At 50.9% G+C, this 123,369-nt stretch overlaps 5 protein-coding genes and 1 long non-coding RNA gene across 18 annotated transcripts; 3 read left to right on the top strand and 3 right to left on the bottom strand.

Annotated features, from left to right (window-relative positions):
• Window positions 1–13,117: 13,117 nt before the first annotated feature.
• On the top strand, window positions 13,118–29,066 carry RTN4RL2 (reticulon 4 receptor like 2). The gene is made up of 3 exons (XM_023654077.2): window positions 13,118–13,704; window positions 20,044–20,525; window positions 27,711–29,066. The coding sequence occupies exons 1-3, from the start codon at window positions 13,674–13,676 to the stop codon at window positions 28,458–28,460; spliced, it is 1,263 nt and encodes a 420-aa protein (XP_023509845.1). The 5' UTR covers window positions 13,118–13,673; the 3' UTR covers window positions 28,461–29,066.
• Window positions 29,067–35,631: 6,565 nt separating this feature from the next.
• SLC43A1 (solute carrier family 43 member 1) lies at window positions 35,632–58,855 on the bottom strand. Of its 4 annotated transcripts, none has more exons than XM_005598142.4 (15): window positions 58,628–58,855; window positions 57,158–57,324; window positions 50,279–50,456; window positions 50,112–50,167; window positions 49,904–49,980; window positions 47,012–47,104; window positions 45,232–45,365; window positions 44,132–44,310; window positions 42,857–43,003; window positions 42,725–42,760; window positions 42,353–42,491; window positions 39,903–40,044; window positions 39,575–39,648; window positions 37,737–37,860; window positions 35,632–36,374 (listed from the first exon to the last, which is right to left on the bottom strand). In XM_005598142.4, exons 2-15 carry the CDS (start codon window positions 57,309–57,311, stop codon window positions 36,228–36,230), a joined length of 1,680 nt encoding a protein of 559 aa, XP_005598199.2. In that variant the 5' UTR covers window positions 57,312–57,324; window positions 58,628–58,855; the 3' UTR covers window positions 35,632–36,227. The 4 variants fall into 4 exon arrangements, with proteins under 4 accessions (XP_005598199.2, XP_005598197.2, XP_070084794.1 ...); XM_005598140.4 differs by lacking the exon at window positions 58,628–58,855 and adding an exon at window positions 57,977–58,526; XM_070228693.1 differs by lacking the exons at window positions 49,904–49,980; window positions 58,628–58,855 and adding an exon at window positions 57,977–58,058.
• Window positions 57,144–59,662, top strand: LOC106781461 (uncharacterized). 2 transcript variants are annotated; one of them, XR_001378063.2, is made up of 4 exons: window positions 57,144–57,284; window positions 57,807–57,959; window positions 58,659–58,884; window positions 59,488–59,662. It is a non-coding gene; the product is annotated as an uncharacterized lncRNA (long non-coding RNA). The 2 variants fall into 2 exon arrangements; XR_011423648.1 differs by lacking the exon at window positions 57,144–57,284 and adding an exon at window positions 57,556–57,664 and having other exon boundaries at window positions 59,082–59,662.
• An 8,150-nt stretch (window positions 59,663–67,812) lies between these two features.
• On the bottom strand, window positions 67,813–70,611 carry TIMM10 (translocase of inner mitochondrial membrane 10). Of its 4 annotated transcripts, none has more exons than XM_005598143.4 (3): window positions 70,372–70,611; window positions 69,768–69,879; window positions 67,813–68,246 (listed from the first exon to the last, which is right to left on the bottom strand). In XM_005598143.4, the coding sequence occupies exons 2-3, from the start codon at window positions 69,836–69,838 to the stop codon at window positions 68,045–68,047; spliced, it is 273 nt and encodes a 90-aa protein (XP_005598200.1). In that variant the 5' UTR covers window positions 69,839–69,879; window positions 70,372–70,611; the 3' UTR covers window positions 67,813–68,044. The 4 variants fall into 4 exon arrangements, with proteins under 4 accessions (XP_005598200.1, XP_001498316.1, XP_070084797.1 ...); XM_001498266.5 differs by having other exon boundaries at window positions 70,307–70,440; XM_070228696.1 differs by having other exon boundaries at window positions 69,768–69,935; window positions 70,372–70,435.
• Window positions 70,612–75,856: 5,245 nt separating this feature from the next.
• On the top strand, window positions 75,857–87,905 carry SMTNL1 (smoothelin like 1). The gene is made up of 8 exons (XM_005598148.4): window positions 75,857–75,982; window positions 80,369–81,069; window positions 81,316–81,448; window positions 81,562–81,613; window positions 82,718–82,879; window positions 83,078–83,192; window positions 83,366–83,517; window positions 87,283–87,905. Exons 2-8 carry the CDS (start codon window positions 80,371–80,373, stop codon window positions 87,425–87,427), a joined length of 1,458 nt encoding a protein of 485 aa, XP_005598205.2. The 5' UTR covers window positions 75,857–75,982; window positions 80,369–80,370; the 3' UTR covers window positions 87,428–87,905.
• UBE2L6 (ubiquitin conjugating enzyme E2 L6) lies at window positions 79,804–99,404 on the bottom strand. 6 transcript variants are annotated; one of them, XM_005598145.4, is made up of 4 exons: window positions 98,956–99,317; window positions 95,695–95,790; window positions 91,480–91,666; window positions 79,804–81,328 (listed from the first exon to the last, which is right to left on the bottom strand). In XM_005598145.4, the coding sequence occupies exons 1-4, from the start codon at window positions 98,980–98,982 to the stop codon at window positions 81,114–81,116; spliced, it is 525 nt and encodes a 174-aa protein (XP_005598202.1). In that variant the 5' UTR covers window positions 98,983–99,317; the 3' UTR covers window positions 79,804–81,113. The 6 variants fall into 6 exon arrangements, with proteins under 6 accessions (XP_005598202.1, XP_005598201.1, XP_070084798.1 ...); XM_005598144.4 differs by lacking the exon at window positions 98,956–99,317 and adding an exon at window positions 98,385–98,646; XM_070228697.1 differs by lacking the exon at window positions 98,956–99,317 and adding an exon at window positions 97,319–97,505.
• Window positions 99,405–123,369: the final 23,965 nt, after the last annotated feature.

Here is a 123,369-nt window from a genome sequence, read left to right on the forward strand (position 1 = left end):
AGGCAAAAGGACTCACTTGCGGGTCACTGGTCCCTTGGGACTTGGTAACAACAGTGCTGTCCCCCCACCTCCACCATCATCGTCATTGGAGGAGGCAGGCCCGAGAGCACTGGCACTGAGTGAGGGCCTCTGGCTGGGAGCAGCTCGGGTGCTGAGACCTGGGGCACAAGGAGGGCCAGGTAGCAGTCAAGGAGGAGGTAGAGCCACTCATTTACCCCTGAGGCGGGCTGCCTGGGCCCCAGCACCTCGTGGCTGCCTGTGCATCAGCGCTGAGCTCCCAGGATCCCAGAAGAAGCCGTTGCTCTTCCTTTATTAAAGTGACCTGAAACCCTGGACAGGTTGCACTGCTGTGGGCCTCCCTTCTCCTCATCCCTCTGCAGGAGAAACCACCCAGCCCTCCATGCCCAGCCTGGCTCCTCCAGGAGGACCTCTGCTCTGTCCCTTACTGCCTCACGCCCTAGCAAACTCCTACTTATCCTTCAGAGTGTGGCTCAAATATCACTTCCTGAAGGACACTGTCCCAGTCCCCAGTCTGGCGCAAATGCTTTCACTATGGCCCGTACTTGTTCATCGTAGAAATTATCCCTGCTTATAATTACACATTTGTGTTTGAGATTATTTGATTTCTGAGTTCTCCCCCACCACTGCAGTCTGTAAACACCAGCGCACCATGCGGGCAGCGACCTTTAGTCATTTATTCAACAACCATTTATTGGATAACTACTGGGTGCCCGGGGCTACTGATACATCAGCAAATAAAAAGACAAAAATCCCTGTTCTCATGGAGTTTACGTTCTAGGAAGAGAGAGACAATAAACAATAACCTTAATAAATAAACAACTGAGATAGAATGTCGGAAGGTTATGAGCACGCTGTGCAAAAAAGAAAAAGCAGATCAGGGTGCGGGTGGACGTGAGTGCCAGGTGGGAGCATGAGGTGCAGGATCAAACAAGCAGGTCAGGGAGCCTTCAAGGATCCAGGGCTTGGCAGAGGGCTGCCGGTCACTGCTAAACTTCCAGCCTCAGCCCCATGCTTGGCACCCAGTAGCCATTTAATAAATTATTAAACAGATGAATGGGTGGATGAATGGATGGATGGTCTTTCTTTAGCTATGCTTAACATCCAGCCAAGACACTGTTACCTGGACCTAGGGGGCTGTGATCGTCATTGTGGTTGACCCCCTCCCCCTGAACATCTCTTCTCCTCTCCCCACTGTTCAGCAATAACATGGCTCCAGGTTTGATCCCATCTGCAGGGCTGCCCTGATGAGTCCAAGATAATCATGGTGGTATCACACCCTTGCCAGAGACGGCTTCGGGAACCCAACTTAAGCCAATCGGTGTTCATTATCCTCCAATTCTTTGACTCAGGTGGGTTTTGACCTAAGATATCCCAGAGAGGAAGGAAAGACTTTTCTCCTATGCCTGGGGAGGGCCTGCTTTCTCCTCCTGAAGAAGGACAGTGAGGCATGCTTAAGCCAGTTTGGGTGGGGTTTTCTAGAACTTGCACACCCAAACTACTCTAATGAGGGGCATTCCTTCTGCTCCCACTGTGTGCTGGTTTGACCCCTCACGAGTCAACTTTTTCCTTTTTGCCAAGGTCATAGAGGGGTCTCCCCATTGTCTTGCCCTATTTCTATGCACCGACCAGCACCAGCTCCTTTACCCTCTCAACCACCCTATGAGATATATATTATCCCCATCCTAGAAACAAGGAAATGAAGTCCTAGAGAGGTGACGCAGCTTGGGCTCAGCGAAGCTACTGAGATAGATCTTGACCAAAAACCTGCCTCGGAAGCCACCACCCGCTGCTAGTCAGAGAAGGGAGAGGATGAAATCTTCCACTGAAAAGAGATAGAGAGGTCCCAGGTCCTGCATGTGCTATGAAAGAGGCATTCCCATGCTGACATCCCAACTCCTCCCACCTGGGTCCACTGACGCTGACGCTCCACCTGCAGCCTGGATAGTCCCCATTTCTTAGGTGGGTCTTGCTGTGGGCAGGAAATTCTTCTTTTTTTAATTTTAAATTATTAAAAGGGTGATACATGCATATGATTCTAAAAAGCAAACAGTGCAAAAGGTTACATAGTAAAAAATGTCTCCCATGATCAGGAGCATGCCTAGGGGTGGCTGTTGTGCCATGTAGGTGTGAAGATCTCTATTACTCACATCCCCAACCCCTTCAAACTATCCTGAGTCTCGAGTACAGTCTGCTGGCTGGACAACCACTGCTGAAAGACCAGCCCTTCCCTCTCCTCTCAACAAGAGTCCTTCAGTCCAAAATTCTGGGGGAAAATCTGGGCTCCTCTTACCTCTTCTGTTTATGTCCTTCCAGAGACAGTCTATGCATGTATCACTATATGTGTGTATAATTATATATATTTCATCCCACATGGTTTTGACACAAATAGTAACATACTATTACATTGTTCTGCACCTTGCTAAGTTAACTTAGTGTCTCCGACATGGTTCCATATAAGAACATATAGACCTTCTTGTTCTTTTTAATGGCTGTATATGGATATACCAAAATGTATGTAACCAATCCCGTATTGCTGATATTTAGGTTGTGTCTCCTACATCATATGTGCCTACAAACAAGAAGGCATTGACTATCAATCTACAGATGTTTTTGTGTACATTTCAAGAATACCTGCAGAATAATTTCCTAAAACGTGAACTTTGGGGTCAACGAGGATATGCATTTTAAATTTAATAGCGGTTGTCAAATTGTCTTCCAAAGTGGTCGAACCAATTATTAAGACTGCCACTCATAAAAAACAAGTGCCTCTTTTCTCCATACCCTGCAGAGGCAAGAAATTCACAGGCATACTTTGGAGGGCATGGAGTGGGCAGAGTGGTAAGACCAAGAACTTTTGGGTCAAACAGATCTAGACTTAAATCTGGTCTCTGTTACTTACTCGCTATGTGACTTGAACAAATGCCTTAACCCCTGTAAGCCTCAGTTTCCTAACATATAAAGTAGAAATTAAAAATCATATCCACTTCACAGGGTCGTTCTAAAGAGTCAGTAATAAAGTTTCAGCTATGCAAGATGAATAAGTTCTAGAGATCTGCTGTGCGTCGTTGTTCCTGTAGATAATAATACTGCAGTGTACCCTTAAAAATCTATTAAGAGGATAGATTGCATATTCAGTGTCCTTATCACAATAAAATAAAAAGAATTGTCTAAATTTTTGCCCAGAGATGGAGAAAAATAAAAGAGCCAATTGAGATAATATATATAAAGTTGCTAGTGTTAATGCCCAGCTGTAGTGTAAGCCCTGGCAGTTGGTTTTTTTTTTTTCTTTTTTGTCATGTGCCTAACTTAAGTTTTCTTTGCTGAGGCATCCGTTTCAACGGGTAGCTATCTTGAATAAACACACTGCCAGCCAAATGACTAGATAGAGCCAGGCCACCTCCCCCACTGAGGCTCCTTTGTTTTAGACATCTTGGTTGATTTCGGTAACTGACCGTTCGGCCCTTGTTTTTTCTCTTCCCATGCTTTATATTCCCGCTCTTATGTTTTAAATTCACCAATAAAGAGTAAGCCCACGAAACTCTAGGCCCCCACCCTCAACCCCAATAGAAGCAGAACCCCAGGTCCACACACTATCTCTCTCTCTCCCCACAACCTCCCTGTGTGGCCCCAGATGTGCTACGTAATTTCCAAGTTCCGTAACTAATAAACCTTTATTTTTTCAAAATTTCCTGATGGTTGCTGAAGGGTGTCTTGCAATCATAATAAGACGCACAAAGGCTGGTCCAACCACAATAGCGGTTTTTGGCAGCCTGAGGCTGATACAAAACAATGGCACATAGTAGGAGCTTAATAAATGGGAATTAATTTCTGTAGTGGGCAGTCTTCTGAACCTGAGAGTCCTCTGTCCATTAATGGCTTTGATCTGGATCTGGCTCAGGCAAGACCCGGGGAAGCCCTGAACCTCGGGCAGAGAGGGGGCATGGGGCAGGTCTGAATGCACCCAGCTGGGAGAGGCTGGGAGAGTCCAAAGAGGGGATCTAGCTGAGTCAGTTCAGGCCCCTGAGAACGGCTGTAGCTGAAAGTGCAGGAAGTGTGGAGGAAGTACGACTGGAATGGGAGGTTGGGTCTGTAGCATAATATAGTTCTGTTTTTCCCAAAGAGGGCTATACAAGATGAACTTAGGTGATTTTTTTAATACTATTAATTTTTTTTATTTTTTTGTCCACTGAAAAATATACCCAACACATTTAACAGATGATTGCAAGGGGATTCTTGCTTAGGATAATGCTAGAGTAGACATTCAAATGTTTCAAAACTGAGTTAATGTAAATTTTAAAATTAAGTATCATACTACATGATATGTGAGCCACAGTTATCCCAAAAATCATGACGGTGATACACAAATGACTGAAGTTCTTTAAACATTGACATGCAAAGCCAATGATGGAATTCAACACAAATTCTGGAATCAGACGGCCTGGGTTGAAACCCAGCTCTGCCACTACTTACTGTGGAAAGTGAGGCAGGTGGGCTAACCTCACTGGATCACAGGCTCCTAATCTGTAAAATGGAGATCATATTAGTTTATACTCACAGGGTTGTCATGACAATTCAATGAAATCGAATGCACGACTCGCTCACCTCACTGCCTGGAATGTAGTAAACCTGACAAATGGGATCATTGTCATTATTATAGTGACCATTGGCTAAAGAGTTTTGACCTTATTCTATAAGCAATAAAAGAGGTTTGTTTTTATAGAATCCACTCTGTTGTGAAAATAGTACTTCAACAATAGTAACAAGGAAGATTCTTAACCAAAAAGGAAAACCACTCAACATTCTCCCAACCTTAACTAATTTTCGTTTTTGCATATTCTTCTCTAGACTTTGTCAACATGAATACCTACTGTTCATGATTGCAATCACAATGTTCATGAAAATTTCATATCCTGCTTTTTCTCAAGAAACATGTTATAAACAGTTTCCATGCTTCTGCATATTCTTTCTAATTATCATTTTTGTGGCTGCACAGTATTGCATTGACTAGATTAGCCAAGGTTTTCTTAACTATCTCCCTGCCCATAGAAATGAGGGAGGATAATGCCAGTAACATGCCTGGAGCTTTTTCAATCTATTGAATTATGTTTTCAAGATCAATTCCCAGAAGTGAGATTAATGGGTCAAAAGGTAACAATGTTTTCAAGGCTCTTGTTACATTTTACTAGATTGTTTTCCAGAGCATTGCACACTGCTTCCAGAGTCGTAGGAACACAGACTTCATCCAACCTTGCCAGCACTGGGTGATGGTGTTTGTAAATTCTGCTAATTTGATAAGTATGAAACACTATCCTGATTCTGCTTTCATTTCCATCTGAGCACTAACAGGTTGAACTGTTTTCCAGAGACTTGTTGACTCTGCTTATCCTCTTGGGTGAAGCAGTTCTCCACATTCTTCACCTGTTTATCTGGGGAAGTCTTGAGCCTTTTCTTACCAGTGCGAGCACTTTATTCTTAGTCGGTATTAATCATCCAGCCCAATTTGGCCATTGGAGCCTTCTGAGCAGAAGGGCACATGATCAAAACTACACTTTGGGAAGATTAATTTTGACATTAGTTGAGGAAAATGGGCTGAAACATAGAGAAATCTGTCAGCAGGCTACTGCAATCAACCCTGTAGCGGGGGCCGGAACTGCGCTGTGGCGGTGGGAATGGGCAGCAGGGTCCACGTCCTCCGTACTAGAGCTTGCGGCTCTTTGCTTTGCCTCACACAATGCCTCTCACACACGTAGACACTCTCCCTTGCAAATTCAGTGGCTTCAGTCCACAGAATCTGAGGGGAAAGATATTGTTCTGCCCTGCCCATTCCCTGTATACATGAGAAAAGTGCTACCCGTGAAGGGTCATGCAGTGAGGGGATGCCATAATCTCCTTCCTCATCTGGTGTCGCCAAGGAGGTAGAGGAGGCCTTGGAGAATTAGCCCAAGAGCAAGGGGAATCGTCAGAGTCTTCCACCCCATAATATGAGTTCCCAGACTAATAGAGCCTAAAACAACTCATTGAACAGCTACTCCCAGGCATCGTTTCCCAATACTCCCCCACACCCACTCTCCATCCCAAACTGCCCCCTCCCTCTGCCGGACATCAACATGACAGGCAGCACCTGGTGTCAAGATTGTTTGTCAGACAGGGAATCCAATAGGTCAACAACATTTGCCAAGTGCCTACTCTGGGCTGTGTCAGGTGGATGAAATAAACAGTCAAAGAAAACATGGACTCTGCGCTCAGCGAGTGCACAGTCTAGTGAGAAAGGGAGGCTCTTTCCACCAGGAACAGAACTCCAGCACACACAATGGGACCCAACTTTCCAACCAATGGACCTCCAGGGAGCCAAAATTCTGACTTTTGGTGAAGACTGGCATGGAAAGTCATGAAAGAAGGAAAGACTCAGCAGACTTGGATTCAGAGCCTGATTCTGCAGCTTCCTAGTTTTACCTCCAGTGAAGTGATGTGACCTCTGGGCTGGCCTGCCCCTAACATTTGCAGGGCCCGGGCTGTAATGCAAATGCAGGCACTGGTACCATAGGCTGGGAGGTTTCTCCTCACCACATCAGTCTATGCTGGGCAACCCCTGCTCAAAAAGTACCTGTAGCCTCCCACCACACCAGCATCATTCATTTGTGTTCTTCACAAATGACGTTGGAAATCAAGGTTCAAATTTAGAATAATCTGACTCCTTGGGATTCTACACAGAAATGTAGCTATCTCATCTTCTCCTCCAAAACATAGCTCCATCCCAAACAACAAGGGGCCTTAGCTATATGCATGGGACTAGCCCACCCACATGTCCAAGCTCCAACCATACACCTCCAAACAGCTGCCCCTCAGCCACCCTTTGGCTAGGGGTGCACACACTGGCAGAAAGGTAGATGGGAGGAGATGCTCACAGAGACCCTGGAAGTAGACTTTGGCCATTTTAGCAAGAGATTCCAGGGTCCTAGATACCCAAGGTATGGTCTAGAAGGGGAATCAGGCCCCCAGATGGTGTATCCCCTTGGGCTCAGGGACTTTTTGCCCCACTGAGGAATGCTGACTGGAGGAGGACTGGAGCAAATCCCTCTAAGGCATGGGGCCCAGGGCAAGACCCTTCTTCCCTACATCTATGGGCAGTACCACCTCCCAGTTTGTTTCTCCATCTGTAAAAAAAAAAAGGGATATTAATAGACCCTCCCCCACAGAGCCGCTCTGAATGTTAAATGAGCCAACACACATATGTTCATGACATGAAGTCAGTGGTTAATAAATGGCAGTTATTATAAATAACATAACTGGACAGAGACCCTGGAAACCAAGCAGGGAAGGAGGAAGCACATTCTGATACCCTCAACCTTTAAACTAATCTAGTTTAGGTTTTCTTCCGTATTTTAGAAAGGACTTGGAAAGAAGCCCTGTCCCCATCAGGCCAGGCAGAGTAGAACATGGAGCTCACTGTGGGAAGGGTTCTGGGTGACAAATGCAAGCCCAGCCCCTTCCCCCCTCCCCAGAGTATGCATGCTGTCACTGACAGGCTCAGGGGCAGGCCTGGTGGCCAACAGCAGGACTGAGGAGCCCAGATTGAGGTCTGGGGGAATGCCTAGAAATTCTGATGTCCCGCTGCGGCCCTCATCACACCCCCCAGGGCTGAGGAGGTGGGGGCAGCATGGGATCCAGCTGAGAGGTTCCATTTTCAGTAGCTTCCAATTCTGGAGTCTTTTGGGTGTTCTGAGACCCAATTTCCAACATGGGGTGAGGGAGTTCCCCACCCCAACAGACAATTCTCGGACATCAGCAGGGTGTCCTACAATTCAACTCAATTCTGATACTATCCAGCCTGAGACAGCATCAGATTCCCCAGGTGAAGGGTTCAGTCCTACAAGACTACCCCTTCACTCTCCACTTTAGATGCCAGTCTTAAAGCCAGGTTGTCACCTGTGCTTCTGACTGACCAGCTACAGATGGGAGGTTCCAACAATCCCCTCCTTGGACTTCAGACTCCAGTGGCAAAGCCAGGTTGTTACCTATAATAAATAAATGAAAAGCAATAGGATATATTAGTCTATGAGGAAGCCATTTGGTTTAAAACTAATTCAGCCTGACTTCATGTTTCCAAAAATCCCTGGCACGGCCTGTTGAGTAGGAATTGTACATCTGCCTTAAACATTTACAACATCCCAAAGATAAGAATGATGCCCCTAAAGATACGGATGTAGCTCCACACCCCCCATATCATTTCCTTAAGGATAAGCATCTCTTCCTAGAAATTAAGGATTAATTTCTGACCTGCTGTGCTCACTTTGTGATCACTGACCTGCTGTGCCAGCTAAGCATCTCATGACACTAGTAAAAGAGATCTTCCTGCCACATGTGACACATGCTCTTTGTTCCAATACAGTGTACAACCTCTCTGTACACCCCACTTCTTGGGTGTGCTTCCTTCCTTGGGGAAGGAAGCCCCCCAGGCTATAGTCCTCGGACCTGCCTCACAATAAAGTCACCCCAAATTTTAATTTATAGATTGATCATGGATTATTTGAGTTGACACCTGTACTTCTGACCAACTGGCTATAAATCAAAGGTTTTTACTACCTCCTCCTAAGGTTTGATTAATTTGCTAGTGCAGATCATAGAACTCAGAGAAACATTTTACTTACTAGATCATTGGGTTGCTACAAAAGGATATAACCCCAGGACAGCCAGATGGGAGCCATGAAGAGGGCAAAGTATGTGGGAAAGGGTGGTGCTTCTGTGCCCTCTCCAGGGGAGCCATGCTCTCTGCATCCCCACATGTTCACCAACCTGGAAGCTTTCTGAACACTGTCCTTTTGGGGTTTTACAGAAGCTTCATTACAGAGGCATGCTTGATTAAATCACTGGCCATTGGCAACCAAACTCAATCTCCAGTGCCCCCTACCCTCCCCAGAGGTTGGGAGGTAAGATTGAAAGTTCCAACACTAATCATATGGTTGGTTCTCCTGGCAACCAACCCCCATCCTTAGGTGCTTCCAAAAGTCACCTCATTCACATAACAAAACACACCTTTATCATTTTCCTCAATTAGGAAATTCCAAGGGTTTGGGGAGCTGTGAGCCAAGAACTGTAGCCAAAGACCAAGTATATATGAGAAATAGATTATGGTCATCTGAATGACCAAATATATATTTCTTATAAATCACAGTATCACACAGAGCCATAGAAAAACAAAGATGTCACAAAGTCATGGCTTCGTAAGACTTTGAAGAGCATCCAGACCACGATGCTCCTCTCAACAGCGAGCCTCAAGCCCAGAGAAGAGAGAGGTCTGTCCCGGGTTCCACAGCCATGGAGGCAGAGTCCAGACTAGAACTCAAGACTTATGATTCAGGTTGGGATTGCGTTAGATTGAATTGATGGCTTTCTGTCACTAGACTGCAACATCTATTTTCACAGGTTGTTGTTAGGCTAAAAAGAGAAAATCAATAATAATAAGTGTTTCTTCAGCACAGGGTCAGGTACTCTGTTAGGTTACTTCATGCTTTATCTTATTTAATCCTCAAGCAACCCTTTGAGCTGGGAACTAATATTACCCACCACCCATTTTCTGGATGAGAAAACCTGGGCTTAGAAAGGTTAAACACCTTGCCCAAGGTCATCTAGCTAAGGGAGCAGAGAGCCAAGCCATAAACCTGTCAAAGCCTGTGCTCTTGACCACTGAGGAACACCACCTCATACACTAACTGCCAAACGTCCCACTCAGTGAGCTTGCCACACAGGTGGAGAAAAGAACCAGGGCAGTTCTGTGGACTCACTAGGTGGGGTCCCCCAGAGGGAAGAGGAGCCTCAGGTGTCACTCTGAGAGCAGGGGTGCTCATAGAGAAAGTCGAGACTCCTCTAGTTCGTGCCAATATCCTCCATCTTCTACACGACCTCCTCTCCAAAACCCCTGTTCTCCACCCAACGAATCCTCCCCCTTTCTCAGGGAATATCCATCCTCCAGCCCATTGCCAGAGATCCCTGGCTTCTCTGGGGCTGCAGATCCACCTATAGCCACTAGAGGGCAGGCCAGCTCTGTGGCCAGACCCTGCACCGCACTCCCCACCCCCACACCCACCCCCACCCCCACCCCCCCACCCCCGCCCGCCCCCAAGAGCTTGATCAAGTGTCCAGCCAGGGATGGACCTAGATGCCCTATGGCACAGCCGTCCCCTACACTTTGCCATCAGCTTACTCCCTCAGATCCCAAAACATCTAACTGCAGGATCTCAACTCGTGTTGAGACATGGTGTCTGATTCTACTGAGATAAAGATCTTAAGAATCCCCACCAAAACAGCCATGATAAACAGCTACCACCACAGACACTGATCAGAGCTTCCTTTTACTAAGCACTTTCTCCTACTTTGAGTGGCTGGAGGTTTATTGAAGCCTTATGGGTGAGCTGGGAACTAATATTGCCCCCCACCCATTTTCTGGATGAGAAAACCTAGGCTTAGAAAAGCTAAACATCTTGTACAGTGGTATATTCCCACTGTACAGATGAGGAAACTGAGGCACCAAGAAAGGGAGTAACTTGCTTAGGGTCACCTAGAGAACTCTGGTCTTCAGACTCCAGGGAGAGCTGTTTCCGATTCCCTGCCTGTCTGGAGGGGGGGGGGGGGTCGGGGGGGGGGAGGGGATCAAATGTTCACAGGCAGAGGAACAAGGGGTCAACACGCTCTACAGGGAAGACTAGATGCATTGGGTATTTCCTGCAAACTGACACCAGCCAACCACCCACCGGCCATCTATCCATCCCAAATGGTTCACTGAGCACCTGCGGGGACACAAAGATGGACGGGAGGAGTTTCCTGCCCTCGAGGAGCTGGCAGTCTAGTCGGGGGAAGTGGTGAGTCAGCAGGTAATTATGGGAAACCGACAGCTGTATAATGGGGTACGTACAAGCAGAGGGGTTTGTGACCATCTGGGCTCAAGTTTGGGGTGTCCCTTGGGGCTCCCAGGCCTGAAGGAGAGGCCTGGAGCCAAGGATTATTGGCAGGGCCACCCCCTTCCCTGCAGCACACTCCAGGATGAGGGTTCCCCTCCCAGCTTCGGGTGCCCGCCTGTGTTGGGGGCCTGGGGTCCCCCCCACCCTCTCAGAAGAGAGCGGGCCCCGGGAGCCGATGACAGCACACCTGAGTCAGCCCGCCGCCCACCCGCCCCTCAGCGTCTGTCTCCGCATCTTGTGATATTTCGCTCCCCGGGAGCCAGCCCCACTGAGCTCCGGAGGCAGCTCGGCAAACAAACCCAGCGACAGATTGTGCCGCGGCTCATTCCGGGGAAGGACGCCAAATCCCACCCTGCTACCCCCAACACTCCCTCCCCGCCGCCCCCTCCAGGCCCTCCTCCCAGGCGCAGGCCCTCAGCAGGGTGGGTCTGGGGAAACGCAGGGCCTATTCTTGCCTTCTAGAGATGGGAGGGGGACGGGAGCCCCAGAGACGCCCCTTTCCGCTCCTACCTCACCTGAACACGAGAGGGGCGGGAGAGGAAATTTGGGTGCTGAGAGACGGCCTCGGAGCCCGGGAAGGGCTGAGGATGGAACCAACAGGGGGCGCCCGAGCGTCTGGGTGAAAGTGGGCCGCGAGCTTGCTAGTGAAATGGGGCGGAAAAGGAGACAGAGACAGGGAAAGAGAGACACGTGACACAGAGATGGAGAGACAGGGAGGCAAGGAGCCACAAGGACAGAGGAGAAGCAACAGAGACACGGAGAGACAGTGAGAGAGAGAAGATAGTGACAAAAAGAGAGATGCATAAAGGGAGGGAATGACAGGGAGACAGTAACGAAGGGAAGGAGGGAGGAAGGAAAGAAAGGAGGGAGAGAACAGAGGGACGGAGACCATAAAATACGAATAAGAGTAGGGGGAGAAAATGAGAGCAATCGAATGAGAACGAGGGAAGAATGAGAGGCTACTGGATGGCGGAGAGAATGAATGGGAAATGAGACCAGCATTTATAAAGTGCCGACTGTATGCCAGGCGCTGCGTTGGACTCTGGCACAGATAGGAGAGGAGGAGCCAGAGAGCAAGGCGACTGGGCGAGGGGTTCCTTTTCTTTGCTTCTGGGAGCGTCCGCCCCGGGGCTCCCGCGCTCCGGCGGGCCGGCGGGCTGGGGCCGGCTGCGCGCAGATGGTCCTGCCGTCGGCCTTACGCGCCGCTCCCGCAGCCCCAACCCCGCCCACGCCGCTTGGCCGCCGTCCCGCAAGCGGCGCCCCCCACCCGCAGGGCCCCGCGCCTATCCTGGTCCGGGGCGGCTCCCTAGGGCTGGATGCCCGGCGCCCTGGGCCAGGTCCGGGCCAGAGTGGACAACATCGCCACCTTAGTAAGGAGACGCTTAGATCACCGGTGTGCCGGTATCGCCCCGAACGCGGCCACCAGGGGCGCGAGTGGCCCAGACGAAATCAGAATGCACCCCTCTGTAAAAGGAGGTAGAAGAAGCTGGCGTGAAACCAACGGTCTCCTCCGCACCTTTGAGTCCTCACCTATCCCCCCGCGGGAGATGAGATATCCCCTTCAGGACACATCACACATACACATAAAATTGCACACACTCGCACGCGGACCGGAACTGGCACCCACTCGCAAATGCATTAAGGGGCATACCCACCCCGGGGCACATAGACCCTCGCCACCTATCCCCAAGCTCACTCGCGCCAAACTCTCTCACAGCCTCACGTTTTCCACCAGCGCAGACACGCACGCTCACTGGGCACTCAGCGCACACTCACGTGCCCCCCCCCCCGCCCCCCGCTTCCGCGGGCCCATATAAAAGGTAGCGTGCGAGCACTCTGAGTCACACCTGCACAAGCGTCTTTACGAGCGTGTGCACGCTCCCATGCACGCGATCTTGCACACACAAAGTTGCACATACTATTCTTATAGTCGTACACGATCTGGACTTGGGGTCTGGGAACGGGAGGGAAAGTGGAATCTCGGAGCTCTCCCCGGATAGAGAAACTCTGGAGGCCCGGACAGGGGTGCCGGAGACGCGGTGAAGAGGGAGAGGTGACTCGGGAGCCCTTCTCCTCCGGGAAAGTTGGGAGAAGGGAACTTGACAAGTCCACGGGGTTCCCTTACACAATCGCACCCCCTCAGGAAGGAATTTCCCTAAAAGCGTGGAGCCACGAAGGCGAACGAAAGCAGTCCTCCGGGGCCGCCAAGGATGAGGGGGCCAGGATGGAGGGAGCTAAAAAGCCATTCCCGCCTTCTAGTGGCCAGGAAAGGGTTAAGTCGGCAAGCTAGGAAGTGAGGGAGGAGCCAGCGAGTGCGGGAAGGAGGGGGGGCGGTTGGGAAGAGCATCCTCGCTGTCCCCACTCTCCCTCGGCTAGCAGCCGGGGCGCACGGACCGACGGACTGACGGACTCGCGCGCTGCCTGCGCTGCTGGGGGGCGCCGGCACCTGGCGTCGACGGCCAGCTCCAGCCCACCTCACCCCTTCGCGCCCCGCCCCGTCCCGTCGGGGCCGATGGCTCCTTCCGAGGCCCGCAGCCCAGGGGGCGCAGGGTAGAGCGCCGCGACCGGGCCACACAGCCCGGGGACTCCCGGGCCCTCCCGGAGCCCCGCGGAGTCCCCGCCGTCCGTTTGGCGGGCTCAGGGAGCGAGTGGGATTGCCCTCCCCCCGCCGCTCCCTCCCCCGAACGCCGAGACAAGATGCTGCCCGGGCTCAGGCGCCTGCTGCAAGGTAGGGACCCCAGCCTGCCCGAGGCGGAGGGCATCGGGAGGGGACCCGGGCGCCCGCTGCCCCAGGGCGCGAGGGTGGGGTAGTTTGGGGGGGGGGGTGAGGGTAGCCTGGGGAGGGGGAAAACCTTAGCCGGGGGGCCCCGCCCCCGCCCCCAGGGCTGCCGGCTGGAGGAGCGCACCGGCTCGGAGCCTGCCGGGATGTGCAGGGAGCTCGTGACCGAGGGGGGACGCAGGGGGCAGGCGGACCGGGCCCGGAGAGGGGAGGGAGGCTCAGGTTCTTCTGTCCCGGCTCCACCTGCTCCGGGGACGCTGAAGACTCCGGCCGGCTGGGGAAGCGCCGACTCAGCAACTCCTCGTGCCCAGTGCCTCAGCACTTTCCAGTCACCTGGGAGGACAAGGGACGTGGGTAGGGGGCTGTCTGGGAGGCTAGGGGGCACAGAGGGAAATCCAAATGGCCCTCCCTGGTAGGACAGATGGAGGGCGCTGGAAAGGCGATAGTTCCACGGACTGAGTGACAGCCAAGGGTGTGGGGCAGAGACTGGGGGAAGGGTGGAGAAGGGGTCCGAGAGAAGGGGGGCGAGGAAGGGGCAGTCAACGATGGAGAAAGTAGTTAGGGGAAGGAGGGAGATAGGGAGGAGAAGGAATAAAGGTTAGATGGGAAAAGCATGGAAGGAGTGGGACTCCAGTGAAGATGGAGGAAGAGGGTAGACCAGATTAGGGAGGGGTGGAGAGAAGACTAGGGGCAGGGACCCAGAATCTAGGGGTGGGGGTATTGGGAAAGAGCATGAGGGCTATGACTCTGGGACCTGGAAGGTAAGGGGAGAGGGAAGATCAGAAACCAGAGGAGGAAAGGGATGGTGGATAGAGAGATGGAGTGTCAGGAACAGAAGAAGAGGGTCAAAGATGACTGCTAGGGTTGGGGACTGGGAACCATAGATGGGAGAAGGGCTGGGGGTTGATCAGGATGGGGATGGGGGCTGGAAAGGAAGGAAGGGGAGGAGGAAGAGAAAGGGATGGGAGAGAGGAATCAGGGGGGGCTGCCCAGGGATGAGACAAAGAGGCTTCTGGTAACCACTTCCACGTGGGAAGCCCTCCATTCCCAAAGCGCCTGCCTGTCACATCCCCTCTCAGGGAGTGGCCAGTGGGCCAGACCGGGAGCTCTGAGCTCAGGGCCTTGGGGGCGGCTTGAGGGGAAGAGGGGGAGGATATTCCAGTGGGGTGGCAGCCTCCGAGGGTGGGCACTCTGGCTGGCTCCCTGCTGCCATTTATATCTCTGGGCCTCGTCGTCTGAACCTGCCGCCGCCACCATAGTGCCTGCTTATTTTGGGGTGTTACATTCTGGCAGAGTGAGAAGCTGTTTGCAGCAGCTCTAAACCTCCGTCACCAGCATCAGTTCCTCCCCAGGCCCCTGCGTCAGTGGCATCGCCGCCACCTCCATTCCGCTCCTGGGCTCCCACCTTCTCAGCCCCTGCCCAGTCAGCGTCTGCCCAGCAGACCCCAGCCCTTCCCTAGTCTTTTGGGTGTGGAGCTGTTGCTTCTGGGACCCTGGGACTCTCCTTCAGAGCCACAGCCCTTGGTTCCCTTTCCAGGGAGCACCTTTTCCTAAGGCCACTCTGCACAAGTCACTCTGCCCTGAGCATCCTGGCTCCTGCCCTCTACCCTGGGTCCATCTGCCTCTTCCTCAAATTCCTTCTTTCACAGGGGCCTCTGGACGGCTAGCTCCGGGGCTGAGAACTTTGTTTCTGAGCCTTGGTACTCAGGGCGATAGTGCACAGTCCTTGACAATGGTCCCTCGGTGAATGGATACTTTTGGCCTCAGCCTTCCGGGATCAATACCACGTTCTGGCCTCTCTCCACTCCCTCCCCTGGTCAGTTCTGGCCACATCTTCTGGACACTGGTCATCTCTTCTTGACTCCCAAACAGGCTGCCCCCTAGAGCAGCCACAACCTGGAGCCGAGGAGAGAAACGTTGCAGAGAGCCTAGGTCCCTTCCTTGCCCTAGCCCTGCATCCTGGCTGCTCCAGCCCTGTGCACCTGGGCGCAATTTCTGTCTTCCCTGTACTTTGAGGGCAGCGTCTCTCATACTCAGGGGCAGTTTCCGTGGATGATGTGGGGTCTCCCAAAGAAAGGTTGGAGAGAGTCCCTTCAGATATGCGCTTGTCCAATCTGGGTTCCAACTTGTACTAGCTGCGTGACCGGAGGCAACTCATTTCATGTTTCTGAGCCTCCCGCCCCTCATCTGCACCTGGGGGCCATCCTATTGATCTCACGAGGATTATGTTGTGTTGTAGTCTATGCATAAAGACATGTTCAAGTACAGTGCCTGGCACACAGTAGGTGCTTAATAACAGATGGTTTCCACCTGTCCCTGCTCTACACTCCTCTGCATCTCTAGCCATCACCTGCTGACTTTAGAAAAAAGGAAGAGGAAGGAGAGAGGATGGGGTGAGCAGCGAGGGTGGAGGAGGCTGTTAGAATGGGCTTTCCTCGCCCCATATTGCAGTGGGGACATGAAATAAAGGCTTCGAGAAAGATATTGAAGGCAGACCGTCAGAGATTCGGACCAGGAGGCCTGAACTGCTCATTAAGAAACTGACCCTTCCCCTCTCCAGCTCTCCATGGTGTTACCTGTGAAATAAGGGGTTTGCTCTTGATGGCTGCTGAGGTACGCCCCTTCCAGCTCTGACATTCTGTGCACCTTGCCCTGGTCTTTGCCAGCGATTCACAAAATAGGGGCTGGGAGTGGAAGGGTGGTCCTCCGGAAGAGAGGGAGGATATGGGTCTGGAGGGAGGAGTGATAGTGAAGAGCTGTGAGAAGCAGGGGGTGGGGAGGGGACTGTGGTGAGAAGGAAAAGGGCACACGCTGGGCAGGAACCAGAGGCGGAGGAGGGAGAGAAAGGCACAGCTCACCAGCCCCCGCTGCCTCTGCCCAGGAGCGCTCCAGCCAGGCCTGGGGCAGAGAAACCCAGAGACCCCACCTGCCCCTCCTCCTCGCCTCCAGTGAGAGCCGCAGCCTGAATTATGGATGAGGCTCCTTGGGTTACAGCTGCCTTGCACGGCGGCGGCGAGGACCAGAAATGGCAACAGAGTCACTGTTACGCAGCAGCTGTCACAGAGGGGCCCCCTGCTCAGGGACCCTCCTCAAAGAGCTTGCAGAGAGCACCATCTCCAGCTTAGGGAGGTGGGCCATGATGGGGGGAGACATAGTGGCAAGTGGGAGGTCGTGTGGGGAAAGAAGAGAGGAGCCTCCCCCCCCCGAATGTGGGCAGGTAGGGGGCCAGGGAGTGGTGGGTAAGAGGATGAGTGAGGGGGCCCTTGCCAGTCCCTGCTGCACTCAGCCTGCAGGCTGGAGGAGACCCTGTCACCAGGGGACTGGCCCCTGACTCTGGAGTATTCTGGGAATCCACATTCTTCCCTCTGTCTCTCCCCGGTACCAGTCAGCCCCCTAGGCTGGGGGAAGAGCTCTGTAATCCTTTGGAGTTCACACTCGTGAGCTTGTGGATAGCGGGTGTGATTAATGGGTCAGAGAAGGATTTGGCTTTCTCTGGTGTCAAGTCCTTGGGGAAGCAAGCTCAGAGGGTGACTGCCAGGAAGGGAAGTGCCCTGGCCAGGCATCAGAAGCCTCCTTTCTGGTCCTTGCCCTGTCAACCACTTTGCTGTGTGACCTTGGGCAAGTCGCCTGCCCTCTCTGAACTCCATTTGTCACTTCAGTAGAACAAGAGTTTGAATCAGGTGAACCTGGAGGACCTTTTCATCTCTGAATCTCCTGTTCGAAGCCCCAACTTTAGCCCTCCTGAAACCCACCCAGGGTTCCCTAATGTGCTCCACCCCCCACCCGTGCCAGCTTGGGATGAGGGGTGAGAGAGACAGGCTCCTCCACCCCACGTGGCTCTGAAAAACTCAGGAGGAGAAAGTAATCGTGAAACGCCGCACGGAGGAGGGGTGAGAAGGGCCGAGAAACGCGGAGGTGGTGTGAACGAATGGAACAGCAGCCGCTGTGTCACTGAGTATTACATCACACCCAGCCTACACACGCACGGGGCCCGGCACTCACACACACGCGGAGGCCGGCCGGCACACGTTCACACGCACCGGCGCCGCGGCTACGGGGAGGGCCGGCGCTCACCATGGGGCCTGGTCGGCGCTGGAGCGGGCCCGAAATCCGGGGGCCAGCGGGAGCACCTCACACATCGGGCGTGGGGTCCCCCACCCTGCACTTGTGTTCTCCCATGGGGGCAGGCACACCGGAGCATCCGTGATACCCGTGCCACACCCAGGGTCTGTCGGGCTGTGCGCACACCCCTTGCTCAGCAGCACCTCATGTAGTGAGCACCACCGCGCTCACACCGTTCCCCCAAATCACACACACATATTTACACGCACGCATTCACACACATGCAGTCACACACAGCAACCTCTGAGCAGAAGACATCATTTAAAGTCACCCACCCCTCAGTCTCCCCTGCCCCCTCCGCCCACCTGGTCTCTGAACCCCAGAATCTCAGGTCCTTGGGTCCAAGGACAGGGTCTTCCCCCGGTCTTTCAGGACTGGCACATTGCTTGAAGCAGGTGTTCAGCTGATGTGTGCCCAGGAATGACTGGCTGGCTTTGGTGGGTGCAGGCTCCCCAGCCCCACGGCAGACCTGCCGGAAGAAAATCCCAGGAGTCATCTGGAAGTCATGATAAAGGGTAGAGGTCAAGCTAGTTCCAGCCCAGACCATGATCAGCTGCAGTGAGGGCAAGAAAGCGGGGGACAGCAAAGGGTGCAGGGCCCTGCACCCCTGCTATGGCACAGGGACACGGGGGCCTAGACACAGCTCTTTAGCCCCCAGGCCCTTGGGCCTCCCTGAGCCTGCTTCTCCATCCGCATCCTAAGAAAGCTGGACCACTTCCAACCTTCAAAAGTTACTTTGAAAAAAAATTTTTAAGTGACTGTGAATGAAAAGAGCCTGGGGTGTAAAATGCAGATTCCAGGGCTTCCCTCCAGGAATTCAGATTCTGCACAGGCAGGGCCGGGGAAGCTGCATTCTCTCGGGACCGTGGGCTGATTCTGGGGCTGGGGGCCCCAGTTAGAGACCCACTGCCCCCTGGTCCCTAAGGGCCTTCCAGCATGAAGAGGCTCAGGTTCTCTCAGGGTGAAGGCTGCAGGAAGGTGAGGGAGGAGGGCTGAGGTCACCGGGGGGCTCGGCAAGGCCAGACCCTGGGGTGGCCAGAGGGCCATTTTGCACGAGCCTTAGATTCACAAAGGGTCTCAGATTAGTTCCAGCTGTTCTCAAATGGCGGCGATTTTGCTCCCCAGGGGACATGTGGCAGTGTCTGGAGACATTTGGGTTATCATAACAGGGAGAGGGTGGGTGTTACTAGCATCTAGTGGGTAGAGGACAGGGATGCTGCTAAACACCCTATATAGGACTCCTTGTCGGACTGCCCCCCACGACAAAGAACTATCCAGCCCAACTCTCAAAACCGAGGTTGAGGGGCCGGCCCCATGGCCAAGTGGTTAAGTTAGCGCGCCCCGCTTTGGAGGCCCAGGGTTTTGCCAGTTCAGACCCTGGGCACGGACATGGCACTGCTCATCAGGCCATGCTGAGGCGGCCTCCCACATGCCACAACTAGAAGCACTCACAACTAGAATCTACAACTAGGTACTGGGGGGCTTTAGGGAGAATAATAATAATAAAAAAAAAAAAAACTGGCAACAGTTGTTAGCTCAGGTGCCAATCTTTAAAAAAAGAAAGTCAAGGGGCCAGCCCCGTGGCCGAGTGGTTAAGTTCACACTCTCTGCTTCAGCAGCCCAGGGTTTCGCCGGTTCAGATCCTGGGCACGAACATGGCACCGCTCATCAAGCCATGCTGAGGTGGCATCCTACATGCCACAACTAGAAGGACCCACAACTAAAAATATATACAACTATGTACCGGGGGGCTTTGGGGAGAAAAAAGGGAAAAAAAATCTTTAAAAAAAAGTCAACAACAACGAAAAAAAGCAGAGTTGTCTATAAAAAAAAAAAAACCCAAGGTTGAGAAGTCCTGACAGTTAACACAGGGAAACCGACCATAGTGAAAACAGGAATGAAAGACGACGGTCACTCATGAAACAACTTTCAACACTGTCACAGCACTTTCTACAATGTCCTCTTGGCATTTCTTCGCTTTTTAATATACCAGGAGCCTCAAAAAGTGGAAGTGGCCAGGGCCTCCTGCATCTCTGAGGTTGCACCCAGAAGCACCTGACCTAGGAGTGCCAGGCTCCAGGCCATTTGGGTGGATGGGTAGGCCCCCCGCTGGCTCTCCCACCCTGGCAGCCCATCCAGAGCACCTTGCTCTCCCTCTCCCGGCAGGTCCCGCCTCGGCCTGCCTCCTGCTGATGCTCCTGGCCCTGCCCCCAGCGGCCCCCAGCTGCCCCATGCTCTGTACCTGCTACTCGTCCCCGCCCACCGTGAGCTGCCAGGCCAACAACTTCTCCTCAGTGCCGCTGTCCCTGCCGCCCAGCACGCAGCGACTCTTCCTGCAGAACAACCTCATCCGCACGCTGCGGCCGGGCACCTTCGGGCCCAACCTGCTCACCCTGTGGCTCTTCTCCAACAACCTCTCCACCATCTACCCGGGCACTTTCCGCCACCTGCAGGCCCTGGAGGAGCTGGACCTGGGCGACAACCGGCACCTGCGCTCTCTGGAGCCTGACACCTTCCAGGGTCTGGAGCGCCTGCAGTCGCTGCATCTCTACCGCTGCCAGCTCAGCAGCCTGCCCGGCAACATCTTCCGCGGCCTGGTCAGCCTGCAGTACCTCTACCTCCAGGAGAACAGCCTGCTCCACCTACAGGTGAGCCTGCCCCGCCCCAGCGCACCTGTGCACGGGCACACACGCACACACATGCACACACATGCACGTGGTCCTCTTCTGCGTTCCTCTCTCCCCCAGCCTCTCACCTCCTCTGTCCCTGTGGGTGTCCCCAGGCCACCCTTGCTGCCTCAGCATCTCTCTCTATTTCTCTATGTCTTTTCTAAGTTTCTGTCCTTCTTACTTTCTCCAGGGGCTTTTCTTTCTTTTGTCTTCCTCTGTCTGTCTACACCTGTCTGGGTCCCTTGCTGCCTCTCTCTCACTAACTCCCCATCCCCCCATCTGTCTCCCTCTGCCTCTGCCTGTCTGTCTGTCTGTCCCTTTCTGTCCCTCTCTGTCTCTCGCACTAACTTGCCTCCCCCATGTGTCTTCTGCCTCTTCTGTCTGTCTCCCTTCACACGCCCACTCCACACACACACCCCCATGTCTGTCTGGGTGTGAGTATGTGTCTCTTTCGGTACTCTCTCCTTCGCCCCTTGTTTGCCTTCGGGGGACTCTGCTCTCTCCAGGCACCCCAGCCCGGAGGCCTCTGTGGCTGCTTCTCTCACCCACCCCACGCCCTCCCACATCACGGGAGGTGGAGCTAGACCCAGCACAGAGCCACTGCAACTGGCGTCCCATAGAAGGTGCCACCTCTCTCCAACTCGCTGGATAATAGGACCAGGGGAAAACCTACTCTTTGTAGATTCCCATCCCCCCCAACCTGCCATCTCAGTGCAAGGGCAAAAGAGAAAAAAGGGAAAAGACCTATTAAGCAGCTGGAAAATGGATGCTCTGAAAACGGAAGGAATACCAGTAATTGCTATTTATTGTTATTATTATTGATCTAAATATTGTTTATTGTTGTTGTTATGCTGACTGTTTGACAGTCAAATCCTCCCATTCTATTTCTCCAGGAAGCAATAACACACCCGCCAAACCACTCTGGGAGAAAATCGTCCCGGCCACACAGCCTCTGGCTGGAAGGGGACAAAGATATCCAAATTCTCCCCTCTCCCCACATAAACCTGGCAGGCACTTCCTCCTCCCCGCCCCAGGCTGGTCACCAACATGCTGTTTGAAAATCAGGTCAGGGCTGATCTTGCTAATGATAGTAACAATAGTAATACTAATTTAGCAAACATTTATTGAGCTCTCACTATAAGTTAGGTGCTGAGAATACAGCATTGAACAAAACAGACCAAGCTCCCTGGCTTCACAGAGAGAGCATTCTAGTGGGAGAGAGAGGCAAGTAAAATACATAATATGTTGGAAAACTATGTCACATGTTATTATTATTAGTGCATAAACAATGATAATAATAGCACCCAGGGCCAGCCTGGTGGCACAGCCATTAAGTTTGCATGTTCCGCTTTGGCGGCCTGGGGTTGGCCAGTTCGGACCCCGGGTGCAGACCTATGCACCACTTGTCAAGCCATGCTGTGGCAGGTGTCCCACATATAAAGCAGAGGAAGATGGACACAGATGTTAGCTCAGGGCCAGTCTTCCTCAGCAAAAAGAGGAAGATTGGCGGCAGATGTTAGCTCAGGGCTAATCTTCCTCAAAAAAAAAAAATAATAATAATAATAGCACCCACCACCAGTTAGAGGGCACACTATGTGTCGGCCACTATGCTAAGGACTTTACAGGTATCATCTCTGCCACTTACAAGTGTCTCACATTTTTTTAACCTTCCTAAGCCTCAGTTTTTCCATCTGCAAAATGGGGGTAGCAACAGCACCCATCTCCAAGGGATTTTTAAGCGTTAAGTGCATGAATAATTTGTAAAGCATTTAGACTAGTGCTTGGCATACGGTGAGCACTATATAAATGCTTGTTAAAAATCCTATTTTAAAAAAAGAAGCAAGCCTCATTTAGCACTGGTCTTGGGGAAAGAGCCCATCTTGGACCCCATCCTGGAGATTTGGGTCAACTTCAAGGATTATCCTGAGGCCATGGGTGGGTCCCACAATACCCCCTCCCTTTTCTTTCCTTTCTATTTGCCTGACACCTCCCCGTTTACAAAGTGCGCTCAGCCCCCTCATTGCATTCTACAGCCCTGTGGGGAGATTGTCTGCATCTCCACACAAATAAGGAAGCTGAAGCCCAAGGTCCCAGACTTTGTAGATAGAAGGCCTCTAAACATAAATGTGACTGGGGCCGACGTGTTCCCATAATCACACTGAACCTCGCAACAGCCGGGCAGTAGGGACAACAGGGACAATGAATGAAGTTTCTGAGGCCACATAACTGGGAATTGCTGGTGGTACCTGAGCCTGCCTGGTCTGATGACGTTTCAGGCCATTTTCATCACTCAGAACTCTCCACTAGGCTCTGTCTTGGAGCAGGAGGGTCGTATTCAGACTGTGTGGGCTCATCTTTGAAAGCACACGCTGTGGAGTCCACCAGACCCAAGTTCAAATCCTACCTCCTATATGACTGGACAATCTCTCCTTCTCCATTTCCTCATCTATAAGACAGCGATCATAATGGTACTTAATATTAATACTTATCTAAGACGTTTAGTGAAGATTAAAATTTAGTGCACTCGGGGGCCGGCCCATGGCCGAGTGGTTAAGTTCACGTGCTCGGCTTCAGCGGCCCAGGGTTTCGACGGTTCGGATCCTGGGCACCGACCTAGCACCGCTCATCAGGCCACGCTGAGGCAGCATCCCACATAGCACAACCAGAAGGACCTACACCTAGAATATACAACTATGTACTGGGGGGCTTTGGAGAGAAAGAAAAAAAGAAGACTGGCAACAGCTGTTAGCTCAGGTGCCAATATTTAAAAAAAATTCAGCATACTGGATATATAGGTGCCATTATTACTATTATTGTTAGTATTGAGACCCTGGCCTCCTCACCAGTGTGTATTAGTTGTTCAGAATGAGGAATCTGGGGCCTGAGTTCAAATCCCTGCTCTGCTATTTTCTGACTTATTTAGCTTTAGGCAAGTGCCTTCCCTCTCAGAATCTCAGTGTCCTCAACCTTAAAATGGGAATAATAAAAATAATACCTTCCACAAAGAATGACTGTAAAGAGTAAAAGAGTTAGCCTATATAAAGCACATGTCATCATGACCTCATCCTCCATCGACTCCCAGGGCATGAATGGCAGCCAGGGTCTGGGATCAGGAAAGGCCTGGGCAAAGGAGACCTTGAGTGGACGCTGGGGTCTTCCGAGATGGGAAGTGTTTGTTCTGCACATCCCTGGCATGAATGGTATGGGGCATCATGGGAAGGACGCATCTCCACACCTGGTCCTTTATAGAGGAGAAACAGAGGCAGCCTCTGCCTGTGAACTGCCTGGAGAGACTAGGCTGGGAGGTGCCCCAGGCAGGTGAGGACATGCAGGCTGGGCTGCAATCCGCAGAATGCGAGTGTGACCCAAGATGGAGCCGGGCCTCCCCCGAGCGGAGAGCTCCGGAGGAGGGCAGAGGACCACAGCTGTTCAGGGTGAGGAAGGTGGAAAGGAAGTGGGGTGGGGTGGAGGTTCTTATAAACTGTCTGCTGTGTGCCAGGCACTTGCCAGCGGGGTGCATTCATCAACACACGTTTATTGAGCATCACTCCATGCCAGGCAGTGTTCTGGGTGCCATGGATTCCAGAGTGAACAAAAACAGAGTCCCTGCTCTCCTGGAGCGTATCTGGAGTGGAACCAGATGATAGAGACACCCGTTCTCTCTTTTAATCATTACGGCAGCCTGCATGTTGTGTAAGAGCAGTCTGTGTACTCAGGCAGGTCCAAGTTTGAATCCCAGCCCCACCTCTGATTTGCTCTGTGGCTTTGGCAAGTTACTTAACCCCTCTGAGCCTCAATGGACCCATCCATAAAAGGGAGGAAATGACCTGTTCCTTGGGGGGGATTCGTTGTGAGGATTAAAGGAGATGCTACTTGAAAGGGCCTCGGCATGATGGCTGGTTCAGAGTAAGCAACATTTCCCCCATCTAATAGCCAAGGACGCTGAGGCTCAGTGAAGTCCAGGCACCAGTCCAAGGTCACTCAATTAGTAAAGGGCACAGTCTAGAACTGGCCAAAGTGTCTGACTCCAGGGTGTAGCTGTTCAGAGCCCTGTCTCCAAGTTCACGCCTGCAATCCACTACACAGAGCTCTTGGCCACTAGGCAAGTCACTCGCCTACTCTGAGCCTCCCTCTCCTAGTCTCTGAAAGGGGATGAATAATATTACCTTCCTCCTAGCATTGTGCTGATTAGGTTACTACATGGGGTCTGTATAGCACGAACTTGGTGCATGGTGAGAGCTCAGTAAGTCAGCTGCTTGACGTTGCTGACGTGGATGTTGACGATGATACCCAGCATAGATTGAGTGGGGGTGCCTGGCACAGAGTAGACGCTCAATACAGCTTTGTTGAATGAATGAGGTACATTCCAGGACTCACTTACTCATAAATATCAGATGAGGATGGGATCTTGAGGATCAACTATCTCAAGTCCCGTGTTTCACAGACGATCAAAGTGAGGCTCAGAGAGGTGCCTAGAGCTACCCAAGGTCACACAGCCCAGCAGCTGATGTGATTAGTGCCAGATACTGGAGCTGGGAGTTGGAGGAAGGCAAGGTTAAGAATAGGATGCTGTCCAGGGGAAGTGGCGGGGCAGGGATGCTGCATTGAGATTCCAAATGGATGCAGAGAGCTGTGAACCGGCGGCGGGGGGGGAGGTGAGGGAAATGTGGTTTTCGAAATGGAAGAGGATGACTTTAGCAGATGCTCCCAGCCCAGAGGGAGGGGGCCATAGGGAGAGTGGTGGGGGAGGGCGAGGGCTGTGAAAGTCAAGCGCTTATTAATGCACAGAGAATGGTTTTAAGGGCGGCGAGAGGAAGGACCGGATTTGAAAACTGCAGCTGAGGAAGTGGCAGTGGGATTTGGCAACAGCTTGGATGGGGGAGGGGGAATAGACCCCCCCAGGCTGAGGCCCAGAGAGGGAGGGACACGGCTTCTACACAGGGAAAAAAGCAAGGGGAGGAGGTTAGAATCGAATAACTTTTTCACCCATAAAGTGGGGCTGTGGGTCAAAGGTGCCTAAATTCCCTAGGCACCTGAACCTGGGGTCGTCCCTTCCTGATGTTCTGAAGTCCCCAAGGTGTCCATTACCTCTGCTCCTTCTACCCCCCCCACCCCGCATATTGATCCTCTGACCAGGTATCTCTGGGTATGTCCTAGTCTTGCTGACACTCCATAAAAAAAAGAAACCCTAATTAGGTGTTTGAGTGGAAGGGACTCAGAGCCCACTTCGGGGACCAGGAAAGAAGGACAAGGGCACCAGACCAAGTTGGGCCAGGCTGAGGTCACGGTGATGCAGGGAGCCCACAGGAGACCTGAGCTGGGCATGGACCGGGAGGCAGGGGGCAGAGAACGCTGGTGTCACAGGCAGTGGAGAAGGTTGAAGGGACGGATCTCAATGTGGCCAAGAGGAGGGTTCTTGGCAGGCTCAGTTCCTGTAGCAGAGAGCGCGGAAGCCAGATGGGAGGGGGCGAGAACACGCAGGAGCTCAGGAAGGTGGAGGCTGTGGGTGTGGGCTGGGAGTCAATGCCCTCCCCCCAACTGGGAGCCTCCAGTCAGGCTCTGGGGTGGGGTGGGGGGGCTCACCTCCCCAGGCAGGGAAGGGTGGGAGCACCACAGCCAGGAAACAGGACCCCAGGGTGAGCTGGCTTGGGCAGATACGATGCTCGACTCCCCAAGAAGCAGACCTCCTGGGCCTGCTGACCACGGTGACGTCCTGCACAAGAGGGAAGGGCCTCAGTCCTGGGGTTCTGGTCCCCTCTCTGGCAAGCCCTTCATCTCTCTGGGTCTCAGGGCTCTCCTCGGTAAAAAGTGGGCTGGGCCCGTGGCCCCTGAAGCACTGACTCCCAGGTCCGGCTGATCATCACCAATACCTTGGGGAGCTGGTTAAAATGCAGCCTCCAGCCCCCTCCCCACATCCCCACCCACGTTAATTCTGAACCACAGTTCAAGGGCCTTGCAGCACTAACACGGCCTGATCTGGGGACTCCCCAGCCCCAGGCAGAGGGGACAGCCCCTCTAAGGAGGGCACTAATGCAGGGCACCAGGCAGCAGGCTTCCCTCCCCTCCCCTTCTGCCTCTGGGGAGTGGAGCTGACACTTGGTCTCCTTAATGGCCCAGCCTAGTAGCAGAACTTTTGGGCTCCTCTGCAAGAGAAAAAGGGATGGGACCTAATTCTAACTGAAACCCTAGTGTCATAATAACCACCATTTATGGATGGTGGTCTACGTGCCCACCGGGTACTGTATCCTTACAGCATGATCTCATCTAGCCCTCCCTCCGCCTGGTGCTGAGGGCGTTGTTCTCCAAGTTATACTGAGGAAACTGAGGCTCGATGAGGCTAAATAGCTTGTGCAAAGGAACGCAGATGGGAAGCCGCCAAGCTGGACTGGATCCCCGGGCTCTGACTCCTGATCCTGTGGGCTTCGTCCCTGGACCGAATCCTGGTGCACCAGGCGCTTGCCCATCTGATCTTTATGTGGGCTTGTCTGCTTTAATCCTCAGAACAAACCCACGAGGAGGTACACTCATCCCCATTTTATAGATGACGAAAGAGGCTCAGAGAGATTACTGGCTTGGCCAACTTAACAATAATGGCTAACTCGCAGAATGCCAACCACATGGAAACCTCGTTCTAAGCACCTTAATACATGTCGTTGCATTTAATCTGCACATTTTACAGATGAAGACAGTGAGTCACAGAGATACTGTGCCTTGCCCAAAGTAGCAGTCAGTTAATGATAGATTCGGGATTTGAAGTCAGGAAATCTAGCTCCCCAGTCTGCAGCTTAACCAAACCCGAGGTTCTCATTCTGCAAGCCTGGTCCTCCCACCAGCAGCAGCACCGTCTCCCGGGAACTTGTAAAGACATGCAGATTCTCGGGCCCCACCCCAGACCTGCTGAATCAGGAGCTCTGGGGGCAGCGCTCAAGGGTCTACAGGGGATTGTAAAGTTTAAGAAGCCCTGCCCTCAACCATAGTGCTTTTCCCACATCAAACTCTAAGTAGGTTAGAGGAGGCAGGATTCGAACCCAGGACCCTATGAATCCAAAGGTCAAATCCTTTCTGTTCTACAGTGCTCCCCTTCCTTCCTCTTCTCCAGGCCCGCGGGAGAAATCTCCACCCGTCTCAAGACCACTCTCTTCTTCTCCCCCCTCCCCTCCCCAGGATGACCTGTTCGCGGACCTGGCCAACCTGAGCCACCTCTTCCTCCACGGGAACCGCCTGCGGCTGCTCACGGAGCACGTGTTCCGCGGCCTGGGCAGCCTGGACCGGCTGCTGTTGCACGGGAACCGGCTGCAGGGCGTGCACCGCGCGGCCTTCCGCGGCCTCAGCCGCCTCACCATCCTCTACCTGTTCAACAACAGCCTGGCCTCGCTGCCCGGCGAGGCGCTCGCCGACCTGCCGGCGCTCGAGTTCCTGCGGCTCAACGCCAACCCCTGGGCGTGCGACTGCCGCGCGCGGCCGCTCTGGGCCTGGTTCCAGCGCGCGCGCGTGTCCAGCTCCGACGTGACCTGTGCCACCCCCCCGGAGCGCCAGGGCCGAGACCTGCGCGCGCTCCGCGAGGCCGACTTCCAGGCGTGCCCTCCGGCGGCGCCCACGCGCCCGGGCAGTCGCGCCCGCGGCAACAGCTCCTCCAACCACCTGTACGGGGTGGCCGAGGCCGGGGCGCCCCCCGCCGACCCCTCCACTCTCTACCGAGACCTGCCCGCCGAAGACCCGCGGGGGCGCCAGGGCGGGGACGCGCCCACGGAGGACGACTACTGGGGAGGCTACGGGGGCGAGGACCAGCGTGGCGAGCAGACGTGCCCTGGCGCTGCGTGCCAGGCGCCCCCGGACTCCCGCGGCCCTGCGCTCTCCGCCAGGCTCCGCACGCCTCTGCTTTGCCTCTTGCTCCTGGCGCCCCACCACCTCTGACTGCGGTGCTGAGACTGTAGAGGCCACTGTGCCCCCCGCAGCCCCCATCCCCAGCTGGGGATCTGGCCCCAACCCCGCCCCTGGCCTAGCTGCCTTCCTGTCCCTTCTCTCTCTTCCCCAGGGACCAGGTCGCCACTGCCTGCTTCCTGGGCTGCTGGCTTACAGCAGCCCAAGGAAGGCGTGTCCGGTGGCTATGCCCTGTTGTCTTCAATTCTAGCCATTAACTTGTTCCCATCCCAAGGCTGGGGTGGGGCACCCCAGGCAGCCGCTGACCCCTTCTCCCAGTGCCCACAGTGGACCAGAGAGGGACTTTTGTCTGCAGAGCATCTTCCACCAGCAGAGCCTTTGGAAGCTCCCGAGATGGGAGCCCCGCCCAGGAGCCCTTTGGAGGGATGCCTCAGTGGGGCCAGGCTAACCCCAGGCCCCTGCTTATCCTAGCCCCCCTCAACCTCCCGACACTGGAGGAATACTTTTCTCCTAAGTCTACCCTGGACACTTTTTAGGGTGCCTGGAGAGAACTTCCCTCTCCACCATGGCCCCTGTGTGGTGAAGATCAACAGAAGTTGTTTGGGAAAAAAAAATTTATTAAAAAATTCTATTATTTTACCTTCTGTAAGATTTGTTGGCTCAGCACCTCCGAAGTGGGTAAGGGGCTTAGGGCCAAAAGAATTTTAAGGCCAGGAGGGTTACAGGAGGGGAGCCATTCTGTGCCATCCAAGCACTTCTTGCTGGTTGGAGCGAGTGTGCTGCTCCCCCATGACAAGAAGCTGAAGGCTGAGGAAGAGGAATGAGACCCTGGAGTCCCAGGCAGGCTGGGTGAAATCTGACAGCCAGGGATGTGTGCTGATGGCACCTCACCTCCGCATTTGTCCAGGAGAAGCAGCTACAGCCCACCCTGAGTTGTCTGGCGCCTCAGGAGCTCAGCCTGGGGAAGACCTCCAGCCTGGCTAACAGCTCCCTCCCAGGAAAGAAGAGCAGTTCCCACCTTCCCCTGCAAGGAGGAGTAACATAGACATCCATGGTTACAGCCAGCCCAAGCATGGCTTTGGGCAGATCTGAAAAAGGGCACCTCTTTCTCAAGGGCACCCAGCCCCACGCCAGAGCCAACTCCTTAGCAAGCAGAGCCTAAGGCTGGGTTTCAGCTCACACTTACCCCCTCGGCTGAGTGCCCTTGTGCAGTGTACAGCCTGCACAGCTGTACACAGCAACCCTGTCGACAAACGGTCTCTTTTCCTACTTGTGAGGTAGAAAGCATCAGGGATGGACCAGGTCAGAGGAGCAGTTCTCCAAGCAGGTTAGAGGAGAGACCAGTGGAGTAGCGTGATCACAGGGACAAGAATCCCAAGTTGGGGCACATTTCCGGCTTAGGTGTGATCGGAAGCTTCATCTTTCCAGTGTGTGGAGAGGCTGGGGAAAGAAAATAGCTGGGCTAGAAGGACTTGGGATGGGGGTTAGGGGTGAAGCTCATCAGACAGAAGCAACTTGGGAGAACTTCAGATGGTTTAAATCTAGGATTAAGAAACTAACTTGGGATGTGGGAATGAACAGACAGAGGGGACCCAGATGGCAGGGCTCAAGGAGGATGGAAGCTGAGATTCTGTGACTCTAGCCAGGCAAGTCAGAAGGATGGCAAGAAGAGGAACCGAAACGGGAAGGTGTCCGCATCTAAGGCTCAAGGCAAGTGGACTTTGGTTAAGGGGGGCCGGAGCAGATAGTGAGAGCAGCTAGGTCCTTAGGAACCTGGGGAGCTCAGAGTCTGGGGTCTCCCAGGAGCCTGTGTCAGGCTAGTTTTGAGGAGGCTGGTGAGTGGGACTAGGGGACCAGCCAGGCAAGAGCGCTGATGGAGGAAAGACTGCCGGGGCCTGGGCAGGGGGAGGGAGGATGCTGGTAAATCGCAAGCAGGCTGTCCAGGTCACAGAATTATCGTTGTGAAATATTCATGGGCCTTCGGTCCAGATGCTATTTCAGAACAGCGAAAGCAAGAGGAGTGTGTGAGCCTCAGGAAGAAGCCTGCAGCAAAGCTGCTTCCCACCACCCCCGCCCCCACCAGCCCAGACAGACCCACGGACGCCCATCACGTGCACACCCACGCTCACACACACTCACACAAAGCGGAGCTACAGAGCACATGTAGGCACGCCAACACCCACAGGGCCCGCAAACAGGCAGATGCACCCCAAATACTGCTATGCAGGCATGGCTGCTCAAACAGGACCCTGCGCAGAGACCACCCCCAGAGATCTCACACGCACGGACCCCCAGTAGCTCCCAACAACTCAGATTTACAGCCTTGAACCACACACCCTCAAACAGGAGGGAGTTCCAAGGCCACCCAGTTTCATCCCCACCAGTACTCTGATGGGGAAACTGAGGCCCAGAGAGGGGAAGGGACTTGTCCAAAACTCCCCATCTCTGAAAGAAACAAAACTCATTCACCTCCCGCATTTTGTGAGTGTGCTCACATTCTGCATTCTCTTGTCTGCCAGACATCCAGCCTACTTATAGTTAACTCCTCCCTTTCTCTAACCTCCTATATCTACTCACTCAACCAGTCCCCCTCCGGGGCCCCAACCCGTCTCTTCCTTTCCGTTCCCCCACCATCTCCCTGCTCCATCTCCTCGTTACCTCGTGCCTAGAATATCAAGGAAAATAGCAGTAACCTCCTCTCTGGTTTTCCTACATTCAATCTCTCTCTCCCACTCAGCCTGCCCATGGTGGCCAGATTCACCTGACCAGAATTTGCAGGATGTCATCATGTCATGCAGGAACCTACAATGGCTCCCTATTGCCTACAGGTTAAAGATAAAGCATCTTAGCAAAGCATCAAAGATCCTTCAGAGTCAGGTACCAATGGCCTTTCTGACTTTTTCTCTCATGGCCTCATCCTACATCTCCACTCCAGGTAGAATGATTGTCTCATGCTGGCCATCAGTTGTCATGCACTCGAAACCCGCAAACCTCCTTTGAACTCTCCTGAAGTTCCTCAATCTCCCCCGAGAGAGTCCCTTCCTCTCCTCAGATGACAGAGTCCTTCCCCAAGGCCCAAAGGACATCTCTCTGACATTATCCATGAGGGTTCTTTCACTGTCCTTCAAAGCTGCGGCTAGAGGCTCAGGCTCAGGCTCAGGCTTCCTCTAAGCAGATGGCTGCCCCCAACTGGCCACCTTGGGAATCACACCCAGGCTCTGTCCACCTAAACTGAGAGTGAACATCAATGTGCCTGGGGAGAGGACTAGAAGGACATGCCAGATGACAAGGTTTATAAGCCCTTAAGCCTCTAAGGTTCTTACACTCGGGGTGCGGGGAGGGCTCTCAGCCCTGCTCTCTGAGCTGCTGGCTCCTGACTTTAGCTCCCTAATCTGTGAGAGGACTCCTTTCCTATGAAACAGAAAGACTTGGGGCTCCCAGGACACTGCCAAAGGGAAATTTGCCCACCGGGCTCTGAGAGGCCACAAGGCCAGGGACAGTCCAGGTGGCAGGCCCAAGGTCCAGCTGGGGTCAGGTTTCTACATGAATTTTTAATGCTTCCAGCCAGACCTGTCAGATGTTCCGAAACCTGAGCATCTCCTTTCATCTATGTACATGATGCCCTTCCCCATCCGCATTGCTCCTGGAGGTGGGGCAGAGGAGGCAGGCCTGGGTCAGCACCCAGCAGCCTGTGGAGAAATGATTTGGGGGAAGTAGAAGGGTGAATGACCTAGTTATTCTCCCACTTACTGTATGACCTTGGGCAAGTTACTTAACCTCTCTGAACCTCAGTTTTGCATTTTGCTTTCATTTATAACCTTGGGGTAATAGCACCTGTCTAAATGCCTTGTTGTGGGGAGTGTGGAAAGGTGACCTACATGTTTGCTGTAATTATTATTTTTTCTCAAGTCCCACCTCCCTCCTTCTGTTTTCTTCCAACCCCAGAGGTGCCTCTGTCTCTTTGGTTTGGGGGGGGGTGGTCTTTGGGTGGCTCTGCCATTCCCCCACTAAAATTGAAACTGCCCACTCCAAGATCCTCTGGCCTTGCTAGAAACTTTGGATGAGGAGGGGGAAGGGAATCCAGAAGGTGAGGCAAGGCTGGTGGAGTAAGAGAGGAAGATGGAGCAGCTGAGGGAGAGCAAGGGAAGGAGGCAGCAGAGAAGGGGAAGACTCCACTCACAGGGAGAAGAGCTAAGTGCAGCCTCACTCTCCTTTCTCCTTCTCCTGCCATCCTGCCTTCCCTCCTTCCTGGCAGCCCCTCCACCCCCTGAAGCAGAGACAAGCATCCCAGAGCAGAGGGGAGGTCAGGAGCTTGGAGGAACGGTTGGGAGGGAAGGGCGGTTGAAGGAAGCCTGCCCAGTCTTTCCAGCCCACCAATTCCCTGCACAAGATTTCTAAAAAGGAAGGTCTTTTACATCTGATTTAGGTGGGAAGCTGCTAAATGCAGATTCCCAAGCCCCTCGGACCTGCTGACTCAGATGTCTAAGGGAGCCCTGGAATCTGCATTTTAACAAGTGAGGGTGGGTTATGAAGTCCTCTGAAGGCTGAGAAACATCTCAAAGGGGGAATGGTCCCTGGGGGGCAGACAGACAGGAGAAAACACGGGGAGAAAAATTATCCCCCTCCCCCACCACCCTTGGTGGAAGTTACAGACAAAACTCCTGCGTGGAGAGGGTGATGCGAGGGATGGGGAATAAAGGATGGAGGAGGCAGAGGGAGAGGACATCCAGACGGATGGGGGGGGGGGGGTGGAGGGACACAGCGAAGGTGACTTCCAAGGTAAGCAGTCACAAGCGGAGACAGACACTTGCAGGGTGCCCCCACCCTCCTCGTGGCGACCTGAGACACTTAGCTTCTGGTCCCGGGATGTGGAGACCCTGAAAGAGTCCCACACCCCGATTCTGGGGCGGAGGGTCAGGGAGGAAACCTCTCATCCCCAGGGACCAGCGGCCCTCCCTGGTGGTTCAACGCACCGACATACAGGTACACACCTCTCACTGGCCCGGCCAGAGCCCTCCACCCCTCCGCTGGGAACTCTGGGAACTCGGCTCTGGCCCAGCACCCCTCTGACCTTCCTCCCTCTGCCCCCAACCTCCAGGTCCCAGCTCATCTGCATAAAGTTCCAATTAACACGTTTTCCCTCAGCTATTTACGATCCCTGAACTCGCTCCCAGCTTGGGAGCCCGCTTCCCGCCGCCCCCTCGCCCCTCGGAGTGCGTCCCCGTTAACCCTTGCGACCCGGCCGCTCCTTGCTGCCCCGACCCCGCCCGCCCGGCCCCCGCGGGGGCACCCGGGGGTGAGGGGCGCGCCCTGGAGTGGAGGACGCGCAGCGGGGGCTGCCGCGGGCCAGAGGCCAGGGCTTCCCGGGGGAAAAAGGCAGGCGCTGGCCCGCCCCTCTTTCTGGGAAGAGATGGGGAGGAGGGCTTCTCCTGGGAGACTCGGGGCGTCGAAATTCCTCGTTCCTCATCCTCCGGCCCCCGCACCCCTCCTCCTCCCCGCCACGTACCCTCTCCCCTCCCCAGCCATCTGTTCCACTCGGCAGCGCCGCGACAAACACGGCTCTAGCTCGCTTCCGCCCCTGCCCAGCCCCCTCCCCCGCCTCCCCGCACCCCCGCCCCGCCCCGGGAGTTGGGGGGGGGGGGAGTGAGAAGACACCCCTCCCCCAGGAGGCCAAGACTTCTGCCAGCATCTCCCACCCAGTCCCAAGCCCCCGCTGGGCAGGGACAAGCGTCGAGGCCCCCTCCTTCCGTCTCGAGGGTCGGTGGGGCTGGAGATAACGCTTAAGAGGGTGGGGGTCGGGGAAGGCGTGGGGAGATCTCAAAGGAGGGCAGAGCAAGCCAGGGTAGGGGTCTGGAGGCCAAGAGCCGGAAAGGGCCAACTAGTGCGTAGGAGGTGGGGGTTTGGGGGTTCCCTGTCTGGCTCTCGAGCCCCCTTCCACCCGGTCCCAGCCACAGCCACGCAGCGCCGCCTGCTGGGCACACCGAGTGCCCGGCACACACGCCCGGCTTCCTCCGCCCGCCCTCTCCCCTCATCTGGAGGGATCCCACTTCCGCTCGCGATCAACGTCCACCAGAATGTTCCGAAAGTCAAGGTCCGGGACAGAGGGCACAGTGAGGCCCGGGCAGGTCTTCAGGGAACCCGCCCAACCGGTTGGTGGGTGCTGTCCAATTCTGATTTCATATTTCGCAAAAGGGCACTGTGTCGGAAGCCAAGAGTCTGGGCTCAAAGCAGCGAGGGATCAGCTATGTCACTCTGCGCTAACATTTGGGGCTTCTTCAACGTTTCGGCGCGTGGGGGGGGGGGGGGGCGGTGGATAAGGCCTTTGAGGTCACTCTCAGCCCCTGAGAGGACAGCTGAAAGCTGGACTGAGAAGCTTGGACCTGCCCTTCTGCCGGATTGCCTTGGGAGGCCTATAGTTAGGACTCGGGAGTCAGATTAACCAGGTTCCAAGCTCAGCTCCCCCTCTACCAGCTGTGTGCCCTTGGTCTGGTGTCTTAACCTGTCTGGGTTTTCTTCAATCTACAAAACAGCAGGAAGATACCGACCCCTCGGACCATAGTTAGGATGAAATGAGATACCTATGTAGCACAGGCAGATCCTCAAGAAATGTCAGTTGCCTCCTTGCCCCATCCCTCCATAAGCCTCGAAAGCTTGTCCCAGGGACACCAACAGGTGTAGGATTGGGATAAATACGGTGTATCCTCCTGGAAGGTCCCTTGTCCTCAAAGATGGTGTCTTCCCTTGATGTAGGTAATTTTAAAGCCTCTCTTTAATGCTAAAAGTAAATATAAATATAGCATAAAGTGAAGCTCAAAATTTGCATGAAGTTTTAAGATAAAACAGGCAACTATAAAAAAGTGTTACTTTCGACAAATCCCCACGGATGCTTTGGTAGGAAAGTTTGAGAGTCAGCCCTTAGCATTCTTTCTAAAGCATCCTACCCTGATCCCCTGTATGGATAAAAGGCCAGTCTCCCAAGTGTACCCCAAACCCTGGGAAGTGGGGGGCAGGAGCTGAGGGCAGACTCTGGGCTCCCTCCAGACACGAAGGGCAGGGCATGGTTGAGAACAGGAAGGTGAGCCAGAAAGCCAAAGGACAGGCTGGCACTTCAGGCGTCCTACTTAATGCCCAGCCAAGCCTGGGTGAGGACAAGGGATGGGGGTGTGGGAAGACACCCCCCTCGAGACACAGGCACACACCAGCCTGTCTCTCACTTCCCTTTTTATTTCCTCTAAGACCGACAAGAAGCAGCACCAGGGAGGGAACCCGCCCTCCAGACCCCTGAAGGGGCTTAGTCAGCACTCCATCCAGGACACAGCCAGCACGTCAGGCCCCTTTCCTCTGAGGGGAAGACTGTTTCATACACACACACACACACACACATACATGCATGCACGCATGCACACATGCATGCACACCCTGGGCATTGCACAGCTGAGACCTTAGGAGTAGCTGCTTTGCTGACCCCACAAGCCCCCAGGAGGCACCAGGAGGCAGACCCTAGGGTGAAGGCCCAGACAAAGGACAGCCCTGCACCCTGCATCCAGTCCAAGGAGGAGGAAGACCCAATGCTTCTAGCACAAGGACTGTCTTCAGTCAATGGAGCATTGCTTTGGGGATTTTTTTAGGATTTTTTTTCGTTTTAGCAAGTCCCTACAAAAATAGAACTTCTCTCGGTATTTATAAATCCACGGCCGCTGGCTCTGTGCGTATGTTACAGGTAGAAAAGCCATGTGAGGCATTCCCTTTGGTTGCTCAGGTCTTGACTTCCTGTCATCCAGGTCCCTTGGCCTCAGAGGTCTATGCAGTCACCTCGGGGCTGCTGAGCATCTTCAGCGGGTTCTCCCAGTGGGTGGCGTACTCCCTCTGGAGCCGGGCACGGTAGTAGAAGAGGTAGGAAGGTAGCAGGAACCCCAGGAGTGAGATTAGCAGGAGGCTCAGATTCACCTTTTGGGCAAGGAGAGAGAGAGAGTCAAGTAGGTACCCACTCTCCCTCATCAGCCGCGGGGACTCTCCTTAGCCTCCCAGAGGGAGGAGAAGGCAGCCCTTTTGGCTCCAGGTCCTGGGCCGGAATGATGAATATAGCTAGCACTTATTCAGTTCAATCACTGTTCCACCGGGATCTCATTTAATCTTCAGCAGCCATGTAACACTGGTGCCCACATGATCTGGCACCCCGGGGAGATACGAGGAAGGCGACCCCACTGAGGGAGTCTGGGCTGGTCAGGCTGCTCCTGAAATGGGACCTTCTGGGCTGGGAACTTTGACCTTTGAGGACGCTGACAATGGGCTCCCATTCAGGGTGGTGGGAAGATGCTCTCAGGCAATTAAAGGAGCTGGGGCTGAAGCCAAGAGGACAGAAGGCTTGGGAGGCCCAGCACAGCGGCCCTCGCGTGGGCTCAGACTCGGCCCCCATCCCGCTCTGCCTTACGCGCTGTACAACTCTGGGCAAGTCATCTCCACTCTAAGTGCCTGCTTCTTGGGGCTGTCATGGCAAAGATTAAGTGAACGTACATAGAGTGCTTAGTACCTAGTGAGCGCTCAGTAAATGGTAACTGTCATTTCATCATTGTTCTTGCAGGAGGAGGGTTTCCGGGAGTGGGTGGCCCCAGGGAGAGACAATCAGCTTTATGGAGGCAGATGTCAGTTCAATGGAAGCAAAATACCAACAGTACCAACAGCTGTAGGTATTGCTTGTGCAGGAGTGGCGCCCAACCACTGAGGATGTTTGAGCTAAGAGGGCTTGCAGGAACCCCATTTCAGGGCTGCTGGAAAGAGGATCCCTGCCTTGGGTGGAACTGGGTTGGCTCAGGACTGGGCCCTTTCACAAATCACTTGGGAGCTTATTAAAAACAGGCTCCTGGGCCCAGGCCAAGAGACGCTGATTCAGCAGGCTGAATAATCTGTATTTTTGTTTTTCCTCCCCAATGCCCCAGTATGTAGTTGTATATTCTAGTTTTAAGTCCTTTTAGTTCTTCTATGTGAGCCGCCACCACAACATGGCTACTGACAGATAAGTGGTGTGGTTCCATGCCCAGAGACTCAGGCCCAGGCCACTGAAGTGGAGCGCACCGAACTTTAACCACTAGCCCATCAGGGCTGGTGCGAGAGTCTGTATGTTTCACACTCCATGAGGGGTTCTGAGGGCAGCTCGCTTGGGAAGCCCCCTATTAGAGCCTGCTGGGGCGCCTTCTGGCTGAGATGAGAGGGAGGGAGGGATTCTATCATATACAAGCCCCCCACCCCCAACTCCTCGACTGCACCCATGAAAGGGGCTCCTGCTCCCCCCAGGCCACCCCCGGTTCTCACCCAGAAGGGCTCTCCTTTCAGCGGTCCCACCGTGATCATGAAGAGGGGCTGCTGCAGCAGAGCGAACACGGCACTGATGAGGGACTGCAGGCCCGTGAGCGTCCCGAAGTGGTTGGATGGGAAGCTGTCAAGGAAGGGGGGCCAAGCATGAGGGGCGTGTCGTCTCCTGCTTGGCACCACTTCCGCCCTCCACCCCAGACCCCGCTCTGTGTTAGCCAAGCACAGCAGAGCTTAAGAGTTCAGGCTCTTCGCAGGTGCTCTTCGGTCCCTGGCCTCCAGGGTATATGCTGTGACTTTTCAGGGCCACCGAACTGGCTTCTAACACCCATTGTCTGTGGGATAACAGCAAGTAACTCAACCTCTCTGAGCCTGACTTCCTCCACTGTAAACAGGGATTGCACTAACCTCACTGGGCTGCTTGTTTATTCTTTTAACAACCATCTATAGAGCTCTTACCATGTGTCAGGTACCATTGTAGGTGCGTGGAGATTCAGCAATGAACCAGACAAAGATACCTGCCCCTCAAGGAGGTGGCATTCTGGTGGGCGGAGTGGTAGTCACACAATAAGCCAGGTAAATGCAAAATGTGTGATGAGTGCTCAGGAGAGAAGTGCAGCAGAGAAAGGGGGTAGGGGTGTCAGGGGGTTGCAACGTAGATAGGATGGCCAGGGGAGGCCTCACTGAGGACAGCTGGGTAGAGACCCGGAGAGGGTGAGACAGCATGAGCCTTGTGGATATCTGGAGTAAGAATATTCTAGAAAGAGGGAACAGCAAGTGCAAAGGCCCTGAGTAGAGTTTGGGGTTTCTGAGGCATGAAGCAGCCCTAGTAGAAGTGGGGAGGAGTGAGCAGGGAAGGGGAAGGAAGACGGCAGAGAAGTTCCAGGGGCCAGATCTTTTAAGCCATAATAAAGCCTTTGGCTTTTTCTCTGAGTGAGACAAGGTGGGCAGCCATGCAGTGACAAGAAGGGACTTATGTCCTATTGTGTTTCCAGCTCCTGTGTTAAAAATGGCCTGAGGGAGGGCAAGGGCGGACGGGGAGGCTGCTGCAATAATCCAGGATGGGACGGCAGTGGTGGAGAGGATGAAAAGGGGTGGGATTTGGGGCATGTGGAACGTGCAGCCAGCACGATGGCTGATAGATTGGGTGTGGAGTGTGAGGAAGAGAAGAGCCAAGGGCGACTCCAAAGTTCTGGTTTGAGCGACGAAGGAAACGGAGCTGCCCTCAGCTGAGATGGCTCCAGGGAGGTTTAAATAAGGGGGCGCTGGTCAAGTGTCCCCCACTGTGCCTGCCCTGGAGTCAGCGCTCAGTGACAGTCATGATTTTGTCACCGCTGTTCTAATGTCCTATATTACTCCGTCACACACACAAGGAAGAGTCGCTCAGCAGCGCCTGGTAGCGGAAACCAGAAGAGAAGGGGAAAGGGAACCGGGGGCTGTTCAACATGAAGCAGGAAAGTTATAAGACAAACAGGACTGCCTTCTGGAAATTTCTATAGGGCTGACATGAGGAGACCACTTTGGGGGCCATTCCAGAGAGCGGACATAGGACCAAAGTGCCATCAAACCAAGTATTTCAGCTTCCTCAGAGGGAAGACTTTCTGACAGAGGAGTCGTCCTGCAGTGGGGTAGGCTGCCCCTGAGGAAATGAGCTCCCCGTCGTTGGAGGAGCTCAGAGAGGGCAGTGGACCAGACAGCCTCCAAGACCCCCAGCAACTCTGAGATGTCAGCATTCCAGGGATGCTGGGGAGGTGGGCATTAAGGAGTGATCCGCTCTGCTCTGGGATTCTCTGGTTATGGGGAGAAGGCTGAAGAAGGCAGTTCAGCCCAGGCTGACTCACACTGCAGCATAGAGGCTTCCACAGGCCGAGTGGTAGAAACCTCGAACCATGGTGTGCAGGACAAAGGTCACAAACTGAAACCAAAAAGAAAGAGGAGAGAGGTTAAGAGCAGGTGTGGAGGTGGGAGGAAGGATGGGTAAGGTAAAGAGGGAAGCAGAGCCTCCTTGAGCCCCCTCACCAACCCAACCTACTGGACATGCTTCCCGGAGAACCCAGAAGAGAGTCAGACCCGGGGATGAGAAGCTTCCTGGAAGGCGGGTGCTGGATGAACCAGCCTTTTGGAGGAGCTCCTGGAGGCAGGGAGAGTGGGGAGGATGGAAGTGGGTACCTGGAGGTGTAAACTGTTGATGAGGCAGGTGATGCCAAAACCCACAAGCAGAAAGTTGGTCACGGTGAAGGCGTTGATGGCATTGGTGAGCTTCTGGATCTTGCGGTAGCGCGGTCTGACGGACTTGGTGGCAACACCATCCCTGAGGAGAACAGGCCATCACCGGCTGCTGCCTCCACCTCCCCGGCAGCTCCCTGGTTCTCAGCCTGGCCCCTCCCCCTTCTGCTGTGCCTCTGCCGTCAGGGCAGCAAAAAAGGGGAAAAAAATATTTCTCCAACCCCGTGTTTCTCCAAAGGTGGCTCCCCCACCAATCATATCAGCATTATCTGGGGTGTTTCTTAAAAATGCATATTCTGGGCCTTTCCTCCGACCTCAGAATCTCAGGAGGGGGCCCAGGAATCTGCATTTTGACAAAGATCCCAAGTATTTCACATGCACACTGAAGTCTGTGAATCAATGATGGGAAGGAAGGTGGAGCATGGGGAGCTCTCACACCGTCTCTCATCAGAAGCCCCAGGAAAGTGTTTCTGCCCACCAGCCTGGAGCAACATAAATGCCATTCTGGGGACAGCAGCTTGGCCCCTAACCACTCAGCAAGCCCCTCTCTCCAGCATGATGAAAGGCTTTGCAGCTGGCTCAGGGAAGAGGTCAGTAGGCTAGGAGGAGGGCAGGCTGCCCATTGGTCCTAGACAGAAGGGCCCTTGGCTAATGGACCTTGGCCATCAGGAGCAGAGGGCAGTGGAGGAAGGCTGGGCGCCAGGGCCAGGGCACCACTGGTGGGGAGGGAGGCCACTGGATTGTTCCTGAAGTGCCTTCTCTCCTAGTCTCCCTCTCCCATCCTCTCGGGGCAAACGGGGACGATGTGGATTAACACAAAAAAAGCACAAGCAGTCAGAAGACCTCGGTTCAAGACCCAACAGTGGTCTCCAGCCAACAAGATGGCCCCCAACGACCTCCGCCTCCTGGTATTCACACTCTTGTGTGGTCCCCTTCCACGCTGTACCACAGTCACAGTCACTCTGTATGGCCAACAGAACACAACAGAAGTGATAGTATGTCACTTCTGAGACGATGTTATGAAAGACCCTGCAGCTTCTGTCTTGCTCTCCCTCCCTTCAATCTCTTGCTTGGGGGAGCCAGCTGCCATGTCGTGAGCAGCCCTATGGAGACGCCCAGGTGGGGAGGAACCCAACCTCCTGCCAACAATCACACGATTGAGCTGAGGAGAGGCTCTCGGGCCCCAGTCAATACTTCAGGTGACTGCAGCGCCCTGGCCAACAGCTGGACTACAGCCTTGAGAGACTCTGCTATGGTCTGAATGCTTGTCCCGCCCAAATTCCTATGCTGAAATCCTGATGCCCAAGGTGATGGTATTAGGATGCGGGGCCTTTGGGAGGTGATTAGCTCCTGAGGGCAGAGCCCTCATCATGGGATTAGTGCCCTTCTAAAAGAGGCCCCACAGAGCTTCCTGGTTCTTCCTGCCAGGTGAGGACACAGCGAGAAGTCTGTGACCCAGAAGTGGCCCTCGCTCAACCATGCTGGCACTCTGATCTCGGACTTCCAGCCTCCAGAACTGTGAGAAATTTCTGTTGTTTATGCACCTCCCAGTCTGTGTATTTTGCTATAGCAGCCCGAACAGCCTCAGTCAGACTCTGAGCCAGAACTACCCAGCCAAGTTACTCCCAGATTCCTGACTCTCAGAAACTAAATGAGATAATCAATGTTTGCTGTTTAAAGATGCCAAGTTTTGGGGTAATTTGTTACACAGCAATAGACATCAAATACACCAACTCTCTCTCTTCCTAGCCTTAGGTAGACTTTAGAGTGTCCCCCTTATATCACAGGTTCTGGAGCCTGCTACTCAAAGCTGTGTGATCTTCAGTGTTACTTAACCTTTCTATGTCTCAGCTTCCTCATCTGTGAAATGAGGATAATGTACCTACCTCAGAGAGCTGTTGCAAAACTAAATAAGACAATGCAAGGTGCCTAGTGCACAGTCAGCACTCAGTGTCAGCTATCAAGCATGCCATGTCCTCTCTTTGTTTTCCTTTTTGAGGAAGATTAGCCCTGAGCTAACTGCTGCCAATCATCCTCTTTTTGCTGAGAAAGAACGGCCCTGAGCTAACATCCCTGCCCATCTTCCTCTACTTTATATGTGGGATGCCTGCCACAGCATGGCTTTTGCCAAGCAGTGCCATGTCCGCAGCCAGGATCCGAACCAGCAAACCCCAGGCCACCGAGAAGCGGAACATGCAAACTTAACCACTGCGCCACCAGGCCGGCCCTGCCATGTCCTCTCTTAGCCTCAGTTTCCTCATCTGTAAAATAGGAAGGTACCCTTGCTCTCCCAGGGCTCTTGGGAGTGTGAAATGACATGCTGGATGTGAAAGCACAGAGAAAATGAAAAGCATCATCTGACTATTTGCTGTCACCATCCCTGTGCAGATCACCTGGCGTCTCCGAGGGCAGTGCCCTCAGTGGGGCTGTCCATGCAGTCCTTGATCCGCCAGTCCATGATGTAGCCGATAAAGGGGCAGGTAAGAAGGCACAACAGCTGCATGGCCCCAAAGATGGAGGAGTAGAACCCAACTGGGCAGGATGGGAAGAAAAGTGGGGTCAGGAGCTGGCATGATGGATGCCAGCAGCCCAGGGGGCACTGCCACCCACTTCTGGCAGAGAGGGAGTACAAACTAGTCTTCCTCTGACTCCAGATTCTTAGGTTCCCCCAAAAGCCCAGGGTGACAAGGGTGGATCCAGGCTCCCTGTGGAGTGGGCAGTGGGAGGGTGGGTATGGGCCAGGGCCCCAGCTTTCATCCCCTTACCTGTCTCTGCCGCCCTTTGTCTCAGGTTGTCCGTCTCTGTTGGTAGGTGGGGGAGAAGCCAGGGTGAGAGGAGCTCAGCCAGGGTGGCCCTCCTGTGCCCCCCAACCCCCAGTGTGCTCAGCAGCACCTCACCATGCTCCTGGCCACCAGTCACGAGGTACTCCAGCATCTTGTTCATGGCGGCCATGTAGAAGATGACCCGCAGCTGGGTCACGCCCATGGTGAGGAGGCTCCACAGGAAAACGGGGGAGCAGAGACTCTTGCGGAAGGGGACAGAATCTGGGGAGATAGCAGGGTCACCCCTGAGGCCCAGTTCTTCCATTCTGTCTGATTGTCCTGGGGATGCAGTTCTAGTAGGGGGCTCTGAAACTATGTGACTTTGGAGATGGACTGGTTCCTTCAAAAACAAGGGTTCAGACTCACTGGCCTCCAAGTTCTGGCCCAGCCCTAGAGCTGTCTCAACAGCACATTCTCACGTGACCTCTGGGTGCCTACCCTATGCTTGGTGTGGCAGTAATAACTCTAGCTACTATTTATTAAGCCTTACCATGCGTTGCGCACTTAACGTGTATTATCCCATCTAACCAAAGCGTACAACAACCCTGTCTTTACCACATTTTACACATGGGAAACTGGGCTCAGAGAGTTCAATGACTTGCCCGAGCTCACACAGCTCGAAGTGGCAGGTCGGCCAGACTCAGCTCATGCCCATAACTCAGCTGTGGGAGGACCAGCAGCGGGACTAACACCTTCATAAGGGCACAGCATTTCTGCAGTTTACAAAGAGCCTACACGTCCATGGTTTCATTCAACCCTCGCAACTGACTTCCCTGTGAAGTGGGTGTTATTGATGCTAGTTTAAGAGATGAGGAAAAGGAGAGCAGGGTTAAGTGATCTACAAAGTCACATGGCTTGTGGGGAGCGGGGCCGAAACCCCCATCTCTTGCCTCCAAGGTCCATGTTTCTTCCACTGATCTCAGAGCTGACGCCTGGGGAAGGGGCCCAGGCAGAAAGAGGGTGCGGTTCCTCTGGTGGCCGGCAGGGGGAGCCGGCCAGCCAAGCGTGGAAGAGCCCAGCCTGGAGGCGGCTCACCTGGCTGAACCTGATGCAAGAGGCTCTGAAGTTGCAGGGAGCCCTGATGAAACCAGCTCCCCACAGGCCTGGAGACCCTGCCCCATTCTGGAAGCTCCTCCCTCTCTCATCTCAGGAATCCGGCAGAGTACCCTGAATCTGAACTTCCCGGAGTTCTCTGAGCTCTGATTTTCCTCCATTCTGTAAATGGGGAGCCTGGCCCACCTACATCATGGGATGTTCTGAGAGGTGAAGAGGGGAGAGAATGAGTGCTTAGGCATGAGTGCTCACTAAGCGTGAGGACCCACCCTCCCCACCCCTTGACCAGACACTCACTCTCAGGAGGGTTTTCTGAGATGCCACGAACGTCCTGGGATGAGATGAATCCATCAGGTGCCTCCTCCAGGCTGGGGGCCTTCTGGCTCAGCCGCTGGCCCACAAGGGTCACATGGGTGTAGAAGCGGTCACCTGTCACCTTGTGATCCAGGGCCAGCCCACTGAGCTTGATCTTCTTCCTGCCAGCAGCCAAGCCGGAGCATGTGGGACCCAGCCACACAGAGAACACCCTCAACAGCCTGCCTCTAGGGGACAGTCCCAGTCTGCCCCAGGGGTGCTGAGCACCCACTTTACCCAGCACTGACATGACCACTGACAAGCTCCTAGCACAGGGCCTGTGCCTGGGTCACCAGAGCCTGGCCCAGGGCCCTGCTTAGCACAGAAGCCAGTAAGTGAAGGCTGGATGAGTCGTTTTTTCCACTTGGGCTGTTGCCACGGAGGCAGCATTAAAAACTCAGACTCTGGAATCAGAGAGCCTGGTTCCAACCTTTGATTCAGTCCCCTTTCAATGGTATGACCTTAGGAAAGTCACTTTGTTCCCTGTGCCTTTGTTATTAATGGAATTAATAACAGAATCCCCAGCACAGGGCTGTTTGAGAATGGTCTGAGGGCATGCCTGACATACAGTAGACACTCGATAAACATGAGCTATTTGACTGGTGCCCTATGTGCTTGGTGGTGGAACATCACCCCGTCCCCTGCTGAACTGACTGGGGGTTGGGAAAGTTGGCATTCAGGCTGCCCTACAAATGGTAGGGTATTTCAGTCCTTTGTAGCCCCCTTCTGGGTCCACGTAGCACGTGGTGCTGTTACTGGGGTCCCTGCTCCTCTGATCCCATCCTCCAAACCCAGAAAGCACAATAATAATAAAGTCACCATGTTCTGACTGCCTCTTATGTGCCAGGTCTATGTAAAACACCTGTGGGGGGTAGGATCGGGCCCATTGTACAGATGTGAGAGCAGAGCTCAGAAAGCTCAGGAAATCCAGGTCTCTCTGACTCCAAAGCTGATTCTGTCCATCATGCCACCACACCCCCAGCCTCCTGTTCTGCAGCAGGGGGAGTCCCCCTCCCACTCCAGCCCCCACCACAGGCACTCACGTGTAGTTGACTTCCTCAGGAGCGGGGAAGGATTCTCTGGGCCAGTTGAGGGCACAGTTCAGAAAGATGAGGCAGGCCAGGCCCGACCAGGTGAACATGATAATCAAGAAGGACACCCCCGCGTCGTAGATCAGCTGTGTGAGGAGGGGAAGGCCCACGGAAGAGGCTGCCTGACCCCAGACCCGGCTGTTCCCACCCGAGGTAGACCCCAGGCCTCAGAGGCCTTAGAGAAGGTCTCTTCCACTCTATCCCCTGTGCCCAGGTTACAGATGAGGAAACCGAGGGCAGAAGTTTAGAGTCAGACCTAGAGGCCCCACCATCCTGTTCCTTTTTCACCCCAGCCCCCTAAATAGGTGGAAGTGGTTCCCACAAGGCGCTAAGTCACTGGCCACAAGCTCAAAATGTCTTTGAAATCTCAATTCGTATCTTAAAAAGGCACACAAATTTTTGCCTGTGACTCCATACACATGCTTGTTTTCACACAAAAATGTCATTTCATTTTATGTACGAAAGAAGAGAACAAACGCTCCAGGTTTACCAGACCTAACCGTGTTTATCCTGCTCCTTCCTGGCACATTCTCCAGGGGAAAGGCAAACCGGCTTATCTCGCCTTTCACAGGTGTTCACAGGTGCAACAAGTGAGCGGGGAGGGGGTGTGCTAGTGCTCTGCCCAAGGCCTCCTAACCCAGGACAAGTAGGTTCTGAATTGACTGGGACTCCGTGCCAGTGTGTCAGCCCCTCTACTGGGGCAGCCAGGTACCAAGAGATGGTGTCACTCCTCTTGTCCTCCCTGCCACCCTCTGCCTCCCCTCAGGCTCCTGCTCAGAGCTCCAGCGCTGCCCGGGGAAACTTCCGCTCCTCCTTGGCCTTGGGGCGCTTTCTTCCATGGAGGCAGGACAGACCTTCGAAGGGCCACACCCCTAAATGAGTGGGGGTAAGATCTGGGTCCGCAAACCCCACCGCACGAGAGAGGGGAGAACCGCCACCCTCTGTGGCTGCTGCTACTTGAACGATAGATGGCCACCCCCACCAAGCCACACTCTCCAACTCCTTTGGGGATGCTGAGCAAGTGCCTTCTAAACAAACCAATTAACAGTAAGGCGGAATCTGAGGGGCACATTACGGCCTAGTTGAAAGAGCGCTTTGCTATCGTTTGATAGCAGAGAAAGAAATGACGGCCCAAGCTTGCCCAGAGCTAGAACTCAGCCTTCTGGCTCCAGGTCCACCAGGCTGACCTGTCTGGGATCTGGCCTGGCATGGACTAGCTTTGTGACCTCAGACCCAAGTCAACCAGCCTCTCCAGCACAGGGGAAAGACATATGGCCGGACAGGTTGGGTGAGGCCAGAGAATTAAGAGCCTTGAATGCACGTGAAGAGGTTGGACTTGATTCTGTAGGCGAAGCAGAGCAGGTGTGTGAGCCAGTCCTCCATCTAAGGTCATTCTGGAAGTCATGTGAATGACAGATTAGAGAGGGAAGAGCTCGGAAGCAGGGAGACGAGCTGAGAAAGCTTGCACTGGCCCAGGAGAGAGGATGAAGGCCTGGACTGGGACAACAGTAAAGCAAAGGAGGAGAGAAGAGAAATCAGACCCCCGGTCAACCGCAGCCACCTGACTTCCTATCACGCCTCAGTGATTTCCCTGAGCAGATGGGAACTGACCTCAAGGCAGGAACTGGGTCATGGACATACTAGCCACTACTCACCCAGCCCCACCTAGTTCTTGTGTCGAGGCGAAAAGAAAACCCAAGTGACCTCTCTGGTGCCCCAAGCAGCTCCGTACCTTGATTCCTGGGTACGTGATGGCAGAGGAGGCATAGGAGCCAATCATGAGGGCCATGAAGGTGGAGCGCAGGTTCCCAAACATGTTGGGCAGCTGAAGGAAGAGAGCAACACCCATGAGCAGGAGCAGACTGTGACCCAGCCCAGGGCTCCCCTTTCCCAGCCTCACTGAGAAAGCCTGGAAGCATCTAGCCCCACAGTGAAATCCAGGCACACTGGCCCCATGAGACGCAACAGAAAAGTTCTCAGGCAAAATCAATGTCAGAAACTCTGCTCTAACCCCCTCCTACAGACTCTCTTGATGCCCTTAGCATCTAGAAGGCTCCCAGAAGAGCCCTCAAAGAGAAATTTTGTCAATGTTGTTGAACCCCAGGATTTTCCAAGTTAGTATTCTCTGGAGCCCCTTTATCCTGTGAAGCCTAGTAATAACCCATGGAAAGGGTGTTTAAGAAACACTGATGGAGGGCAACTCATTTGACAGATGAGAAAATTGAGGCCCTGAGAGGGAAAGAAATGTACTCAAGTTGACCGAGCATGTTAATGACTTTCTCCCCTGTTCTGGCCATCCTCGCTCTATCACAGACCCCAAGGCTGTGACTATGGCTGGCTCTTTAACAGAATCATGCCCCTTCACCCTCCCAGTGGCCCCAAAGGGGCCCACAGTTTCTGCTGAGCCAGGACAAATCAAGGGAAGGGCTAGGGAGGTGAGGGTGGAACTAAGGGAGGGGGCAGGGGCAGGCCAGGTGTCCAGAGGAGGTGGCTCTGACGTGCAGAGCAGGCCCAGAACTCCCACCAGTGGAGAATTAATTGATCGTACGTTCTGCTCACCGGCCGAAGCCAGGCCCGAGGAGGAGGGGAAAGCAAAGTCATGCCACCCTTTGTGTACCCGCGCCAGCCCCACGATACGCCCCAGGTCAACAGATGCCACAGCTGAGAAGGGCCTTCACGCCATACAACGTTTAAAGCTTCTCCACAGAGGCCAAGAAGAGGACCTCAAATCGTTCTGGAGAGGAAGGTGGACAAACAGAGAACTGAGTCCTCCAACAGCCTCCAAGTGGCTATGAAAAGGGGGTGGAGCCAGCTGACCCCCACTTGGTCAGAGGTTTCCCTGGCACCCTGCGTCTGCAAGGCATACTGCCCAGGACGCCCGGGAAAGTGCCAGGGCCCAGAGAGCAGCTGGGCTCTTTGGTTGCCCCCCCACCCACCCAGGGTCCAAGGGTGCTGTCTCCGCCCAGCACAGCGCGAGGCCGGCCTGGCTAACCCTGGCTAACCCTGGCTAACCCCGAGCGATGGGCTGAGCAGCACCGGCCATCATGGCAGGGGTGGGTCAGCGAGAGCGCGGAGGCCCAGGGGCGGGGTCGGGCCCGGGGCAGGGCAGGGGCCGGGCTCTGCCATTGGCTGGAGATTACTGGGCGGGGCCGGGGGAGGGGCGGCGGGCGGCTGCAGGCCCCCATGGCTGGCCAGGGCAGGGGAGGAGGTGAGGCCGGGAGCTGTGCGGAGCAGGGCAGCGGGGAGAAGGGATTTAGGGCCCTGAGCCAAGTTGCACAGCGTGAAAAAGGGGCTACCGGGGGAGGGAGATGGGGACGAAGGGAACCGCTTCCTTAGAGAGTTGTGAAACGTCCCCCGGCTGGAATTAAACGCGGCTGCTGGGTGAGATGAAATTCAGCCAAAAACATCCAGTTTGGCGGTCAGGCTGCGCTCAGCTCATCCAAGATAAACGGCCCCGCGGCTAGTCCAGCCAGGAACCTCTCCCCCACCACACACTCCTAAGCCTTTAACCCTTATACTCACTCACTCACATACATCAACATACATACTTAGAGTAACACACGCAAAACTGACACACATACGTAAGAGGTCAAGCTGTGTGCAAAAGCCGTTCTTGTAAACCTGAAATCAGAAATCCCAAGAGTCCCTTGCACCCCTATGTTCATCGCAGCATTATTTACAATAGCCAAGACGTGGAACCAACCTACATGCCCAGAAACTGATGATTGGATAAAGAAGATATGGTACATATACACAATGGAATACTACTCAGCCATAAAAAAGACAAAATTGGCCCATTCGCAGCAACGTGGATGGACCTCGAGGGTATTATGTTAAGCGAAATAAGCCAGTCAGAGAAAGATGAACTCTATATGACTCCACTCATAGGTGGAAGTTAACATATTGACAAGGAGATCTGATCAGTGGTTACCAGGGAAAAGGGGGGGGGGGGGTGGGGGGAGGGCACAAAGGGGGAAGAGGTGTACCCACAACATGACTAACAATAATGTACAACTGAAATCTCACGAGGTTGTAATCTATCATAACATTAATTAAAAAAAAAAAAAAAGCCGTTCTTGTAGGTCAGGCACAGTCAAGTTGGGCAGTTTTTTCTGGTTCAATCTGACACACACACAGTACATTTACCTGCTCGCCATCTTCCATGACCAACATCACACACACTGTCTCAAGCTGCTCCCTCCGTCACTACCGATTCCATTACCCAGTTTTATTTTCTTTCCAGCGCTTATGACTACAGACATAATTTATCAGTTTACTTGTTTGGCAGGTTGCTCGCTCCCCCAACCCCCAAATGGAAGCTCCAGGAAGGTGAGGAAGTTGTAAACTCTGTCTGTGCTGAAGTCCGTGTGCCTAGAACAGAGCTCAGTAGACTTTATGGGCCCGGGACACACACACATACACCCTGACATCCATCCTCTGACCCGCAGTCTCATCCACCTGTACACAGCCTCACGGCCACCCTTGGCGGCAGCCTGCGCGGTTTCACACACACGTGCATTTGATCTGCATCCACTGGATCCTCTTGCCCCCTGACCCTCACTCACTCCTACCCCTACCCCACTCCTGGGTGCCCTGCTGCCAAACCGGGGCCTGTCGTACTCACCGTGAGCGATGAGAACGTGAGGCAGATGCCACCAAAGCCATTCAGGGACAGCGCCAGGAATATCAATGGAGACAGAACTGGGAAGGGGTGAGGGGTGGGTGAGAGCATTTGATAAGCAGTAGGAGGCAAAGGCAGGAGCGGGGGTAAACATCTACCTTCATCCCACCCATCTTTTGCTTGTGTGGCCATGAGAGGCCAGACATCTCACCTTCGGTGTCCCGAGAGGCCAGAGCCATGAGAGTGCAGGATGCAGCGAAGCTGGCACTGTGGAGATAGGGGAGGGCGACAGGTTGACCTGTGAACACCCGGAGCCTCCCCCCACCCCTTGCCGTGCCAGTCCCTGACCTCCAGCTCCACATGGTTCGGCAACCTCACCTGCCAACCAGCCGCATGGGCCGGGGGCCAAAGCGGTCCATGAGGATCCCCAGTGGCAGGGTGGTGGCGCTGAGCAAGAAGGAGCCGATGGTGAAGCCCAGGTTGAGCATCTCTTCCTGGCGGTCACAGCTTGGCCACTGGTGCTGCTCATCCTGGGTGGCATTGGTGGTGTTCTTAGCTGAGGAGGGGGAAGGAAGGCTCAGCACATGACAGCAGGAGCAGCTGGGCATGGGATGGAGCGGCCTGGGATCAAGAATCCTGTGCTCAAATCCCATATCTCTGATTTACTGGCAACCAGGTGACTCTGGGGGTGGCCTAGAGTCAGGTCTGGCAGGGAGGGGCTCCATAAATGACAGCAATTCATATCTGACCCAGCGAGAGTCATACGCCCAATCTGAGGCCTCAGCTGGCTCAAACGTGATAACGGACATCAAAGTATTTAACAAGTTGTAATGGTCACTCAATGTCCAACCTTAGGGGATTGCAGACTCGAAACAGGAAGCACCCTTGAATCTGGGGACAAAGTCAGCGAGTGATGCTCAATTGACCTAGTAAGAATTCATTTAAAACTCAGAGGAAGCTTTTCCCATAAATGACATTCAATAATATTTATTGAGCACTTAACTATATTCTAGGCATTGTTCTCGACAGTCACTGTATTAACTCCTGACAGCCCCATGAGTCAGCCAATAAGGTATCCCATTCTCCAGATGATGAAAGAGAGGCACAGAATCAGGACCATGGCACCACCCTCCAGTACCCTTTAGAAGTTCACCTGGAAGACTCATCCTCGAGGTAAACTGCCAACTTGGAGTCGTGACAAGTTAATGAAAAGGCTTGTGGTGGAGGGAGGAGGGTGATTCCACTTCATCAGTGCTCAGAGAGTCATGAGGTGGCTGCTCCCCTCCTATTTATTGCTTAGGCAACACTGCCTAGGGCTAACTCAGGGTGCGCCTGGAAGGCAGAGAGCGCAGGGTGTGAATTCCCACCACCATCCTTACTAGGTGCGCAACCTTGGACGAGTAACCTCCTCTTCTTGAGCCTCAAGCCCTTTGCCTGTAAAAGGGAGCAGAGAATGCCTAACACACAGGCTCCTTAGGGGAGTCAACTGGAGAAGGTGAACGAAGAGCTTTGCACGGGGCCAGGTCTGAGACGGTGCTTCTGAAATAGCGGATGAACGGGCACATGATGGCCTTCCTGGAGGGTCACAATGTGGTGAGCCTGTTCTCTATGCACTGAGGATCCCACAGCGAATAAGAAAGGAAGCTCTCAGCTCTCATGGGGCTTATATCAGATAATAAACAAGAAAACACGTGTATGGTGACAGATAAAAATTAGACTATTGGTGGTGAGCATGATGCGGTCTACACAGAAACGGATATATAATAATGTACACCTGAAATCACACGATGTTCTAAAGCATTATGACCTCAATAAAATAATTGCAAAAAAAAAACCTGAAAAGAAAACCCATGGATGCTGATTTAAGCGTGACAGGTGCTGTCAAGAGAGCAAAACAAGGGGCTGGCCCAGTGGCGCAGCGGTTAAGTGCGCACGTTCCGCTTCAGCGGCCCAGGGTTCACCGGTTCGGATCCCGGGTGCGGACATGGCACCACTTTGCAAGCCATGCTGTGGTAGGCATCCCACGTATAAAGTAGAGGAAGATGGGCACGATGTTAGCTCAGGGCCAGTCTTCCTCAGCAAATAAAAGAGGAGGATTGGTGGCAGATGTTAGCTCAGGGCTAATCTTCCTCAAAAAAAAAAAAAAAAAAAAAAGAGAGAGCAAAACAGGAGGACAGGCTAGTGCCTGAATGCTGGGACAGGAGGAAGCATCTACCCTCAGTGGTGACAATGACCCCTGACTTCAGATAGTTGAAGGGCATGCAGGGAGCAGAAGGGTGAAGTGATCTGTGTCTTAACATAAGGAAGAACATAAGGAAGAGTTCTCAGATCATGAGTGCTGGCCAAACGGCGGTGGGGGGGGTGTTGGGTGGGGGCGGAGTGCCTTGAGCAATGGAGAGTTTCCCATAGGTAAGCGCCAGCTGCCAGGAACCCTGGGGAGGGTGCTCAGGCACCAGGAAGAAGCAGTCAGGGGTTTAGACAACACAGTCTCTGGGGTTCAGGCTAGCCCCATAATTTAGAGATCTTTATGATCACTGTTCATTTCTCCACCAAGTTTGTCTGCACCCATTTATTCAATCTATGTGCACTTATTGGCCATCTACGTATGACACACACTGTGTTGGGACAGTGGGTAAAGCAGGAAGAAATGCAAATTCTAGGCTAGAGGTGGCAAACAGGCAATGCCCCACATATATGTTTTGCTTGGCTTGCAAATTTTAATCAGGTGCCAGTTGAAAATAGGGAGTGACCACATAAAAATCTGGCTTCTCTTTAAGAAGTCAGAAGATCTGGCCACTGATGGAGGTGAGTGGAGGCCCCCCTTTTTGCCTGAGCTTGCCCTCTCTGGTTCACCCACGTCAGCCTCTCTTTTAGCTCCCAGAGGTCTGCCATCTTACATCGGCCCTGCTTTGTCCAATTACTACCAACTGCCTGGCCCCTGTTGGCATTTGAGTTTGCAGCCCCTGAATTAGACACGGTCCCTGCTCCTCTTTCACAATCAAATGACCCTTCCATTCTCAAACAATCCCACTTGCTCTCAATTAATTAACACCTACTTTGTGCCAGCCTTCTTCATATAGTATCTCATTTAAGCCTCACAATAACCCTGAAAAGTGAGTCTAATGATGCCCATTTTGTGGACAACAAGGCTCTGAGAAGCAAAGCAACTCCCAGTCACAGATACGGCTTTGCACAGGTAGGCTCAGATTCAAACTCAAGACAATCTCCAAAGCCAACACTTTTCCATTGCACCACAGGGCCTCTCTGTCCTGAACAAGGCAGCTTGGTAAGTTTCCTGAGCCTGTGCCAGTGCTGGCAGGAAATGTGTTCTTCCACTGGCAGAGAATTCTGGCCCAGTGACTTGCTAATAACTCAAGGCCAATGAATGCATTCGTGTGAATGGTTTATCCATCACCCTCTTGTGAGTTTGACTAATATGAGTTAGTTCCTGAGGCCTGATCACTCTGAGTGGTTGAATAAAGGCAGTCTTCAGACCTAAGAGGGAAGCCAGCCCAAGATACAAAGACCTCCAAGACCTCTATCCGTGCCGATTACAACAGAAGAGGTCTTTGAAATCCAACCGCCCCACTTTTATAGACAAGTAAAGTGAGGCATGGGGTGGAACAGGGAAAATGCATTCAGTAAGTTAATGATAGAATTGAGTTTAGAAGCCAGGAAGAACAGGGTTTCCCAAAATGTGGTATACAGAGCAGGTGGGGCACTCAAGATGGGTTTAGGAGGTACACAGAATGGTTTTTGATGTTTCATAGTTATTAGTTATTTGAATGTGTATCAGAAACATATATACATACACACATATACATATATATGTATCAGAAACATATGTATGTATGTATGTTAGAGACATGTATGTATATATATATACATCTATGTATTAGAAACATATATTATGTATGATCTGTGTGCATGTGTGTATAAATAACATCAAACCCAAGATTCTAAGGATATTACACTTTAAAATGAGGCTAGGGGCCGGCCCAGTGGCACAGGGGTTAAGTTCGCACGTTCTACTTTGGTGGCCTGGGGTTCACTGGTTCAGATCTCAGGTGTGGACCTATGCACCACTCCTGTCAAGCCATGCTGTGGCAGGCATCCCACGTATAAAGTAGAGGGAGATGGGCACAGATGTTAGCTCAGGGCCAATCTTCCTCAAAAAAAATTTTTTTTTAATTTAAAAATTAAAAAAAGAATATTCTAAAATGAGGCTAATTTTTTTAAAAGTGGGTTGATTTAAAAGGAAGTATTAAGTCAACAATACCACCTATGACACACAGAAACGGTAAAATCATGAAGGCAAACTACAAATGACTAGGTCTGGGAAGCGCTGGCAAACAGGATTGTGGTTAGGCATCCTCTCTGAACTCAGCACATGCAAATCCTGGCCCCGCCAGCTGTGCTGCTGAAACTCTGAGGCTCTGTTACCCCACCTGTGAAATGGGAGAGTGGGTGCAACCACCTGAGAGGCTGGCTCTGGGATTGCCGTGCACACACTCACCAAATGATCGCATTTTCTTTGTCTCCCAGGTCAGCGAGCCCTTCCTCACTCCCTGAGGCTTGCCTTTCCTGCAGCCGACATAGTGACAGCCACCAAAATACACTTCTTGTCTCTGGCTGCACGCCCCCAGGAGAACTCTAAGCTGAAGGTGAGGGAGAGCTACTCTATTCCCATGAGCCTACGAAAAGGGTTCTGGGGTCAGATCTGGGGTTGAATCCTCATGCTGCTCCTTATTTATTAGCTGTGTAACCTCAGGAAGGCTATTTAGCCTCTCTGAGCTTCAGCTTTCTCCTCTATAGAATGGGGTTATTATAACACATCACAGATTTGTTATGAAGACTAAGGATCAAACTAGCAAATAGTAAGTGCTTAGTGAACTTTAACCACTGCTTTATTATTTGGGCACTTATGCTGGATACACAGTAGCGTGTGGTGAACTGAATTGCCCCTAGCCAAATTCTTGAGTATCAGATCCCTTTTCAGCTGTCTGTGACATCTCTACAGGTGGGTCACCACCCACCCCAAGGCATACCTCAAGACAGAGCAGAAAGCACTGAGAAGACAGCAGGTATGGCCAGGGAACCCCAAAGCCAACACGAGTGAACACGTCAATGATGAGCTCCACATTTGTTAAATGATATCATTTGGTCCTCGCATCATTGCTCTGTGGCACGGAGGGTGAGGGTTGTCCACACCATTTCACAGACTTGGAAGTGGAGATCCAGAGAAGATAGATGATTTGCCTAAGATCACACAGCAAATGATGGCAAAGCTGGATCTAGGACATAACAACCACCCCCACTTATAGTCTGAATTTTGTATCCTTGCCCTCATTTCATTTTCACAACAGCCTCCTGAGGTAAGGATCGTTGGTCCTGGTTTACATGCAAGATAACTGAAATATTAAGCAAGTCCAGTAAGTGGCTCAAGTCAGCCAAGCAGCACATCACAGAATTGGAAGCCATGCTGCCTGTCTCTTTCCACACACCATGGGGACACAGACTCCTGGTCTGATTCTGTGTTCTCAGGACCCTGCAGAGGGAGGCTGAGACCGCAAGGAACGAGGCTTAAGAAGCAGAAAGTGGGAGCTTTCGATAGGGCATAATGACGGAGGCAGACACCCCCAATCAGCCTGATGTCGCAAGGATTTAGGCTGGAGACCCTTGAATGAAAGAGAGGTGGGGGAAGAGAGACACATTATGCCTGCTTTCCACGTGTGGACGCGTAAGTCCTGAGAAAAGGAGGCGGGTTCACACCGGTCACCTCTAATCATCCCAAACAACAGGCTCAGACACACACTCGCTTCAGGGCAACTCAAAACACCAGGTGGATACCTCAGACCACACACAAAAATGAACTCTAAATGGATCAAAGATGTAAACGTAAGAGCTAAAACTATACAACTCTTAGAAGAAAACAGAGGTGTAGTTCTTCATGACCTAAAATTAGGCAATGGCTTCCTAAACATGACACGAAAACACAAATAGCAAAAGAAAAAATAGACAAGTTGGACTTCATCAATATTAAAAACTTTCGTGCTCCAAAGGACACCGTGAAGCATGTGAAAAGATGACCCACACTGGGAGAAAAATTTTGCAAATCATATAACTGATAAGGGACTCACCTAGAATAGAAAGAACTCTTACAGCTCAATAATAAAAAGACAAACAACCCAATTTAAAAATGGGCAAAGGATCTGAAGAGCCCTTTCTCCCAGGAAGATATACCAATGGCCAATAAGTACATGAAAAGATGCTCACCATCATTAGCCATCAGGGAAATGCAAATCCAAACCTCAGAAAGGTAACACTTTTATATCCACTAGAATGGCTATAATAAAAAAGACGAGCAATAGCAAGTGTGGGTGAGGATGTGGAGAAACTGGAAGCCTCACCCGCCACTGGCGGGAGTGTAAAACGGTGCAGCCCTTTTGGAAAACAATCCAGCAGTTCCTCAAAACGAGGAACGAGGGCTTACCCTCACAGCCCAGCAAATCCCCTCCTAGATAAGCACCTAAGACGAAGGAAAACACATCCACACGGAGACTTGTACATGAACGTTCACAAGAGCACTGTTCATAACAGCCAAAAAGCGGAAACAACCCAAATGTCTGTCAACTGATGAATGGATAAATAAAATGTGGTAAATCCAGACAATAAAGTACTATTCAGTAATGTTAGAATTCCCCCTCCCACATTTGGGGCAATTCACACAAAGCCAGGGTGACCGAAATGGAAGACAAGAGACCCTCCACAATGCCTGGCCTAGGGGGAATGAGGTTATTAACTGTGTGCAAAGGGATGATTTGAAGACCTGGGGGCTCAAAGGTCCTGAAAAAGGAGGCGCGCAGCCCCTTTATATTTAAATCCCCGTTGTGGGCTCTCCTTCGCCCTATGCAGCTTACAACAGCCCTACTGAGAAATCCCTCTCCTCCTACCAGGAGCCTCCATCTTGCTCTAGACCTGAGGCTGCCAAAGGCTTAGGATCCTGCCAGTCAGTCGCAGGCTCTGGATGCCCAGCAGGACACCTGGTATTCAGTAAACACTGGATTAAATAAACAAGGTGGAGAGGGCAGAATGCCCTCATTCTTTAGACGAAGTTTGAAAACATCAAGAAGCAGGCGTGTCCAACTGCTTAAGCAGCCCTGCTTTCTGTCTACTAGGCCACCTGTCTTTTTCCAGCTTCCACCTTCCCCTTCTGCGGCCCCTCCCCCAGCCTGACTTGGCCCTTCTCCAGCATACCTGAGCACATGCTGGAATAGAAGCCCTCGTTCTTGAGCATGATCAGCAGGGAGCCCCAGCCCAGGAGCACGGCAGAGAAGAAGACGTTCTCCAGCACCGCCGTGCAGGCCATCCACCAGCGCCTGCGGTACGCCTGCTGCAGCGTAGGGGCCATGCTGGCCACGAGCCTGCACAGGAACAGAGCGCTCAGCGTAGGAATCCCCAGCAACCCTTGGGAAGGGTCCTGCATCATGGTGGCTCCTGAGACCCCTCGAGCCAGCCTGCAAGGGGGCTTTCACGAAGGTCCCATAGCTCCCCGGGCTTCCCAGCCGGTGCCGCCAATCTGGCCCTGGGCGCACTGGCAGTGCCAGGTGTGCACCTGGCGCTGGGCTTCCGCCCCGGGCCACTATCAGAGATAAGGAAGGTCCTGTCTGCGCGCAACAGATTTCTGGAGCGCTGCCGGCTCTGCCACCCAGTCCGGGACGCGCTGAGCCCTGCTCCTGGGGGCCAAACCCCAAGTCCCCAAAGGTCAGCAAGGGGCAGGGCGCGCTCTGAAGCCACCGCTGGGCAGTATCCGGCTTCCCGCGCCAGGAAGGTCCCCCAGAAGCAAGCAGGAGGAGGAAGGGGAAATCTGAGGCTAGCCTAAGACCCCCTCCCCTCCTTCCTGTAGCCCCTATGAGACCACTCGTCTCCTCTGAGGCTGATGGACAGCAAGCCCTCCCCATTTCTGCACCAGGCGACCCAGGTCTCTACAGTCTCTCGGTCCAACAGCTGCCACGTGGAAGGAGACCTAGGGCGGGCCCTCCAGCGTCCACGGCGCCCCGTAAGCCCCTCACTCACTCGGTAGGGCGCGGGGCACCACGCTGCGCGCCTCCGAGCCCGCCCGCCTCGTCCTGCCCGGGGAGGGGGATCGGGCTCTGGCAGGAAGTCCGGCGGTCACTGACTTTATAAGGGCAGTGTCGGCGGATGGGCTGGCGGGCGGGTGTGTTTACCAGAGGGAGGGAAGGAGCCGGAGCGCCCCGCCGCCGCGGCCGCCACCGCGGGAGGAGATACAACGCGCGCGGCGGGGGCGGGGAGCACAAGGGGAGTGAGACCCAGGGAAGCTGAGAGAAGAGGGGCAGGGAAGGGCAAGAGGGAGGGGAGGGGAGGACAGCACAAGTCCTGCCGGGGAGGGGAGGACCTCAGTACCCTCATCTGTGAAATGGAGCTTTAGATTCAGACGCTCCCGCAGGTCCGTTCGAACTCTGGCAAGAGTGTTGCTCTAGACAGAGGAAGTGCAGCAAGAGGGGGGCCCAGCGGAAGAGGGGAGTCGGGGGGACCAGAGTAAAGGGGAGGGAGGGACGCGCTTGAAGAGATGGGACAATGCGCCGCGGGACCCACGGGCTCAGGTAACGGGTTTTTCTTGCGGAGCCTGGGAGCGTCGGTGGGAGCCGGCCCGCGTGGCTCCGCGGAAGCGCCGCCGGGGAACCCCTTCCCCCACCCACAGCTCACCTCTTATCGGGAGCACACGCGCCTCCTGCAGGAGCGCAGAACCTTCGTGGCGGGTCCACACTCTCGGCGTCCGGTGTCCTGGGGGCCCAGCAACGAACGGCACCGGCGTTCTGGACTCCTCCGCACGCTGGCTTCCTGCGGCCTCGGAGGTTCAGCCCGACAGCCTGCTGTGCTCGCCTTCTCTGCCCCCTCGGAAGAAGTTCAGGAGCTGGGAACCCGCCGGGCGCCACCAATCTGCGAAGCAGGGCATGGAAGAAGTGAGTCTGCCGAGTTAATAGTGGTATTTACACCCGTCCGGTGCTGCGCCCCGAGGTAGGGGTGGGGGTTCCCTTCCCTTCCCCTCCCCCTAGGTCGAGTTTCACGCGCACGTGACTCGCCTTCTGGTCCCCAGATACTCTGCCCCAGCACCTAAAATTTCCACTCTCGCCTCCCACCCTCTCCCTCGGCCCCCCAGACGAATCAGGCAGCGCCCTCTGTATCTTTGGCCAAAACAAAGACCGACTCGGCTGGAGCGCGCAGACCGCGATGCAGGGCAGGCTTGGGTGGGGTCTTGAACTGTGTAGTTGGGAGTAGTGTTTTCCGAGAGGCAGAATGACACGAGTTTCTTTGGAGTTAGTCAGATGGAGGCCTGAGTCTCGGCTTTGAAACTGACTGGCCTGGGTTACCTTGGGCAAGCTACTTAACCTCTCGGAGCCTCGGTTTCCTCCTCTGTAAATTCGGATGACAATAGCACCGACCTACCTGCAGGGAAGTGGAGGTTCTGACTGGGGGTTGTGATGCAGGTACAACGCTCAGCACAGTGCTTGGCATGTAGTAAGCATAATAAATGTTAATTGTGGTGGTGGCTGTCATTATTTCAGAAGACGTGGTGAAAGGATGCTTCCGGACACTTATTGATTCCCAGTAAATGTCTCAACCTCCCTGAGCCTCAGTTTCCTCATCTGTAAAATGGAGGGGAGGTGTCACTCCTTGGACTGTGGTGTTGATTAATGAGATGATGATGACAAAGGCAAATAAATACAGATGTAAATTTAATACAGTGTGCCGAGAGCGTTACTGGTGATACTGGAAAGCTCTGTGGGAATGTGAGCAACTGCCCAGGAGATTCCAAGAAGACCTCAGAGAAGAGAGGCTCTCTGAACAGCTGAGCCACCAAGCCAAGAGAGGAAGTCACATTTGCTGAGTGGCCACTATGTGCTGGGCACTTTCCAAACAAAAATGATCATGAAATCCTCAGAACATCATGGTCTCATACAAAGCTCACAGCTTTTCACAGAGGGAGAAGGTTGGTGGCTGGCAGCTGGAACATGGTGGGTAAAGGCAGGATGCAAAATCAGATCTGTCTGGCTTTTAAGTGTGGCCCTTTTCATTCCTCCGGGCAGGGGGAACAGCAAGAACAAAGGCTTAGCAGAGGGAAAGGCACGAGGAGTTCTCTCTGGCAGGAGCACCGTGTCAGGCTCTGATGGTTTCCCTTCTTAAGATTGATTGCTGGCTTTCAGAACTTCCAGATCCAGGTCAAACTCCTTAGCTTAGCACAGAGTCCCTAGAATAAGGGTTCTAACCCAAGACAGTCATGGATCCCCTTGAGAATACAATAAAATGTCGTGAGTCCACTCCCTGTGAAAATGCACGTGTGAACATGAGCACACACATTTACATTCAAATTTCGGGGTTTTGGTGTACCCCCTCCACGGGCTCTAGGGGTCCACGGACCCCCATGGCTGTAATACTTACCCTTCATCCTCAACCCCTATTTCCATGTCTTCCCCTCCTGAACCGTCAGCTCAGTGAGAGCAAGGGCCTGGTCTGCTGTGTTCACTGCTGTGTTCCCAGCACCTAGAACAGCACCTGGCACCTCAAAGGCGCTCAGTGAGCACCTGTGGAATGAAGTGTGAAGCCAGCCAGTTTCACACCCCCTTGCCTTTTCTCCTGCTATTCCTTCTGTAGGAACCACAGATTCTCTTCATTGCCCATGTACTCATCCTTCACAACTCAACTCAGGTTTCAGCTCTTTCTAGAAGCTATCTGATCTCTTAGGCTGGATTGGGGGTCTTGCCCATGTGCTCCACCAAAGTACTATTATACCTTTATGAAGCCCTCACACTGATCTAGAATCATCAGTTTGGTTTGCCTGCCCCCCCCCCCATGAGATATAAATGTCTTGGGGGCAGGAACCACATTTGTAGGTGATTCGTAGGCCTGCTCCCTAGCACAGGACCTGGCATGTAACAAGCCCATGGTTAACATTTGTTGAATAAATGAAAGGAAGTGGTGGGAAATGGAGCTGAAAAGGTAGCCTGGGGTCAGTTTGGAATGACCTCTGCGAGGCCAAGGACTTCCAGTGTGATAGATGATGGGAACTTCTGGATTCTGTTTTCTTTCAGTTTGTGTGTGTGTGTGTGTGTGTGTGTGTGTGTGTATAAGATTCGCCCTGAGCTCACATCTGTGCCAATCTTCCTCCACTTTGTGCGTGGGACGCCTCCACAGCATGGCGGATGAGTGGAGTAGGCTGCACTTGGGATCTGAACCTGCTCCACCAAAGCAGATTGCACAGAACTTTAACCGCTCGGCCATGGGACTGGCCCCTTTAGTTTGTTTTTAAGAAAAGAGATAGAGGGGCTGGCCTGGTTGGGTGGTGCTCTGCTCTGCTTCGGCGGCCCAGGTTCTGGGTTCAGATCCCAGGAGCAGACCTACATACCACTTGTCAAGCCATGCTGAGGCGGTGTCCCACATACAAAATAGAGGAAGATTGGCACCGATGTTAGCTCAGGGCCAATCTTCCCCACCAAAAAAAAAAAAAAGAAAAAAGAAAAAAGACAGGAGGGGGGAGAGATATGGTTGTGTTTGTGTGTTTAATGAATGGAGGAGGACATATCGGAAAGAAGGGAGACTTTAGAGCAGGTAGGCGACCAGTGTAATAGTTCAGATTAAAAAAAAAAACCTGGAAGAGAAAAGGGAAGAGATTTAAGACACACTTCCGTATCAGAATCAATGGGATTTATCAATCTGTGTCCCTGCCCCCAAAAGTAATCCTTTCCTTCGCTCTGTTCCTCTGACACCACTCACGGCTTGAGTAGAAGAGCGTTATCACATTGGATTTCCTGTGGGCTCCTGGCTGGAGTCTGCTCCACAGCTGAGAACAGGAGTACTCGCTGAGGAGTCACCTGGGCCAGTCTGATCCTGGGTCTGCAGCCGACTAGTTGTGTGGTTTTTGTCCAAGGCACTTATGCTCCTGAGCCTCGCTCTTCTAGTCTGTTAAATGCTGGAAACAATAGTATCCAGTTCACTATGTAAGAAATTATTATAAACCAATGTACCTCCATAAAAAAGAAAGAAAGAAAAGAAAAGAAAAAAGAAATTATGTATTCAGACTAACAAATAGTTATTACAAACCTTTGTATGAGAAATGTGAATAAAATATTACAGCCACTTCGGAAAACAGTTTGGCAGTTCTGAAAATAGGTAAATAGAGTTACCAAATGACCCAGCAATTCCACTCCTAGGCATATACCCAAGAGAATTGAAAACAGATGTCAACACACAAACTTAGCCACAAATGCTCACAGTAGCATTATTTATGATAGCCCAAAAATGCAAACAACCCAATTGTCCATCAACTGATGAACAAAATTAGTGTATGCTAACATACAATATAATATTATTTACTCATAAAAAAATGAAATACTGATATATGCTACAGCATGGATGAACCTTGAAAACATTAAGTGAAAGAAACTAGACACAAAAGGTCAAATATTGTATGATTGCATTTATATGAAATGCCCAGAATAGGCAGGTCCATTGAGACAGAAGCATATTAGTGGCTGCCAGGAACTGGATGGGAGAAACGGGGGGTGGTTGGTAAAGGGTATGGGGCTTTTTCTCGGGGTGATGAAAATGTTGGGCAATAGGTAGTGGTGATGGTTGTACAACTTTGTGAATATAGTAAAATCCACTGAATGGTACACTTTAAAAGACTGAATTTATGATATGTGAATTATATCTCAATTTAAAAAGAACACTTTTGCACGTGTCAGGCACTAGGAATTCGATGCTGAATAAGCTACAGACTCTACCCTCAACAAACACAAAGGCCAGTGGGAGAGAGGCATCGATGAGTCAAATAATCACATATGAAGGGTAAAGGATGGAGGACAGAGGTAGGATGCTATCAGAACATGTAGTTGGGGAGGGGGTTGATCTAGACTGGAGGTCAGGAAGGGGTCCGTAAGGGTGCTGCTTGTGCCACGATCTGAAGATAGCTTTCCACGTTCGAATCAGTAGGATGTATCAGCCCCCAAGAGAAGAACACAGCGCATGCAGAGGTTCTACAGCAGGAGGACATTTCGGGAGCTGAACAGGGTGGATGAAGCACGTAGAATGAGGGGGACTGTGGTGTGAGGGTGCAGCTGGAAAGATACACTTGCATCGGATCTTCTAAGATAATCATAAGTGCTCAATAATAACCAAAAATGACCTTCCTCCTCTCTAACTTGCTCCTCCTCCATTGTTGCCCACGTCCCTAAAAGCACCACCCTCCACTCAGTTGCTTCAGCCAGAAAACTGGAGTTATCCCAGGCTCTGCTCCCAGCCTCACCTTCCACATCCAACCTACCAGCAAGCCTGTGGTTCCTCCCTTTAAAGACCTCTCATCTCCATCCACTGCTGTCCCCGAAGCCTGGGTCATCAGCAGCTTCCACCTGGTCTCCTGCAACCCTTTCAACCTCATCTTTCCGATTCCACCTGTGCACATGACCCCACCATGTCAGAATGATCTACGGGAAACACAGATGGGGTCGCTCCCCTTGAAAGCTTCCCAGGACTGTTGGGGAAATGTACAAATTCCCAATAGTGTCCCTGAGTCTGTCTGTGCCCCACCTGCTGCCCCAGCCCCCCTTCTGACCTCCCTCCTCTCTAAGCTGTCGCCATGGTGACCTCTACTTGCTCATTCATAACCTATGGTCTCTCTCACCCCAAGTTCATCCTAGGTCTGGAATATTCCCCTGCCCCGGCCAAGCTAATCCTTCAGAATGTGACTTAGGGGTCACTTCCTTGGGGAAGGCTCCTTGCCTGACTCCAGCAATAAATCCCTTTGCTATGTGGCATACATATCATCCGCATTTCCCTTTCATAAAACCCATCACGATGTGTCCGTTTCCTCTGCTGAACTGTATGGGCCAGAGAGCAGGGACCTGTGCCCACACCATCCTCCCACCATCCTCCCACCACTTAACACAGAACCCACCACCCACCATGCCCCCCGCCTAGCAAATTCCTACCCATCCTTCAAATCTCACTCACCTATCTCCTTCAGAGGGACAGCCTTCTCTGAGCACCCAGACTTGGGGACACATTCCTTTTTACAGCACCATGCCTCCCTGGTCATGTCTTGTAGCACTTAGCCCAACTGCAAAAGCGACTTATTTTAGTATGTCTCCCCCATTAGATTTTCTCTTGTTTCTGCTCGCCACAAGACTCCCCTCGGGTCAGACTACAACAATTCTTATGAAAATCCCTAAAATTGCGTGCAAAATTCTAAGCGCACATACATTTGCTGAAGAACCCGTCTGTGGCTCTTGTTGGAGTTTCAGAGGGATCTAAGACCTGAAAGAGGTTAAGAACCTCTCCCCAGGAGCTGAAGGAGCTCTTTCCTTCAAAACAGCACTGTCAGCCCAGACTTCTACTCTGTAAAACCATCCCCACCGAAATGTAAGCTCCAAAAGGACAAGAATCTTTATGTGTTTTGTTCACTGATGTATCCCAAATATCTGGAATGGTACCTGGTCCATTCTAGGTGAAGTTGTAGAAAGGACAACATGGTCTCAGACAATTCCAACAGTTGTGAGAATTGCACATGTATTGGCTATGTGTTGCTACATAACAAATTACCCCCAGATGTAATGGCTTAAAGCAAGATTTATTATCTCGGTTTCTCTAGGTCAGGAGTCAGGGTGCAACTCAGATGGGTCCTCTGCTTCAGGGTCTCCTCCTGCACAGTGTCGGCCAGGGCTGTGGTCATCTGAAAGGTCAACTTGAGAGGGATCTGCTTCCAAGCTCACTCATGTGGTTGTTGGCAGATTCAGTTCTTCAGCAGCTGGAGGCTACCCTCAGTTCCTTACCACACAGGCCTCTTCCCCAGCAGCTTGCAAGATGGAAGCTTGCTTCACCAGAGTAAGCAAGCAAGAGGAGAGAGAGAACTAACAAGGTGGCCATTATAATCTTTTGTACCTTAACCTCAGAGGTTATGCCATCACCTTTGCTCTGTTTGTTAGAAACAAGCTTCTATGTCTAGTGCACACGCAAGTGGATTACAGTCATGCATTGCTTGATGACTGGAATGCGTTTGGGGAAATGTGTCATTAGGCAATTTCATCACTGTGCAAACATTGTAGGGTGTACTTACACAAACCTAGATGGTGTAGCCTTCTACATCTCTAGGCTATACGATACTAATCTTATGGGACCACCGACATACACGTGGCCCATTGTTGACTGAAACAGCATTATGCAGCAAATGCCTATATTTGAGGGATGAAGAGCAGCAGGCAGGATCATTGGGGGCCATCTTAGAGGCTGCCTAGGCCAGGATATTTACATGTTTTCTCATACAGCATCCGCTCATCTGAACACGCAGCAGAAGGCACAGACCACAGGCCACAGGTCAAGTGGAGGATGACGAGGGGAGAAATTAGCAGTGGGAGGTTTGGTGGACAGCCGAGCCCCTGCCCATCCTTCGGCTGACTGCTGCCAAGCACAAATGAAGGCTGACTTGTCAGATCTTCTAAACTGTTAAAAGAAGCTAAGTCCAGATTTTTATGAGACATTTCCTGATTTTTAAAACTGTGATAACCTAGCAAAAACGCATGAGGATTAGGAGTTTTTGACTCCTCTCTATGGCAGAAAGGGCTTAGTCCATTCTAACGCCCTTTGTAGATCTGTTCCATCTCTCCTATACCCACCCTCCCACCACCTGCACCTATTCACTGAGGGCTGGGACCTGCTAATTCACTTTGGACACTTTCTATCGCTCTATGTGTGTAGCAGGCCAACAATAAATATAGTTGAATGAAATTGCTGACAAATATCTCATTACAGAGCATTCTCCCCCATTGCTAGAGGAGAGGTTCAGAGTGGGCTGTAGTGTCTGAATAAGTTGGAATTCTGGCTCTGCCATTAGCTTGCTGTGTGACCTTCAGCAAGTTACTAACTTCTCAGAGTCTCAGCTTCTTCATCTATAAAATGAGAATAATCATACCTGCCTCAGAGCTGTTAAAAGGATTAACTGAAATAATGTACTTACTAGCACACTGTAGCAACTTCATAGCTATTCTTATAGGCTCCCTGGAACATCTCCCCTTCATCCATTACCTACCATCACATCCCACTATCCACCCGGCCGGCAGCTAGAGGGAGCCTCTAAAATGCAGCTCTGTCATTTTCACCGCCAGGGTTTACATCTTTCAACAGTTTGCTGATGCCCTTAGTAGAAAATAATCCAAACTTCTTAACACAGCTCATCAGGCTCTTTTGCCCAGTCCTTAAAGCCTCCTCTCTCACCACGACCTCCTTCACCCTCAGCACTCCAGACACGCTGAAGCTTTGTTTCCTGAATGTTCCACACTTTCTGCCACTTCAGAGCCTTTGCCAAGTGCTATTCCCTCCACTCCTACCACTCCTTCTAGATGTCCCAGCTACGTGCTATCAGAGAATTTCCTGATGTCCCTTGCTAAACCTGAGGGCAGGTACAGTATCTATTTTCCTCACCACACCCCTGTTCCCAGCACAACGCCCAGACAGAACAGGCAGAGAATACACATTTGCTGAATTGGCCACAGCAGTGCTGATTCCGTGAGCAGACAGCGCCACCTGTTGACCCAAATGTGCACTTCAGTCCCTAGAAAGAAGCCTTAGCTTTCCGCCCACCAACCAAGGTAGGCAGACAATGGTTATGAAATTTTCTGAGGGCTTATCCGATGTCTCCTTACACCAAATTTAGCAATAAAATAATAATTAAAAAAAGCTAACATTATTGAGTACTTAACATGGGAGAGCTAGGCACTCTCCTGAGGGCTTTAGTTATCAACACATTTAATTTTCACAACCACTCAATGAGGTAGGTACCTTTATTGCCATTTTATAGATGGGGTAACTGACGCACAGGGCAGTCAAAACCTCACCCAAGATCACACAGCTAGTACATTTCACCCCAGGCGGTCTGGCTTGAACCTGCACTTTTAAGCCCCAAATTCACTCCCTCTATTGTTTCCTTTTCTCCATCCCAATGACCTGGTGAGGTTCCCTCCCAGATACCTCCTTCTACCGTGAAGGCCCCTGTGAAGGTACTGCCCTCACAGGGGCATGGGTGTCAACCAAAATTGCACCTGCAGTGTGATCCACACCTTCTGAAAGCTGCATGACTCTCCAAGGGCAATCCTCAGGACAGGAATGAGAAGCAGCCTTCCCCAGCAGAACAGCAACCGCAGCAGTCAGCCTCAGCCTGTTACCGCTCCATTCGTGTGCCCTCCAGCAGGCAACCACCTCTCTGAGCCTCCACTGCCTACTAGGACCTTTAGCCCAGATAGATGGATGAGATTAGATGTTGTACAAAGACAAGGCATGCGCACAGTGCCTGGTTCAGGGGAACCCTGAATGGCAGTGGTCATCACTCAGGCCCCGCCCTGGATCACTTACCAGGCAGGGTCACTCACATCGGCAAGAAAGCTGGGTCCCCTCACACGTTTCAATCCTGCCATTTAGAACCAAAAGGCTGGCTACCTCCTTCTTACATCCCATCCACTTTCCACCCTCTCTTCTAAATCATTCCTTTCTATCATTTGTGAAAATGCCTGCCCATCTCCACTAAATTTTAAGTAGTTATTTAAACATATATATAATGAATATTTACTGAGCACTTCCTACGACCCAGTCACTTTTCTAAATGTTTCACACATATTAACTCACCTAATCTTCACGGGAACACAATGATTATCCCCATTTTGCAGATGATGAAGCTAAACTACAGTGCGGTGACACATTTAGAGTCACACAGCAAGTGGCAGACCTGGGGTGCTAACCAAAGCCATCACACTAGTCTATAAACACTACATCAGACTCCCTCTGCTGGTCGAGGCTGTGTCTGCTGCCTTTACTTCCAAGGGCCAGGCATGTTGCTTTGCACACAGGTGTCAACAGACTTGCTTTAATATATATATACATACACACATACACAGTCACATTCCTGTGTGAGAAATACCCCTTCTTTGACCAGGAGAGAGCTCTACCATACTCTAGGCTCCTGGAGGTTCTCCAGAGAGAGCCTAGGCCCGGCAGTCTTCACAGATGACACCCAATGGGGGCATTTTTATTAGACAAGTGGGAAGGGGCAGGGTGCACCTTGGGGCGTATACTGTCTGGGCCTCACGCGGGCCCAGAGCTCTGCTGCACCCTCTTCATCAGCTCTTCATCCTGCATAGACAACTCTGTCAACTTTTTGCCCATCCGCTCATGGATGTCCAGGTACTTGGAGACACAGCGGTCCAGGCACACAGACTCGCCCTTGGACAGTTCTGCTTCCTTGTAGTGGGGAGGCACGCACTTCCGGTGGCAGGCACTGGTCATTCTGTGGGGGAGGGAGGGCAAGGTCAGGTTGGCAGCATCCTGTGGCATACCAGGACCTCTCAACCATTCCCACCCTGCTATACGGATTCCACCTCCCAAGAAGGCAGTGTGAATCCTGAGCTTGTGCCTCAACCACCTTGAAAGTTCTTTGAGAGGGGGAACCTCGTTGGAGCCCACGTTTCTGACTAATTAAATCGAAACCATTAGTTGAGTACTAGCTATGTCCCAGGCATTACGCTAAGTGCTGACATGGATTCTGTTATGCAATCTTTATAATAACCTTATGAGGTCGGCACAATCATTACTCCCATTTCACAGACAAGGAACTTAGGGCACAAAGCCTCAGGATCCCACACAGCTGGGATCTGAAGCCAGGTAGCTGACTCCACAGCCTACATTTAAAAATTATTCTAATAGGGGGCCAGCCCGGTGGCACAGCGGTTAAGCTCGCACATTCCGCTTCAGAGGGCCAGGGTTTGCTCGTTCGGATCCTGGGTGCAGACTTTCACACTGCTTGTCAAGCCATGCTGTGGCAGGCATCCCACATGTAAAGTAGAGGAAGATGGGCACAGATGTTAGCTTAGGGCCAGTCTTCCTTAGCAACAAGAGGAGGATTGGTGGCCGATGTTAGCTCAGGGCTAACCTTCCGCAAAAAAAAAAAAAAAAAAAAAAGTGGTAAAGGTACAAATTATTCAAATATATATCCTCCAAGATAAACCAACTAATCAAGAGAGGCTACCAGAGAGCTTAAGCCGATAAAAATAGCAAACATTTGTTGACTCCTCACTATATGTCAGGCTTGATGTTAAGAACTTATATATTTTTACACTTAATATTTATGACGTCTCTATGAGACAGGTGCTATTATCTCCATTTTATAGATGGGGAAACCACTGGTCAAACAGCCCAAGTAATTTGCCAAAGGCCATACTGGTGGTGACTGGTGGACCTACAGTTTGTTCGCAAATTTGCTAAATGGTCATGGGCACTAGTTTGGAGTCAGACTGAAGTGCTGGTCCTGACATTGTTACTGCTCAGCTGTGGACTCTGAGAAAGTTTATTTAACCTCTAGAAGCCTCAATGTCCTCACCTTAAAATGGGACAAGTAAAACTAACCCAGTGGATTATTTTGAAGATGAAAAAGAAGATACTGCATGTAAAATGCTCAACAATTGCCTGAGAGTCAGAGTTTAAGAAATGTGAACTACTAAGAGGGCTGTGTGCTCTTTGTCAAAAGGCAAATGCTCAAGTGTCCTTGAACCTAACCTGAACCTGGACTGGAGCTTCTCCTCCCACTCAGCTCCTTCATTGCCAATTCCATCCCAATCTAAATGCTCAACTCGGTCTAGTGACCCCATACTGCGGCTGCATTAGCCCTCAACCATGGGGAGCCAGGGAGGGTAGGCACGGACCTCAGACTCCCCTAGATTGAGAAAAGCATTTTTCAGAAGTCATCCACCTCTGCCCTGGGAATGGGTGACCCAGGATCATTCTCTAAGACTAGCACAGAGTAGGTTCTTACCTGTTGTACATATCAGCCATCATCTCTACCTCCAGCTCCGCCGCCAGCTGCTGAGCCCTAAGCGGATCCATCTGCGCCCCGCACCGTGAAGAGATCTTCTAGCCTCCTAGTCCTGGAAGCAGACATCTTCAGCAGCCACCCCTCCCATTCACTTTCCCATCCCAGGGGCTAGAGGATGCGGAGGAATCACAGGACATCAGACCGGCAGGGGCCAATGACCTCAGTGAGTTCAACCACCCCATTTGGCAGATGTGGAGACTGAGGCCCCGAAGGGGAACACTGCCTAGCCCAAGGTCACACAGCACGTCAATGGCAAGGCTTAAAATTGAGCTCCCGAGCCCTGATGCCCAGTCCCTTGAGGTCACCTCTATCCAGGAGCAGATGGAGAGACCAGAACGGACACACTAAACCGTTGGCCTGAACCTCCGGGGAGCTGGGAACTCGATCACCGGCGGAGCTAAGGCGCCCGGGCCCCGACTCCGGGGCTGAACCCCTAAAAAGGCGGCGCCATCATCAAGGTCACCTTGATGGTCACTCACCACGGCCTGGGGACGGTCACAATATTCCCGGTGTCCCCAACTTCAGGCAAACACTAGAAACTCACCAAGGCCCTCAAGAGGCTAAAGCGGAAGCACGTGGGTCACTTCCGAGAGGGAAGTCCCGCCTCTGCTTTGATCCAGACCCGCTTCCGGAATCAAGTGCCAACGATCCGGCGCTGGGAAATCCGCTACCATAGAGACGGAGCGGCCGGCCCTGACCGAGGGCGAGGGCGACTTGGAAATGCTAGAGGGGACGCCAAAACACCATAGAGGCTTGGGCGGGGTGCAGAGTGCCTGCATGTCGAGTCGGCTGGGCGGAGAGGTTTGAGTTTATTGGTCCTGAAGGAAGGGGCAGGGTGACGGAGTTCCCCGAACCTCGCCCTCGCTCCCGGAGAGTGACGCCTGAGCACAAATTAGGCGTGGAGAAGGAGCAACGCCCCCAAGCAGCAGTTATGTTTGTGCTGCACGTTAAGGTCACTGGGACGCTTTAAAAAATCCCGGTGCTCAGGCGTCACCTCGTACCAGTTAAATCAGAATCGCTGGGAGTAGGACCCAGGTGATTCCTATGAGCAGCCAGGTTTGAGGACCAATGCTCCAAGGGATTTGAGTGAATTCCGCTGGGTGTAGTCACTAAGCTTTCTCTGGGGTTGCAAAGATAAGCCAGGCACGGTTCCCACTCGCAGAAAAACGAGACCTGTATGCGCTATGTTTTATTCAACTTCTGTTAGACCGCCCTGGGCCATAAAGAGATGAATAGGAGCAATTTTCGCCCTCATTAGAGGTAACCTAGTACCTTTGGGTGAGGAAGAAGGAGGGTACTTGTGAACTCTTCATCTTTCAAGACAATGTATTCCTCCATCTGCACTCCCGCCACAACAGAAAAACCTGCTTCAACCCTTGATTTTTCAAGAGATTTCCCAATAAACGAAATATAGAAGATGCAGATTAATGATGCAAAGGGACACTGCCCTTTGGAAAAGGTGGACTGGACACTTTATATGGTTGATCACCATATGCTTCCCTAATTGTCCAAGAAAGTCCGATTTTCAACCCTGGGCCTTTTCTGCTCTGAGGACTCATCTTTGTCAAACTTTGTGCCCTGACACTAAAATTGAGGTATAACATTCATACAGTAAAGTGAGTAAAATACATGAATCTTAAGCTTAATTTTCTAAGATTTATTCATTCTGAAAACCACCACTTAGCTCAATATGCAAAATGCTTCTAGCACCCTAAAATGTTATCTTAGGTTCCTTCCCAGTCAATACCCCCTCTCTTGCAGTTAACAGCTATTCTGACTTCTAGCACCATCAATTAGTGTTGCCTGCCCTTGAACTTCATGTACTTGGAATTATACATGATCTTCTGTTTTCTGCCTGACTTCTTTAGTTCAATGCATTCATATCGTTATACATATCTGTTATTCATTCTTTCTTATTGCTGTCCTTCTCCATTCTCTTGTTGATGGACTTTTGGGTTGTTTCCAGTTTGAGGCTATTATGATAATACTGCTATGAATATTGTCATACATACGTTTTAGTGCATATATGTTGCCCTGGTTTTTGCTTTTGAGAATGTAGTCAACGTATTATGGAATATTAAGAAATGGCATGGAGGGGCTGACCTGGTGGTGTAGTGGTTCAGTTCACATGCTCTGTTTCGGCGCCCAGGGTTCAGATCCAGGGTGGGGACCTACATCAAGCCATGCTGTGGTGGCATCCCACAAACAAAATAGAGGAAGATTGGCACAGACGTTAGCTCAGGGCCAATCTTCCTCATCAAAAAGAAAGAAAGAAAGAGAGAAAGAAAGAAAAATTGCATGGAAAAAGGAGATTGGTTCTTACGAAAGGAATCTGCTTTCTAGGGGGGATTTTTATTAGGTGTTATGAAAGGTTACATACTGTATTTCCATATAAATGACATTCTCAAGTGACAAAATTACAGAGATGAAGAAGAGATTAATGGTTGCCCGGGGTTGGAGTTGGTGGGGAGGGAGATGTGCCTATGAAGGGGTAGCCCAAGGGAGATCTGTGTGGTGGTGGAATGGTTATGTGTCCTGATTGTGGAGGTGTTCACACGAATCTACACGTGATAAGATGTCATAGAACTATACACACCATTGTACCAATGTCAGTTTCCTGGCTTTGATATTGCATATAGTTATGTAAGATTTAACCTTCAGCGGATAAATCTTAAGTAAGATTTAACCTTCAATACCCTCTCTGTACTATTTATACAACTTCCTGTAAACCTATAATTATTTCAAAATAAAAAGCTAAAAAAATCATTACAAAAAAGATAATGTACTTAAAGCAGCTAGTCCATGGCAGATGCTCAATAAAAATCATTGTTCATATTCTTTTTTAGAATTTTATTAGGGCAAATTTAAAACAGAAAAGTGGAGAGCACGGTATATGCAACTTCCACATAGCCATCATCAGGATTTAACAATTGTTAACATTTAGCCATATTTTCCTCATCTGTTTGTATCTCTAACAGATAAAGTCTTTTTTCCACAATGCCATTTTCATACCCTCAGAATTATAGTGATTTCTTCATGTAATCCAATGCACATATTCAATTTCCCCCAATTTCTCAAAACTGTCTCTTTTTTTAACGTGGCAAGAACACGTCACATGAGATCTACCCTCTTAACAAATGTTTAAGTGCACGATACAGTATTGTTAACTAAATGCACAATGTTGTACAGCAGATCTCAAGAACTTATTTGTCTTAAATAACTGAAACTTTACACGCATTGAACAGCAACTCCACATTTCCTCTCCCCCCAGCACCTGGGAAATCATTGTTCTTCTTGATGGTGATGTTATTGTTATTATCTACTATGAGACTGTGTCTTTTCCTTCCTATATTTATACATTTGGGGATTTGAGAAGCTTATCACTAGGAATCTCCAATTGTGCCTGCTAAATTTCTTCTTGTAGAAGACAATTTCTATAGCCCTAGCTTTCCAAGATCTCTTTGGAATCCAGATACATCATCCAAAACCGCTGACCTCTGTGAGCACCATGCTGAAGCTCTGGTCCCTCACTCTATGCTGTCTTCTCTCCATTCCCAGCCTCCCAGCCTCCCTGAGGGGAATCATACTTGCTACTCATCACGGGTTAGTATTGTCCTCTTGGATGGGACCTTAGCCCCAGAGGAAGGGAGAGAGGGTTGTCACCTAGGATCTTATATGGACCGTGACCACTCATGAGAGACAGCCTGGGTGGACTTTCCTGAGATGAACAGGAGACGAGACAATAAGAACGTCAATGCCTGGAATGGGATAGTCATTCTATTAGCTAGAAAAGAAAGCTGGCACAGTCTTAATCACTGTTGTCCACTATTACCATTCGCACCCCTTCTCACCTCCACTGCTGACGCCATGGTCCAAGCCTCCACCATCTTGCAGCTGGGTTACTGCAGTAATGTCCTCACTGGTTCCCCCGCCTCAGCTCATGCTCCCCCTTCAGTCTCTTTTCAAAACAGCAGCCAGAGAGATCTTGTCAGAAACTAAAGTTAGATCATGCCATTTCACAACTGAAAACACTCCAATGGCTTCCGATCACGGACCAAAAGCCAAAGTCCTTACAGTGGCCTACAAGTCCCCGCATGATTTGGCTCCCCACTGCCTTTTATCTCCTACTCCATTCTCCAGCTCCATTACTCTGCCCCAGCCTTGCTGGCCTTTCTGGTCATCAAACACACCAAGCACACTCCTACTTTTCCCCTTGCTGTTCCCTCTGCCTGGAATGCTCTTTCTCCGGGTAGCTGCATGCCTCACTCTCCCACTTCCTTTGGGTCTTTACTCCAGTATCACTTTCTTAGTGATGGCTTCCTTGACCCCTCTTTCTAACAGTGTGTCCCCCACCCACCCAAATAAAATGCCTCTTCATCCTCTTCTCTGCTTCATTTTTCTCCGTAGAACCTACTGCCTCTAATATAAGACATTCTTTTGATTAATTTGCTTACTGTCTATCTCCCCACACCAAAATGTAAGCTCTATGATCTAGTTTTGCCTATTTTTTATCTCCACAGCTGTATCCCCAGCAAGTGTTCAAAGACCATTTAATCAGTGAATACATGAATTGTCTAAGAGAAGGTTTAATGAGTGATACAATGATCTACTATTTTGCTGTTTTCAATACCTAAGGACAGCAGGACAAGAAGAGAAAAGAGCTTTAATTTTAAAAAAGGACAGCAGGCCAGAGAGAAAAGCTCACCAATCTTGGGCAGATAAGTTCTAAATGGGTGAAGGAGACATCTTGACACTAGAGGCAGCTGATAACCATCAATATTAGACTATTCAACTATTGGTACCCACACCTGACTTTCAGATCATCCCACGCATAGGCCCCAAGTTCCTATTCCATATTTCTATTAGCTAATTAATTTATTTATTCAACATATATTTATTGAGCACCTCGTGTGAACCAGAAAATTGGCTAGGCCCTGGGCACATAGATAGCCATGAGCATGGTGGGTAAAATTCCTGCCTTCATGGGGCTTAGAGTCTCCTGAGAGAGTCGGATAATAAGGAAATGCATACGGTAATTTTGTATTCCAATAAATATTATGAAGAAAATAAAACAGGATGAAATGATGGAGAGGGACTGAAGGTCACGGAGACCTCTCCGAGGAAATGAAATCTGAGCTGAGAGCAGGAGGATGAGTAAGAACCAGTCTCACAATGAGCAGAAGCAAAAAGGTTACAGTCCTGAGTGTGAAAAGAAATCAATTGATTTCAGGAACAGGAAGGAGGCCAGTGTGGCTGAAGGGGTGGGGACTAGGGGAGAGGGTTGGGGGACTCACGAGCTTTGTCAGTGGTAGGGTTATCCCCTGCACACATTCTCCAAAAGTAGGGCCTTTCTGAGATCACATGACACATAGAGAAGGTAAAGATTTGTTTTGTTTTTTCTGAGCAAAATCTCAATTTAGTACAAAAATTTGTTCAAAGCCTACTGTGTGCCAGTCACTTTGGCTCAAAATAGAGCTCAGTTTTGTATTTTCTAGACTCCGAGCCCAGCAATCCATCAGGTTGGGCCATCATCCTTCTCTTCGCCCCTCCCCACCCCAAATCTCTCTCCATTGTGATCCCCGAGACACATCCCCCAAGTCAGCAGCTGTTCCATTCAGCCCCTCCTTAGCCCACCCTTCAGCAGCTGCTTTTGTCTGAGAAAGTGCAAAAGGGACTATTTAAAGGACCATAGCGGGGTTAGGGGGTGAAAGGAGCAGAGGAAGACTGGCCTGGTCTCTGGATAGGTAGGGGAGGCCAGAGGGCTGGTGGACCATGCTCCACATGGGCCTGCAGATGGTTTCCAGGGTTACTAAGGCCAGGCGAGTACACTGGGAAGAAAGATGACCATAGGACGATGGTGCCAGGGTCAGGGCGGGAGGGACTCACTATGATTGAAAGGTGCCACCTGTCAGACCTTCCTGGGAAATCTGAGCCTCCCAGGCCAGGGGAAAGTGTTGTACCAACAGAGTAGTAAACAATGGTCTTCAGTGGCTCAAGGCTCTTGAAGGGGGGACAGCGGGGAGGAAGGTGGGGTGGGGGGCGGGGGAAGGAAGAGCCAGGGGCTAGAGGCTACCGGCTTAAAGGCAGCCTGGGAGTGAGGCCGCTCAGCTAGAGGAAGGAAAGCGCTCCCAAGCCCCCAGGCAGAAGCCCCACAGGTAGGAAAAGCCCTGGGCCCCTTTCTAACTGCCCCCCTCCCTCTGCCAACCTGTCTCCCACCTCCCACCTCCCACCTCCCACCTTCCAAGGGCCAGAGATTCCAAGTAGAGCCTCGTGGTTGGAGAAATCCAGGTTCCTTTCTTTTTTACAAATACTTATTGAGTAGTGACAACGGGCCAGGCACTTTCTTTTCTTTCTATTTTTTTTTCTTTGAGGTAGATTAGCCCTGAGCTAACATCCACCACCAATCCTCCTCTTTTTTTGCTGAGGAAGATCGGCCCTGAGCTAACATCTGTGCCCATCTTCCTATATTTTATATGTGGGATACCTGCCACAGCATGGCTTGATAAGCGGTACGTAGGTCTGCGCCCAGGATCTGAACCAGTGAACCCCTGGCCGCCGAAGCAGAGCATGTGAACTTAACCACTGAGCCACCAGGCTGGCCCCCAGGCTCCTTTCTAATTCTCTCCACCACTGTGCCCTCTCTTTAGATGTCAGAGGTCACGGACTCAGCCCTGGGGTGTTGGGCAACTTGAGATCACCTGCAGAGTAGCCTGCAGGTGGCAGTCCATGAGGAGGACCTGACAGGGGTAGAGAGGGCCTTGCAGGTCTCACCAATCCAGGTGAGTTGGGAGGGAGACTCTCTAAGCACTTCAATGTGGCCTCTCCAAGGGAGGGTCCCTGGCTGGGGAGGGGGATAGTGGAAGCCTCAGGACCACCGGAAGACAGATTGGGTGGCAGTGGGTCGTGGAGGTATCAGCAGAACCCTCGAGTGTCGTCTCTGCTGTTTGGGGCTTGGAACTTAGGCTCCTGGGTTCTCTTCCTTTGGCTCTACCAAAAGAAACAGGCAGAGGGAAAAGGGAGCTGTCTGTAGTGCTGCTTGGACACACAGCAGGGATGGTATGAAGGTCTCCTGGGGATGAAGGAGGAAGGAAAGCGGAGAGGAGGAAGGAAGGGCCTCCTGTGCACTTAGAAGAGAGCTGAGGAGCCAGCCTGGTGGCGCAGTGGTTAAGTGCACATGTGCCGCTTCAGTGGCCCAGGTTCGCCGGTTCAGATCCCGGGTGCAGACATGGCACCGCTTGGGAAGCCATGCTGTGGTAGGCATCCTACATAAAAAGTAGATGAAGATGGGCATGGATGTTAGCTCAGGGCCAGTCTTCTTCAGCAAAAAGAGGAGGATTGACAGCAGATGTTAGCTCAGGGCTAATCTTCCAAAAAAAAAAAAACAAGAAGCGAGCTGAACTCCTCAGCCATATCTGACTGCCCCCCTACCAGCCTGGTGCCCCTCACTCTGGGCTGGAGCCTTTGAAGGGACACTGGCTGAGGAGCTGGTGGGAGCAGCATCTTTGGCAGAAGCTCTGGATGGGTTGTCGGGAGACCTGGGTTCTAGGTGTAGTTTGGACATTTAATTGTCCTATGACTTTAGTCAAGGGACTTCAACTCCCCGAGCCTTAAACCCCTAATCTCTAAAATCGGGCCAATAATACCTATTCCGAAGAACCAGTGAGATGAAGCAGGGCACTGCAGCGTAGGCTGTAAATTGCTATAGAATTGTTAATGCTGGGGTGGGTGATGTTATCTGGTTTCTCAGCATTCTGAGTGTCTTCACTCCTTGTCTATTTATGACAAGCCTGGAGGGTGGAAAGCAGAGGTGATGAACACACAGGATGGCCAAACACGCAGGATGTGCGTGTGTGTGTGCATGTGTACGCCTGCCCTTCTCCACCACCCTAGGTGTGTAACCTGTCGATGAAGGGAAAGACGGTTGCAACTCAGCTATGTCTTAGCCGATTACTACACTTTGAGGTATAAAAAGGGCTTGTTATCATCTTACTGGTGTTCCGCTCTCTTTGACTTGTCTTACCAACTAAATGCCCTCATGGCTGGGTCAGGACCTTAATCTGGCACAGGGCTGGGCACAGGCCAACCCACACCATAAGAGCAGATGTGTACCAAGCACTCCCTCCAGGCCGGGCACGCCTCACAATCCTTTCTACGCATTGGCTTCTTTAACCCTCCACCATCCCAATTTCTATTTCCAGAATCAAAATGCAGGAGGGCAGGTAGCTTGCTCAAGGTCACACAGTTAGGAAAGAGTGGGAGCCGGGATCCCATCGTGGGAAGACTCCAGAATGAGCGATTCTCACCACTTCTCCATATCGTTTTCCAAACTAGAACACACGCAGGGAGACGTTGTGTGGATCATTTAGATGAGCATTTGCTGTATCTTCTTCTGCCAAACATGGCATTGCTGAGGAGGGTGGTACATGCTCCTCAGGAAAAACAAAGCAAAAAGAAAAGAAAGCAGGGGCCAGCCCAGTGGCGTGGTGGCTAAGTTCTCGCACTCCGCTTCCATGGCCAGGGGTTCAAGGGTTGGGATCCTGGGTACAGACCCAGCACCACTCGTCAAGCCATGCTGTGGTGGCATCCCACATAAAACAGGGGAAGGCTGGCACAGATGTTAGCTCAGTGACAATCTTCCTCAAGCAAAAAGAGGAAGATATTAGCTCAGGGCCAATCTTCCTCACAAAAAAAAAAGAAAGGAAGGAAGAAAAGAAAGCAAAGGGAGTAAAGGGAAAAAAGATCCATGGTCAGATAGGTTTGGGGGAAAGTGAGTTAAATAAAGCTAAACAATGTTAAGGTTTCCTTACTGTGGGGTATATGGAATCTATTTAAGTGCTAATGAAGTTGTATTGATCTGGAACTTGTATATCTGTATATATATGTGTGAAGTTGTATATGTCTGTTTCTGGAACAGCCTTAGCCAGAGAATACACATCCCCCAGCCCCTGTTAATGTTTAAGGAGTCCCTAGTTTTCCACAGAACAGAGTTTAGGAAACCTGATCTAGACCAATCCTGTCACTGTCAGTGGACACTGAGGCCCAAGGAGGAAGGAACTTGCTGATGTCTCAGAGTGAGTGATTAGGAGATGGGGGTCAAGGCCAGCTCCACGGCCTCCTGGCTCCCTGCTGATCCCATTCCATCTCCCAGGCTTATTTGTTCCCCTCTCACTTTAATACATGCTGGAGCAGCTGAACCATCAAGGGGCTCTGGTGTGAGGGGTTGGTGGGGGAGGAGTAGAAGGGGGGAATTGGAGGACAATGTGAGCATCTTTGCAAATCCCAGCCTGCTTCCTTGGAAATGGGGGGCACCTAATCCAGGGACCCCAGGACTCTGGTCTGGGGGGCAGTAAGACCTGAGTGCATGGTGGGAACAGAGCCCTGCCCCTCACCTGCTTGTCTTCCTGCCTCTGTCCCAATTACTCAGGTGCCCTGGGTACTGTCACCCAGAAGGATGGCACTGCAGAGGGCAGGAGGTATTTTTAGACAGTGACTGGAGTGTCTACTTCTTTTACTGCCTGAGTCATGCCCTGAACCCTATTTGGGGATTGTTTTCTTAGTAAACAGACCCCCAAGAAGGGCAGGGGGATGAAGGAGTTGGCCCTGTTCTCCCGCACACCTGTTTTTGTAGATCCTACAGTATATACAGTACTTGACTAGGAAACTCCAAATTAAGGCGTCATAATCGCCCTCTCCCGCCACACTGCCCGGGAGTTGGAAGGTCAGATTTCCCCACAGAGGTTAGAGAGAGTAAATACATTCTCATTCTTCACCAAAGGACTCTCTTCCATGCCCAGGCCCACCTTTCCTGAGAACCACCGAGTGGCAGAGCAGGCAGAGACCCAGAGACCAACTGGCCCAGGGTTTCCCAAATTTCAGGCCTTTTTACACCACCTCCGTAATTTAGCTGCATCTCTGCCATCCGGAGTCTGCTTTCCTGAATGTCTTCCTTTGAATTCACTTACTTTAAAATCCAATAAACAGTTTTAAACGAAACTTTATACCACAACTGGAAATGGAAACTCCATATCACTGGCCAAAAATAGAAAGTAACTGTAAAAGTAAATACAATGGAAACTAAAGTGTTATTAAATTCTATCTGGATACTCCTGCCTGCCCTGGGCTCTGAGCCAGAGGCTAGCTCCCGCCGCGAAAAGGGGAGACGAGCAACTGCTCCACGGGCGTTCCAGGATGTGAGGCTCAAACTGTAACTGCCTCCTTGGCTTTGATCCAAAAGAGGCAAAATCATTGAAAAGTCATTATGTGATCGAAGGTTCTTTAAAGCCCAAGCCACAGTCTGCAGAGAGGCGGTGAACTCCATCCAACCTCAGGTCACGGTGGCCCAACACCTCACCTTTGGGGAAGCAGTGCTCTATCCCCTCATTTTACCACAGGGAACGTGGGTGCTCATGTCACATATCCAAGTGGGGGGACCCAGGAGCGAACGGCAGTCCTCCAGATTCCCGGGCCAGCGCTTGGAGGGTGGGGACTTGACTCCACACAAGGATGGGGCATGACCACGCCTGCTTCTTTTCTCTTTCCAGAGATGGAGCAGAAGGAAGGGAAGCCCTCTGAGGACGGGACCACCGTCTCCCCGACTGCAGAGGCCCCAGGGACGCTGGGCGGTGAAGCCTCTGCAGAGGAGGTGGCCAAAGGCACAGCAGAGAAGACTGTCAAAGAGGGGACCCCAGATGAGGCAGGAAAACAGGAAAGAGCACCAGCCGAGAACGAGGACAGCATTTCAGCTGAATTCGAGGGGGAAGCAAATGGGTTGAGTGAGGTCAAGGTGGAATCCAAAGGGGAGATCGAACCTCAGAAGGAAGATGGTGGGAAGGAAGAGGCCACAGCGGCTCCTCAGGAGATGGCCCATAGGAAAGAAGAGACCAAATCTGAACCCAAGCAGGCTGAGGGAAAAGAGAAGACCATGCTGGCCTCTGAGAAGCAGAAGGCTGATGAGAAAGAGGCCAAGCCTGAATCTGGGGAGAAAGCTGACGTGAATGAGGAGGCCAAGGCTGAGCTGAAGCAGGCCGCTGGGGAGCAGGAGCCCAAGGCTGGAGCTAGGGAGGCTGAGGAGCAGGAGGAGGCCGCGGCAGCCTCTCAGGAGAGCGACAAAACACAGGAGCCCAAGGCTGAAGCCCAGGAGAAAGCCCATGTCCCAGAGGCCCAGGCAGACTCTCAGAAGAAGGCTGCTGTGGAAGATGAGGCCAAGGCTGAACCTCAGGAGGCTGATGTGAAGGACGAGGTGGTGAGTGAGGCAGAGGAGAGGAGGGAGGAGGCCCCCACAACATTCTAGAGTCCCCTGCACCCCAGGAAGCAAGCCTCCCCTGCTTTATTCCCTTGGGAAAGTCTAGTCTTTTTCCCACTGATATCAAAAGCCAGGGATGGGGGATGCAGCACTGTGGCCTCAGGTTTCCAGATCTTTCCGAAGTCCTCACAAAGTCTGGGGCATGTCCTTGTGTGGCTGAGCTCACGCAGATCATGTTCATTCCAGGAGTCAGGCAGTCCTAATGAGGAGCAGGATGAGGGGGAGGAGAGAGAGTCAGAGGAAGGGGCAGGAGTGATGCCCAGCTCCCCTGAGGAGTGGCCCGAGAGCCCCACGGAGGAGGGCCACGGCACCAGCCCAGGTGAGTGAGAGCCCAGGAGCCCACGGGATGCTGCAGGGGCTACCCTGACGGGGTGGGCAGGAAGTGCATGATGGGTAGCTCCAGTTTCCCTCCCTCCCACTCCTTTCCTCCAGATGGGTTGGGTCCAGATACCGCGGCTTCCGGAGAGACCAGTCCTTCAGCCAGGTAATGTCAAACTCTGGGCCCCAGCTCTGACTCTTCCTACCACCCGCTCCCTTTAAAGGCTGCCATCACCTGGGTCAGGGCCTCCCCAGCTCCCAATCTCAAGTTATTCCTGTGTTCCTTGCATTCAGCCTCCCATCCCAGGGCAGAGCCCAGGAAACCAGAGGAGCCAGAGCATGGGAGAAAAGGGAGCATGGGACATATCTGGCCCACCTCCCCCTCCACTGCTGCAGCCTGCTCTTCAGCATCCCTGACAGCTCCTCCTAGGGTCTCCTCATCTTACCGCTCAGCATGTTTCCATGGCATCAGCATCATCCATTCATAAAAGCATGAGCAGAAAGCCTGAGTCTGGACAGACTCTGCCACTTACCAGCTGTGTGACCTTGGCTGTGTCACTTCACGTCTCATCTGTGAAGTGGGCACAGTAATTGTACCTACCTCATAGGATTATTATGAGGCTTAAATGACGTAATGTGTGTAAGGCACTTAGCACAGTGGTTGGTGCCTGGAGGATACTGGATAAAGTGAGAGCCTTATTCTTGCCATTGCACTTTAGTCGACAGAAGAATCTTCCTTTATTTTGACCTCAAATTCACCTTCGTGTCACTTTCTTAAGGAAAGATAACCAGGGAATACTCACTGAGCACCCAGGCCGTCATGTGGCAGGCATGGAGGGGAGCTCTCTATTCCCCTTCTTACTCAGGCCTTAGAACCACCTTGTCAGGCAGGTATCCTGGCCCCCATTTCACAGATGAGGAAGCTGAGGCTCAGAGAAGTGACATGACAGTCCCAAGATCACACAGCAAATAAGAGGCAAAGCCAGGATTCAAACTCAGGTCAGACCTCAGACTTAATCCTCGTTCTGGCCACACATCTCACCAGCCCACATGCTCCTCAAAGTTCACCTGAGCCTCATTATTCCTTCCCAACCCCCTCCCAGTGCTGGGCACAGAGGAAATGTGTGCTGAGAGGAGGGGCCCCAACTTTGTAAGCCTCATTCAGACTGTAGGGACCGCCCCCGCTCAGCCAGCCCTCTGCCCTCCCTGCCGGTACCCTGCAGTGGCTGGCCCCAGGCCCTCTCATACATCTTTGAACCTTTCCATGCAGTGAGTCTTCACCCAGCGATGTGCCCCAGAGTCCCAAGGAGCCCCCTCCCTCACAGGAGGAGAAGAAGAAGGAGAAGGTACCTGAGCGCAGGGTGTCAGCCCCTGCCCGGCCCCGGGGGCCCCGTGCACAGAACCGCAAAGCCATCGTGGACAAGTTTGGCGGGTAAGATGCAGGCGAGGAGCTGGCTGGGCTGGGCTTTCCCTGGGAACCTTGGTTGGTCTGCGGGAGGACGGTGGGGCAGTGGGAACAGCCCAGGCCGAGGTGGGAGGACTGACATCTGGGGCTGGGAGTCCTCCCTGATGGGGCCCTTCATGGCTTCCCACCTCTCTGGCTTGGCCATCTCCACCTCTCCCCTTACAGGGCAGCCTCGGGCACCACAGCCCTGTTCCGAAACACCAAGGCAGCTGGGGCAGCCATTGGCGGTGTCAAGAACATGCTCTTGGAGTGGTGCCGGGCCATGACCAAAAAATACGAGGTGGGCATGGAACAGGGTCACACGGTGGGGCAGGGGACCCTTCCCCAGGGCAGCAGTGCTAGGGAGGGTCTGAGTGGCACAAAGCCCAGAAAGGAGGAGGCTCAGAGGGGCACAGTCCAGGCCCTCTGGCCTGAGGCTCACCAAGGCCTGCTCTGGGCCCCTCTCGCCCGCAGCACGTGGACATCCAGAACTTCTCTTCAAGCTGGAGCAGCGGCATGGCCTTCTGCGCCCTCATCCACAAGTTCTTCCCCGATGCCTTTGACTACACGGCGCTGGACCCCACGCAGCGCCGGCACAACTTCACCCTGGCGTTCTCCACGGCAGAGTAAGCCACAGCCACGGATGGCAGAGTCGGGTGGGAGCTCGGGGGCCGCCTAAGGCAAGTGCTACATTAGGGCGAGGTCATAGGATGCTCAGATAGAGGCTGTGGCCACACATTCATGTATCCACTAGACATTTTTTGACCACCAAGAACTGTTTCAGGACATGGCAGTGGGTGAAGCCAGCAAAATCCCCGCTTGCCCGTGGCTTACATTCTAAAGGGAGAGACAGATCATAAACACACACATGCACTTGAAATATACTGCAAAGGGGAGTAGGCGCCGTAAAGGAAATGCAGGCGGGGTAAGGGACAGAGGAGAGGCAGGCCTGCTGGCTCAGACACGGTGGTTGAAGGGATTTGGGGTCAGATTCTGACTCTGCCATTTGTTCGCTGTGTGATCTTGAACAGGCTCCTTTACCTCTCTGAGCCTCCATATCCTTATCTTTACTTTTTTAAGATTTTATTTTTCCTTCTTCTCCCCAAAGCCCCTCCAGTACATAGTTGTATATTTTAGCTGTGGGTCCTCCTAGTTGTGGCATGTGGGATGCCGCCTCATCATGGCTTGACGAGCAGTGCTAGGACCACGCCCAGGATTCGAACCGGCGAAACGCTGGGCTGCCGAAGCGGAGCATGTGAACTTAACCACTTGGCCACCGGGTTGGCCCCTCCAAATCCTGATCTTTAAAATGGGCATGACATTTCCTCTTTTGCAGGGCTAGTGTGAGAATTAAGTACATAATTAAGTCCCTCTAACAGTGCCTAACCCACAGCAAACACTTCAAAAAGATCTTAGCTGCTGTCCCTCTATTATAAGGAAGGATATCACAGTTGTGATGATAATTATTATTCACTTGGGAACCTGGAGGGAGGTTTATTGCTGAGGCTCACATAGCTGGGTGCCAGGGGTACTGCTGGGATGGAGAAAGGGGCGGTACTAGAAAGTCAGGAGGGGTGTGAGGAACAGTGTAGCCCAAGAAGAACCTTAGAGGCAAAGACGTGGCTGTTGGGGGAGGGGGAGGCACTCCCACCACCAAGGCACCAAAACCAGCCTCAGCCAGAGGCCTCCCCCTCTACCCACCTGTGAGGCCTGGACACCCCCTGATGGCCTTAGGGCTCCCAAGGAGCTCATACCTGGAGCCCCGTTCTCTCCAGCCCCAGGGAGAGGCTTCTGAGCCACCTGGTAGAGACAGGACTATGCAGAGGGCGTGGCTAATGAGGGCCACCCTGAGGCCCCAGAGTGGACAGCTGAGGGCATTTCCAAAGCCCTGGGACAGGGAACAAGTCAGCGGGGGTGTTAGCAGCACCTTGCTCTGGAGGCTGAGCCCTCTCGTCTGGCCCAGGCCTGGCCATGAACCTGCAGAGAAGCCCAGGGCAGCAATCTCCCCGTCTCTGGGCCTGCGTGTCTCCATGGGGAAAATGAGAGGATTACAGTGATCCGTGCTTTACAATGGGTTTTTTTCCCAGCAGATTCCTCAAACAAAATATTAAGTGAATGCCCAACATATAAAACAGATTAAAGGGGGAGCTTTTAGGTTGGGGGGGTTCCTGGAGCACCCCAGCTCAGCGCTCAATCCTCCTTTCCAAGATGGTCCCTGAAGCATCTCTGTAGGGCCTTGGGCACCAAGGATGCCATTTGCAAACCACTAGACTTGATGTTCCGCAAGATCCCTCCACTTTCATATTATCTTGCCAAGGGATGGGGTGAGCACCCTGGAGTGCGGGGCTTAGCGGGCTGGGAGCGGCATGTCCTGCTCTGGGCTCAGAAACACCTTAAAGATGATGATAAGCCATAGGAATCAAGCGAGACTAGGTACCAGGCATTCTACTAAGTGCTTTCCTTGTCTCATCTCATCAGATGCTCACAATAATACCGGAGCGTGGACACAAGTAGAGAGGTAGCACGGTGTCCTAGGTCGCACAGGTGGGCTGCGGCAGAACCGGAATCTGAAAGTGAGACCCCCCGGTCAGGGCTGAGAGCTCCAAGTGAACATCAGAAGGGCACACAGCTCGGCCTTGACCAAATGTCCCTGGCCTGTGAGTCACAGGTCATTGTCCTTGCCTTGGTTCCAACCAGGCAGAGCCACAGGAAAGCAGAATAATCGGGTTATGGGGATGACTGACAGGAGGCGTCAGGCAGTGAGAAGTATGTGGTGGGGATGCATGGGGATGGAGGGTGGAAAATAGAGTTGAGGTGCTGAGTTTGAGTCCTGCCTCCTCCTTCTTAGCTCTGTGACCCTCAGCAGCTGACTTAACCTCTCTCAGGGTTTGACGTGAAGATTAAGAGTGCAAAGTAAGGGGGCCCTGCCACAGCCATCACATCCCACTGCCCCTGCTGTTCCAGAACTGTCCTCTGATTCCCATGGAATGCTTGGATAAGAGAGGGGAACAGCCAGTGCTTGAGCTCGATCAGTTGTGCTGCTGGAGGAGCCTGGCCATGCTCCCCAGGCTCAATGGGAGTGAAGCGCTTGCCTCTCCTGTGCAGGAGGCCAGTACTGGGCCTACACCCAGGGAGCCGAGATCACTGCACTGGATTCTTCGAAACCTTCCAGTCTGTGCTCCTCCCCCAGCTCCCAGGCCAGTATGGCTTGGGTTTCAGCCCAGCTGTCTCAGCCCCAAGAGAGGATTTCCGCTGGGACCCTGGTTTCTCCTTCTGCCAGCACCCACGCGGTCTGGCTGGCTGGGACGGCTGAGACCCGGCTTCAGGGCAAAGATGCCAGAGGCATCAGCAGGCCTGGGGTTGAGTCCCAGCTGTGTCACTCACTTTGACCTTGGGCAAATCAGCCAAATGTTCTGAGTTTGCAGTTGCTCTTCTGCTGGTTGAAGATGGAGGAGAGTACATGAGACCATTCAAGGGGTAGTCTTGTGATAAAGTACCTGGCACAGGGCAGCAAGGCCCCAAAAGTGCTTAGCTCAGATGATCGGTCTCAGCAAAGCCAGAAGTAGCACATGGCCCCAAAGAGCAGCTGGGAAGTTAGAAAAAGAGGACTGGCTGCTAAGTTCCATGCAGTTCCTCAAACATAGCAAGCACTCCTGTCTCAGGGCCTTTGCACATGCTGTTTCCTCTGCCTGGAATCTTCTTCCTCCAGATGTGCACATGATTTACTCTCTTTAAGAGACCTTCCCCTAGCCCCCTACTAAAAATAGCCCCTGTCTAACACAGGAACATACCATCTCCCTTCCCTGCCTTATTTTTCTCCATAGCACCTCTCACCATCTGATGTACTATTTATTTTGTGATTTGATTACTGTCTGTCTTCTGCCACAAGAATGTCAGTGACACGAAAGTGGGGATGTTTTGGTCTTGTTCAGAGCTGACTTCCCTAAAAGAATGCCTGGCACATAGTAGGCCCTCAAATACACAGAGATTGAATGAAGATGGCGCTATTGCAGCCGCAAGCCAACACTAAATAGGATTGGGGTTTTGGCCTTCCAATTCTTCCTGAGGAGCCTGGCCTTCCAGAGGACAGATAGACTAGCAGGTGAAAGGGGTGGGTTAACGTGGAACTAGACACTAGAGGGTCCCGCTCCCATATGAGGACACACAGTCCAATGAAAACATGAGCTTTGGAATCAAAGCTGAGTCTGACTCTTGACTGTCAGGCCTCAGTTATCTCGTCTGTACAACGGGATGGTTGCTCAGATGACCTCCCAGCTCCAACATACACAATCCTGTGGGTTTCATCCTCGCCGGGCTGCCCTACCCCTTCCTCTAGCGCCCACCTGCTTCACCTTCGACTCTCTCTTCCTCACCCCACCCCTGCCCCTCAGGAAACTAGCCGACTGCGCCCAGCTGCTGGAGGTGGATGACATGGTGCGGCTGGCGGTGCCTGACTCCAAATGTGTCTACACCTACATCCAGGAGCTGTACCGCAGCCTTGTGCAAAAGGGACTGGTGAAGACCAAGAAGAAATGAGGAGTGACTGACCCTGCGGGCAGAGCTGGGCAGGGCGCCCAGCTGACCAGCTGGGACTCAGGCAAGGGCAGGTGGCACCAGTCTTAACTGCATTAAAAGTACTTTTGTAAAATCCAGTCTGGCCCCTTAGCGCTCCCTCCCTACCCTGCCCAGGAACATCTCTCACTCCAGGACAACAAACCGCAGCTGCCAAAGTTCCTCACCTGACATGATCTCAGCAACCGTGAAAGGCATTTGGGAAAGGACAAAGGCCTGGGTCTTACCACTAACCAGCTGGGTGACCTTGGGCCAGTGAGTTAACCTCTCTGAGCCTCAATTGACCATCTGAATGGGGATAAGGGGAGTTCAAACCTCGTGCAGGTGTTGTGAGGGTTACATGAGATAATGAAATGGACACCAAGCCTTGCCTGGTGCCTGTCACCTAAGTGGTCAATAATGGGTGGCCAAAAATAAAAAATAAACCTTATATTTCAAGCCACTGATGGCAGTTTTCCCAATTCTCGTCCCTCTTTCCACACTTCTCCCATATTAGGGAATTCCAGGGCCAGGCCTGGAGTAGAAGATTCTCTAGAAATCTCACCCAAACTAGGCTAGTAGTTTGAGTTGACTCAAAGATACTCCACATTCTGTCTCTGAAAAGCCAGTGGTGTTCCAGTAGCTTAGAACCATTGCACCCAGAAAGTTCTTCCTTCAGGTTAAGTTAATCCCTCCAACTCTGGCTGAAGTTTTGGCTCACTAGCGATGAACCCCTGAGCTGATCATCATTTCCTGCTAATAAGCCTGTCCAGCTTCATCAGCCATTTGGAGTGTTTGTGCTGCTGAGAACAGCTCACGAAAATCACAAGAACAAAAGCCAGCCAGCTTGGCACTGCGGCAGGTGTGGGCTCTGCCCTGATGGGCACAGCGGACCTGGCAATCCACTGAGGCACTCTGTACTTCAGTTGCCTCATCTATAAAATGGGAATGTTACCCCTGTGGACGTGTTGACGGCCCCTCTGGCTGAGGATGGCCTAGCCCCTCCTGGCCAGCTTTCCTCACAACGTTTGGGGTTACACGATGCCGGGTGAGCCATCAGTTCACAGGAAGGAGGGTCACACCTTTTGCTAGATGGCAGCTAAATCCCCAGCTCACCTCCTCCTGATGAAACCACTGCAAGCCCTCCGCAAACACTCAGCCAGACTCCTCAATTCATCTGTGACTTTAATGGCTAGACAAGCACATGGTTTCTGTGGCTCCCCCTGGACTGGAAGCCAGAAGGGACACTTCTCCCAGCCCGAAGCCTGGCCCTCAGGAACTAGCCACCTAATGGGATGGCAAGTGGTTAGAAACCATGTGGTAAGATTTCTGGGATGGAGACTGTATTCTTCACTTTGTGGAAGAGAAAAGGTTTAGCGCCTAAATCTATGCACGTCCATCCATAGTCCAGCTGATTTCGATTAGTCGATCAACAAAGCACTCACTTGTAAATATGATGCGCTCCATATGCGCTGCCTCCCACCCCCACCTCAACTTCCCTCTGCCCCCTGACACCTGGGCCCTGGGGGGGACTCTGGTTGGCTGCTGGGTCCGCTTCCCGCAAGCTGGCCTGGAAGGTGACCTGTGTCTCTCAGAGGGAGCAACGAGTGAGCCCAGGATTCTCACACTGGAGAGCACCGGAGAGCTCGCCTGTAGCTCTGCAAACCTAAACTGCCCCGGCTCTGGGGCAGAGAAAGGGAGTGGGGGAAGCACACCTGTGGCCAGGTGAACCCCGGAGAAGGTCCACACCCCACACACACGTATCCGCGGCCCCTCCCCGACCTCCCACACAAACGAATGACTAACAACCCAAGAAGGGAAAAGTGGAAAAGATGAGAAGGGAATGGGCCACCAAGGGGCTCTGACCCCTAGTCCATGAGGAGTGTCTGTCCATCACACAGAGAGGAGCCGGCACGGGGAGGGGTCAGAAGCAGAGTTAGGAGGGTCGGGCCTCTCCAAACTGCAGGGTGAACTCTTCGGCCTCCCTGTGGAACAGCTCCGGGTCCTGCATCAGCAGGTCAGCGAGTCTCACCCGAAGGGGCTGCCCCAGGTCTGGTGTGTTCACCAGCACGTTGAGGGCCTCCAGGACTGGGGAGAGAGACCACATCAGAATATCAGGATGGAGAGAAAAAGTCCTGGGAAGGAGGTGATGCTGCCCGCTCCCAGATCCCCCTGAAATGCCACACTCTCTCCCTGGGGGACCCCCAAGGAGGTTCCATCTCTTGGGATGACTCTACAGCCAAATCAAACACCCCTCGCTTTCTCTGCTGATGATGCCCAAAGGCCTGACTGGTTGTATCAGTGCTTTTCAGACTGCGTCCCACAGCTCCAGAGAAGCTTCCCATCCTGGGGGTGGGGGAGATACACGGGGTTTCTAGGTCCCACCCCCTCTCCAGCAAGAACCACTGTTTTTCTCTGTTTGATATTAGGATTCCAAATAAACTTGTATTTGGGAAAAAGGGTTCTGAGGCTGAAGATTGGAAAACACTACTGCCTCATGGTGCTTATCTTTCACAGGTGCCCTTGGGAACCCGGCGAAGGCAGTGGCCCATGTCCCCAGCAAGGGCACATCCGCGTATGCATGGCATGCAGTTCTGAGTTAAGAGCACTTCACAGAATCCCTGAAGCTCATCCAAGGACCACTCCTCCTCTCCAGCCCAGGATCTTTACTTTCAGGGTTAAGAACTCCTGAGCTGGTCCAGGGGCACACTGATTACACCCATAGGCTCTACAGCTCATTGTCCAATATGGTAGCCACTAGCCACATGTGGTCATCTAAATTTAAATTAATTAGGATTCACTACAGGGGCCAGCCCGGTGGCGTAATGGTTAAGTTTGCGCCCTCCACTTTGGCAACCTGGGGTTCGCTGGTTTGGATTCTGGGCACGGACCTACGCACTGCTTATCAAGCCATGCTGTGGCAGGCATCCCACATATAAAAAGTAGAGGAAGATGGGCACAGATGTTAGCTCAGGGCAAATCTTCCTCAGCAAAAAGAGGAGGATGGGTAGCAGATGTTAACTCAGGGCTGATCTCCATCAAAAAACGAAGAAAAGGAAGACACTGAATAAAAATAAAAATAATAAACTACAATTAAGAATTCAGTTCTTGGGGCCGGCCCCGTGGCCCAGTGGTTAAGTTCGCACACTCTGCTTCCATGGCCCGGGGTTTCGCCAGTTCAGATCCTGGGCGAGGACATAGCGCCGCTTGTCGGGCCATGCTGAGGCAGCGTCCCACGTGTCACAGCTAGAGGGACCCACATCCAAAAATACACAATTATGTACGGGGGGTGGGGTAGGGGCTTTGGGAGAAAAAGGAAAAAAAAAAGAATTCAGTTCTTCAGTCACATTGGCTACATTTCAAGTGTGTAATGGCCACACGTGGCTACTGACTATGGAATAGGGCAGTGCAGCTATTGAACATTTCCACCACTGCAGAAAGCTCTGCTGGACAGCCCTGCTCTAGGGTCAGCCAAGCCTGGCTTGGAATCCCAGCTCTGCCACTTGCCAGCTGCACCACCTCAGGCAAGTGCTTCACGTCCCATATGCCTTGGCATCCTCATCTGTTAAATGGGGCTAATGATAGCACCATCTCAGGAGGATATTGGGGGGATTAAATGAAGCTGATGTGTGATGCTCTTAGCACAGTGCTGAAAGTGCTTAATTAACTGATGTGTATGATCACTATTAGCCCCTCAACTGTCATGTAGAGCACGGAGCCCTGGAGAGGAACAGACTTCACCAGGGTCCACACACAGAGCACTGGGCCTCCTTATCCCAAGCCCTTCCCTCTACAGCCCAGCTACTTATCTCTCCCATGATTCATAGCAACGTTGCTCTGTCATACCTGCCCAGGTATCACAACAGAGCCAGAAGCAGATGAGCCAGCCCAGGATCTCAGGATATATCCCTTCTATCTGATGGCAGCCTCAGCTGAGAGCCACAATTTTTATCTCCTCTCTTGGGGCTTTTCTAACTCAAAATCAGTCCTGTAACCCCAAGTATTGGTCCCTCCCTTTAAGCAAGACCCAGCCCCACCTTGGCAGGTCTTGGTGCAAGGCTTCCAGTTCTCATTGCTGATGATGGGCAGGCACACCTGTCCGTCACTGTCCACGTTGGGGTGGTAGATCTTGGTTGTGAATTTCACCGTGGGGGGCCTGAACGGATACTCCTCGGGGAAGTTGATGCGCAGCTTAAAGGCCTTGAGGTTGTATGGCGGTTTCTCCTGTGCAAGAGAAGGGGTCAAGCTCTGTTCCGAGGTGTGGCAGCTCTGAAAAGATCGTTTTCCTCCCAGGGCCTTGGTCTAGTTTCCCCTCCTCCCCGCCCCCACTCCAGGATCCCAGGCATCCTCTGCTCCACTCCTAGGAAGAATCATGAACGGGGACACAGACGGTACCTGCAATCATTTGGCAACTGAGTCATGGACTAGTGGAAGAGTGGAGTCCAAAAGAACACTGGCCTGGGAGTCACAAAAGGTGGATCCTGGCTTTGCTATGTAACTACGAGCCAGCCGCCTCCCATCTCTAGGGCTCAGTTTCCTCACTTGAAAAATGCGTAAAGTTTGACTGGATGAGCTCTAAGGACCATCTCAGCTTTAAAGTCTTTCCGGGAATTATAGAAAAGGAAGACAGACATCCTCTCTTTGGAAGCCGTTAGCAAGTACAGCAGAACATCATTGCTCGTGGGGGAGGAAATGGAGAAAATGAGGCAATCATAAGAAGTCAGGGGCTTGGGAAGGTAAAATGGTGCAGCTACTGTGGAAAACAGTACGACAGTTCCTCAAAAGTAATTAAACAGAGGGGCTGGCCTGGTGGCATAGTGGTTGAGTTCGTGTGCTCTGCTTTGGTGGCCAAGGGTTCACAGGTTCGGATTCTGGGCGCAGACCTAGCACCACTCGTCAAGCTACACTGTGGCGGCATCCCACATATAAAATAGAGGAAGACTGGCACAAGTATTGGCTCAGGGCCAATCTTCCTCACACACACACACACACAGACAAATTAAACAGAGAATGACCACATGATCCAGCAATTCCACTTCTGGGTCTATTCTCAAAAGCACTGAAAGCAGGGACTCAAACAGGTATTTGTACGCCCATGTTCAAAGCTGCATGATTCACAATAGCAGAAGGTTGAAATGACCCAAATGTCCATCAGGGGATGAATGGATAAACAAAATGTGGTATATCCAAACAGTGGGATATTATTCAACCTTAAAAAGGAAGGAAATTCTCATACATGCCACAACATGGATGAACTTGGAAGACATTCTGCTAAGTGAAATCAGCTACACAAAAAAGAACAAATATTGTATGATTCCACCTCTGTGAGGTACCTAGAATACTGTCAAATTCATAGACATAAAATAGAAAATTAGCGGGGGGGGGCTGGCCCGGTGGTGCAGCAGTTAAGTTCCCACGTTCCGCTTTGGCAGCCGGGGTTTGCTGGTTCGGATCCCGGGTGCAGACATGGTACTGCTTGGCACGCCATGCTGTGGTAGGCGTCCCACATATAAAGTAGAGGAAGATGGGCAGAGATGTTAGCTCAGGGCCAGTCTTTCCCAGAAAAAAGAGGAGGATTGGCAGCAGTTAGCTCAGGGCTAATCTTCCTCAAAAAGAAAAAAAAAAGAAAATTAGTCCCCAGGTGCAGATGGGAGGAGGAATGCAGTTAGTGTTTAACGGGGACAGAGTTTCAGGATGGGGAAAGGAAGAAATTCTGGAGACGGATGGTGGCGGTGATTGCACAACAACGTGAATGTACTTAGCACCACTGAACTGTAAACATCAAAAAGGTTAGGACGGTAAATACTGTCGTGTGTGTTTTACCGTAAATAATAAAAAAAACAACTTGGGGCTGGAGCCACTGAAGGCTGCCAGGAGCCAGCGGAAGACCCTCTGGACTTTCGGCAACCTCAAGACTTGCCTGGGCACCTACTCCGTGCCGCACGGAGCTAAGGGCTTGACACACATTAGCCCACGCAGCAGAGTGTAGGGGTCACATGGACTTTGGAGCCACCCTGCCTGAGTGTGAATCGTGGCTCTGCCACTCACTAGCTGTGTAACCTCAGACGAGTAACTTAACCTTTCTGTGCTGCCATATGGGAATAATAATAGACTTCTTCATACGGTTTCTGTGAGCATTAAATGAGCTGCTTTCTGTTAAGGGCTTAGAATAGGGCCTGGCACGTGGCAAGCGCTACATATGCGTCAGCTATTATGGTGAGAATTACGAAAACTCACAACTGTGAGCATCTCCATTTTCAGTCGAGGAAACTCAAGTTCAGTGTATGTAAGGAACCTGGCCAGGGCCACAGTGGCAGTTCTGGGTGGGACCCCAGCGCTGTCGACTCTACAGCTCTCCACATGAGCACTATTCTACACCCGAGAAGGGAGGAGACCCAGAGCGGCGGTGACCCCAGCACAGAGCACATGGGCCTTCAGGCTGGTTCCAAAGCTCCAAGCCCTTCCAGAACCTTTGTTATGGAGAAGACAGGACAAAGACAGCCAGAATGACATACGTATTTAAGTACAGAGTCAAGGCTTTAAGAGAGCTCCCCTTCCTTAGCAGAAGGCAAACGGAAACCATAGCAGTTGTGGGTGTGTCTGAGATAAGAAGTGGGGCAGCTAGTGGTCAGATAAGAAAATGTCTCAGCCTTTATGTTCTCAGCAATAAGAGGAAGCTGGGACCTGGGAAGCAGAGACAAGGCCAAGGGTGAGGCCTCAGAGAAGGATGGGGAGTGTGTGTGTGTCCTGTCTGCAGGGGCTGCCGGCTGGGCTTCCAGGGTCTTAACGGAGGAAGGAGGTGGCAGTGCCTGGAGCCGAGAGCTGGGGAACCCGCACCAGCTCTGCCTCGAGCTTGCTGTGCGGCTGTGAGCGCCTCTAGGACTCCGTCTCCTCATCTGTAAGATGAAGAAGTGGGACCAGACAGAGGGCTTCATACTGCACCGCAGGCTCAGCGGAGAAAATCCTACTTCCTTCTAAGTTCTGGGTTAAATAAAGCATTTTTACTTTTCTCCCAGGCCCACCACTTTATTCCGTGTGATCTTGGACAAGTCACTTAACCTCCTAGGCCTCCATTTCCTCAACTGTAAAAGGACGATAACCTCCCTCATGGGGTGGTTGAGAGAGTTCCATATGACCTCATAGGGGCCGGCCCAGCAGTGTAGTGGTTAAGTTCAGCACATTCCACTTCAGCGGCCCAGGGTTCACCGGTTCGGATCCTGGGCACAAACCTATGCACCTCTCATCGAGCCATGCTGTGGTGGTGTCCCACACAGAAGAGCTAGAATGACCTACAACTAGGATATACAACTACGTACTGGGGCTTTGGAGAGAAAAAAAAAAAAAGAGGAAGATTGGCAGCAGATGTTAGCTCATGGCCAAACTTCCTCACCAAAAAGCATACCTTAAAAAAAAGAAAATATCTTCAGTCACTAACAATTAGATGAAAAAAATAAAGATTTTGCACTCTGATAGGTCCTTTGGACGACTGCCTTCAAAGGGAGATTTTTATCAAGATGATATCTAACAGCAGAGAAAAATCAGAATAGCAGAGATGAGTTATCTGTGTTGGCATATGGAGCAATAATTTTCTGAAACATGATCTTTAAAAGAAAACAAGATATATTTTAGGTCTGAGGGAGCAAGTCCTACCAACTGTGGGAAACAGGAAGTTGATCCCTACCCCTTGACAAAGGTCCAAGAGATCTTTCTCCTTCCTTTTTTTTTGATGCTGTTCGTCTGCTGAAGCTTCTGTGGGGGGCTTGGTTGAGGAAGGGGCTGCTGACTAAGTCCCAAAGTCTTTTAGCCCCTTCATCAGCCTGCCTCGACCTCAGAAGAAATCGATCCAGAGAGAGACTCCCTCTACCAATGATAAACTCCAGTAAAAAAAAGATTCTCAGGGCCAGCCTGGTGGCGCAGCTGTTAAGTGCGGACGTTCTGGTTTGGCGGCCCGGAGTTCGCCAGTTCGGATACCAGGTGTGGACACGGCACTGCTTGGCAATTCATGCTGTGGTAGGCATCCCACATATAAAGTAGAGGAAGGTGGACACAGATGTTAGCTCAGAGCCAGCCTTCCTCAGCAAAAAGAGGAAGATTGGCAGCAGATGTTAGCTCAGGGCTAATCTTCCTCAAAAAAAAAAAAAAAAAGATTCTAATACAGGGAAAATTCTTGCCCAGTCCTAACTAACCCTCCCTGCCCAGGCCCCTGGCCTAAGTCACCCTAATCCAAGGCCATGATCCCCATGGACACTCACAGGCAGGAGGAGGGCATGCCACACCAGGACGTCGGCATCATCGCTGAACAGGTCCCGCAGGTACCTGGGAAGCTGCTTCTGAAGATCCTCCAGCTCCTGCAGGGGGCACAGCGAGCAGACAGTGGGCCCAGCCTCCCCTATTCAGCCCCCTCCCCTATCCCAGAAGCAAGCTGTCCCAAGTCTCAAACAGGGCACCCTAGGGACAGAAGCCCCCAAAGTCCGAGCCCCGATTTACTAAGTGTTTAGGATATGTTGGCACGGTGCTGAGCGCTTTAAGTGAATTATCTGATCTTAGCCTCATCACAGCTCTGCAGGAACTAGGTGGAGGGAAGACAAAGGTCTCTGCTTCCAGATTTTACAACTTGGGAGTAAAGACTCTTGGGAGCCTTTCTCCTGAAACCGAGGTACTTAAGCTCCATCCTCTCATCCTTCTAGGAGTCAGGAGGTCCTAACTCCCTCCCTTCCTTCCATAGCATCCACTGAGTGTCCAGCATGACGACATGCCCTTACAGTGCTCAAAGCAGAGTGGGCAGCAAAGTCATCACCCTGTCCCTGTCGGTCTCCTCCAGACTGGGGCTGGGGAAAGGAAATGACTCAGGCGGACCACAGCAGGGGAGAAGTCCACACACCGAGCAGGGAAACAAGCGGACAAGGTGGCCCAGTCATCTGGACATCATTGAATTCGCCCTACAACCCTTTCCTGAACATCCACTATGGACACGCAACTAAGACAGGGCCCAGCCCCCGAGAACTTCATTGGAGTCATGGAAGAAACATCAACATGATTATGTGGACGATGCGTGGCTACATAACAGGAAAGGAGGGGGCAGGGGAGCAGGAAGGCTTCGCAGAGGGTGACACTGTGAGCTGGGCCATGCCGCATAAATAGGAGCCCATGCTGCAGAGGAGCGGAGAGGTACCAAGGCAGAGGCCCAGTGAGAGCAAATGTGCACAGTGTGTCCCACGCAAGGTTAACAGTTATTACAAGAAAAGGGTTCCATGGTCAAGTACGTTGGGCAACACTAGGCTAAACAGATTTCTTTACTCCAGGACCTCCCAAAGCTTTACTATGCTGTTGTGTATCATGAATCTCCAGGATGTGAGCCCACAGCATGCAAATTCTTCTTCTTCTCAAATATATTTGACCAAGGAACTCCTCTCTGCCTTTTGGGGTCCATCCTGTGGGACAACAGACCTCTTTTTTGGGGAAAAAACAACAGATAAACAGACATTCCAGGGCAGGGCATATTCCTCTGGAACACACACAGGTGTAAACCAGTGGTTCTCACCCAGGGGTTATTTTACCCCCTGCCCCATCTGGCAACGTCTAGAACCATCTTTGGTTGTCACAAGTTGGGGGAGTGCTATTAGCCTCTAGGGGGTAGAGGCCAGGGATGCTGACAAACATCCCACAAAAACTTATCTGGCCCAAAACGTCAATAGTGACGAGGTTGAGAAATCCTAGTGTAAACAAAGGCAGAGAGAGAGCTCTCCAAACGCAGTCCACAGCTGGGGAGGGGCCTTTAACACTGTGCCCCATCTGACCTTTCTCTGCCCCCCCAACATAGAAACACACCCCATCCCGTTTCCTACCTCCCAGGCAATACTCCATCTCTGTTCTTACCAACGAACTGCTTCTCGCACCTTCTGCCCAGTGTCTCTCACCTCTCATTTACCTTTTACCCCAAACTAGAAGCATCTGCTACTATAAGTCATAGTTCTAGCGTCATCCGTGACTCTTTGGCAAGAACAAAGGCCCAGGTTGAACAGAGAGGCTCCAGAATGGACATTTCCCGACTTCACTATAACTAGGATCACCTGGACTTCATCTGTTACAGATGAGTTCTGCCAAAACTTTCCGCAAGCCTGAGGATGTTGAAACCCGAGCTAGGACACACAGCTCTTTCAGAGAGGCCGGTTAGGAAATCCCCTGACTCAGAGGAACAGAAAATGAAAGCACAGAGGCCACTGAAGGAACCTGCGGGTTGGAGCCCCACCCACCTGGGCTCAAATCCCAGCCCCGTCACTACCGACTGGGTGACGCTGGACAACCAAGTTATTCTCTCTGAGCCTCAACTTCTTCATCTGTAAAATGGGGGTATATGACTTATCTCACAGGGTTGCTGGGAGAATTATATGAAATAACTAATGTAAACGCTTAATGGTGCCAGTGGAGTAACTACTGGCTCCTGGCTCCTTCCCACTGGGCTGGAAACACTCTCTGCCCCCTTTTGCTGCCAACCTCCAGATTTCAGTTCTTCTGGGTTGAGCCTGCTCTGGGGGCCCCAATCTGAGATGATCTTCTTCTCAGAGGCTGAGGCTAGCAGGCCCTCCTTCATCCCCCTCAAGCTTGCCCCTCACTCTGCACCTTGGAGGGGCACTTCTGAGAGACTCAAAGCCTGGAGGGTGTCAGACCCACTTCACTAGGATTGCTCGTCCTTCCCCCTCTATCTCCATCTCCTGGCTGCACCCCAGTCCTCCAAACTCCCTGGGTTTTCCCACCTCCTGGGGGAAATCGCCCCCCTCCCCATCCTTCCAGATCTCATTTCAAATTGTGTCCCTGATTGGAATGAATGCCCAACCACGGCAGGATTCTTGTTCCTCTCTGCCTCCCTACCTCCTAGAATGGCAGCCAGCACACAGTAGGCATTCAACAACATTTGCAGAAAGAATGAATGCATGCCACCTACTGCAGGACACCTCCAGGTCCACCTTGGCATCTTTTCCTCCCGAGAATACCCAAAGAACCTTGCTCTTGACTCCTGCTCAGCATCCCATACTTCTCGGGCCTCCGATGTAGGTACCAAATTATGGGGCGGGCAGTGGGCTGTTCCAAGGCAAGAACCTTGTCTTGGTTATCTTTGTTCATAACCCACCCCCAGCACAGCCCCTGGCTCCAGGAAGACGCCAAGGAACCCTTCCAGCATCTGAGACGCAGGCAATTGTTACCACAAGTTTCTGGCAGGAGAAATGAAACTGAAACCACTTTGGGGGGAGCTGGCTCATCCCCATCCCCGCACAGCTCAGGGTGCCAGCGACACCCCCGCCTGATGTGCCCCCACCTCCCAAAACTCCAGCTCTGGCCTCTCTCGCAGACCCATGCCGCCTCTGGGAAGGGGGCATGGATGACAGGGTTTCAGCCAGCCCTGGTACCCAGACGAAAGCGCTCGGAGAGCGGAAAGCCGGGGGAGGGACGGAGGGAGGAGGGAATGGGAGGGTGAGGAGAGCCAAGAGAAAGGGGTCCTCCTACAATGCAGTTACCTTCGCCACCCGCTTGCTCGCCGTCATCTCGGGACGGAGCGTGGGGCTCCGCGGACTCCAGCCACACAGTGCACTGGCCGCGGACTTGGGGCGCCCCGCCCCAGGGACCCCGCCTCCGGGAGCCCCGCCCACTCCCCGCGCCACCAGCGCGGGTCCGGGGTCCGTGCAGACGTGCTCCCCACCCGCCCGGCTGGGACTAGGGGCGGCTGAGGGGAGAATGAGCCTGGGCCCCGGCGCGGTGGGCTCGTATCCCCGGAACTCGCGCTCTTTGTCGGGAGCCGGGGTGGCCCGTGAGCGCGCGGCTGTGCCGGATCCCTGCGGCCCGCTGGGGGGCGCCGTGCGCCAGGCAGCGAGCGCTCGGGGGGCCGGAGTCCGCGCATCCGGGTTCCCGTTCCAGCTCCGCCGCCGGAGGCCGCGCCGGGGGCTCCTCAATCTCCATGAGCCACCTCCGCGCCGCCCCAAATATACACTCGCCCTAAATAAATACAGGAAGCTTGCAGTGCAAGCGCAGCTCCGCGACAGGTCGCTCAGCGGCCTCCACCATCAGACCGCCCTAAGCCCCCTCCTCGAATTCCTGGAGCCCCCCAGACAAGTCACTTCCCCTCTCTGGGCCCAGTGCCCCACGTCTAAAAATGGATGGGGACCGGCGTAAACTAGCCCCCCTCCGAAGACCCCTCCCTTGGCCTCTTGGGATCCTTTGTGCTGTCAAGCGTTTGGTGGTGGTGGGACTAAAGGATCTTTCTCCCAGATGGCTGCTTGGTGCAGGGCACCGCAAGGGGGGCGCTGTTGGACCGAGTCTCTCTTGCTTTGGGGGTTTGGTCGACCATTCGGTTCTTCATTAGCTTTAGCCTTTAATAAGTGCCTACTAAACGCCCATTTAGGAAACATTGTGCCAGGGGAGCCCCAAGACAAGCCCCAAGGCTTCAGGAGCCTCCCTTATTTTACCACCGGTCCATTACAAACTGCAGGCCTACTGTGTGCCCCCCCCCCCCATAACCAGGAATCTCCACCCCTCCGTGCAAGGGCAGAGACCCCTTCCCCCAGCCCAAAGCTGAGGCCACCGCGGAATAGCAGCTCCTGAACACGGAGCAGCATCTGAGGAAGAATCTGAGTACTAATGCGGCTCCTCGGCAGGACCGAAGCCATCTTCCTCACCCCACACCCCTCAGCCCAAATAAGGAAAGAAATCAGCGTATTTTGAGTTCTGAACTCACTCCTCCATGTAGTTTTTGTCTGAGTGTCTTGGAACCGAATTACTTCTCTGCTCAGATGTGGGATGTATTTGCAGAATGATTCATTCTAATCCAATCTCATCAACTTTACCTGGGCATCTTTTACAGGCCAGAAATGAACAGGACACTGTCCACAGTCCCTTCACATAGGTAGAGATGAGGGAACCGAGGCATCTGATTCATCTCAGTTAGCTAGCATCTACTACTGACTGCCAGGCACTGAATTTAGGGAACACTACCATGAGAAAGTGGTGGCTTGGGGCCAGCCCGGTGGCACAGTAGTTAAGTGCATACGTTCTGCTCTGGCGTGCACATGTTCCGCTCTGGCGGCCCAGGGTTCGTGGGTTCGGTTCCCGGGTGCAGACAGGGCACTGCTTGGCAAGTTATGCTGTGGTAGGCATCTCATATATAAAGTAGAGGAAGATGGGCACGGATGTGAACTCAGGGCCAGTCTTCCTTAGAAAAAAGAAGAGGATTGGTAGCAGTTAGCTCAGGGCTAATCTTCCTCAAAAAAAAAAAAAGTGGTGTCCTAGCCCTTCATGAGTGGTGTGCCGGCCCTTGAGGAGCTCTTGGACTAGTGGGACAAGGGGAAAGAATGCAGCCCCTGCATTTTTAATGCAAAGTGGTAAGGATATGGGGAATCATCTGGTGCTGTGGGAGCCTAAGAAGGGTCACTTGGTCCCACATCAGAGGGGCAGAATTTTCCTGGAAGAGATAAAAATCCAAGTGAGTTGCCAAGCAAGATAAGTTAGCTAGAGTAAGAACGTGGTGGGAGGGTGTTCCAAGAAGGAGCAACATGAGTAAAGATGAGGTGGCAGTGTATACAGAAACCGAAAGTGGTTCCGGAACGTGGAACAATGTCTGTCCACTGCTCTGTGCTTCTCCTTCCTTTCTCTTACAGAAACCCTGCATCCTCGAAGTGAATTCAGAGTCATAGATTTAGTCCAGCCTCACCATCCTTTGTTGGATCCTAAACCCCTACACAGCTGGGAGGGGCACGTGACTCCATGTCCTTACACAATGCAGACCTTTGGGTGTCAGAAGGAGCCCCAGGGAAACCTGGATTCTGGTTCCACATCTGCCCCCCAAGGCAGCACGGCCTTGAGCGGACCATGGAAACTTCCACCTGCTTCCCAGGACCACTGAGGCTAAGCTCACAGAAGTGGAGGAACTTTGAAAACTGTAAGTCCAAGATATAAATAATCAGGATTGAGTCCTAGCTCCACTCTTATTGGCTGAATAACCTTGGGCAAATTACTTAACCTATCTGTGCCTCCATTTCCTCATCTGTAAAATGGGGTTAATGATAGTGAATGTGAGGAGTGATGAGTTGATATTTGGACAATATGTGATAGTTATAATAATAATAATAATAAATATTAAAATGATGTCGAGTGCCTGCCCAGGAGCGAATTTGCTGGGTTGGAGGAGGAGATGCCTGAGCTTGCTCCCCTTAGAGCAGTGGCAAAACTATCTTCCCTGACAGAACCCTTTTTACTTCTCTCTGATCTAGTCTTGGCGTTTATTCATCTATTCCAAAAATTTACTGAGCGCTTGGTTATGCAAGGCCCTGTGTTGAGTGCTCCGCGGGACACGGGGAGGGGTGAGGACAACTCTGTGTCTTTACCATTGAGCAGAAGAGACATTCATCTGTATGGATAAAAACAGGTTGGAGGAGAAAGGCCTCTAAGTCACTTATATGTGGAACCTAAAAAAAAAGAAACACCCAGAAAACAAAAAAAACAAACTCATGGATATAGAGAACACATTGGTGGGTGCCCAGAAATGGGGGATGAGGAGTAGGCGAAATGGGTGAAGGGGTCAAAAGGTACAAACTTTCAGTTATAAAATAAATAAGTCCTGGGGATGTAATGTACCACGTGGTGACTATAGTTAATAATACTGTATTAGATATTTGAGAGTTGCTAAGAGAGTAGATCTTTTTTTTTTAGATTGGTACCTGAGCTAACAACTGTTGCCAGTTTTTTTTTTCTGCTTTTTCTCCCAAAGTCCCCCAGTACATAGTTGTATATTTTAGTTGTGGGTCCTTCTAGTTGTGGCATGTGGGACGCCGCCTCAACGTGACCTGATGAGCAGTGCCATGTCTGCACCCAGGATCCAGACCAATGAAACCCCAGGCTGCCAAAGCAGAGCACGCAAACTTAACCACTCAGCCACAGGACTGACCCCTGAGAGTAGATCTTAAAAGTTCTCGTTACAGGAAAAAAAATTGTAACTATGTATAGTGATAGTTATTATCTAGACTTATGGTGGTGAGCATTTTGCAATATACACAAATATTGAATCCTTGTGTTGTACACCTGAAACTAATGTAATGTTATATGTCAATTATATCTCAATAAAAAAATTTTTCTTTAATTGGCACCTGAGCTAATATCTGTTGCCAACCCTTTTTGGTTTTTCCTTCCCTTCTTCTCCCCAAAGCTTCCCCAGTACATAGTTGCATGTTCTAATTGTAGGTCCTTCTGGTTGTGCTATGTGAGACGCCCCCTCAGCATGGCTTGATGAGCAGTGCCATGTCCACACCCAGGATCCAAACCAGGCGAAACTCTGGGCCACCAAAGCAGAGCAAGTGAACTTAACCACTCGGCCACGGGGCTGGCCCCAAAAAACATTTTTTTAAAGTTAAAAGAAGAGATACAAAAAAAAAAGACCTCTAGGCTTGACTTACAGTCTATTTTATTTATTTATTTATTTTGGTGAGGAAGATTGGCCCTGAGCTAACATCTGTGCCAATCTTCCTCCACTTTGTATGTGGGATGCCACCACAGCATGGCTGGACCAGCGGTGTGTAGGTCTGCACCAAAGATCCAAACTGGTGAACCCCAGGCCACTAAAGCGGAGTGCACGAACCCAGCCACTATGCCACGGGGCTGGCCCCTCCAGTCTGTTTATTGAGAGAATAAAATGAGATTGTGTACATGAGGGGCACATTGTAGGTAATAAAGCACTTGACCCGTTTATGGTGGAGAGTTCTGGGCAAGAGGCTCAAGGTGTTCAGAATGCTCAAGAACCTTTGGAGGAGGGGCCAGCCCCATGGCCTAATGGTTGAGTTTGCGTGCTCTGCTTCAGTGGCTCAGGGTTTTGCCGGTTCAAATCCTGGGCGCGGACATGGCACTGCTTGTCAAGCCATGCTCAGGCGGCATCCCACATGCCACAACTAGAAGGACCCACAACTAAAAATGCACAACTATGTACCGGGGGGCTTTGGGGAGAAAAAGGAAAAACAAAATCTTTAAAAACAACAAAAAAAGAACCTTTGGAGCATCTTTGAGGGGAGGGTTGTGTTAGGAAGGAGCTGTTGTTTTCCTCCAAGCCCTCTCCCTGGGCTTATTCCTGTCTGGGGCAGGGAGGGTTGCTCTCAGAATTACTCTAGCCCTCCCTGTTGCCCTGGAGCCCAGAGAAGTTCTCAGGCACCAAAGGCAGAAGAGAATTTCCTGCTTCTTCGGACTGAGGAAGGGACTCCCTCTTCCTGTCCACCTTACACATCTCCTTTTCCTGGGTAAGTCTCCCACACACACACACACAGACACACACACACACGCACGCGCGCCACATACAAACCTCTCCTCACCGATTGCACCCCAATGGAGGTGAGCCCTCCCCTTGTGGGTGAGGTGGAGGGCACGGAGCAGAGGTCACCAGGAGAGGAGCGGGACGGATTCCTGCCGCAAGAGCAAGGAGGTGGCCTGGTGAGTGGAGGAACCTGCGTCCTCAGCCTGGCTCAGCCACTCGCTTACTTGCCCCTTGGGGGACTTTGGATGACGGATAACAGTGATGACAAGGACAACAATAATTACTAACGTGCAGTGAACTGTGACAGGCTGTGTTAGCCCGATTGGGGCTGCCATAAAAAACCCCACAGGCTGAGTGGTTTAAACAACAGAAATTTATTTCCTCATGCTTCTGCAGACTAGAAGCCCAAGATCAAGATTCCAGCCTATTTGGTGTCTGGTGAGTGCTCTCTTCCTGGTGTGCAGATGGCCACCTTCTCGCTGTGTCCTCATATGGCTTTTCCTTGGTGTGTGTGCAAGAGAAAGAGTCAGCATTAGCTCTCTGATGTCTCTTCTTATAAGGACACTAATCCTATTGCATCAGGGCCCCGCCCTTCTGATCTCAGTTAATGTTTTTTTTTTAAGGAAGATCCACCCTGAGCTAACATCTGCCACCCATCCTCCTCTTTTTGCTGAGGAAGACTGGCCCTGAGCTAACATCCGTGCCCATCTTCCTCTACTTTATATGTGGGACACCTGCCACAGCATGGCTTGCCAAGCAGTGCCATGTCCACACCCAGGATCCAAACCAGCGAACCCCAGGCCGCTGAAGTGGAACGTGCGACCTTAACCGCTGTGCCACTGGCCAGCCCCTGATCTCAGTTAATCTTAGTTACTTCCTTAGAGATTCCATCTCCAAACCATCCACACTAGGGAGTTAGGGCTTCAACCTAGGAATCTAGGGGAGGGACATGACTGTTTCGCACTTGTGCTAAGTGTTTGACATGCAGTATCATAATTGATCTGTTTCATGGTTCTTGCTTAATTTTCACTCTAACTTGATAAAATAAGTTCTTTTATTGTCTCCATTTTATAGGTAAGGAAACTGAGGCTAGGTCACTGGCCCAAGGTCGCACATCTGTCCAGTCTCTAAGCTGGAGCTTGAACCCAGACTGCTGACTTCCTGCTTCTTAACCACCATGTCTACCTGGGCCTCAGTTCTACATGTTAAAGATGACGATGAGGGGCTGGCCCCATGGCCGAGTGGTTAAGTTCGCGCACTCCACTTCAGTGGCCCAGGGTTTCACTGGTTCAGATACTGGGCATGGACATGGCACCACTCATCAGGCCAGGCTGATGCGGTGTCCCACATGCCACAACCAGAAGGACCCACAACTAAAAATACACAACTATGTACTGGGAGGGTTTGGGAAGAAAAAACAGGAAAAAAGAAAAAAGATTGACAACAGTTGTTACTTCAGGTGCCAATCTTTAAAAAAAAAGGGCCGGCCCCGTGGTGATCGGTTAAGTTCGCACGTTCCACTTTGATGGCCCGGGGTTCGCCGGTTCGGGTCCCAGGTGCAGACATGGCACCACTTGGCAAGCCACGCTGTGGTAGGCGTCCCACATATAAAGCAGAGGAAGATGGGCACAGATGTTAGCTCAGGGCCAGTCTTCCTCAGCAAAAAGAGGAGGATGGGTGGCAGATGTTAGCTCAGGGCTAATCTTCCTCAAAAAAAAAAAGATGATGATGAGAATTTCTGTCCTGTGTGCTTCATGAGGTTATATCCAGAGGACTTTGACTCTGCAGAGGGATGTGCACATCTAAATTGTTATTCTTAACAGGGCACAGCCTCTAGAATGTGGCTGTCCCAGGACATTCAAATTAGCCCCAGGTCCTCTTAATCCCAGAGCTGGAAGGGAGCTTTGGGATTGTCTAGTGCTGTCTAACCACCCCAATCTCTGTCACATCCCGCCATGTGGAGGAGAAAACAGGGGCCAAGACAGAGGAAATGGCTTGCCCAGGTCACAGATCAGAACTCAGATATCTCTATCTGGTCTGGTGAGTGCTTCGCAGCCTTCATCCGGTTGCCTCAGCCCCAGCCTCATCTATAAATTTTTCTGAATTGGGCCTTTTGGTGGGAGCAAAGGGGTCACACTTCACTGTTGTTTTGCCCTCAGGGACAGCTGGTATTTAGGAAAAGTCCCCTGGTGCACAACCAGGATATGGTGAGTTCCATGGTCATAGCTGCATGACTCTTGGTCAATCAACAGCCTCTCTACCTTGGTTTTCTCATCCATTTTCTTAGGATTATCACATAGAAGTGGCAAACTGTTGGCTCAGAAACAAGATCAATCTTGCAGGTGTGCTTTATATGGCTTTACATGTTTTTGAATATGATGCAACATTTTTAAATTGAAAGATATATTAGCACCAAAGTAGGAAACTTATTTGTAACTTATTCCAAGCAAAGGGTTAATTTCCCTAATATATAAAGAGCACCTACAAATGAATAAAAATATCAACAACTCTAGTAGAAAACGAATAAAAGATGTGAAAAGATATTTAGTGAAAAGCAGTAGAAATTGTTCTCAAACATGTGAAAAGACCAGCAACTACACTCATAATAGGAGAAATACATATGAAAACAGTACCAACGTACCATTTTTCATCTATCAAATTGACAAAAAATTAAAAAGCTGGAGAATACACATCTTTAAGAGAGTCTGAAAAAATAGGCATTCTCAGATATTGCTGGTTGAAATGTAAATTTGTACAATCTTTATCTTGTAACTATCAAAATCATAAATATGCATTTCTTTGTTCCGTGGGTTCTGCTTCTAGGATTTTAGCTTGTAGATATATTTATCAATGTGTGAAATAATATAAATACAGGCTTATTTATTACAGCAAAACTTTGGAAACCATCTCTATGTTTATCAAGAGGGATTTGGTTAAATAAATTATGTTACATCATACAAAGGAATATTTTGCTGCTGTACTCAAGAATGAGGAGGCTGTTTATGTATTGATAGAGAAGGCTCTTAAAGATTAACTTTAAGAGAGAAAAGCAAAATTCAGGACAGTGTGAAAAGTATGCTGTAATCTGTGCAAGTAAGGGAAAAATAGTATTTGCCTCTGTCTGCCTGTGATGTCGCTGGAAGGATATAAGAGATGGTGATGGTCTCTGGGGAGGGTAACTAGGTGACTGGGTATGAGAGAGGAGGAAAATTTTTCACTGTAAACCCCATTTCCTTTTAAGTCTTTGAAAGTGTGAATGAACTACCTCTTCAAAAACGAATAACATTTAAATTTTAAAATATTCTCTCTTTAAAACAGAAAGGTTTTACATTAAAATTTTTATTCCTGGCTTCTCTTGGAAAATAAAGCTCTTGGTGATCCTAGGTGGCCATTCCTTCATGGCCCTGGCTCGGTGGAGCCGAGCAGGGGCTGCCCCTCTAGATCAGGAATGCGCTCTCCTGTGTATTGAAGTCCTCACCACTCCCTGTTTCTCCTGGCCTGACCAGTTTCACCTGCTTTTTTTAGCTGCTTGGCCCTGTCCAGAAGGCCTGCTCTGGAGTCTCTTTGCTCTTGCTAACTTTCTCTCTCTCAGACTCTCCTTTCCTTTCCTTCCCAGGGTCAGCATTTTTCATGCCCCATGATGGCTTCGGCCTTTGCAGATGTAAACGTGTAGGTCTGGGAGGTGTGACAGTGTGTGGTCTCTGCTCAGGACAGTCCCAGGGCCTTCACAGGGGAGAACTATCATCTTCCACCCCTGGAGGAGGCAGGACCTTCCTTTTTGACATCTCTGTCATTGATGGGGGGTCTCAGGGACCATCTGAAAGAGAGTTGGGAAAAAAATACTTTTCAGGCCCTACGGAGAGTCTGGCACCTTACCGGTGCGGTTAATGACTACAGTGTACACGTTTATGTCTACATGTTAAAAGATTCACCTGGAAGGATACTTAAGAACCCGATAGAGTAGTTATCAGTTTGGGAGGAAAAAAATTTTGTCTCCATACAGAATACCCTTTTCAGACTGTCTGCCTTTCCTCGTCTTTGAGTATGTTACAACTCTGTAAATTGTAGTAACTGAGAACGTGCAAATTATTCTTATAGACATGTAAATTCTTTCTGTTCAGTAGAGGGGTTTCACTGACTTCCTTTCCTCCACCCCGTGGAAAAACCAGTTTTGCCTCTATTTACATATTCATTTCAATACTCTTGATCTGTAAATGTGTCTGTTTTCAGATTCTCTTTGATTCTAACATCTGCCTGGTTTTATCATTGATTAGTGAGTGGAATGAAATCTTTCATGTGTCCATTTTACATCTGTATGAGAGTCATGATTTTCCCTTCTTCTGGAATTATCTTTAAACAGTTATAGACTAACTGAGAAAGATGCTGGTTGATGATGGTTTATTAGTTTGGCAACAGAAAGTGGATGCCTTGGGATGGGGTGGGGAGCATGCTTACTTTCCACTGTTTGTATTTTTAAAATTTCCTACGATGTGAATAACTATCCATTCAAAACTATAAACAAATACGATGTGTTTTTTAAAGAAAATTAATTGAAAAGAGGGAAGCAAAAATAGGAAATAATACCTAATGATTAAGAACATGGGATTCAGGTGGGGCCGGCCCAGTGGCGCAGCGGTTAAGTTCGCACGTTCCACTTCTCTGTGGCCTGGAGTTCGAGGGTTGGATCCCGGGTGCTGACATGGCACCCTTGGCACGCCATGCTGTGGTAGGCGCCCCACATAAAAAATAGAGGAAGATGGGCACGGATGTTAGCTCAGGGCCAGGCTTCCTCAGCAAAAAGAGGAGGACTGGCAGTAGTTAGCTCAGGGCTAATCCTCCTCAAAAAAAAAGAAAAAGAAAAGAATATGGGATTCAGGGTCCGTCAGACCTGGATTTATTTATTTATGTATTTATTTATTTTTGAGGAAGATTACCCCTAAGCTAACATCTGCTGCCAATCCTCCTCTTTTTGCTGAGAAAGGCTGGCCCTGAGCTAACATCCATGTTCATCTTCCTCTACTTTATATGTGGGACGCCTACCAGAGCATGGCATGCCAAGTGGTGCCATGTCCACACCCGGGATCCGAATCAACGAACCCCAGACCACTGAATTGGACCGTGTGAACTTAACCACTGCACCACCAGGCCAGCCCCCCGACGTGGAGTTAAAATTGTGACATTTTCTAAATGAGTTTGAGCAAATTACTTAACCTCTCTGAGCTTTAGTTTATCTATAACACGGAAATAATAAGACCTTATTCCCAATGTCCTAGTGAAGATTAAGCGAGATTTGAATATGAAAATTTTTAGCTCAGGGCCTGACATACAGGAAGCCCTCGTAATGATGTGGGGTCAGTGAGCCGAGGAGTCGAAAGAAAGATTTCTTACACTCTTAAGATCTGGCAGTAGTGCTCTTTTATTTAGCGAATAGTATGCAATAGCATGGGGACACGACCCATGGGCAGGCAGAGCTGCTGCTGGCATGTTGCTGCTGCCGCTTCTGCTGCCGCTTCTGCTGTAAAGTTGGGTGGAGAGTAAGGCTAAATTTAAGGCATAGGTATGTGAGTTATCTCTTTAAAAGACAAAGAATATGTAAAATAGTTAAAATGGTATCAGTGCCCATAGGGTCCGGCCATTTGGCAGTCCCACAACTTTTAGATAAGAATCAAACTGGATTGAGTTAATGGCAGGAGTCACTGCTTGAATATTATCCTCAGCTAAAGAAAAAGGAGGATTTGAGGGGGGGAGGGGGTCAATTACATGAGGTTGCCAGACAGCAAACAACTTAAGTTCTTGCCTCTGGCATTGATTAAGAGTTTCTAGAGATAAGGCCATCCCCCTTCTTCCTGGCACAGAGAGGGAGGCATCTTCACAGATAGAGGTTTCCCTTAGAAATGTAAATGCTTCCCAGCAAAGGGACAAGCAAATTCCACTCCTCGGAGCCTGCTTCTCATCTGTAGTTTTAAAATTAACCAGCCTAAAAATCCTCATCAGTAAGGAACCTGGATCCCAATAACACAAGAGCCATCATCATCATCAAATCCAACGTCTCCCAAGTACAAGATGAACCCAGTGAATGGGTGTCAAGCATTTTAGGTGGTACTAACTGATGTGGATCAAGGCTGCCCCAGGGAGAGAGCCCAAGGCGTCCTGGCCTACATGCCAATCTCTATGATCCAATACATATCTAAAGTTATACGACCACACAATAACCAGACCCCATCTGCACCGATACCATTTAATGACTTTTTACATCATCTTTCCTTTGTCTAGTAAAAATAAGTCACGTACCCATGCCTTATAAATTTAGCCCTAACCCTCAACACCTTGCAGCTCTTTACTGCCCGTGGGTCCTGTTCCCATGCTATTCTCTGAATAAGGGAGCACTACTGCCAGAACTTGAGAGTCCAAGAAATCTTTCTTTCGACTCCTTGACTCACCGAGCCCACATCACTAAATAGCAATAAATCACAGATGGAGAAAACTTTTCCTTTTTCCATTTCTTCTGATCCTTCTTGATTTCTCAAGGACAAAGTATCAGCTGCTGCAGGCTCGGCGAGCCAAGGAGTCACAAGAAAGATTTCTTGGACTCTCAAGTTCTGGTAGTAGTGCTCTTTTATTCAGAGAATAGCATGGGGACAGGACTCATGGGCAGTGAAGGCCTGCAATGTGTTGAAGGTTAGGGCTAAATTTATAAGGCATGGGTACGTGACATTTTTACTGGACAAAGGAAAGATAATGTAAAAAGTCATTAAAGTGGTACAGTGCAGGTGGGGTCTGGTTATCATGTGGTCATATAACTTTATGAATCAGCTCATATAGATCAGCATGTAAGCCAGGATGCCTTGGGCTTCTCTCCCTGGGGCAGACTTGATCCACATCAGACATCATCATCATCAAATCCAGTGTCTCTGGAGTACAGGATGAACCCACTGAATGGGTATCAAGCATTTTAGGTGGTACCAAATAGCAATAAATCAAAGATTGAGAAAACTTTTCCTTTTTCAGTTTCTTTTGATCCTTCTTGATTTCTCAAGGACAAAGTATCAGATCGGTGCTAGTCCACCTTTAACACCTAATGCATGGTGGTAAATAAATGACAAGAAATAGGATATATTAGAGTATATGAGGAAGGCATTTGGGTTAAAACTAATTCGGCCTGACCTTGTTTTTCCTAAAGAGCCTGACATGGCCTGTTGAGCATGCATTGAACATCTGCTTTGAATATTTACTATGTCCCAAAGACAAGAATGATGCCCCCAAAGGTAGGGATGTAACTTCCCCCTATATCCGTGTTTCCTTTAGGATAAGCATCTCTCCCTAAACTAAGGATTAATTACTGACCTGCTGTGCTCACTTGGTGACCACTTATGTTGTGACTTCTGACCTGCAGACCACCGATCTGCTGTGCCAGCTAAGCATCTCCTGAAAATTGTAAAAGGGACATTTCTAACATATGTGATGTATGTTCATTGTTCCAAGACTGTATATAACCTATTTGTGCACCCCACTTCTTTGGTGCCCTTCCTTCCTTGGGGAAGGAAGGCCCCAGGCTAGTCCTCAGATCTGGCTCATGATAAACTCACTCCAATTTTGATTTGTAAATTGGTTGTGGATTATTTGCTTCAACAGTGGTAATCTCCTTTTGAATGAGGAGGCACAGAAGGAAGGAGGTAGATGGGGCTGGCCTGGTGGTGCAGCAGTTAAGTTCCCACGTTCTGCGTTGGCAGCCCAGGGTTCGCCAGCCTGCATCCCGGGTGCGGACCTATGCATCACTTGTCAAGCCATGCTGTGGCAGGCATCCCACATATAAAGTAGAGGAAGATGTTAGCTCAGGGCCAGTTTTCCTCAGCAAAAAGAGGAGGATTGGAGGCAGACGTTAGTTCAGGGCGAATCTTCCTCAAAAAAAAGAAGGAAAGAGGTACAGATTTCAGCAGGCAGAATCAGCCAGAATTTAGTAACATTGTACCATTTTCATTGTGTTTCTTTTATAGTTACGTTCATTCATCACAGGGCTGCATTCTAACTTTCACCGGTCCTAAACACTTTTGCCTTAGTGAGCCCCTTCCTCCGTTAAAAAATAATAATAATAAACTACATTTTACAACAGCATTGGTATAAATAAGAATATAATTCAGGTTGGATTCATTATTGTATTTATTTTTTCTTCTGATTTTGAAGGAAATTAAAATTAAAGCCTTTTTGGAGGTCCCTAAAAGTATCCTGGGCTTAAGGCCCTGGGCCTAGTTGGCCCTGATTCATTCTATTTTGCAGTGAGTGCTATCGATTTTCCATTTACAGAGGAGATGTCAAGCTCCTTTTCTATACCAGTGTATTCAAGTAAACAACATGAGTCCGTTAAGCAATATTGTATCGGTCAGCTTGGGCTGCCATAACAGAAGAGCATAGACTGGGTGCTTACACAATAGAAATGTACTTTCTCACAGTTCTGGAGGCTGAAAGTCAGAGATCAGGGTGCTGGCCTAGTAGGGTTCTGGAGAGGTCTCTCTTCCTGGCTTGCTGATGGCGTCTTCTCTTCGTGTCTTCACACGGAGGGAGTGGACGTGTATGTGTCTCTCTCCTCCTCTTCTTGTGAAGCCACAGTCCTATTGGATTAGGGCCCCACTCTTATGACCTCGTTTAACCTTCATTACCTCCTGAAGACGAGCTCAAGATACAGTCACGTCAGGGGTTGAGGCTTCAACATAGGAATTTTAGGTGGACACAATTCAGTTCATAGCAAATATGAAAGTACATAGTGATGCGGGGTTGGTGAGCCCAGGAGTCGAAAGAAAGATTGCTTGGACTCTCAAGGTCTGGCAGTAGTGCTCTTTTATTTAGAGAATAGTGTGGAATAGCATGGGGAAAGGACCCATGGGCAGTAAAGAGCCGCTCCTGCAAACATGGGTTGAGGGTAGGGCTAAGTTTAAGGCATAGGTATGTGAGTTATCTCTTTACAAGACAAAGGAAAGAATATGTTAAAAAAGTTGTTAAAATGGTATCAGTGCCGGTGGGGTCTGGTTGTTGGGTGGTCTTATAACTTTTAGATAAGAATCAGACCGGATTAAGTAAATGGCAGAAGCCACCACCTTAAATATTATCTTCAGCTAAAGACAAAGGAGGATGTTGGTGGTGGTGGTGGGGGAGGGGGGGGTCAGCTACATGAGGTTACCAGACAAGCACAATAAACAAGACTTAAGTCCTTGCCTTCCCCATTAAGAGTTTCCAGAGATAAGCCCATCCCCCCTTCCTCCTGGTGCAGAGAGGGAGACACCCCCACAGATGGAGGTTTCCTTCACAAATGCAAATCTCTCTCATCAAAGGGCAAGCAAATTCCACTCCTCAGAGCCTCCTTCTCATCTGCAGTTTTTAAAAGTAACCAGCCCAAAATAATCCTCATCACATAATAGTACAAAGGTGTGTGGGAATATGGCACAAATGAAAGCCCTCCATTGTACAGGTGAGGGGACCGAGGCCTAGGAACACAGCCCCGTGGAGCCAAGGCCAGGATCCTAAGCCTTCCCGACCCTAGAGGACAGTTTGCGATGAGGCCCCTGGCTCCTCCAGCTCCCTCCTGGAAATGGGATGAGCCCTTCCCCACTGGCCTCAGACCTGGGCCTTGTCCACAGGGATGCAGGACTCACCCCCCAGCCTGCTCTTGCCAAGCCCCAGGGCCTGGGGCCTCAGCTTCCCAGAGGACCCTAGGAGGAAACTACTTCAGAACTGGGTTTTGTTTCCAGCAGAAAACAGCTTTAAAAATTGTTCAGAAAGGACAAAGGTCCTTTAAACCCAGGGGTAGCACCTTGTTAAAAAAAAAAAAAAATTAAGAAATGAGGGAGCTTTGAAGAAGAGTCAATTAGCATTCTGACTAGGGAGCCTCTTTGAAGGCCTGAGGACTGACTCCTGTCACACAGGTAACCATATCCTGATCAGAGGACACATCCCCAGGTGGAAAGAAGGGGTCCTGGCTACCCCATTCCCCCAGGGTTTTGTCCTCTCTTGCTTTTCCACTTTAGGCTAATGGATTAGAGGCCAGGGAGAAGGTCCAGAGGCCTGGCAGGAGAGCTGGTATCCACCAATGGGTCAACTTTCTGGGTCAGTTGTCTGGATGGTGAATGAGAATGGCAGTGGGAGACGAAGATGTAGTCTCTGAAAATGCAGACCGGGGAAGAGTTCTGTGAGCCAGGAGCTTTTGCCGCTAGTCTGAGCAACACAGCGGCCTGAAGCATGGCCCGGAAAGGGCCCAGGGAGCTTGTGACTAAATGAAAAGACTCAGCCGGGTTTGAATCCCAGACAAATGCTAAGCTGAGCAAGGAAACCGGGGGATGAAGTTAAGCAAGGGTGGAGTTCAGTTGGGTTGGATAGAGAGCATCAATCCAGCCCTATTTGCAATATTTTTCAATGTTTACCGAAAGATCATTTTCTTGTAGCACACATGTAAACACAGGCAACTAGTGTTAACGTTTGAATTTCTATCTATTTCATAAAGTGGTGTTTTGGGTAGGAAAATGAGAGTCAACTCAGGGCTAGCAGGCACAGGGAAAGCATGACTGAAGTATATCGGGGTGGGGGTGGGTGGGATAAAGAACAGGCTTTGGCCTTGAATTGTTAATACGCTCCTGGCGCAGCTGTTTCTCTGGCATTTGGGGGAGGGCTTGCTCCCCCCCGCCCCACCCCCAACTCCATGTGATATCTTTGTGTCTCTCCTCTTTTAGCCTTATCAGTTCTTCCGAGGAGGTAACAGGCACCACCAGCTTCCTGGTAGCAGCTGCCAGAAGTGACTGTAGGGATGGGTGTGTAGGAGAAAATAATTGCTAGAATGCACAGGGGGACCATTTCATGTGTGTCCTTGATGGCCAATATCAAAGGACCTTGGCCATTCAATCATTCAACAAATATCTATTGAGATTCTGCTGTGTGCCAGGTGGTGGGCTGAAAGGAAGTTGCCTGAACCAGAAATGGAATCTGAGCCTCTCACAAGGCAGGCGAGAATTCTGACTCTGAACCACAAGGACGTCCCACATTAGCCCCCAGCCACAGCAGAAGTTAGCAAGTGACACCAGTGTGCAATCGATGTGCTGCTTTTAACCCCCACGCATTCTGTTGGTGGGTAGTCTTCTTTCTTTCACAGAAATGAAGGAGGGGGAGGGAGCAGAAAGATAGAATTGTTAGAGACCAACAGATGGGAATCCCACATTGCCTCTGGGTGAAGGCCTTTCTGGGTTTTTTTAATAATTTATTTTTATTTATTTATTTATTTTTTGAGGAAGATTAGCCCTGAGCTAACATCTGCCAATCCTCCTCTTTTTGCTAAGGAAGACTGGCCCTGAGCTAACATCCATGCCCATCTTGCTCTACTTTATACGTGGGACGTCTACCACAGCGTGGCTTTTGCCAAGCGGTGCCATGTCTGCACCCAGGATCCGAACTGGCGAAACCCGGCTGCCAAGAAGCAGAATGTGCGAACTTCACTGCTGCACCACCGGGTCGGCCCCATGCATGACTTTTGTACTGGATTCATTCCCAGGTAATTCACCCATCTCCTCACTCAGAATACATATGGTTGTCACTAATTATTGGGACAATCACTTGAGATTCTCAGCAGTACATCCAGCCCCTATGAGAGAACATCTGTCTTTTAGCTTAGGCAGGATGCAGCCACTTATTCAACAAGCATTTATGGAATATCTTCTAGATGGTGATCACAGTACAAAATGCCAGGGATACAATGGTGAACAAGACAGACCGGGTCCCTGCCCTCATGTGGTTCACAGTCTAGTGGGGAAGACAAATAATAGTCAAGTGAACAATGAGCAAACAAAATGATTATTCCCCTTGTGACGAATGTGATGAGGAAAACCGAAGGGACACTGTGGTAGAGAATAATAGAGATGGCGGGTGAAAGCCCTCTCCGGGTGGGTTGTTTAAAGGCTCAAATCTGAAGGATGAACGAGCCGTGCAGAAAGTTGGTGAAAGGGCAGTTGTGGCACTGGGAACAGCCAGGGCAAAGGCAAGAAAGAGGGTGGATATTCTAGAAACTGTCAGAAGGCTGGGGGCTAGATGGAACTACGGGGGTTGAGTAACACAAGAGGAGCTTGGGCTGGGAGGGCACCAGTCGCATTGGCCAAGCTAGAGGGGTTAGATTTTATCATGAGTGGAAAGAAAGTCTTTTAACTGGCTTCCCATCAGAATGGTCTCCCATGGAAAACCAATTTGTATTTTTACAGTTCTGGCTGTGCAATGGAAAATGCACAGAAGGGGCCGAGTGGAAGCATGGGAACCAGTTAGGAAGCTCTTCAGTGGTCCAGGTGAAGATGACTGTGGCTGGCCTGGGGTTACGCCCCAGAGAAGGAGAGAAGCCAGTGCATTCCCGATACACTCTGGAGATGTTACTCAAATGCCTGCTGATGGGCTGGACACAGGGAAAGATTAATGTTCCCTAGACCCTCTGGGTAAGAGGTTAATCGGTTTTCTACCACCTTCTAGCCTCACACATAGAACCGGAGGTGGAGGTAGAGGGTTCAAATTAGGATCCATGGTTGAAGACCCAAATGGAACCAAATTTCAGGAACCTGGAGCTGAAGAATAAATACAAAATCTAAGACTGCTAGCCAGTGATAACACCAAGCCTTGCTACGTAAACAGAAGAAAGGGGGAACTAGGCACAAAAATGATTTTTAGGGGCCGGCCCCGTGGCCAAGTGGTTAAGTTTGCCTGCTCTGCTTCGGCAGCCCAGGGTTTCGCCAGTTCGAATCCTGGGCGTGGACACGGCACCACTCATCAAGCCATGCTGAGGCGGCATCCCACATGCCACAACTAGAAGGACCCACAACTAAAAATATACAACTATGCACTGGGGGGCATTGGGGAGAAAAAGAAAAAATAAAATCTTTAAAAAAAATTATTTTTAATGATATAGAGCAAACTAAAATATAAACTGTGTTTAATAACATAAACTATATCAAGTACCTAGGAATAAAATGAAGAAAAACAGGAGGCATACATCTGCAGAGAAAACTGTATAATTATATTGAGAGATGCCAAAGATGACGCAAATAACTGGAAAGCTATAATCTATTCATTTATTAGGAGACTTCCTATTGTGAAGTTGTCAGTTCTTTCCCCAAATGATCTGTAGATGTAAAGTAATACCAGTCAAAATCCCAAGAGGGTTTTTTGTTTGTTTTATTTTGTGGAACATGACAAACTGACTCTAAAATATATATAGAAATGCAGAGATCAAGAACAAAGGCACTCTTGAATAAGCATATTTGTTCTAAAATTGAGAGCCCAGAAGTAAACCCACACGTTTATGGACAGCTAATATTTGACAAGGGAGCCAAGAGCATGCGATGGAGAAAGGAGAGTCTCTTCAATAAAAGGTGTTGGGAAAACAGGACAGCCACATGCAAAAGAACGAAAGTAGACCATTCCCTTACACCACGCACAAAAATCAACTCAAAATGGATTAAAGACTTGAATGTAAGACCCGAAACCATGAGACTTCTAGAAGAAAACATAGGCAGTACGCTCTAAGACATTGGTCTGAGCAGCATATTTTCAAGTCCCATGTCTGACCAGGCAAGGGAAACAAAAGAAAAAATGAACAAATGGGACTACATCAAACTAAAAAGTTTCTGCACAGCAAAGGAAACCGTCAACAAAACGAAAAGACAACCTAACAATTGGGAGAAGATATTTGCAAACCACATATCAGATAAGAGGTTAATATCCAAAATATACAAAGAACTCATACAGCTCAACAACAAAAAAAACAACAATCTAATTAGAAAATGGGCAAAAGATCTGAACAGAGATATCTCCAAAGAAGATATACAGATGGCCAACAGGCATATGAAAAGATGCTCAACATCATTAGCTATCAGGGAAATGCAAATCAAAACTACAATGAGGTATCACCTCACCCCGGTCAGAATGGCTATAATTAACAAGACAGGATCCAACAAATGTTGCAGAGGGTGTGGAGAGAAGGGAACCCTTGTTCACTGCTGGTGGGAGTGCAGACTGGTGCAGCCACAAGGGAAAGCAGTTTGGAGTATCCTCAGAAAATTAAGGATAGATCTACCATATGATCCAACTATTCCACTGCTGGGTATTTATCCAAAGAACTTGAAAATACAAAGGCATAAAGATACTTGCACTCCTATGTTCATTGTGGCATTATACACGATAGCCAAGACTTGGAAGCAACCTAGGTGCCCATCAAGGGACGAATGGATACAGAAGATGTGGTATTTATACACAATGGACTACTACTCAGCCATAAGAAATGACGAAATCCGGCCATTTGTGACAACATGGATGGAACTTGAGGGTATTATGCTGAGTGAAATAAGTCAGAGGGAGAAAGTCAAATACCATATGATCTCACTCATAAGTAGAAGATAAAAACGACCAAAAAAAAAAAAACACACATAGCATTGGAGATTGGACTGGTGGTTACCATTGGGGAAGGGGGGGAGGGCAAAAGGGGTGATTAGGGTCACATGTGAGGGGATGCACTATAATTAGTGTACGGGTGGTGAACATGATGTAATGTATCCAGAATTTGAAATATGATGTACATCCGAAAAAAATAAAAATTAAAAAAAAAAAGAATATTTGTTCTACTAGATATCAAACTTGTAAGCTGTCACAACTTGATATCCACACAGGAGAAAAAAAAGTCGTACCTCTACTTCACACTGTACCAAAAAGAAGAAAATATCAGTTCCAGGTGGACTGTCAACCTAAACATGAAAGGCCCCTCCCTCCTTAAAAAAAGTTTAGCTGACAAAGCAAGAGAATACATTCTTAAGCACAAATGGAAAAGTTTTAGGAACAAACACAAAATCATCCTCCTCATAAAGGAAAAGTGTAATAAATTTGACCCTATTGCAATGAAGAATTTTTGTTTTTCAACAGACAATATTAATAGAATGAAAAGGCAAACCACAAATATATTTGCAACATATATAACTGACAAAAGACTTGCATCCAAAAAGAACTCCTAAATCAAAAGAAAAGGCCCAGGGGCCGGCCCCGTGGCCGAGTGGTTGAGTTCGCTAGCTCTGCTTTGGTGGCCCAGGATTTCACTGGTTCGGATCCTGGGCATGGACATGACACCACTCATCAGGCCATGCTGAGGCGGCATCCCATATGCCACAACTAGAAGGACCCGCAACTAAAAATATACAACTATGTACAGGGGGTCTTTGGGGAGAAAAAGGAAAAATAAAATCTTAAAAAAAAAAGAAAAGGCCCAATAGAAAAATGAGCAAATATCAGTTAAGGTAGACAATGAACCCCAAAATCTCAATGCCGTATCCAACAGAAGTTATAGAAGTTTATTAGTTGCTCAGGTAAAGTCCAGGCTGGATGTTCCTGATCAGAGGAGTCCCTGCTCCACAAAGTCACTCAGGCATCCAGGCTGATAGACACTCAGCTACCTTCAACATGTGGCCTCCAAAGTCACCCCGGACGTCAACATCCAGCCAGCAGATGGGGGAGAAAAGAGAATTTCATGGGTGGGAGACTTTTCAAGACCAGGTCTGGAAATTGCTCGTGTTGGTTTGCCCAGCATTCCATTAGCTATATCTCAGCCACATGGGTCACACACTTGCACGGGACGCAGAAACAAAGGGAACAACTTTCATGAACGCAGCTAATCAGTTTCTGCCACAAGGCATTTCACCAAAGAAAAAATCCAAATGGACAATGAGCATGAAATCTCATTAGTAATCAAGAAAATAAAAATTAAGACCATAGTGAGACATTAATAGATTGGCTAAAAGTTTAAATTATGGCAATAGCAGGCATTGCTGGGAATTTGATGGAAGAGTAAATTTTCGTTTTAATCCTCTTATTCATTCTTTTGGTGAGGGAAGGATTCCCACCCTATAGTTAGGGGGATGGCCAAACACAGGACACCTGCCACTGGACAGATGAGATCAAAGCAACTTATTGGTCACATATACTCACATCCTGAGGGAGGACGACATCACATGCCATGCAGGGTCACGTAGAGGCTGCACGTGGAACACAGCGAATAACCAGGGGCTGTGGGAAGCAGGCTTTGCAGAATCAAGAGGATGGGGTACCCGCTGGTTCCCATGGGAGAACGTGATTGACTTGTTTGAATAATTCTGCAGGCTAATAGGGAACTGAAGCCTGCTACTCAGAGATAATCAGGAACTGGGTCTGATCTCTTTGATAAACAGGATTGTTTGGCTAGGAGACCTTATCCAAGGCAGGAGAGTGGGGAGAGGGTCTTGCAGATAGGACATTGAAGGCCCACTCAGTTTCACCAGATGTCAAGGCAGCACATAATATTGAGCCTTAACTTTAGGTCTGTATCAGTCAGGGTTATCCAGAGAAAGAGAACCAACAAGATGTGTGTGTGTGTGTATGCATACATATAACCATATATAATCAGTGGACTTTGAATAAAGCAGATTGCCCTCTATAATATGGATGGGCCTTGTCTAATCAGTTAAAGGCCTTAATAAAACAAAGACTGACCTTTGTGTTTGTCTGTCTATATATATATATATATATATATGTATAAATGCTAATTTCCTTTGAAAAAACACCCTCACAGAAACATCCAGAATAATGTTTGACCAAATACCCTGGCAGTATGGCCCAGTCAAGTTGATACATAAAACTAACCATCACAAGGTCTTACACAACAGTTTTAAAAAGTGCCGTGGGAGTTTAAATTGGTAAAACCACTTTGGAAATGACAGAAAAATTGAAGGTGCTCACATCTTTCAACTCGGCAGTGACACTCTTATGTGTATAGCCTAGAGAAACAGGGACACAGGTATGGTCACAGCAACATCGTACAGAAGAGCCTGAAACTGGAATGAAGTGTCCATCAATAGTAGGATAGAGAAAATTGCAGTATATTGGGGCCGGCCCAGTGGCGCTGCGGTTAAGTTCGCAAGTTCCGCTTCGGCAGCCCAGGATTCACCAGTTCAGATCTGGGTGTGGACATGGCACCACTTGGCAAGCCATGCTGTGGCAGGCGTCTCACATATAAAGTAGAGGGAGATGGGCGCGGATGTTAGCTCAGGGGCAGTCTTCCTCAGCAAAAATGGGAGGATTGGCAGCAGATGTTAGCTCAGGGCTAATCTTCCGCAAAAGAAAAAATTGTGGTATATTAATATAACAGAATTCTATACAGCAAAGAAAATGAGCAAACCACAGCTACATGCAGTGAGATGGATAAATCTTAAAAGCATAATGTTGAGTGAGATAATATAGATGACTAAGAATACATACTGCATGATTCCATTTATTTAAACTTCCAAAATGGGCAAAACTATGTTGTTTAGGAATGGTAACATAGGTGGCAAATGTATAAGAAAAGTGAAGAAATGATCATTCTAACATTCAGATCGTGATTTCCTGGAGGGAAATGGAATTGTGATTGAGAGCGGAACAGATGAGATGCTTCTGGCATGCTGATAATACGCTATTTCTTGAACTGCATGGTGGTTACGTGGATGTGAACTGTATAATATTTTGTTAAATTGCATATTTATTTTATGTAATTTTCTTTATGAATCGTAGTTCGCTATAAATTGGGTTTTTTCCCCTAATGTTAGAAACACAAAGACTCTAGGCAGCACTTGCATTCTTTTTGCATTATGCGTCTCATCAGAAAATGAAGCTAAAAGTCTAGGTGGGCCTACAAGCATGCTTTGTTCAAGGAGCAAACCCACCCTTCATGGAAGACTCCATCCATGAGCAACCAGTTTACGACCACTCTAACGGGAAACAAAAATGGCAACTTTTTCGGGAATTTATGGGAAATTAGTCATCGCCACTCAAACACTGCTATCATATTCAAGCACCTTCTAAGTGCTTTCAAATCTATCTTACTTAATCCTCAAAATGACCCTGCAGGGGAAACAGTACAATCCCCATACTGGATTTTGAAACTGACTCCTCAGACAGGTGACGTTCCCTTGCACAGCTAATAAGTAGAAAAGCAGGATTTGAATCCAAGTCTCTGAGCTAACATCCGTGGCCATCTTCCTCTACTTTATACATGGGACGCCTACCACAGCATGGTATGCCAAGCAGTGCCATGTCCGCACCTGGGATCCAAACCGGCGAACCTCGGGCCGCTGAGAAGCGGAACGTGCGAACTTAACCACTGCGCCACCGGGCCAGCCCCTGGTACAGAGTCTTTATGGGTCTTTCCCAAGGACCCCCAAGGAGACACACAAATATCCTCCCAGTTCTGTCCCTGGTCAGTCTCTTAGAGTAGCAGTTCTGTTGCTAGCAGCCAACTTTCCTGAAAGTGCCAAACAGGCCAGGCCCAACAGTGAGAAGATCCTAGAACATTAGAGCTGTGTTAGGTCATCAGAAACCCCCCTTGTGTTGCCAAGGAGGTAAGGTTGCCAGATGTAGCAAATAAGATACAGAATATCTAGCTAAATTTGACTTTCAGATATACGACCCCTTCCCCTAATTTTTTTAGTATGTTCCAACATTTCACTGTCATGCTTTCAAAAAAATTTTGTGTTGTTTATCCGAAATTCAAATTTAACTGGGCTTCCTGTATTTGTTCTGGCAACCCCGAGAGGAGAGCTAGGTGCTGAGAGGGAAAGCAACTTGCCAGGGTGTCGACAAAAATAATCCATAACTAATCTATAAATGAAAATTTGGGTGAGTTTATTCTGAGCTTAAATCTGAGGATTATAACCCAGGGCCTTTCTTCCCGAAGGAAGAAAGGGCACAAAGAAGTGGGGTGCACAGAGTGGTTATGTACCCCCAGAGAGGATGTTTCACATAGGATTGAAATGTCCCTTTTACAATAGTCGCGAGACTGCTCTGTTGGCACAGTGATTGATGGAAATAGCAGGTAGGTCTTCTGTCTCAGTGAACGCAGCAGGTTGGCAGTCTGTTGTCTCCAGCTGAGTGGTCACAGGTGAGCTGGGTGGTCACAGGTGAGTGCAGCAATCGGTTCCTAGCCTAAGGAAAGATGCTTATCCCTAAGGAAATGCTAATGTGGGGGGAAGTTGCACCTTTATCTCAAGGGCTTTTGCTCTGGCCATAGGAAATGTCTAAGCAGATATGCAATGCGTGCTCAATAGCCACAGTCAGGCCCTTTTGGAAAAAACAAAGTCAGGCTGAATTAGGTTTATACCAAATGGCTTCCTCATATACTCCAATATATCCTATTGCTTGCCATTTTTATTTATCAAGGGTCACACAGCAAGACAGGTCTCACAGCCAAGTCTCTTGGTTCCTGGGATACTGTCTCCCTCCATATACCCCACCTTTCTTCTTCTTCTTTTTTTTTTGAGGAAGATTAGCTCTCAACTAACATCTGCCACCAATCCTCCTCTTTTTACTGAGGAAGACTGGCCCTGAGCTGACATCTGTGCTCATCTTCCTCTACTTTATATGTGGGATGCTGCCACTGGATGGCTTGCCAAGCAGCGCCATGTCCGCACCCGAGATCCAAACCAGCGAACCCTGGGCCGCCAAAGCAGAACCTGCGCACCTAACTGCTGCGCCACCGGGCCGGTCCCCAACAGTCCCTTTCTTCTTTGTAGGTAAGGCGAACGTTTGCTGGGCTGGGTGCCTCTGATTTAGGTCCACTAGCGACTTATCTCCAAGAGAGAGT

Source organism: Equus caballus, chromosome 12 (genome assembly GCF_041296265.1).
Source record: "Equus caballus isolate H_3958 breed thoroughbred chromosome 12, TB-T2T, whole genome shotgun sequence".
Lineage (NCBI taxonomy): Eukaryota > Metazoa > Chordata > Mammalia > Perissodactyla > Equidae > Equus > Equus caballus.

Excerpts from the sequence above, each read along its gene's own strand:
- RTN4RL2 (XM_023654077.2), top strand. The coding sequence starts at position 13,674 with ATGCTGCCCGGGCTCAGGCGCCTGCTGCAAG. Across the intron at positions 13,705-20,043 it reads GCTCAGGCGCCTGCTGCAAG|GTCCCGCCTCGGCCTGCCTC; the intron begins GTAGGGACCCCA and ends CTCTCCCGGCAG. Across the intron at positions 20,526-27,710 it reads ACAGCCTGCTCCACCTACAG|GATGACCTGTTCGCGGACCT; the intron begins GTGAGCCTGCCC and ends TCCCCTCCCCAG.
- SLC43A1 (XM_070228692.1), bottom strand. The coding sequence starts at position 57,389 with ATGATGCAGGACCCTTCCCAAGGGTTGCTGGGGATTCCTACGCTGAGC. Across the intron at positions 50,457-57,157 it reads CTATTCCAGCATGTGCTCAG|CTAAGAACACCACCAATGCC; the intron begins GTATGCTGGAGA and ends CCCCCTCCTCAG. Across the intron at positions 36,375-37,736 it reads TGAAAGGAGAGCCCTTCTGG|GTGAATCTGAGCCTCCTGCT; the intron begins GTGAGAACCGGG and ends CTTGCCCAAAAG.
- TIMM10 (XM_005598143.4), bottom strand. The coding sequence starts at position 69,838 with ATGGATCCGCTTAGGGCTCAGCAGCTGGCGGCGGAGCTGGAGGTAGAG. Across the intron at positions 68,247-69,767 it reads ATGGCTGATATGTACAACAG|AATGACCAGTGCCTGCCACC; the intron begins GTAAGAACCTAC and ends CCTCCCCCACAG.
- SMTNL1 (XM_005598148.4), top strand. The coding sequence starts at position 80,371 with ATGGAGCAGAAGGAAGGGAAGCCCTCTGAGGACGGGACCACCGTCTCC. Across the intron at positions 81,449-81,561 it reads GGGCCACGGCACCAGCCCAG|ATGGGTTGGGTCCAGATACC; the intron begins GTGAGTGAGAGC and ends CCTTTCCTCCAG. Across the intron at positions 81,614-82,717 it reads GAGACCAGTCCTTCAGCCAG|TGAGTCTTCACCCAGCGATG; the intron begins GTAATGTCAAAC and ends CTTTCCATGCAG.
- UBE2L6 (XM_070228697.1), bottom strand. The coding sequence starts at position 97,366 with ATGAGAGGTGAGAGACACTGGGCAGAAGGTGCGAGAAGCAGTTCGTTG. Across the intron at positions 95,791-97,318 it reads GTGCGAGAAGCAGTTCGTTG|GAGCTGGAGGATCTTCAGAA; the intron begins GTAAGAACAGAG and ends TGCCCCCTGCAG. Across the intron at positions 91,667-95,694 it reads GGCATGCCCTCCTCCTGCCT|GAGAAACCGCCATACAACCT; the intron begins GTGAGTGTCCAT and ends TCTCTTGCACAG.